Source organism: Phaseolus vulgaris, chromosome 5 (assembly GCF_051622355.1).
Source record: "Phaseolus vulgaris cultivar YP4 chromosome 5, ASM5162235v1, whole genome shotgun sequence".
In the NCBI taxonomy this organism is placed as follows: Eukaryota; Viridiplantae; Streptophyta; class Magnoliopsida; order Fabales; family Fabaceae; genus Phaseolus; species Phaseolus vulgaris.
Genome location: NC_143502.1, coordinates 39005566 through 39120079, shown reverse-complemented (window position 1 = coordinate 39120079; position 114514 = coordinate 39005566). Strand labels below are relative to the sequence as shown.

The 114514-nt window shown below is 31.5% G+C and overlaps 8 protein-coding genes and 2 long non-coding RNA genes across 30 annotated transcripts; 1 reads left to right on the top strand and 9 right to left on the bottom strand.

Moving 5' to 3' along the window:
• Positions 1 to 14423: 14423 nt before the first annotated feature.
• On the bottom strand, positions 14424 to 17744 carry LOC137835720 (Nucleotide/sugar transporter family protein). The gene is made up of 9 exons (XM_068644349.2): positions 17184 to 17744; positions 16914 to 16990; positions 16442 to 16573; positions 16139 to 16323; positions 15924 to 15991; positions 15696 to 15828; positions 15380 to 15541; positions 14938 to 15213; positions 14424 to 14826 (listed from the first exon to the last, which is right to left on the bottom strand). Exons 3-9 carry the CDS (start codon positions 16560 to 16562, stop codon positions 14722 to 14724), a joined length of 1050 nt encoding a protein of 349 aa, XP_068500450.2. The 5' UTR covers positions 16563 to 16573; positions 16914 to 16990; positions 17184 to 17744; the 3' UTR covers positions 14424 to 14721.
• A 5664-nt stretch (positions 17745 to 23408) lies between these two features.
• LOC137835719 (uncharacterized) lies at positions 23409 to 30741 on the bottom strand. 2 transcript variants are annotated; one of them, XM_068644348.2, is made up of 16 exons: positions 30504 to 30703; positions 30086 to 30202; positions 29583 to 29691; positions 29343 to 29451; positions 29092 to 29253; positions 28043 to 28147; positions 27520 to 27603; positions 27309 to 27424; positions 27023 to 27124; positions 26816 to 26929; positions 26632 to 26688; positions 26449 to 26515; positions 26263 to 26316; positions 25653 to 25727; positions 23939 to 23974; positions 23409 to 23705 (listed from the first exon to the last, which is right to left on the bottom strand). In XM_068644348.2, the coding sequence occupies exons 3-16, from the start codon at positions 29591 to 29593 to the stop codon at positions 23604 to 23606; spliced, it is 1194 nt and encodes a 397-aa protein (XP_068500449.1). In that variant the 5' UTR covers positions 29594 to 29691; positions 30086 to 30202; positions 30504 to 30703; the 3' UTR covers positions 23409 to 23603. The 2 variants fall into 2 exon arrangements, with proteins under 2 accessions (XP_068500449.1, XP_068500448.1); XM_068644347.1 differs by lacking the exon at positions 30086 to 30202 and having other exon boundaries at positions 30504 to 30741.
• Positions 30742 to 33329: 2588 nt separating this feature from the next.
• Positions 33330 to 38188, bottom strand: LOC137835718 (cytokinin riboside 5'-monophosphate phosphoribohydrolase LOG1). Of its 2 annotated transcripts, XM_068644345.1 has the most exons (7): positions 36398 to 38188; positions 35878 to 35975; positions 35755 to 35785; positions 34869 to 34968; positions 34016 to 34086; positions 33691 to 33834; positions 33330 to 33589 (listed from the first exon to the last, which is right to left on the bottom strand). In XM_068644345.1, the coding sequence occupies exons 1-7, from the start codon at positions 36515 to 36517 to the stop codon at positions 33524 to 33526; spliced, it is 630 nt and encodes a 209-aa protein (XP_068500446.1). In that variant the 5' UTR covers positions 36518 to 38188; the 3' UTR covers positions 33330 to 33523. The 2 variants fall into 2 exon arrangements, with proteins under 2 accessions (XP_068500446.1, XP_090158646.1); XM_090302520.1 differs by lacking the exons at positions 35755 to 35785; positions 35878 to 35975; positions 36398 to 38188 and adding an exon at positions 35276 to 35459.
• Positions 38189 to 48339: 10151 nt separating this feature from the next.
• Positions 48340 to 52074, bottom strand: LOC137835716 (protein CNGC15c). The gene is made up of 7 exons (XM_068644343.2): positions 51558 to 52074; positions 50831 to 51377; positions 50510 to 50722; positions 49969 to 50267; positions 49574 to 49685; positions 49261 to 49497; positions 48340 to 49150 (listed from the first exon to the last, which is right to left on the bottom strand). The coding sequence occupies exons 1-7, from the start codon at positions 51584 to 51586 to the stop codon at positions 48497 to 48499; spliced, it is 2091 nt and encodes a 696-aa protein (XP_068500444.1). The 5' UTR covers positions 51587 to 52074; the 3' UTR covers positions 48340 to 48496.
• Positions 48603 to 49590, top strand: LOC137835717 (uncharacterized). The gene is made up of 2 exons (XR_011085119.2): positions 48603 to 48742; positions 48818 to 49590. It is a non-coding gene; the product is annotated as an uncharacterized LOC137835717 (long non-coding RNA).
• A 1558-nt stretch (positions 52075 to 53632) lies between the features above and the next one.
• Positions 53633 to 54087, bottom strand: LOC150027627 (uncharacterized). Its single transcript, XR_016520968.1, has 2 exons — positions 53954 to 54087; positions 53633 to 53832 (listed from the first exon to the last, which is right to left on the bottom strand). It is a non-coding gene; the product is annotated as an uncharacterized LOC150027627 (long non-coding RNA).
• An 855-nt stretch (positions 54088 to 54942) lies between these two features.
• On the bottom strand, positions 54943 to 60577 carry LOC137835714 (receptor-like serine/threonine-protein kinase NCRK). 18 transcript variants are annotated; one of them, XM_068644337.2, is made up of 11 exons: positions 59945 to 60116; positions 58997 to 59070; positions 58738 to 58817; positions 58419 to 58529; positions 58092 to 58205; positions 57434 to 57676; positions 57080 to 57321; positions 56675 to 56971; positions 56173 to 56406; positions 55628 to 55858; positions 54943 to 55469 (listed from the first exon to the last, which is right to left on the bottom strand). In XM_068644337.2, exons 3-11 carry the CDS (start codon positions 58805 to 58807, stop codon positions 55209 to 55211), a joined length of 1803 nt encoding a protein of 600 aa, XP_068500438.1. In that variant the 5' UTR covers positions 58808 to 58817; positions 58997 to 59070; positions 59945 to 60116; the 3' UTR covers positions 54943 to 55208. The 18 variants fall into 18 exon arrangements, 11 of the variants coding, with proteins under 11 accessions (XP_068500438.1, XP_068500437.1, XP_068500436.1 ...); XM_068644336.2 differs by having other exon boundaries at positions 59295 to 60061; XM_068644335.2 differs by lacking the exon at positions 59945 to 60116 and adding an exon at positions 59225 to 59931.
• A 2933-nt stretch (positions 60578 to 63510) lies between these two features.
• LOC137835713 (E3 ubiquitin-protein ligase WAV3) lies at positions 63511 to 67886 on the bottom strand. The gene is made up of 2 exons (XM_068644332.2): positions 67549 to 67886; positions 63511 to 65741 (listed from the first exon to the last, which is right to left on the bottom strand). Exons 1-2 carry the CDS (start codon positions 67723 to 67725, stop codon positions 63837 to 63839), a joined length of 2082 nt encoding a protein of 693 aa, XP_068500433.1. The 5' UTR covers positions 67726 to 67886; the 3' UTR covers positions 63511 to 63836.
• An 11188-nt stretch (positions 67887 to 79074) lies between these two features.
• On the bottom strand, positions 79075 to 96787 carry MOM (ATP-dependent helicase family protein). 2 transcript variants are annotated; one of them, XM_068644330.2, is made up of 14 exons: positions 96687 to 96787; positions 96476 to 96595; positions 95313 to 95954; positions 94211 to 94988; positions 92718 to 92769; positions 90068 to 90382; positions 89427 to 89600; positions 85760 to 86660; positions 85604 to 85624; positions 85376 to 85497; positions 83268 to 83372; positions 80607 to 82601; positions 80303 to 80516; positions 79075 to 79589 (listed from the first exon to the last, which is right to left on the bottom strand). In XM_068644330.2, exons 3-14 carry the CDS (start codon positions 95815 to 95817, stop codon positions 79288 to 79290), a joined length of 5484 nt encoding a protein of 1827 aa, XP_068500431.1. In that variant the 5' UTR covers positions 95818 to 95954; positions 96476 to 96595; positions 96687 to 96787; the 3' UTR covers positions 79075 to 79287. The 2 variants fall into 2 exon arrangements, with proteins under 2 accessions (XP_068500431.1, XP_068500432.1); XM_068644331.2 differs by lacking the exon at positions 96687 to 96787 and having other exon boundaries at positions 85772 to 86660; positions 96476 to 96658.
• Positions 96788 to 104998: 8211 nt separating this feature from the next.
• Positions 104999 to 108938, bottom strand: LOC137834531 (alpha carbonic anhydrase 7). Its single transcript, XM_068642558.2, has 7 exons — positions 108847 to 108938; positions 108464 to 108660; positions 108170 to 108276; positions 107885 to 107990; positions 107446 to 107619; positions 106418 to 106480; positions 104999 to 105225 (listed from the first exon to the last, which is right to left on the bottom strand). Exons 1-7 carry the CDS (start codon positions 108902 to 108904, stop codon positions 105139 to 105141), a joined length of 792 nt encoding a protein of 263 aa, XP_068498659.1. The 5' UTR covers positions 108905 to 108938; the 3' UTR covers positions 104999 to 105138.
• Positions 108939 to 114514: the final 5576 nt, after the last annotated feature.

The following is a 114514-nucleotide window of genomic DNA, read 5'->3' as shown; positions in this document are numbered from 1 at the left end:
GATTTTTTAAGAATGCTTGCTTCCATAGATGTTTGAGTATTGAGTACTCACGTGAAATCTCTTATATAGATTAACTGGTGATTAATTCTATATAATTTTTTCTTGTTATATACCAATATATATCCATTTAAAGATCTAATAAATTAAAGAAAAAATGTTAAGTATATTTAAACTTAATCTAAAATAAAACTTGCAAGTGATGACAACATCTCTTACAAGCTAGGAAGCTCGGAATTGGCTCTTCCACCCTTTCGTTTCTGAAAGGGAGGGAGTTTTTCCTGTTAGCGCTGGATTCCGAAGAAAGGGAATCCCCTAGACCTAGAATAGAAGGAGCGTAGTAGCTCGACAGTAACAGACAGTAAGGGAGAGGAGCTAGAATAGAAGCACTGGCTTACAGGGAACTCACGCTTGTCGAACACTTTAGTTTAGTTCTATTTTCTCGTGCCAGATCCTTAGAGGACTTCTTTTGGGAACCCTTTACTTATTAGGATGATAGGGCCACTCCCGATACCACCCCTTCTTTCCCGCTACTGCCTTTCCTGTCTCAGCCAACCTGAGAGCCTCTCAAGTAAACCTGTCCAGCAGCTATTAGTCCATTCCATTCCGAGCCCTTTCGAGTCGGCCTTAGTGGATGGGGTCTTTCATTCACTGTTGATTCGGTTCTATCGATATCGCAACGTGCGGAGACGCTCTTCCCAATAAATAGGGATGGATGTTGGGGCACCCCCTGCTTGCCAAAGTCTTATAGTGACGTCTTTGGGAGAGAGTTACTAGTGGAATACTAGTAACTTCACTCCCTTCCCTTGGTTGGAACTGCTATATCGCGGACAGGAACAGCAGACTCTGGCTCGGTCTAATATGCTATTCCCCTCTTTCCTTTCAAGGTACCAGACCCGTCTTAGCCTACCCTAACGTCTGATGAAAAGATCTCCCTGGCCGGGCCTATTGGCTCAACAAAAAAGGATTGGGTTCCCCTTCTTCCTTCCGATCTCTTGTTTCTCGGCTTTTTGGCTATAGCTCTCCAGTTTGGAAGAAAGGTTTGATTGCTGTAAATGAAGTTATATAATATAAATAGTAAACAAGGACCGGCCAAAGCCTTCGAAGTGAAATAGAGTTCAGAGTTCGAGTTCATGGACAGGACTGTAACAGCTACTAGTAACCTCTTCGCTTCGCTCGAGCAGCTCCGCACGTTGCGCTAACGAAAGAAGTAAGAGAAGCACCTTATCGTTTAAGGGTCTCAAGCCCAGCCCTCTCCTTATTTTATTGATGATAGGGCGAGTGACACTTATTTAGGTAGTGGCCAGAAAGAAAACGGAATAGCTAAGGCGCAACACCTTATCCTTCCATCTATCTTTAAAGCAGTGGGTCCTTGTTCGGGTCTTCCTTATCTAGTCTGTCTATCAATTATTTATTTCAAGAAAGCAATTGAATTTCGTATACAAAGAAAGAGCATCTTCTCTAATCTCTGACGCTATCTATTCAACGACAGTCTCCATTCTAGGATTGAAGAACTGAAGGACCAAAGAGATAGTGTAGAGCTCTTTTGTCTATTATTTTCGTCTTCTGCCCTTTCTTTTAGTTGAGCGATCGCTCGCGCTTCCTCCATAAGCAGCTTGTCCGCATTTGCTTGAGGGAATGGGCGTAATCGATACAGAATCCTATCCTCCGCTTCCGAGAGAGCTTGATCCACTACCTCCTTCGGGTGGTCCGATGTGGAGGAGGCAGGCTCCGGCTCAGCCGTTGGAGGACGATTTAAGTCAATGTCCCACCGAGGGCAAGGTTTTGATGAGCTTTATTCCCCGGAAGTCCCCGATACACCCACAATTAGAAAGGGGAAAACAAGATCTCCAAAAAGAATGAATACCCAAGCGATTAAGTAGATAGATGCGCAGGAAATCAAAAAAGAAGGAGATGCAAAATAGAAGGGAGAGAAACACAAGAAAGACACCGTATTTCTAAACCATCATAACAAAAACGGTTCAAACATAACATAGGTTTTCCTACAAGGACCAGATTCTTACCTGTTATCATACTCGCGGTTCTTCCGTCAGATCCGATAGTCCTTGCTAAAGCTACTGCGATCAGACAAGGAAGACAGCGAAGGGAAGAATGGAAATGGATCATTGTGCTATCTGGTTGACCCTTTATCCCACTTATTACTTTCCGCTACCCTTTCTTTCTTTAGAGCAAGAAGCGGAACTATAGAAATGATATGAAAGTTTTGTCTTACGAATCGGAAGATGTCCAACAGCCACGAAGGAAGGTTGCTCCCAATCTTAAAGTTATTTTTTATTTTGAAAGCGAAACTACGACCGACATTCACCGAGGTTGGCACAGGGAGCCGCTCCGAGTGTGAGAATCCGATGCCGAGGTGATGGGAGGGGGGTAAGAGAAGCGAGATTTTTGTATGCACGAGGAAAGAGGAGATTGTTAATCTAAAGCTAATAAGCTTTTTTTGTTTTTGGGCTTCCCCTTTTTCAATAACCTCCTCCCTTATGGAAAGCCCACTGCTTAAGACCCTCAATCGAAAGGTCAAGGATTGTTCGTGCTGTTCCGTATATAGATAAGACCATCTCCGGTTCTTGGAAACCCACCGCTCTGCTTCTAGCTATTCGGATAGACCACACCTCAGAAAGAAAGTCCGCTATTCTAGTCCATATCATGGCAGCAATCCCGGGAATGGGCATCCATTATAAGATGTCTAGGCACAAAAATAGAGATATGCCAGAAAGACAGGATACAGGTACTCTACGGGAGAAGGGATTGGATTTGGCACGCTGAAACCCTAAGTCCCCTGTTCCCTTTCTTATGATAAAAGAGATTGTTGAGTCCAATTGTGGGTGGAGAAGGCGTCTATGCTTGAAACTGATCCTTAAGATTGGAATCGTTTAGCGTCTATCTATTCCGTGTATTCTTGTGAGGAGAAGCCCCCTTTCCCTGCTTTCTATATCTTTATGACAAATAGGTTTGATGATTCCGTTGTCTCTCTTTCCTAGGCCTGTTCCAGGTGTGTACCCGGATCTAAGCTCCGAAACCTGCTTTTCTTAAGCCCGACGCATTACTTGAATGGAAGGCACTTTCAATAGTAAGCTTATTCTATGTCCTCCTTCGCTTGACCTATTTTAATTGAACTAGAGCTTTCTTTCTTGATTGCAATTTTGACTTATGGCAGACCGGATTTCAAAATTCCTATTGAGACCCTTGACGACCTACCAGATGATCATCCTAGAGTTCCCTCTAAAAAAGTTTTGTCAAAAGACATAGACCGTGGCGTGGCATTAGTTCTAGCTCTCATTTCTTGCTTTTTATAGCTAACTGCCCAGACAAAGAAGGTCAGAGAAGGCTCAGGTATGATTAAGTCTCAATCGATTCTCACTACCAAATCGATTTCTCCCAAGGCTAAAGAAAGCACTGAGCCTGCTCCGAAAATGCTGTGAGAAAGAGGATCTGTTGGTTTAGGAAAACTATCACTTTTGGTTCATGAAGAAGCGGCCCCTCCGCATCAAGATAGTCAATCGATAGAGGTGTTGGGGTATTATTCCTAAAATAGGTTATAGGTGAAATGACTCTCATTGGTTGGAAGTACCAAAGACTCCCTAGCTCCCTTAAAAAAAAAGAAAGTCAGAGCATCTTCTCCTTCAATTGCGCTAACAGCTCAAATAGCAACGATGGTAATGACGATAGCTTTACAGGAATTGCTTTCTTTATTGATTCTATTTGAAAACAGTATAATGCCACATCTTACTAACTTCTTCTTCCTTTTCTTCTTCATGTGCAAAAGCCCTTCCACTATATGCAAGCACTTTTATTGCTGTAGAAAGTCTAAAGTATCGCAAGTAAGGCAGCAAGAAGAAGAGGAGGCTCGGCCATTAACAGTTGCGTTAGAATTGCCTCTCCATCCGCCGCTGAAGAAAGAATCTCACCCTTCCGCTGTCCCTACTATTCAACATTTCCCGGAGGAGTCAATCAGTGAGGGAGGGAAGATTCAAGACTGAACAGCCTTCCAACTCCATTCTCTATCCTCCAAATCAATCGCTAATGTATAACCTTTGAAAAGCTTTCATTGGAACTTCCCCTTTCCCGATCAATAGGCTGTTAGGGCTTTAGCCCAAGAACCCGATGCCCATTCAATAGAAGAAGTTGTTCTACCTTCGGAACCTGGTTATGAGATTCGTTGTTCGATCTTGAAGCAAGCATTTATCGTCCAGCCGGAGGAATAGTCGTTATTTCACCATTTGAATAACCTTGAAAAAAGCCTTCCTCAGCAGAGAACAGAGAGGTACTACCTACTTTCTTCCATTTTCCTTTTCTGACTGCTGTCTTAAACCTTTCTACTTTAACACAGGCACCTAATACATCAGGGACAGAAGTTTGACCGAATCTTGCAGCACCCCAACCACCTTTGTTTGGAGGAAAGCCAGATGGGACCAATTGAGGAAGCAGATCCAATTCCAACAACTGAACAAATTGGTGTTCAAGTTCCAAGGGCTGAGCACCAAGAAGAAATAGAGCATCAACCCGAGGAAATGAATCCTAACCGGGATGGGATAGAAGGACCTCTGATTGCAGAGCCGGAAGCCAACCATGGGGAATCCGTGACACCGAGCAATGATGCTCAAATCGCTCCGCTGCAACGACTCTCATTTCAGATGAGCATTCTTCTCAAGTAGGTGAAGGTGTCCGATCTACTAGCTCTACTCCAACCAATCCGGAGACTACAAGACCTTCACCTCAATCTCCACCGGTTCCCACTGAAAGCAAAGCATTACCTAAGGTAGATCATTTATCTCTAAAAACTCCTTCCAGTTTGCCATAAACCTTCTTGGCTAACTGTTGACATCATCTTCAATCTCAGACTATTGGGATTGGAGCAAGAGTGGAATGGAAGAAAGCTGTCCTTATCTTCTCCTCCAACCGGTACCTCCTCCCGACATGAAGGAATGCCCGATAATCGGGGGCTGGTATGTCCTTTCAGTTCTGGTCTGGGGAACGCCGATCAAAGAAAGCACTCCTATACTGCCTGGTGTTGATTCGGCAATTTGCGTTGGGGAGCTTTGTCATCTCAAAGAATAAGCGGATCTTCCCTTGCATGCGGATCTGAAAGTCGTGGATCTCCTGATGGCCGGTAGCTGCTTTCTGCTCTCCTTATTAGTGCCAACCAACTCCGCTAGGTATAGGTAGGGAGTCTTCTACAAGTCGCATTACTGGTCGATGACCTTCTTTTGGAAGCAGTCGAGATGCCTGCCTTTCCTGGGGGAACCCTTCCTTGCATTCTATTATTGTATTCGCTTCAATCGCTCCTGAATCGGCGGATCAAAGATCGGAATACCAGCCTTTCACTGCTAGAGGTGGATTGGTTAAGAGGCCAAATGCTATTTGCTTGCTTCTCCTGTTCGCTCTAGTTCACCTGGTTTACAACGGTCTGTTTGCTAGGTTTTTTTTAGACAAGGGCTAAGGGCGAGTCATCCCTTTTAGCAGCTCTTTCCTAATCAATCAGCTTTTGTGCTCTCCCAAAACAGCGGAAATACTTTTAAGTAAGAATTCCACCAACTACTGATCTCATGAAAGGGAATACTTTGATTGAAACAAGACTTTCTTTCTCTTGCACCACGCCGGAACGTATGGACACTGCCGAAAGTGAAGTAAGAAGGAATCGGGGTGGCTAGCTTTCCTGCTTATGTGCTTGTTATTAAGAAGATAGAAAAGAGATAGCTATCTCCCGTAGGCTACTCTTTAGAGCGTTTCACTCGTTTAAGGAAGACTAAGACAACAGGGTTTACGAACAGGGGTTATTCCCATATATCGGTATCGGATACTCATATTAGACACCAACACTCATATGACACTGGTAGGACACGTATCCGTGTGTCCAATTCAAAAAAAATATTTGTTGAATTTCTGACAATTCTAGTACGATTCTAACACAATTTTAAAAAGAAAAAATACATTAATTTTTAAAACTCAAACTTATTGTATAATTTTTTATTATGATTATAAAAATAAGAAACAAATCCGAACCAGTCATGAAAAACATTTTTCTGCTCCAAAAAATAATCTAGAACATACTTGTGCACATAAATCTTTATTGTCAATTTATATAATTCATAATTATATAATATATAAATTTGTCTCCCCGAGTCCTATATTTTAAATATTATACATATTTTTGTGTTCGTGTCATATCAATGTCTCTCCTACCTAACTTACAACATTAAACTATTCAATGTCTTAAAAAAACCAAACTTTTGGCTTACAAAACCAAAAACGATAAATATCTTACAAAAAGAAAATACAAATATTTAATAAACTCAGGCTCGTAAAAAACATTATCATGGTCTTTATCCACCATAGGTTGGTTAGTTGACGATGTTGTTGATAGTTGGAATCAATGAATTCTTTCTATCATCATTGATAGTTATGTTCCTAAAAAAAAGACTAATGCATTGTTTATAATTGCAATGACTTTTTCTTCTGTTAGCTGTAGGATTTATGGAGGAAGACAAAACTTTTGAAATATAAGCATCTCTATTCTTCTTGTTTTCACATGCAACATTTTAACCAAAGACCATAATCTTTACGTGTAAGAGGAATGCACTCTAATTTATCAACAGCTGTTTTAACTCAGTGTCACCTTCATTATAAACATTTTTATTGAGAACAAAATTAAGTTAAAAATCAATTTTAGATCTAACATTAACTAATAAGAAATAAATATGCTTGTACCTAAAATGAATCATGAAATGGTAAATTGTTGAAATTAAATGTTAAATCAAGTTTATTGTGTTGTTTTGATTTTTTTTAATGTGTTTAATGCATATTTTGATTTGTTGGTAAATCTATTGGTTTGAATGAAATTTTTTAATTGAAACATGTTAGAATGATTAGAAATGATTAGTTATATCACATCCTAATTTTTATCTATATATAAAATAAAAGTAAAAGAAACAATATTTAATTAATATATAAATATATATAACTATTTCATAATTATATTTCAAAAAGATATTTACAGGATTGAATATATACACAAAAGTTTAAAAAACAAAACAAAACATCCAACTTAAAAGCATCTCATCTTATGATTGCTCAGTGATGAGCTCTATTACCTACAACCTAATCTGCTCTCATGTAATTACACGATCATCACAGATTAAAAATTTCTATATAATTTTAATTTCAAATTAATAAACATAATTCATCAAGTCTCATATAATTTTTTAAACCATAAAGTGTCTATTAAAATTCATAATTCATCTTTTACATGTCAAATTTCTACTGACTCACAACACATAGACAATTGACTCTACTTCCGGAATACTCGTGCGTTAACTTAGACTTACAGATTTGCACCTGTCTATCTCATTGTGAATCCACACAACTATGCGCATAAATAATCTTAATATCATATCTTCTAGTATGAAAAAATTAATTCATATAACAAGTCAAGTTAGTTGTATACAAAATTAATTCATATAACAAGACAAAATTATCAAATTATATGCAATTATTGTATGCAATATTGTACGATATTGTACGTACTCAATTATATGCAATTAATTTAATAATGATAGAATCTCATTATTAGTATCCTACCTAATTAGATTATCATTTGGGGAGAGAAACTCCCTATATATTTTCTATATATGATGTAAAGTTCATCGAAAAAAAGAAAAAGAAAACAATTTTGTAATAACATGACGGTGTTATCGAGTAGGTAATAATCTGTACAAGCTATAAGTTCCTGTTTTCTATGCTTGTTATTTATATTTGATGTGTGTTTGTATATTGATGTGTAGGAAACTCAAGAACCCACCATTTTTTTGAATAAATACTATAATAAAAAGAACAAACTGTAAATGAAAGTTTCTGTCTCATCTATATGAATTGCTGGAAAAATATCGTACGCATCGATATGAAAAGAAACTTTTTGATACGCGAAGACATAATTGAATGTATTTTTCTATTATTTCTATAAGATTAGATAGAATCTTATAGAAATAATAGAAATTTATTTTTCGGAAAAAAAAAGATTGTTCGAATTTCATCTTTATCAAATTTGAATATCAGAATAGTAGATATAAATATAATTCAACGGGTTAGGTCCACTTACTTTTTTTTATTTTTCCATTTTTAAGAATTGAATTTTACACTTTTTGCATTTTTATTACTTTCTTTACTATATTGAGAAAGAAAAAGTTTTTCTCTAGTTTGTTAGATGGTAGGTTGATATTTGTATTTTCTTTTGTTGATTGTTGTGGTATCTTTAATTTTTTTTTTCAGCATGTGATCTGAAAACTGTGTTCAGGGGTTGGCAAAGTTCTCTCGGAAATATGTCAGGGTCATTTGTTGTCATCCATACGGGTAAGGTGTAGATCATGCTTCTGAGGGAGCTGGTGGAAGGGATGACTTCACTACGACTTATATGGATAGAAACACTTAAAAAATAGTAGTTATATATATTTATATAATTTTTTTAAAAAAATTAACAATTATCAAATTTGTTTATAATTATTTTTATATTTAAAAATGTTTAAAATTGGAAACTTAAATATTTTATATTAATTATAAATATTTTTTATTTAATTTGATCTTAATTGCATCCCTGCATGTGTTGAGGTCTCTGCCTTTTTCCGTTCGCTCTTAGTAACACCTGAGTAGCTCTTCATGCATTCACTATTAACATTTCAAAACAACTTCATAACCATCTTTAACAACTTTTCTGAACTTCATAACCATCATCCAACACCTTTCCCGGCTCGCCACCCCCATTATCTTCCGACCACCCCTTCCAATTCCAACACCTTCCCGGCGCGCCCCCATTATCTTACGACCACATTCTTTCGATTCCAACACCTTCTTACCTATTAAACAAATAATAATTATCAAATTATACATAATTATTGTATGCAATATTGTACGATATTGTATCCAATTATATGCAATTAATTTAATAATGATAGAATCTCATTATTAGTATCCTATCTAATTATATTTTAATTTGGGGAGAGAACTACCTATATATTTCCTATATATTTAGGGAGATATGTTTTTAAAAATAATAATTATCAAATTATATGCAATTATTGTATGAAATATTGTACGATATTATACGTACCCAATTATATGCAATTAATTTAATAATGATAGAATCTCATTATTACTATCCTAAGAGAAACTCCCTATATATTTTCTATACATGATGTAAAGTTCATCGAAAAAAGAAAAGGAAAACAATTCTTTGATAACAAGACGGTGTTATCGAGTCAGTAATAATTTGTACAAGCTATAAGAAGAAAAAGAAAGAGTAATGGGTTGATATAGTCATTGCAAACAAAACCTAACCACTTACGGACTGCGCGAGGAATGTCTGTGCTGTAACAGTCCGATTTCTTCAGGCGGTGCTGAAGGTGGCCAGCGGTCCACACGGTGGCCAGTGGGCCATTTCGCATGAACAGAAAGGAAGAATAGAACATATTGGATTTAGGGATTGAGGAGGGGAGTGAGTGATTTGTGAGGTTCAAAGAGTTGCAGAAATGGTTCAATCCAACTTCGTTCTAAAACTAAGTTATAGAAAAAGAACTTCTATTATATTTTAAACAACTTACCCATTCATATGAACCTCCTTTGACTCTCACCACTTGAATAACTTCATCTATATGATTTCATTATCTCAAGAGAGTAAGATATCTCCTTCTAGACAAATCCCTAGTCAATGCATATCCTAAACAATCTTAACATATTTTCTTTCATAAAAATACTATGTCTTGGTTAAAATTCATATTTTGAATATCACAATATCAAAAATCACACAACTAAATCATATCAAAATTTAGAATTCTCCAAACACACAAAAATTTATTCACCAATCATATAAGTATCTAATTAAATAAAATTTTAATTAAATATACATAAAATAAAAGTTTACATATAAGTAAATGTTTGATGAAATTTATGGTTTTTGTACGTTGATGTTTGATGAAATTAAATTGTTTTTAGCTTGTTAATCATTATGTTTCATTGTTATTTGTACTAGTGATATAACGATGACTCTACCTGAGTAGATATAAATGCATATATAAAAGAAAACATCATAACAAATTGCGTGTATAATTTGCATTATATATATATATATTAATTTACATTATATTTTGTATATATCTTCAATTACGTCTATAACAAAGTATATAATTTTGTAAAGTCAGATTACACTTATCTATTATAAATTCCTTTCCTTAGTCATTGTCATAAAGTTACTACACTAACTAATTCGTTGTTTATTTTTTTAATATTTTTTTTTCTTTAAATCAACATTCTCTTCAAACTTTTATTCTTAAAATTAATTGAAACACAATGGCTTTTACTTTATGCTGACCCAAATATGTACAGTGTTTTTTTTTTCTATATGAATACATCTAGAATTCTAAAACTATATCATGTTTAGCTTACAACTTTATTTCTTTTTAGTCTTCTTTTAAACTATTTATAATTTTGGTTCTTCAAGTCCTTTGGATAAATCATGTTATTTTACTTTTAAATTAAGCAATTTTTGTTCCTTTGTTATTTTTTCTACCTAAATTAAACTCTTAATTTTTCCTATCCGTCTTAAACAACATTATCCCCAACAACAATAAAATATAGTTTATAAAAAAATAATTCAAAAGTACACTTTCAACTAAAAAATTCGTCAACTCGATCTTAATTGAAGATAACTTGTTTTAAAAATTATTTCTGAAAGGCTAGAAATGGCTTATAAAAAACAACATAAACTACTAAAGCACTTATTTACCAAGTTGGTAACAAAATTCAACTACTATAAAAGATTGATAATATTTTTATTTATGAAGTTGAAGATAAATTTGATTTTGGTTTCTTGAATGAAAAAAAAAATATTTCAAATTTAAGAAAAATATGATCTCAATTTTTAAATGTTAAAGTTGAGAGATTAAAATATTTGAAAAATATTTTTAATATTTTAAAGTTAATCATTAAAAATCAAAGTTATATATTTTAAAAATTAAAGCATTAAAATATATATTTTTTTATTTGAGAAACTAAAATGAGATGCATTGTATATCTTATCTTGTAGCACATAATAAGAATATTGAATGGTCCATTAATCAATCAATTTACAACAAATAAATGAACAACTAACAGCTACTCTACAATCAAATAAATGAAAGTAGTTTGAAAGTAATTACTCCACCTCAACACAATAATTTTAGGGTTTCTTTTATATGGTCAACTAGCCAGTCATATGATGTGACATTTTCCAACCTTCAGTATCTTAGAAGTGTTTTTTTTAGAAAAAAAAATTGAGATAATTGATAGAGAGAAAAAATGAAAAATAGAAAATAATGGATATTAATAAATAAAAAATAAAATCATAATTTTAATAAAATCAAAAGACATTACACTGTTTTTTTTTTCTAAAGAAAAGGGGGACAACGCTTAAGGAATATAGAAACAGTCAAAAGGGTACATCAATTTATTTTATAAATAATTTTAAAAAAAATTTCCTATTTTTTTCATCTTTTTAATTCATCTTTTTCTTCTTAAATTAATATTTAAAAATCATCTTTAAATCTTTTTATGGTAGAAAGAAAAACTGGAGAAAATACAAAAATAATATAAAAAAATATAGATATATATTGAAAATTATAGGTTAAACATTAGTGAATATAACACTTAACATCAGTAAATAATATTGTAAATTAGTGAATATATATTATTAACAACAAATAAAATCATATATTTTATTTTTAACTAAACTTTTCACTTATTTGTTACATTTTTTTATTACTTACCTCCTACCAAATAAAACATAAAAGTTCAGGAAACCGTATTTAGATATATTTGGGGTTTGTTCACGAAAAATGCTTAAAATACTAATTTAAATTATTTTAATTTCGATAACAAAGAAAACTTTGTTCTCCAGTAACATTTTTTTCAGTTATAGGTTGTAGAATGAACGTGAGTTCACTGTTTATATTTACATACCCTACAAGAAAATCGTCAAATAGAAACTAATTTTTAGAAATCAAAATAATTAGTTACAATAATAACTAAATTAGAGACCATTTTAGAAACTAAAACAAAATATGATTTCTAATTAGTTTCTATTATTGTTAAATAGTTTCTAAATTGATATCTAATTAGCAATCAAGATTTTAACTACCAATTATTTAGTTTATAAATTTGGTAGCAAAAACTTTGGTTGCTAATTAGATACCAATTTAGAAACCATTTAACAATAATAGAAACTAATTTAAAAATCATTTTTTTTTAGTTTTTAAAATGATCTCTAATTTAGTTACTATTACAACTAATTATTTTGGTATCTAAAAATTGGTTTCTATATGATTTTCTTGTAGTGATATAAACAAAATTATAATGTTAATGTATTGTGAAATGAGATATAAACACATTTTAATTAATTTAATATTATTATTCTGAAAATATTCTCAAATATGAACACTCAAATTCTATGATGTATAATTTAAGTGATTACTAATAGGGATGAGATTAGGATACTCAGGGAGACCACGTCTACTAGAGATAAAGACATTTCAATAGTATGATGATATATGCTTGAACGACTTATTATAGGCATCACTATCGTTTAAAAGTTAATATGAACACTCAAATTATATGATGTATAATTTAAGTGATTACTAATAGGGATGAGAATAGGATACTCGGAGAGACCACGCCTACTAGAGATAAAAACATTTCATAGTATATAAGTGGTGCAAACCTCACCTTATAAGCCGATTTTATAAGGTTGAGTTAGACTTAAATTCCAATTCTTAATATGGTATCACAGTCATTTTGAGTCTATCATAGCAAAAGTTTGTTAGGTTTGTCAAGTCACCTGTTATGGGACCACCCATAATATATAATGCATCAGTTGACAATCTCGACTTGAGGGGGTATTGGAGATCTCACATCGAAAATTGTGTAGTGAATAATTTTTTTCAAATAAAACGAAACTAAGAACCATAGAGAAAATATAAAATAACTTTTTTAAATTACCTACTAAACTAAGAGTTTACACTATTGAACACTCGAAATTATCAATTAGACATTTTCACATGATAAAAAATAAACATGAAATAAAAATATTTAAAAAGAACATAAATGATCAAATGTATATTTTAGATTCGATTAATTGAGGCTTATGCCTTAAATTTAATACATTATTTGTAAAATAACATGTACAAAATGACAAATAATTGAGGTTGTAATAAAAGAGAGAGCACCTTAGAAACTTGAGTGAATTTTGTGGATATTTAATGAGTCGAACGATTGAGAGAAAATGAAAAGTTGTATAACAAAAGAATGGTTCATAAAATGAAAAGAAAAAAAAGAGGATAAAAAAGCAATAATAAAAACAAGTTTTTCATGTTACCTAATAAACTAAAAATGTTTTACTAATTTAAAATGAGGATGATAGGGAACAAAGCAAGTATGTACATATTTATCCCCGTCCTCATATTCAATTTAAAAATTGGATATTATCCATATCTATACTCGTATCCAATCAATGTGGAGATTCCCCATCAAAATCAAAATAGGTTCGAACAACATCGATAGATTTGGTTTATTTGTCATTCGTAGTGACTAATAGCTTGAGCAAATGGACGTCAAAACAATTATATTTTCTCTAGACAAACAACGCTCAAGCGAATACATGATTACTCAAGCGACATCGAGTATTGGCTATGGTACATGATTTTTAGAATATATGATGATATCAATTGTCCTTTAATGTAGGTCAGGTGAGCCAAGTCACAGTCGAATTATGGTACTTAGACTGCTATGCTATTAAATAAAAATAATTATTGAGGGAGATAATTAGCTATAATTTTTTCCTAATGATAAACATTTAATCCATCAATAATATTCAAAGTGAAGGTCACAAGTTATATTCACAACAAGACAATTATGGAGGGAGAGATTGTTACATGTTTGATTAATTCATTAATGTTCCTTTGACATATTCACTTAAACAACACTTAAATGTTCTCAATGAGTTTAAATAAGTAAGTTTCTAAAAATAGGTACTATGAATAAGAAAAACAAAAGCAATTGGGCCAAGCCCAATCACTCACATTTTTTCCCACCATTGTAAAACAATGTATCAATTCCTTAAAAGATTAAAAAAAACAACGTTTTATCACAATATCTATTTCTTAATAAACTTAAAATGTAACTATAACTTTTTAGAAATATTTATTTATTATAAAATGAATTATTAAATATTTTATAAATTTTAAAACATTTATTATAAATTTGAATCATATAAAATAAACATTCATCTATCTATATATATATAAGATATTATGGTAAAACACTAATGTGGTTCTAAGACACGAGAGAATGAGTAGCCCTCTAAGAGACGTGTGATGAATAAACAATGAAGATAATAAAATAGAAAGCAACAGCCTCCTTCTGTGATTGTTATTGAGAAGAACATAGCTATTGTGAATCACAAAAATAATTGATGTCTACCTTTCTATTGAAGCAAAAAAGGATTACAATTTTACGAAATTTGAATTTCCTGTAGTTGAAGGAATATATGGTTGGTAAAGGAATTGCAGCGACTTAAAGATACAGAAAACTTATTAAACAAATTTGATTTACACTCATTACAACTTCCCTACAAGAAATTGAAGAGACCCAAAATATACCAAATTTGAAAAAGACATGGACCCTATTCTTTCAAATAACTGAATCCTTGCTTAATTTCTTAACCTCATCATTTTCCTCCTTTTGATTACCCACGTTTTTTCCTGCCAAAACTGCTGCACTATCTTTGTCTTTCACCTGTAAAGAGTAAAAAGTGAATAAACAAAATACCCTAAATAGTAGTTTTATTGATCTTATATTAATTATGGTAAAAATTAATATTTTTTGAATTTTAAAGTAATTAAGAACCTGAGAGGCCAAAGGGAGATCACTAGCTAACTGTTTCTTTTTGTTGTCCTCAGTGCAGAAATAAGAGTACAAGCCCATTCCAAAAACGGCAACTAGTATTCCAAGAATGTTTCTTCCAGTGAAAGGGTCATGCAGTAATGTGTATCCAAATCCTAGAACAAGGCAAGTCTTGAGGTGCCCTAGCACTTGATAAGTTACAGGAGATGTTTTTCCTATCACCAGAAATGTGCTGAAGTTCACAGAAACAGCTATCAAGCAGGACAAGATGATGAATGCCTGAATTTTTCATCAACAACAAACAAATGTTAGAACCAAAATTTTTAATTTACTAGAAAGTTAATAAAACTCAGTTATGTGTCAGATAAGTTGAAACTATGATAATTGTGATCTTGAACTACTATACATATATTGAATGTAACAAAAGGTGAGGATTTAACATTACCAAGACAACAGGAGAATATTTGTAGGCAAAAACATTTTGCTTGGTGAGCATTTGATCCACAACAGGGCCTGAAACAAAAAGAATTGCTGCTTGGAATGGAGCAGATTGGTAGAGCAGCTGTGTGGAAGAGACATTAAGCTTCTTTTGTATTGTGTTGGTCAGCTAAATTGAGCACTGAGTTAAGAATCCAAATATATCAGATCTTCCTAAGCTTTAATGATGATAATTAATGATCAAGATTACGGCATCATAATTACTTGATAACAATAATTGCATGCTGCAAATGGAAGAGTAAGCATTGAGCAATAAAGGATACAATTTGACCAACACAAGTCGTTATGATTGCCAGAAGGGAAAGAACTGTTCCCAAAAAATTGAGCTGAAGGTCTGTGATTGAGGCAATGCCAACTCCCACAAGTAATAGGAATAAAGAGAATTTTATTTTAGAGCTGCGTGTATTAGCATAAGACTTTACATTAATTAACACATAAACATTGTTTAATTTAAAAATTACAATTTTAAAGTTCTTTCAACAACTTGTTACCTGAACTGCTTCTTTAGGAAAATAGTTTCTAACAATACAGTGAATGGTATGATCGCAAGTTTTGTCATCTGCAAAATAGTCATTCCAAAAGGTAAAATTAATACAAGTAGAAAGAATGATTCAGAAGACAACATGCATGTGAACATATCATATCTAAAAATACCCTAAAGTTTAACATGATACTATTGTGTAGTAGTAAGATATTGAGGTGAAACCTGGTAGAATCCAATGGAATTAAAGCCAAGACTCAAATTGAGAAATCCAATGGAGATGCCATTCAGAATACCGAAAAGCATGACTGTTTTGAAGTCAATGGATTTGGAGACGAACAGATTCAAGCGTTGAGCCGCATGAAGGGTGCAAAACGTTACCATCAGATGCCAACTAGTAAGTGTTGTGGCTGTTCCAAATGAAATAAAATTACGAGTTAGAGCGATAAGATACGTAACTGTTAATAAATTTGAGTACTGATAGCTAAAATTATATGATTTTTAAAGAGAGGACAAAATGATTATCACCAAAAGGGAAGCCAAGATTGCTCATCAAGGCTTTGTTGCAGATGACAATGGAGACAGAAGAAGCCACCGAGAGAAATAGTGCACCGATCACACCCAATTGAAAGTTTGACATCTCTCCCATCTTTTCTGTCACTAGATTCATCAAAAGTGCAGAATTTGAAGTTTATATCATTAGTTTAGTTTTGTGAAATTTAACAGAGGAAAAATCACAGAGCCATTTCCAGAGTTGTATTCCATTTTAATATCATTAAATTAAGCATACACCTTTCTTTAAATATCAATCTAGCTATTTAATTTAACTTTTTTCCTTTACTGCTTCAATGTCGTCTTCATAATTTTCATTTTCATACAAGTATAACGTCATCTATCAATTTATTATCAGATACCAAAAAGCACACTAGTAATAATCAGTAATGCGTTCCTTAGCTTTTACTCAATGGTTGGTACCAAAATCAAATTAATCAACACGTACCTTATTCAATATTGATTAAGAGGAATGAATGATATATTAATCTGAGATCGAGTTTGAAGCTATTGCCTGGTAGGAGCCTGACAGGATCACACAAGACAAGGAATGAAAACCATGATCAACAAACTTTTGCATAACATACAGATGTTGTTTATGATATTTTCTTAGTAGTAAGTGAAGTTATAATTGTGATTGAAAAACATTACAAGCAGAACCTATAAATTTTGTTACAGCAAAGAATGAAATGAAAATAATGATATGATGAATACATACCTTGGAATGGTGAAATGAAATTGCAAGATGTAAGGGCTCCTCCAACTCCAAAAGATGAGCCAAGTTCTTAGTCTAAACGGCAGCGTTTATAGGAAGGGAGAGGTGTATTGTGGAAGTGTAAGGTAGAGAGAAAAATAATGGTGTGAGAGGGAAGAGTGAGTGATAGTGAATTGGATTGAAGGGTAAGCTTGTATGAGTATGAAGCTTTTGTGGGATTTATAATTTTTATGGGTTGGTGGTGGTGGTGCCTAATTAACGCCGTTAACTTCATGGGATGGCGGGAGTTTAACGGCCATTTGAAGCAAGAATATAACTATTGTCAAATGAAAAAGGGATTTGGACATCTGAACTGCTCTTCTGCTGCTGTTGCTGCTGCTATACTAGTGTGTTTCCCTGAACAAGATGATAGGCATAAATGATTTTTGTGTGTAGAATAGAAAAAATTGGTTCATTTCATAAGGAAAAAATGAGAATTGGAGACTCTTGCACATGTTTTTTTGGTCTAAAAAGGATGATGGATGCATATTATTGTATAGGGTATAGCTAATGTGATTACCAAACTCACTTGTCCCACATCGTTTTCAAAAATTGTATGCCAAATGTGTCTTCACTCACAAGTCAGGAAGGTGAGTGAAACCAACATTTCCTTTTAGGCCAGCTCAGCACACATATCTGCCATTTTAAGCAACACTCTCCAACCATCTTCAAGAGACTTCAACCCCACTCCTAATTAACATTTAACATACCATCAATTTTTGTTCTTTTGCATAAAACTTATGTGTCCTTGTATCTTCTCCTACTCCATTCAATTTTCATTACATGTAAGCTCTTAGTTTTAAATGTTCAGCAATCACTGCAACTAGGATCTGTGACCCATGTTCAGCAATCATATGCCCTATTGAGATTTCATTTGAATGTGTTGCTTGGTGATGTGGGTTTTTGATGTTGCTGTTTTTTTCTGCTTATGTTGGTTCTTATTCTTCATTGCAGAAACAGTTGATAACATTTACTCTTATCTTATTTGCACTTTTTGGTGAGGCTGTCTTTGTCAGTACCCTTATGCATATTTGTAGAATTTGATCTTTTATACTTGTTGGAGATATTTAGCTACTTTCTGTAGTCTTCATGTGAATGGATTGCAGTCTGAACTAAGATGGCTGGAGGTGTTATTCGGCAGTTATTGAGGAGGAAAATCCAATCTTGTTCTTCTGTAAGCATGACCTCTCTCTCTTTTTATAACATTGTTTGTTTTGGAATATTTATTTTTCAGGTCCTTGCAACATTGGACATAAAATAGAGACCATTAGACCATAAATAAAAAAAATAAAACTGGTGTACAAATTTGAAGCTTTGAGAACATTAGTTTTTGTGGAAGATGTTAGAGCTGATCATTTATCTTTACTTAAAATGGCTATTTGACCCATACTGCTTGCTGTTTGAGTAATGTGACAATAATGTTAAAAATGATTATCTATATTATCATACCATTGCTGCTAATTTGTAAAAGATTTATCAAAGTTAAAACTATGGTTGTGTTATTATCAAAGATTTATTAAAGTTACCTTAGTCCATATCTTCTCACTTCCCATAGCCCGCAGATGAAAGAATAACACAGAGTCACAATCATGTTTTAATTTGAAACAGAACTTGAATTTGATTTCTCGCACATGGTTCTCAAGCACACCCTCTTGACCTGATTTTCTCTCAAATATTCTCTTCCAAGGATTTAAGTCTCAGTTGTGATGGTAACCACAACCATGATAGCCCTGGATTCATAACTCCATTATGTTATCATGAGTTCATTACTACAATTGCAATTTAAAACCTTTTTCTTTACCTAGTCCTACAGTGTGACATATTAACTTGATCCTTGTGTCTGCAAAATTTTGTTCATCCCTTTTTTTTCTAGTAAAACAGGCATCAATTTGTTCCTCTTCTCATTTAGCATTTTCTTCTATCACATTGTATTGTTGATTGATTTACTAAGCTATGTCATACCCTTCCTCCCTAAAAACTTCAAATTTCAGAAAGAATATTAGTTGGTCCAACTAACATACCATTCTCCATTTTTCTTTACCTAACGTTCTTTTATTCTATGTTAAATCTATTTTGTTCTTTAGTGTTTAAAAGCTCTTGATAGGATTGGCGAGTCTTTGGGCCCAAATAGTCAATTCCAATTCCAGATTTGAATTCGGTTATCCTTTGTGAAGATGTTGAAAATTTCTCAAAAAAGAACTATGTCACTTGAAGATTGAAAGCTTGATTATGGAAGGATTAAATGCTTCATGTGCTTAAATAGTATTCTCAAAGCAACTCTTGATGGATGTCCATTCTGGAAAAGGAAGATATTGATTTGGTGATTCTATTACATTTTGAGGAAGCAAGAACCAAAATCAATTCAATCTTATGCGAGGGGATTCTTTCAAATTATGCACTAAAAAACTACTCGGTAAAAAGCTTCAAAAATAGAGCAAATATCCTTGAAATATTATTCACGTAAATCTTCTGCAATATCTCTCGTAGCATCACCGAGCTTAATTACAATCAATACACAAATCTGAATCAAGTTTGGAAACAATACATTTGGAAGAGAAGCGAGAATGAGATCTAGGATTGATTAAGAAAGAAGATATTTGCTTATTAATAGAGAAAGAAAATATTTGATAATTGTAAAACAATATCCTGAGATAGATTATGAATTTGATTTTGTGCAAAGAAAAGAAGATTATAAAAGAGATTTCAGAGCAAAAACAGGGGCATCAAGTTTTAAAGTCGAATAGCGCTCTTAAACTTTGATTTATTTTTGTTTTGTTTTCCTCTTCGTAATGGAAGACTAAAACTTTTAAATTGATTTCATTGTAATTTTCCATTGAATTATGAGGTTTTGTTCAATAAAGTTCAATTTTTTAATATTTGTAGTAGTTTGTTTTAATCTTTGATCATTTTGAATTCAAGTTTATGTCAAAGGAATATTGTCTTAGAATGCTTGTTAAGAATTCACTTCTTTTCTTTAATTAGAATTCTTGGTTAGTTTGTTTAGTTATAATCAATTTCTTGTTCACTTAGTTCAAGAGATAAATACTTGGAGACGAGTGAGATATTGAATACATTAGTAGACATTTGTTTTACTAATAAGATGTTGTTGAATTTGATTGACGCTTGTTTGATTAAATTTGACATTTGTATGAGAATTGAAGGATGATGATCTTGATATAACCAATGAAAAATTTATGGTGAACTTAGGAGTTAACTTGCTTTCTCTAGTATTTTTTATCACCTACTTTACTTTTATGCACAACAAATTAAAACTATCATTTTACTTTATTGTTATTACTAATCTTACTGTTTTGCAGATAGGTTTTGAATACTGTTTTATTGAATTTACTATTAGATTCGTTGGGAGACAACTTGGGGTCATCTGACCACATCTATATTATCATATTTTTGCTATTAGACGGTCTAACATTGTTGTTAGATGGTCTCTGCATTGGAACTGAAACTTCTTTTAATTTGATTGTAGAACAACTGTTATCACTATGCAACAACAAGTGGCTCTCGATAAATTTTTGGAAAGAAAAGTTAGAATCCTCTTAAAATATTCTTTTCTAGAGGATTTTATAGTTAACTCTTCCTCATTCCTAACTTTTTGTAACAATTCATTGTCTCTATATTCTTTTTCTTTCTTTTTCCTCTTTTTCTCTCTTTTCTTTCTCCTATCTTTCTACTCTTTATTTCTCCTATTTTTTTCCTTAATAATAGCTTTCAATTTTTTATCTAAACTATTTTTTTTATAAACTCTTTTTATCCTACTATAAATTTTCTTCCTTTTAGAAGCTCTCTAATTTATTTAATATTGTGTTTTTCATGTAAGTGAGGAAGGTCTAATTTAGGCTTCCTAGGATGAGTATATTTTAGACCCATGATGATACCTAAGGGATGGTTGATAGAAATCATCATAGTGATAACTGTTATACACCTCTTTACTTCTAGAGGAGTAAGGAACATCATGATGTTCTCTCATTCTATATGATTTCTCACCATGTTTGCTCTTATCCTTTTCTCCCTTTTATTGCATGAGTTGCCTACAATCTCATCCATAACTTTATCTCATTTTTCAAATTTTCGTTTAACATTTTCTCTCAAATTTCTAATTTTATCCCTTAAATTCAACTCTTTATTGTAGATGCAATTAGCTCTAGAAAGGGAGGGAAGATGTTAAATGAAGCCTTAAACTCTCTATTCGCAGCAGATAAAATAATTAGACAAACTGACTAGTGGATCATCTAGTAGACCGTCTAGTAAGATCATCTAATAAATCGTCTAACAATAAAAATAAAAATATAAACAACAACAAAAGTAATGAGATATCAACACAAGAAATTTATCTTAGTTCACCCAAATCTGATCTACATCAAGTATCCCTTAAGTAACTATTTAAGAGCTTTTACTAATCAACTATTACACGAGTATGCTCACATCTCCAAATTTAAATGAATATTCTCATTTTTTTCAAATTATAACGAGTATTCATATCATTATGCTAGTAAGTGATAAAAAGAAATGAACTAAACTAGATATTCAAATTTTAGAATTAATACTATTAAGTTTACATGAACAAAATAGTTTAGTTTAAATTTAATTTTTGAATCTTATCCATATTCACTCTTTCCGAAAGGTTATCAATTTAGTAAATTTGATTGAAATTCAATCAAAATATATATTTTAATTTTTAATTTTTTAATACGATCAATTTAGTTGAAATTTAATAAACTTTACAAAACCATAATGTATTAAAAATAATTATTAAAATCAAATATAAGTTTATTTTTACTAAAGTTCTAACATATTTATTTCATTTATTTAAAATTAATCTAAATTTTCTTTTAAAATAAATTTGATCTCGAATAACCTACCGTGTTAACTAGCAATAATCTACATCTAATTAACTAATCCGTGTTAACTCGCAATATGAATAATCTATTTGATGAAGTTAGTAAGTAAAATGGTTAGAAACGCTGAATACTTATATCGAATCTGAATTCAACTCAACTCGACGACTTTGATGATTAAGCTGTCGCATGTTGTCGGTTCAGTGTTGTAGTAGTCGCTAAACAGTGTTCACGACTAAGGCCATGTGGTCGTTTGCTTATGTAAGTACGTTGACCATAATAACAAATACTAGCTCCATATTTTTCAAATAAATGTTATTTTTAAAATAATTTTATTAAAATAATATTATTTATATATATATATATATATATTACTTTATTAAATCAGAGAAATTACTAATTTATAATAAATTGAAAATAAACAAATTAATATTTTATTATATGATTAGAACGACAACAAATAATTTTAAAAAATTTAAAATTATAGTCATTTTTATATTCCCAACATAAGATTTCTCGAGAACTAGTAGGAATCTTCCTACCATCCCCTCCCCCAAAAAGGAATCGTGCAGAGATATTAAGGCAAACTCATGGCAACACTGTTAATTAGGTGTTTAACAATGATTTTTTTAAGTGTCGTGTTATCCACTAAAATAAGCTCTACTAAATTTAAAGTGTTTAATTCATTTTATTTAAATTTCAAATTTTTTGAAAGAAAATATTTCAATGATTCGCAGTTGAAAGAAGAGTTTAATAACTATACATAGTTAAACTTTTTTTTCACCATAATTCGATCAGAAAATTAAATTGTTTTGTACTACAACTTTTTGCATAGTTCAAGACCTATCATTAAAGCAAACTGGAAAAACAACCAAGTAAATTTTGTAACTACCGGATATTTCTTACCTTTAACCATAAATCGAACCTAAAATTTGAAGGCTTTAATCAAGCCTTTAATTTTTATAATGTCGTTTTTTTTTCATTTTAACCTTTTAAATTAATTCCACGTAATCAATTTTCATTATCAAAGGATTCATTTTAATTTTCTTCTCATTCAATTTTATTTGGGCTAAAAATACTAAATGAAAAAGAAAGAAAACTGACCACTTTAACAATTTTAAGAGAATAAATAAGAAATAAAAATTAGAACAGGATAAAGATTTAACATCTTTCAATAATTTACAAAAAAATATGTTTTTATTGTTCTAACAGTATTGTTTTATCAGATCTTATCGAGGTTGAAAGAAAATGATAATTTTTTGTAATACTATAAAACATATTACGTTCATATTAAGGATCATTTTAGATATACAATTATATATGTACAGACAACAAATTTCAATCTAACGGCTGATAGAAAGTTATTCAATAACATAAAATTGATTGAATTACATCGGTAAAAATTAATTCCTCAAAAAAGATGGATCAGAAAATAGCACGCACCTGAGAGGAGAAAACAATACAAAACAAAACAAATACTACCATTGAAAGTGTACATAAAACATGTACAACAGGAAGATGGATCCGTATATCAACTCTTCCCGTTACGTTTAAGTCCTTCAAGATAAGCCTTATCAGAATTGGTTAGCCGAACTTGAAACTGGGCCCATTCACTTTTGCATCTGGCTCGGACCTGAAAGGGGGTATTCAAGACAAATATTTTATTCAAGAAAAAGGGTATTGTAGTAGGGGGCAAAATGTCGAATTTTAATACAAGTATGCAACTAATATAACTGTTATTGCATTTGCTACAATACGTAAGTGCGTATGTAGCTTTAAAAACAACTTGAGGGATAAATCAACAGTGTTAAGCAAAAAATTGAGTATATAGATTCGCTAACATTATTTAACAGAAACCATACATACCGAATCCCAAGGCTTTTTTCCTTTGTCAGACTCTCCCTGAAATTATGCAAAAATATCCCAAAAGTTATATTTGGAAATGAATACAAATTTTTTTTGCAAAAGAAGTGAAAGGCCATATCTGCATTCATGGGGAGTAGAAGCGCTTGGCAATAATAGTACAATCATGGAAAAAGATAATGATCACTCTAGAAAACGTCCCTACGTCTTTTACTTTCATATTTTCGTTTACCTTTAATAACTATGAAGCAATTCCAACCTCAACACCCCCCCTCCCGAAAAAAAAATGAAAAGCAGAAAGAAAATAAGAATGAAGGAAAATGGTATCATCTATGTATAAAAAAGCCCAAAAGTATAACCGTAAGTGAGAAAAATATCAATTATTCTCTCCAACGTAAGAAAGTCCAATTCAATGCATGAGGCTCCCACCAAGTCAGCCTTATCCTGCAATCAGAGAGGTTGTTTCCAAAATTTGAACTAAGAACTTCCCTTCACAAGGCAACAACCATACTATATCGTCAAGGCTCCTTATTCCATTTCTTTCTGAGACAGAAAGTTTAACACAATAGAGCCTTGAATATGTAATACGTTTTAAGGGAGCATTTAATATGCAGAATCTTTTTCATTTCAAGAAATTATGTTTCCTAGGAATTGTTACTTGAAAATCATCCTTTTTGGGAATGCTATAAATGTAGTTCATATTCTCATAGATTATTGGGAATGTTTAGGCATTGTTTCATGAGTATGCTTTAAACTTTCGCACTTTCATGAAATCTTGGGTTCCCATCCTCTCTCAAGATAATGCTTCTTTGGAAACATGGTTAAAACAAATTCCGTAAAATGTTAAAAATCTGAGAACCCTTTACCAAAAATCCATACCATACATGGGAATTTAATATTCCAAACATAAGATTTCTGGAGAACTTGTAGGAATCTCCCTACCAACCCCTCCCCCATAAAGGAATCGTGAAGAGATATTAAGGTAAATTGCTAATCCTGAAGACATCTCTCCATTTTTAATAAGTGTACAACGGCAACAATAAAGTTTGAACCTAAGATTCTGTAGGTACTACCCAAACCCCTGTCTCCCCAGGCTGACCCAAACAGGTTCGGAGATATATCTATATATAAGCACTGTAATCAATATAACAAGGTGTAAAACACAAAAACTTGCGATAAAATACTGGCCATCAGATTCAGAAGGAATGTCATATCAAGCGCACAAGTCTCTAAAGATATTTTTCAGAATTTCAAATTTCACCTTCAGTTATTTTTTATTTACATAAGCCCCTTTAAAATTTTAACACACTTCCCCACTCCAAAATAAATTAAAAAAAAACTTTCATCTTAGTTTAACCTCTTGCCAATATGAACTACTCGTTGTTGAAACCTTATCCAAATCGACTTATATAATACAAAACACCAAACTATACTAAGTTGAGGAGGTGAAAAAAGAAAAGAGGAAATAAAAATACAATTGGAAGTTAGAGCAACAAAGCCGAATAAATACGACACACCCTAGATTGCAAAGGACACTTGAATTGACCGGCTTAAAGTAACTTTGAACCAGAACAAAAAGTATATTTTTATTTTCTCCCTTACCAAACAAAGCATTAGTAGCCTACACATAAATGAGCAGATGCATTTATAAAAACAATTTGAAATGACAAAAAAAGAAATTGAGTGGCCTATATATACTGTAAGCTAGTGAACTAACCTGGTTCCCGAGAGAAGGAATTACTTGATGAACAATCCATTGCGAATCAATTACACCAATTTTTTCATGTGCTGGCTGCAAAAAGGATTCAAATTAAAGCCAACAAAACTAAATCAACTTGCTTGTTCTAAAAATATTTGAAGTAATGAGATTGTAGCCCCATATTTTCTATTCAGCATAGAATACACAGGTTTCACACTCAAAATAAACTAGGACAAAAAAGGTGGTACTGAGGAAACCTCTTCAACTAATTCAAGAACAGAAAAACCATGAACTGCATTTCAAGAATTACAATTGCCCATAATCCCGACAAATTAATCCATATAGTAACTTAAGAAAAAACATAAGCCAAAATTCACTAATATCAACAGAAACACAAACACAACCTTACAAAACCAGGATCACTGTGTTAGATAAGTTCAAAAGGAAAAAAAAATTATGCTTTAATTAGATTTTTTTTAATTGTATTCCCATAGCTTTCTTTTGAACTTGGCATCTGAAGGCATACTTGACCAACTGAAGCATACCCACCTTTCAACAAGGCTAACAAAAAGGATTCAAACAGTTATCAGTAGGGAGGGTTAAAAGTAAATAGATATAATTTACTGACCTCCACACATCTTCTGAGAGCGAAGTCCAGCCCCCATCCATGCACTAGATCATTCTACAAAAGACAATTGGAAAGCCATCAATATAATTACTAAGATTATGTATCTATCATGCAAGAGAAGATTTACCAGTTCATCCAGCTACATTACTATAGCCAATAAATTCGATGAAGAAAAATAAAATATACCTGAATCATGTGCCACACACAACGCCAAGCTTCACGAGAAAAGACAGGAGCCATAATTTCCACAAATCTAAAATAACAGAAGATATAATCATATTAACTAAGTAGACAAAGGAAAGAAAATCTAGGTAAATGATATTGCAATACAACATTCAAATTTGAAGCAGGATGGAAGAAAGGGCATACGCAGCACACGGAGGCAAATGTGGATCACTACACCAGCCTGGTTTCTCTTCTGTAACCCTATTTGGCAACACATACAAAAACATGTCAAGACTTAAGAACACATTTGAAGGTATGAAAAAAGGAACCTTATTATATCAATGACCAAAGAAGCAAAGTAAGAAAGAAAAGAACGGCAAAGGAATACATGTGAACTTCTTTGTCACCCCTCCTTTTTGTCATCTCCCATGTCAATCCCTTATTGGGCTCAAGACCAGGTTGAGAGATCTCCAAACCATATTTTTTCACTAAATGAATATACCTAGTGAATAGATGAAAGGAATACAGTTAATTAATCAAACTAAAAAATGCATAAATGTCAAATTTGAGCAAACTCTACAGATGAAAATAATACTTGTCTGCATTGAAGTGCTCTACTCCAAGATCTTCATCCCAAATAAAAATATATTCATAAGCTGATACTATATCAGGGTGCAAAAATCTTTTAGCATACCACCTGTACAACATGAGTATGAGAAAATTGTACAAAAGTAAGAGAGTAAAGCAATAAGATAAACTCCGAAGAAAGATAAGGTCTTCTAATCCAAAGTTACATGTATTCACAGAAAAATAGGCTTTCCCTGTCCAATAACATGACTTTCATAATTTAAGTGCAAAAAAATTACAGGAAAAAATTATACCATTTAGTTTGTTTCCTTGCGCTAACATGGATTGCCTTCTTTGACCACTCAAATTGATCCCACTCACTAGTCCGACCATCATAATGAAAGAGCAAAATTGCAAAATCATCAGAAAACTACAGAACAATTTGATAGTCAGCAATTTGGAAAAAATATGAAATGGTAAATATACAAATAAAATTTATATATGAAAGTAGTAAATCTCTATAACCTTTTTCACTGCAGCATTGATATTATGCCTCTGTTCAAGACCAACAGTGAATGTGACTAAATACTTTGGTTTTTTCTTCAGATCCTGCAGCATTCATGGTTTCATTGGAAGATTTGCAAGAAAGATATCAAAGAAATAGACACGTAACATGTCTGCACTATCCACACCGGCTTATCAACATGCAAACCTCCTGACACACTAACATGCAATGGTCTCATGCATGAATAAAGCTGCATAAATACACAATTGAGATAAGTGCACGTCTCTAGCCAATATGGACTTGCAAAGCATGCGTCAAGGGACATAGTTTTGATATGCCTCCTATATCATGTGAAACTTAGATGGAAAATGAAACAGATATTCCTATACATACCTCTCTGTTTTACCATGATAGACCCACCATCACAACAATAGATGAACTTTGGGGTTCGATTAAATTTCATATTTGTAAAACTTTATGAGACTTAACAACTACATGCTACAGATAAATTCTTGCATCATAGATAACTGCTTATCAACATACCTCACTAGGTTCACCCCATAATCTGCGTAAATAAAAATCAGATTCTGATACAACAATTCCAGGGGGTAGTGATTCAGCTCCACGAGGATTTGATGCAACGAATATCTGTGAAAGTAGCAGTTTTGAATCAAACTTTATTTGCTTGTTAAAAAGTATGTTTAAAATCTAAAGCAAGTACAACTATAAAAAATTTATAGCCAACATGCAGCAAGAATCACACCTGGCAGAAAAAATCTAGAGAATAGTTTAATCATAACAAAAACACTAGTGCCTTATGGATGAGACACAGGTAAAAGAGCATTCAACTTCATTGTTTATCAAATTGCTTAAGCAATGATTATAAAAACAGATTACTTCCAAAGTTAATAAGCTCCTGATTCAAGAACACCAGCACCCAAATCCTTGTTCTAGAAACAACTACAAAATGATAATAGTTCACAAAATAGACCGTTCATCTAATTATATAAATTGCGCACCAGTTTCACAAGTTACGTTGATAAGCTCATGAATGCTAGCAACTATTAATTATTTTATAAGCAATATATAAGCTTAGATAAATTCAAATAAAGGCTTACTCTCATTTTTTTTAACGAACAAGCATATTTTTACTTCCTTGCTGGAATTATTAAAGGTTGGGACAAAATTTCTATCGGGTAAGTTTTAACTAATTATGGAACAAGAACTTAAATAACCATTCAAAAATAAATTTTAAAATATAAATCAATTAAAATTACAAATAATATTAAGTTATATATAAATAGACATTTCAATTAATACTACTTAAATCTTGATAGAACAGGATTTAAAAGGTTTAGTTCATGATATTTTATGTAAGATTAAACCATGGCCAGAAAATGGTAATTAATAACACACATAGATTAACCAAACCTTTGTCAGAAACAGTTTAACCTAATATATCAGTGCTAACAAACAAGTAACAACCAAAGGATACTCCCTTAGAAGATAATAATTGATCTAAAGCTTCAGCTTTTAATTTCTGGGAATATACACGCATTGACATCCTTCTAAACAATAAGTATGGAAATTACCTTTGGCAATTTAATTGACCCTAAGACTTCAAGATTTTTGGTTCCAGAAGAGCTATCAATAACTGCAGGAGATCTTTCTACTTCAGCCGAAAATCTGTCTATTTCAGATTCAGCTACAGGTACATCAAAAGAATTCCCTACAGGTGATGAAAGTAAGCTAATCTGCAAAATATAACAAGAGAATGAAAAAAATTAATAGGATGAAAAATGCGTGACACAAAACAGAGAAAAATTACTGTTGTAATTATTACCTTCCTCAAATGCACAGATGAAATTGAAATACCAATAAAAAATCCAAAGGCAATTCCCATGATAGCTGTGACGAGAATCCGAGTACTATCATTTGCTCTTTTAAATGTGCTAAAAAAAAGAGATTGTAAACTAAATTCAGAAATTTTGGTAGAACAGATACAGAACATTTAAGATATTTAAGATACAAGGTAAAGGCAGGCATCATTAGTAATTACTCCAATAAATAAATTTATCCTTACCTGCGATACATTATTGCTGTCAGTTAGTATCGACCACAATCAAGTGAAAGTATGTATCACCCGGAAAAGCCCCAAATCCTCAAGCAAACACCAACACAAATATAACATCCTTCAACAACCAAAAATGAGACCAAGTATAAGACACAAGTAGAGTAGTAGCCAGGTTGAGTGTGCATTTTCTATACATGTATTTATCTGTCTGTCTTTCCATCCAAGTGAAGGCACACGCGTAAACCCAAATTACATACTCAAAATGAGTGAGTGAGTGCGTTAGTGTCTGAGAGAGATATAGACGATAAATATGCAAAATAATAATAGATTTTCAGCAACATGTTGAAGACATTGAGACCAACGGACAGCATCAAGCATTTAGAGCCACGAAGATAGTGCCAGTGGTTAGGAACTTTGCATGATGCCACAAGTTTAAACCTCGTTATTACTAACACTATCATTCAAAAAGACAAATAAAAATAGATCAAGTATTTTCAAGAACAAAGAGAAACCTGATGCGGCTTTAGCGTCAATACTTCACTGTACACGTTACCGAATAGTGATAATTTCTATTTTCCAAAATTCTCGTTCTCTATCAAACTTTCAAACTCAATAGCATACGCCACAACCTACCACAGCGCAAGTTTCCCCCAAAACAGAAGCAAAATCCATTAAAAACGAACAAAGCGAAACTAACGTGGAGTCAAACAACCACCGAATATTATAAATGCGCAATATCAAAATCGCTTCATTGATCTACGCCACTGAATCTCCCGAAACAAAAGCCACAAACAAATATTTATTCACACCGTGGACTACTGTGTTCGTAAAACGACAGCGAAAACTGAATTCAAGAGCTTCCACAAACACTAGCGCGGAATACAGATTTCACAACTAGTCCTTCACTAATAGGGAAAAAAAAGAGCTTACAGAATCGATTGTAGAAACGCTAGGGTTGAAGCTCGCCTTCTTATTCGATACTGATCGAACGAACAAAACGCGATCGATTATTTGCTGCGAATAATCATACAGAAGCAAATAGAGGCACTGCCATTTTCAATGTCAATGATGTTGAGGTTGTGTTCTGTAGCCTAAACTGAAATTTCCTTTCCGCTCTACTAACTTCCTCTGACGAAACTACCCCCGCCTCAGTTTTTCTATTTCCCTTGTGTGTATTTTTTCTTAACGGCCTATGAGAGCGTGCCACTTGGTGAACACGTGTGGGTGAGCTAATGAGTTTGATTTTGACTGGTCAACTCGCTCCGTTGGATTGGATTCAAGCCATGCCATCGACGGTTCAGAAGCGTCTGTAGGGTCACTTCTTCTTTTCTTTATTTTTTTTTTAATTGATCAACAGCACCTCTTCTCTTTGTAATCACATTCATTAAAATTATTAATTTCTCGCTGTTATATTTTTTAATTGTGTAACATCTTATTATTCCTTAAATTAATTATATTTCAATAATTGATCGAAGTTTATTTAGTTTTCCTTTTCAATCTAATTATTCATAGTGTCACGTCTTATTCTTCCTTGCATTAATTATATTTTAAATAATATACATAATAAGAAATTATTATGTCCAAAAAGTTATTTCCTCATAAATCTTCACAAATTCTCTCTCCAATTCTAACTCTTACCAATCAAACATAACATAAAAGTTTTTTTTACTCAAGAAGTTGATTGCTTGGTCTGTTAACCTGTCTTTTTTTTTCTCAACAAATGAGTGATTCATTGTTAAGCATCACCAACCTATCACCATTTTAGACTGAGTTTCAAGCAGAAAGGTGACACCAGTTATACTCCAAATCAAGCTTGTCTTTCAGAAACAAAGAACAAAAAAGCATTGTATTTGTAGCTTAGTATTTGTAGTTTGGATATAATACATCCCTTATATAATAATAAATTCTGTCATTTTCTTATCTTAGTCTTTAATGCAAAATAAACATTCCAAATACACAATATTTTACCACTTCGAATTTCGAACAAGCTTGCAGTGGAAACCAGCTCAAGTTCAGATATTAATATAAACTTATGTTAAGCTATGATCCTCCACTACATAAATTTCTTCTTCTATGTTTCTACTTCTAACCCAACTTTAAAAAAAAATCCATTGTTATTTGTTGGTATGAAGTCATGATCATTTGGGTTGGACTAACTAAACACCCTGTTTAGTGAGTGAGCTTAGTCATTATGTCCCTTTTATAATCTCTATTTAAAGAGATTATTGTACTTGTAATTGGTGTGTAACAAGATAAAATGAAAATCTAATAGTTGTCCGAAACACGTTAAATTTTGTATTGTTTATTTTTGCACTTGATTTGTGATTGTGTATTGTTTTCGCATGCGTTTTTTTTCTATCATTATTTACTCTCGCAAGAGAATCAAAGAGTTTTTGGCCATATTTAAACAAACTTCTCAAAAAATATTTATTGGAAAATAAAATAAGAAGAAAAAAATTAAAATTAACTTCCTTATAACTAATTTAAAGATACTCTATCATTTAAATTGTAAAAAAATGATTTAAATTTATATATAAGTTAACTTTAATTCATGAGAAAAATTATTTTATTTTATAGTTTTTTTTTTTATAAAGCCCACTTCATTTGTTTTCTGAACTTGGGCTTTGCCCATTTATCTAAAAAATATTGACAATTCAAAAATGATAATGAATAAAAAGATTATATGTATTCCGTCTCGAGTGCAAGTCCTTTCACAACAAAATAAATAAATAAATAAATGGTGGACCCAGTTGCCATATTTTTCTTTGGCTGATCTTAACATTATTATATAAGTTATCACCATCCAAAGTGATATTAAAAAAATCGATTCTTGAAATTACTTTAATTATAAAATATAACAAATATGAATGAGTCATCGTTAGTGACCTAATTTTCGTTTAATTCAAGATTAAAGAAAATGAGTACGTAAAACTGTGAAGGACAAGGACCATTAACTAATTAATCGAAACAAATTTTATCTAAATTGCCATTTTACTGTATAATTTTATATTTTCATGATCAAAATTTCAAAAATTGTTATGTTTAAGAATATTATTCTCATAAATATTTTTTTACAGACATTTAGTAATTGTATAAATAAAATTTAATTTATTTAATTGAAAAAGTAAAAGTAATAATAGGGAGTTATTCTAAAAGTTGCTTTCATTTTATAAAATATGAGATACTCTAAGAAGAATAAAACTGTTTAGTTTTTTATTTTTTTCAAAATAGAGCATATTAAAAAATATTTTCAATTTATTTTATTAAAATATGAGAATATTTATTTTTGTTCTCATGTTTCTATAGAATAAAAGAATAATGCGAAACAAAATGCATTCTTACTTAGTAATTAAGAGCAGTGCAGTGGCACACTCACAAATTTTGTTGGCTTGTTGTTAAAGCATTTTTTTTTACTTCTGAAGTTGATAGTTGCAATTAAAAAAAAAAATGTTAAGAATATTGAATAACCAGGGACAAAGGAACAAGACAATAAACTCACGGCTGGTAAACGTTGTCCGTGATATTTTTTTTCCCAATATACCCATTCTTAAAAAAGTTTTCACAAATTGAACTTGTGGCAACATTATTTTTCAAAATAGATTTATGTAGTTAGGTTGAGAATTTAAATATTTACTAAAAAAATTATAAAATATAAATTAATTTTTAAAAAAATAATTAATTTTTATAATAATTAAATTAAAAATTATTTTTAAAAAAAAAATAATAATTGAATATGTTTAAGTAAAGAAAAAAACATAGGATTGAAATCATAACTAGATTGCAGTGAAATGTTTACACTAGCAAGGAAATGTAGAAGAGCAGAAAGAATTCGGCTCTTGGAAATTGTGGTCATCATCTACGATAATAGTCTCTACCACTTTCAAATTCTAGCTAACAACTATCATCTACACAAACTTCCATCACCACCACTGGAATTCACCATGTGAGGACTAATGTAGCTTTTCACTTTCCCAGCTCACCTTGGACACAACTCTTTCATGTTGTGGGAAGTATTCCTGCAATGTGAGTGGAAAAATTTCTTTTTATGTTATGCAGAAACTGTAAAAAATTTATGTTTTTGAAGTGTAAGTTATTGGAAGAAAGATGTAACAATTACCTCCATTTCTTTGACAAGTTCTTTTGGTGTTGGTGCTGATACAATTATATGGCGAGCAGTGGGGCTGATGAACCCTTCCTCCACTGCTTTGTCAATGAAAGACAAAAAGGTGTTGTAGTATCCATCAACATTCAGCAATCCCACCTTCCAAAATCAAAACACTGTTAATTTTATATGTACACTTGCAACACTGTTTTATAGGCACAGTTTTCATAATTACTATTGTAATTCTTCTAGGATGCAATGCAATAGAAATTTAATTTACCTTTTTCTGAAGGGTAAACAAATACAACAAATTTGGAGCATATATAAAAGGAGTTTTTACCGGTTTGTCATGGATGCCAAGTTGAGCCCATGTTATCACCTCAAGGAGTTCCTCAAGTGTCCCATAGCCACCTTTATGCACATAAAAGGATATACATTATCATCATGGACTGCTTTTTCTTTTTTGGTCCAAATAATTTCTAAAAAACGAAATTTTGTTAAAGAAAGATGTGAGTGCATTCATGTTCTTTAAAATGACACCCAAAAACCTGAAATAACTTTTTTTAGTTTAATGCATGTTTGCTAACATTTATTTTTCAAAAAGTGATCATTTTTAATTTATTTTTTTAATTAAGAAACAATTGTTTTCTTAAAATAAATTAAATGATTCGCGATCTTGCAGAATCGTCCCAATGAAATAAATAAAAAAAGTTTGTTTTTAGGCCAATGAAAACGTTTTGGTTTTCCCATACACTATGATTTGGAATTGACTAGTCACATGTACAGATTTTGTAGCGTGTAACACCGTTCAGAACAAATAATCGTACGGTACTCCGAACATCAGAATTGAATAATGTTTAAGCTGAGCATAATGGTTTTATTAATTATTATTACGGGAATTGAGGTTTAAAAAATTGAAATAAAAAAAATATTTAAAGTATGATATTTTAATATTTGTGATTGGAGATATTGGCTCTTGCTATTCACGTGTGTGACTTAGGTCTTGTGAGTGGCAATGCTATTAGGTTTACACATTTAATGTGTTGTTTGGTTTTAGTCAAAACGAGTGAAATTTTTGAAGCAAGTATCTTAATAATATTGAATCACGGTGACATCACAGGTGATGTTAATTAAATGTTAGTGTAATTAAGAAGAGATAATGGCATGACATAGTAAATGAATGTTGTACCAACCGGGTAAGGCAATAAAGGCATCAGAACGTTTGGCCATCTCTGCTTTTCTTTGATGCATGTCTGCTACTGCCTTCACTTCCCCCACTGTTTCTCCAGTCAGCTGCAACCAAATGAATGAATCCAAATTATCACTGAAACAGGTTCATAGAAATGTAAAGTGGAAACAGCTTTTGCGCGTGAGAGAGAGAGAGAGAAAGGGTTGCTATGCCACAACAATACAATTCAATACTACAACAATGCATGCCACGGAATATGAGGAAGCTAGGGAGAGGGAGCAGTGCAATGATGAGAGTTGCAGTGTTGGCAGAGAAGTGGGCTCAAATGGAAATCATATGACGACCCTTTTGATCCTCGGGGGAAGCAACAAGTCAGAATAGAGAAAGAGATCAACCAACAAAGTCACTTACTTTCTCCATGATGCCAATTAAAATGGGGTGCTAAGAAAACCAGAAATGCCATGAGAATCTAAAGTGGTATATGGGAATAGGAGAGAAGGACAAAATGGTTCAGAGGGGGAAAGACCCCAGATTGCCAGGTGTATTCTGTATTCAATATTCATGTGTTATAATAATAAATAAATAAGTAAATGTGAGTCATGAGTTGTGAGTGAACTCAAATAATATACTAGTTCTAGTTCCTCTCACTGAGAACCGCACATGAATCACAAAAAAGGACAAGTGTGAAGCTCAGATATTGGGATAACAAAAGCATGATGGAAAATCACTTGAAATAGGGTGTGTGCCAAGGAATTGGAACAAGAGCATTTATATTGTGGTAAGATAGGGAAAAGATGTAGATAATTCTGTGTGTCCCCCCCTGCATATATGTGTTGGGTCATTTACTTTTTTATTTCCAAGGAAATGCTTCCAAAACACCTTAACATTACCTCTCTTGGCATAAGTGTCTTGGGAATAACTCTGCACGCAAAAGCAAGACAAAAATTAGTTGACTTCAACAAATTAAATATATATAACATCATCAGACCAGACCAGACCAAGAAGATGCTCACCCAATTACATGGCGACCACCCTCGTAAACAGCCTGAGAAATCAACCCCATCAAACCAATGCTGCCCCCTCCATATACTAGATCAATATTTCTCGACACCTTTTCAATACCAAACAACACCAATATATTCGTAAATACCTGTAATTTCGTGAACCTAGCAAAGATATGTGCTTTATATAGACAAAAAAAAAACTGGAGAACTCGTGAAAGACAGAGAACTTGAAATGAAAAACCAGTTTAGAAGACACAGGTTGACTATTCGCCGGATTGTAAATCTTAGTAAAGTAGTGAAAAGGTGGAAGCATAGAAAAATTGAAAAATGGAAGGAAAAAAGAAGAGAAAATTAAAGAAAAGAGAGAGGTTGACGTAATTGAAAGTCATATATAATAAGGAAAAAGAATCTTAAAGGCGCACATGAGAAGAAATCCAAATTATGGGAAGAAAAGTTAGATGGTATAAGAAAAGAATAGGATATGTTTGAGTAGGAAAAGAAGAAAGAAGAGAGTGAGAAGGGCATTTACCAATTCCCTTCCAAGCTCAATAGCAGCGTCCTTATAAGTAGTTTTGTTCCCTGGACTACTGCCACAGAAGACACAAATCCTCTTGAACTTGGATTGCTTCATCTCTGTTTCTTTCTCCATCTCTCTCTCTTTCTCTTTTTCTCACACAGAGGGAACAGGTTCTATGTCCCACACTGGACAAAATGGATGAGCGGTTGATGGTGTAAACGCGCGTTATGCTATATATAACAGCAGCACAGGCAAAGAGTCGCACACGTCCTCACCTCATCACCGATGATGACGCTGACTCACACAAGTTGTACGTAGAGAGTGAGGGAGACTTGATCCAATGATGTGTGTGCTTTCTACTTTACCATGGTCCCCTCTCTAGCACCAATGAAAGAACAAAAAAAGAAAAAAAAAATGGTTTTTTTGCGGGTTTATTTTTATTAATTTAGATGGCACAGGAGTGAGATTTGAATGACTAATGAGAGAGCAGGAAGCCGTTAAGTTTTGAAATGTGAGTTTGAAGTGAGGTGTTGCCGGCCTGTCTAGTAGCTTGAGATGAAAGTTGACCAAATATTGGGTAATGTTGTGTGTTGATTCTTTTAATTGTTAACACAGAGTTTGGAATGCACTCTTTGTGATGAGCTCGTGAAAAAGGCTTTGGCATTGTGAATTCTGTTTGTTGTGAGTAGCCAAATCATAGCATCTTCATCTGGGTTGACTTGTAATCTAGTACTATATCATATTCCACATCCAACTAATCCTGTCCACCCCACCCACTCCTATACCAATCTATCACTCTCTCTCACACACTTCCTTCTACTTCTGTTTAAACAATCACCTCATTCTTCAACACACACTTCTCCCATTACCCATTCACTACATAACATCTACATCATATCATCTCATACATTCTAACCAATAACATCTTCATAACCTTTTCCAAAATATTACTTTCTTAAAACACATCAAATTACAATTCTCAAGTTATTACAATTTCAAAATCGTATTTCAATTCTTATCTCACTTATTTCATCGTTCTATTTATAAGTGACCTAATTACACAAGATGATACAAATGTCCAATTCTAAAGTAAATATCCTAAATTATTTCACATACCATATGATTGAACATTCAGTCTTCTCGAGGATAAAGTTTGCACAACTTTGGACCTTCTAAACACTACACCACTAAACAACTTGTATTGACACCAACCTACATCTAACGAACATGACCGACTTATATATCATACTACTCAAATTTCAACAAATGTCCATGTACAAGAAATGATAGTTGGTAAGTCTCATTTCCCTCTGAGTACAATCATTCAATTGTATGCTAAGTTAACATTTACAAAATAAATTATAACTCTTTTAAACCAACCCACTCTAACCTTTTTCACAAACTCCAACACCATCCCTTCCATGCAAGCAATACTTTACTTCAAGGACACTACCCAAAGAACCACCATAATGGAAAGTTTAAATGGTTGGAGTCTTACATACACAATCTAAGAACAATGACAATCCAACACAATTGATTTTTTCATCAACATTTACACAACATAACTTAAGTACAACAACAATACAAAGGCACTATAAAATTCACTGAAATCAATTATCTTAAAGTGGTTAATAAGAAAATAGTGCATGATTTAATACAAATCAAATCTGACATTGATGTTCCATAAATGATCAAGCGTTGAAAAAAAGTTCAACTACTAAATCCAACCGTGCTTCGAAAACAACTATGGGACAACATAAAACTCATTATCCAAACTAATATTTATGACGAGCAAACCCCTATGAATTGGTTTGTAACATAGAAGATAATATTTATATCAACCATCTTGACTTCAAAAGAGTACATTTGACTAACTTATTATTTATTTAATTTCATTCTTATATTTTATCCAATTGCTTGGATTACCTTTAGAAGCATTCATGTAAAAAAATAAATCAATTCTTCCTTAACTAATCGTACAAATGTTTTCTTATTCATTATACTTTACTTCTTTAAAAAAATTATATGGTGAAATTATTAATATAAATAAATTAAATCCCACGATAATAATTTTTTCAACCCAATTTTTAATTTATGTATTATACAATGTCAACTTTGTATACATTCATCAACCTCACTACAATAAGTATAAAATAATGTTACTTCAGGTATTTTTTTACTTGAAAAATTTATTTTTATACATTTCTAATTTTCTTTCCATAAATATTTTTAAAATATTTTTTCCAATTCATCAATATTTCATTTCATTTAAAATATTGATTATACACAACTCAATAATTTCAACTATATAAAAAAATTCCAATATTTTTTTACAAGTCTTTCTTTCCTAAATTTTACTTATTTACATATTTTTTAAAAAGACTTATATTTCCTTAAAATATGTGTACTTTAAGTTCATTATTTGTGGAAAATTTTATTTCAATAAATTTATATGTTACATAAACTTATTTTTTAAAATTAATATATTTTACAAAACTCAATAAATTTTATTATATCACATAAATTTTATTATTTTCTTACAATCCTTTATTTTTTTTCCCAGAAAATTTCTCTCTCTTTTTTAAATATATCTATTATTAAATATTTTTTTATCTAATTTTTTACTTCTTTAAATAATTAAATCCTACACACTTACTAAATATAATTAACTATTATTAAAATTCAATATTTCCTCCAAATAATTATTTTCACTTAATTATTTTTATAAGTTTTTTTCTCCTAAATTTTCCTCTCCAATTAATTATTTAATAAATTAAAATGCAAAAAAAAAATGAAAAACCAGTTAACAATTTGGTTCTCCATGAAACTAAGCTCAGTCAGTCAATGAAGGTGATAATTTGGCTCTTCGGTAACAGAATTCTAACCTAAAAAAACACGTTATCTGTGTAAATACAGAACACAGTTTGTTGTGTATGGGAGAAAATATTTCATCTCATCTTTCTCTATATAAGTTTATTGCTTATAAAATAAAGTATAGAAGAAATGTTTGAAGCTATTACATGTGATCATTTATAGTAAGTTGTTATGAGTGATTTTAAAAATGGGAATTGTGTTTGATAGTTACATCTGCTGCATAGCAATTTGTTCTGCAAGCAAAGCATGTGGCATGATCCTGAAGGAAAGTTTTGAACATAAGTTAAGACATTGCAGTTTGTATGTAATTAAAATGGTTTATTAGGCTCTTGGTGTGTAAGAAGGACTAGAAAACCAAAAGTTTGGATGGTTTTGGTGAATTCATCCGTGCAATAATAGATGTTGAGCAGAGGTTAAGGAGAGGAAAAATAGTGAATGTGTACATCACTGACACCAATATAGCATTGCTCTAGAGAATAGGCAAGAAGAAGCATGTGCCATTCACTCCCAGCCATTCTTTGAGAAGAAAATTATGACAATTGGTCAGAGTCCTATTGGAAAGAAACTTCTCAAAGGCCAATAAGAACTTGACGCATCCAAAACCCATGATCAAATTGGTTTCACCAAATTTGGAAACGTTTAATCTGTCACAGACTCTAGTTTGATGCTACCCTTTCTGTCTCCCTCTCATATTACAACCAGCCATATTTTTTGACTATGTTAATCAACTACCAATAAAGTACGTATCACATCTCTTCTCAGATAAGATGTGTGACATTATGTTGGCAAACAATTAAGATTACCCTTCACTTTCCTTATCCTTTGTTGGGGAAAGCATTGCAATGTGTTTTTATCAGATTAATGTCTTCAATTACTTTAATGCTCTTTGTTTACCTCTTTTCATCAAAATAAGTGATCTCACAACAACCACATAAAGTTATTTGTAAATAAACAGCTATTCTAACCCCCCACTTGCTGATTATTTATGTCAAACGTAAATTATTAAGCATTTTTTTTCCACACATATACTTTAAAAAGAAATCTATCTAAAGAAAATGTTGGAAAACAGTCTACTATAACAAACAAAATACTGTCAAGTCTAACAAGTTTGTCTCAGAGTGACTGTAGCTTTTTCTTTTAAATAACTCTGTTATTAGCACCAAATATTAATTAGTTTTATTAAGGAGTAATTTGTAGATGATTAAGAAGGAAGATTTGGAAGGCAGTTTTAATAAAGAAATGGTTTAGATCAGTTTTAGAAAATCTGATATAATGCAATCCATTTTTAATCCTAATTGAAATCTGTTCCCATAATTTGTTTGGTGGAGACAAGCACACTTGTGTTTGGTGTTCTTTGCTGGAATTTGAATTGGAAGGAGACATGATCTGGTGCATTTGCAAGCAAATGAATGATTGAGTTCATTGAGCAACTAAATGGTGGGAATCCTACTCAGATAATTATCCACGTACCACCTACTTAATTAATAACCCAAATGCATCCCCTTTCCGTTCTCTTTATTCATGCCATGTTATTTCTCCTCATGCCTTGTAGATTTGTCGGTGTAGTTTTAATGGCACATGGCATATTCCTATTATACTTTATACATAAACTGTATCAAATAACAGAAACTAAATGCTAATATTATTTGAAAACCAATGCCAGTTTTACCAGAAAACCACACAAAAGATGATCTCAGAGGTAAGTTGTGTTAAGTCTGCATTCTGTCATATTCGTAAGAGATTAAAACATTTGTCCAAGAGTTGCCTTTTCGGATAAGGCACACATCTCTTTCATCCTATCGTTCAAGCAACGCAAGTATGAATGCTGTTTAGTAACCCATGCATATGTTGCAACCCTCTGTCTTCAACATATATGCAAGAAAAAGGGGTCACTTCCTCTGTTAATCAAACAGAACTTATCTATTTGTAAGAAAAAGTCTTAGTTCTCTGATGCCAAAGTATGCCTAACTAAAACATTTCTATTTCTCACTTTATTTTTCCTACTACCACCAATCCAATGAAGGGTGGTCTTAGTTATCATACACTTAAGAAATTATCTTAAATTCAACCACCCCAAAAAATTGCTTCCTTGGCTTCAATTTTTTTAAAGAAAAGTATATATCGCTCATTTGATTTCAAGAGTAAACTTTAATTTAGTTCATGAAGTATACATTTTGACATGCATAAATTGAATTATGAATGGTGTAATTAAGTGATTGTTCTGACCTTAATTTGGAGAGATAGTTTGATAGGATAAATCACTTTATCTCAGATATTGTTCATTTTAGATGTTGGTCTTGTATTTAAAAGACATATCAACTATGTAACTCGGGCACTTCTCTTAAATGACGTATCCGTGTCGGACACGGTGTCGACACTCATGAAACTCGTAGGACACTTATCGGTGAAGTGTTCAATTCAAAAATTATTTATTGAATTTTTTAAAATTCTAGCACGGTTCTAACACAATTTAAAAAGGTATAAATACAATAATTTTCTAAAAACTCAAATTTATTGTATAAATTTTTATTATGATTATAAAAATAAGGAACAAATTCTTTTGAACCAGTCATAAAACATATCTTTCTGTTCCCAAAAGAATCAGAAACACATTTTTGCACATAAATATTTATTTTCAATTTATATAACTCAAAATTATATAATATATAGATTTGTGTCCCGTGTTCACGTGTTCTGCATTTTAGAGATTGTACGAATCTTCGTTTCAATCTCGACTCCTGATATTATATTAGACGTATCAAAATTGTTAAAAGAATAGCGTACACAGGAGGATTGATGAGGGAACATAGTGGTTGTACTTCGTGAACATCCAAAGAGTGCTCCGTGAACCACCGACTTCCCATCTGTCCTAGGAGGAATGTGTGTCACATATCTTGCTTGCAGACTCACTTCTCTCTCAATCAATGTCTAAACAAAGCTTCCAGTAACAAACCTCGCCATTTATTGGCCAATACTCAACATACAAACCAACTTGTATACGTAATTAAACCTGCCTTTTCAACTTTTCATCCCAATTAGAGTTCTATAAATAATTCTCTTTGCCTTAGTTGCTTCTCCACGTTCTTTCCTTCTTCTATATGTATTATAGAGTGCACCAATTCACAAACTCACACTTTATCACAACACCTCATTGAAAAATTAGACGATTGCGATTGAATTTTTTTATCATAAAATAAATTAAAATATTTAAGGGATCCCAGTCCGTATACAAATCAACTTAAACTAATGTCTCTAAACAAAAATAACCAACATTAGTTAATCCTTTTCTTGTATCGTACCTTCTAATATGAACCTCAATACCATAACCTAGAATCTGCATCAACTCAAAAACTCACTTCCAAACCATATTACTCACAAAACATTGAGACTAAGGTTACTGCCAAAACAAAAGGTATACCTAAGTTATCCATCATGATCATTTGAGCATCTTTTTAACTAGGTACATCTTCTCTACACATACTTTTCAAACGCTTCATAACTGAAATATTATGTTAGCGTTAGCAAAAGTTGAGTGTATTACACATATGACAACAAGACTCGTTCCGTGCATGGTCTGAGTTAACTTAAAGGATCAATACACCATTCTGAATAATTAAAACTAGTTGTGTGTTCTTTAAAGTTAATCCAAGTTCAAGTCTTAAGTTGTGCTATTGAAAAAATTTTAGTTACATCTAGTATTTTTAAATATCACATTATTTCTTTGAAACTAAATCTCCCTAATAATTACGATCTACATTCAACCCGAAACGTTATTTTCATAATTTGTGATTCTATATGACCTAAATTGTTGGAAATATAACTTTGGAGTACAATGTTGACGGATTTCATTCATGCACCTGTTACATTTGTTCCATACATGTTACCCTACATTCAAAGAACCTACATTCAAAGAAAAGGTGACAATTGCGATTGATTACGTATGTAACTATATGCAATTATTTAAACCTTACTACTTTACTTTTAATTAACCAATATAACTCCATATACTTTAAGAATCATGGTTACATATTCCATAGGTTTCTCCAAAATATATATATTCTATAAGCCAAACTCATGAGTGAAATTCCACTTGGTCAACAATGTGTGCACGTGTTGCTTTCACAAAATTGTGATTTAAACTCACTTTTGTTCCAGTGTTATAAAACGTTTATGAATGTGCCTCATCAATTGTATTTATTGGTTATGCTTTTATTAATGGTGCTTTATGGTTGGGATGACAACTTTAGGGGAATCATTTTTCAAATAGATCCTCTTTGCGTCATGTCACAAAAATTTAAGAAAGATAAAACAATTTACAGAACACTATGTATTAAAGGGTGATGGAACGTACCACAAAATTTTAGTCTTAACTAAAGGATTAAAACTATGAAGCTCAAAGCTAGTTTGTTATGTTGGAAAATTATAATTAACAACACTTAGCGTTCACAGCAAAATCAACTCTAACATTCATGTTGCATAACAAATTACTAGCATCAGTCTTTAGTTTTAACCCGAATTAGTGTTGAATTATAATATTGGCCATCATCAACACAATTTCTCAGCCACTCAAACGATTTTGCAAATTTTATCCATATTTGAATCTCTTTGTTTGTGATCATCATTTTAGAATCATCATTCTGGAGGATAAAAATGAACAACATACTCAAAGTAAAAAAAAAAAAGTAATAGATTTTTTGATAATTTCGCTTTAGTTGTTCAGTAAGCTACACTCAAACTCAGTTTTCTATATATGTTTACTAAAAACATAGTTGCAAGAACTATTTTAATCATTCAAGATTGATATATTACCACAAATATTACTTTTCAAAATGACTGTGATCTAATAGGGAAAAGAAAGTTTGGAAACCTCAATAACACAAACTTCTACTTTATATGGTATCTCAATCTCCATGACATGTTTTATTCATCAAATAATTGAAAAGGTTTACACGACAGAATCGTTTCTTATTTTATATTCATTTTGTCGAATAACTATTTATGTTAATTAAATACTTGAATCAATAAAAAATAATCCACAATTTGTTCTCTCTCATTTTAATTCACTAAATCATAAAATCAATTCAATGTTTTCATTAACTTCAATAGTTATTATATTATTGTTAGAGTTAAAATCAATCTTTAACAACAACAAAAAATGACACAATTTATTGTTACCAAAATCAAAATTTTACCGGGTACAAAATAAGTTAAATATTTGTTCAAATATTTAAGATCTTAAATATATATTCAAATAATTATAATATGTTTCAAGTTTTAACTCCAATGTCGATAACCATTTGTTTAGGTTTTTTTTCTAATGTCCTCTCTTATGAATCTAAACCATATTATTTTTTTTTTTGTCTAATTTTATCCTTCTTCTTATTCATTTTCTCTCTATATCACTTCTAACCTAATAAGCACTAAGCACCAATGCATTAATATCCACTAACTTCTTTATTTTGTTAGATTTAAAAAGATCAGAGGCTAAGAGGGCGACGGAGGAAATAGTTTGCTTAGAAAATAATTTTCTATGGAAATTCAAAAGCAAATTCAACGTTTTTTTACCATCATTATTTTTATTTTAAACTCCAAACGAGCCTAATCATAGTTATGCATGGTGCATGCACTAATTAACTCGTAATTAATCCATTGCGAGCACTATTAAGTAACAACCAATAAGGGTATTAGAGAAAGTAGCCAAAAGAGAAAAAGTATAAGCAACCAATTAGGCATTATAAAAAGTAATTAACAAGCAATATGGGTATTAAAAAAGTGGTAACTACCATTAGTTTCTTTTATTTTCTTTTTGTTTTTAAGTAACAGCCAATAAGATTATTAGAAAAAAAGTGGAAACTCCCATTAGTTTCATTCTTCTTCTTTTGTCCATTTTCTTTGAGAAATCACCACACTATCCATGGGATGCAAAGTACGATTGGGACTTTGATATCCTTCACGTGATGACATGGTGACTTGACATTTATAGGATACGTTCACTTGTTTGAATATAATTTATTTGTGTGAAAAGGAATTTTGCAAAATCAAAGTGCTAAAATGAGGATTCCTTTCGGCAATACCTTTCTATTACTCTTGAAATTAACCCTAAGATCACTACACTATTGCCTTATACATTATTTGTTTATATATTCTGTACAGAATGTTAGAGAAATACTACTAAAGATTGTGTTCCTTTGGAATCAGGTCATCCAATAGTGATGTGACACAAAAAAAAAGTAATAGAAAAGTGATAGTAAGGGAGATCTATGTGTTAGTTGTTGCCGGGTCTTAACATGTTGCATTCCATTAGTTACAAAGAAGCTGCCATTGTTCCCGTAGCTTCTAATTATGATAATTGATTCTTTATGAGAATTCTTGTTGTAAGATTGAATCATATAAGAAGTGTTTGTGTTGGAACCAATTAAATTGAAAATGGTGTCGTTCCATTAAAATGTGTGAAAATGTAGAATCCAATAATTAAGAGGAAGTTGGATATGAGTTATTCTTAGAAGCTATAGAAATAATTAACCTTTTCTCTTATGAATCTCTTGACTTCATTGTCTCTTGATTTGGGTTTAGGCTTTCGGCCACATTGTCTACTGGTTTGGGCTTGAGTTGGTTCTTGGATATAGGATGCAGACTCTCACTGATCGGACTTAGTCAACTTGGACTCTCGACTTTTGGGCTCAGGGTCAGCTCTCGGGCGGGTGTGTGTACCTATAAGGGACTCTGATGATAAAGTCAAAATCGATTTTGTTTAATTAGCAGATAAAATTTACTCTACTTACCTCTTGAGTTGATCACCTATTTATAATACCCACTTATTGGACTTTAGACCCAATTGGACTTTTACTTTTCGTACCTTACATTTATTAAACATACTGTACATATTTGAGTCTATTTAATGGATTTTGTTATAGTTTTATTATTTAATTATTTATTCATGTTTATTTAGGTTTTCATTTCGTTAATTATTCATTCGGTCTAGACAATACATAAGTAATATTGTTGAACATCACACGTTAACAGAAGATAAAAACATTTTATGATGTATAAATAAATATAAATAATTTTATAAAATTAAGTTAAAATTTCACTTTTCAACATTATATTACAACAATTAATATATATTTTAATCAAAGTTGGTTAAACATATAAATCATCTAATATCATATCATCATCTCGAGGTAAAAGGTGTGATGATAATTTTACATTATAAAAATGAAGTTAAAACTCACTTCTTCTTCTTATTATTATTAATAATAGATATGGTATTTAAGTTCAATTTTTGATAAAAACTTCATATTTGGTTACCACTCCCCCAAATAAGACAAAAGTATGAGAATAAAATGTCCATAAAAAAGAGTGCAGAACGCAATAAAAGATTGTAAGCGTTGCGCACAGAGTGTTGAAAGTTGAGATTGATGATAAACTTTGGGTGAGTCAGCTTCCGTGGAGGCCAACATGGTTTCCCACTTTCAGGCACTTGTCTGCTTCCTATCATTCTTCTTTCTTCTTCTGCTCTTTTATTGCTTTGCTTTCTTCTATATTAACTAATCCATTATTTCGCTAATTAACACGCGTTTTAATCAAAGAACAACACGTATTTCGAATCAATAAATATAAATTCTTATACACGTATCTTCAAAATATATACCTCAATCACTACGTAGTACCAATTTACAAGTTAAATAATAATGTCAAGCATCAATATATATAGTAGTTTTTATTGTCTTATTCTTCCTTTCTAGAGTTAGGAATGGTTAGCAACCTTTAAGATGGATTTATGGTATGATGAACTAATTGACAAAACTTCATTCCTATAGTTCTTAACATAAGTATCCAAAAAAAGTCTAAAATTTCCATTTTTCAACGCGTTTTCTCTCAATTTTCTTATAATAGAATTTCAGAATTCAGGTGGCACTATACATTTGTGGGATGCATATGATGGTGAGTGGTTGGTGGATACATTCATATTCATGACTTAGCACGAAACTGTGTGTGTTCATGCAGAGTCAGGTGTTCTTGGTGGAATACACCATGAATCCATTCGTTGGTACGAAAGCTACACAAATCTCACAACACAACAAAATAGCCCAATAAATTTTTAATCGTTATTGCTACTTTTATGAATCATCCCTTTTTCCTGGGAAACGTTTATATCAATCCAAAAGCATCAATATCATGTAAATCATAAACGGAAGAAGGTCGTTAATCTTTAAAAAAGGAGACATTGTCAATTTAGTTTATAAATTTATTAAAATCTCAAAATATCTTTTGGAATTAGTTGCCAATGAAGTTAGTTTCGTCACCCAACAAAGTTATGTAAAATATGGTAAAGTGGCTTGTTAAACATGTATTTGATTTTTGCATCAAGTCAAAGGAGCTCATGTTAACACGTTTATTTTGATACTAAAATTATTTGGGTGTAATGATATTTTAGTTCCTGAAAGTTAAGGTAATTCTAGTTTTGGATTTCGAAATAAAAAAATATGATTTGAATCTCTAAGTATTAATATTGAGAAATTAAACTGATTATTTTGTATAACTTGAATTTCTTTTATATTTTTATACATTTTTTTTTCTGTACAATCATCAAACACATTTAAGAGTCTGATTATCTCACTCTAGGTCATAAACTAGCTACAAGAATCACAGCAACATTTGTATAGTTCATCACAAACACTTTCGTAAAGTTCATCTTTAATCTATAATTGAATTCTGCATATTTTAAGGTTTTAATTACGTGATTGAATAAAATGAAAACAAGAAGAGGGGATATTAGAGAGAGAAAAAAAATACTCTCAAAATGATTGATTAATTAGGATAATATTATTTTTATACGGTAACTAGTATCGGTTGAGTGTGAAATCAAGACCAATTGAACTGTGTTGACTAGACATCATGTTTTAGTGGGTGGTCTTAATTATTGTATCTCCTTTATAATCTCTATTTAAGAGATATTGTATTTGTAATAAAATTGTAACAAGAGAACCTAATTAGTTATTTGTGTTATTTGTGGATATTAGTCGTAACTAAGTTAAATTTTATACGTGATTGTTACTAAGATACTTGAAATGCTTCATCTTAAAGCTAGCCAACTTAGATTGATTATAATATTTACCATAACATCTTAAAACACTACAGCGTTGCTAATAAGGAAAAAAGAAGTTTAAAATGTTAGTAGAAAAAAAAAGTTTATATATTACATTTTAAAACTTTTTTTTATATTGAATTGAATAATCAATATCGTTCATCAACGGTGAAATCTGGTTCTGCTGGCTTTGGCAAAGAGGAGACAACTCCAGAATCTGTGGGAGAAGAGACATGAACAATTTTCCTAGTACTCTTGGCGACCTTTGTGGCATACGTTGGTGTCCCAGGATGAGCATTGTTAATGGCCCTGGCCCTTAGTTCAGCAACTTCCTTCCTTTTCTTATGCCTTCTCCACGCGGCTTGAACGAAACACGCAGCCCAGGTTCTCCACTGGTACGAATAAAACCTAAATCTGTGTCTCAGTTGTTTGCTGTGCAGTCTTCTGAACTGTGACGCCACGAATTTCAGGTCCTCCGCTATCAGTGCAAAGGCCTCCACTTCCGAGATGGCTTTCACTGTTCGAGTGGACGAAGGGAGGATCACGCTGGGCCCTGGATCCAAGGCCCATGTTAGAAGCTCCTCGCCGCAGAACTCACCCGGCCCAATACGGCACGAGTTGAAGAACCCGGCCCGGCCCCCGTTCGTGGTGTAGGAATCAAGATGGCCTCGGATTATGAAGAGCATCTCGTTCACAGGATCACCCTCGCGAACAAGGAACGTGCCCTCTGTGCCCAGTGCTGGCTTCAGCCTCTCACAGATTGCATCCAACATTCTCTCATCCATTTGATCAAATAAGGGCACCTGTTCATCACCATGATTTTTTTTTAATTCTATCTTCATTCTACCTTTTAGTTATAATAAAAAGATTTAATTTTGAGATGTGGGTATTGTGTTGTGAAGCTGGGACTTACTCCTCGTACTAGATCGAGACAAAGGTGGCGTTTGATGTCTCTCTGAAGATCCACGGGGAGTCCTTTGAGAAGTGATTCTTCATCTACTCCTCTTGTGGCCAGCCATTTGTATTGGTCGTATTTACGCACAGATTCTCTTAGTTCTGGAGGTAGCTGTCTGTGATGCATCCATTGTTCTGTATCAGTTCTTTTCACTCTCCACTCTTCTAAGCGAACAGTGGTTGATTGCAGATATGTCTGCAAAATTCAACTTCTATTATGTGAACTACATTCTAATAATGGAGAAAATACAGGTAAAAGACACTTTCATTACCTGCATATTACCAATTAGCAACGCAAAAAGAACCAATCCAAGAGTTGCAATAACAATAGCGACCATTATCTCTCCAACATATGTGCTGGTGAGAAGGCCTTGTCCCAACGAACTGCATCCTCCAATCAGAAAAGCATTACAGTCATGAAAATTTTATACCAGTTGCTAGGGAAGAGGAATGAAAAGAAGAAAAAAAATTCCCTTCATTTGATCAGAGTGGATCACATTATCTTTTGCTCAAGTAGATGAAAAGAAATAGAATAGAGGAATTTTGAATGAATGATGCTAATAACTGTTTTGAAGAAAGGAAAGGGGATGGCATAATTGTTATAGAAGCTTAACTAAGGTGTAAAAGATGATAATAAGGTAGAACAAAAGAACTGCATAACACTTGCCTCAAATTCCTTAGACCCCACCACAGGCAAAAAAAGTATTTGTTGAAGAATGCTGAGGATGTAACTTCGGAAGTCACGGCATCAGCGTATATACCAAACTGATAGAAGTCATGTTTTGCATTTGGTGAGCATAAATTTGTGATATTACTTGCTATAAACCAGGAGAGCCTGTGGGCATCTTTAACTCTGTGGCAGTCAAAGAATCCATATTCACAAAATGACTTTTCCAAATCGCATACACTTCTCCAACATGCTTCTTGTCGTTCGATTGATAGAAGATACCAGCAAGCCCCTAAAATCTTTTTGGAATATTTCCCATTCAAAAACCAAAATAATGAAAAACAGGTTGCATAATGTTAACATGTGCTAAAATATAAACCCCAATATAGTTTGATTTTGAGAGAGAATAAAAATTGGTTTGCATTAACTCTTTTCTCTTAATGCGAGACTTAATTTTTCTGTCATAAACATGATAACTTAAGGAAAAGGCTTCAGCTGCATGAGCAATCAAGAAAATGTAGTTTTGATTTCAGCTACTTACATGGCTAGCCAACATGTAAAGCATTAGGTTGTAAGCAGCCCCTGCCCATGCTGTTTCTGTCACCACCCCTGTAGCTTTTACAATTTGTGATGAGAGTGGAAAAATCAAAACCAGCCTTGGAAAATATTGGAAAACGATAAAGAAGCGAAGGACATTTTTTGTGTTGCCCATGGTTGAACCCCTGAGAGTTGGGATAATAATCCAAATTAACACCTGGAATCAACGTAGCAAAAAGGCATATTTAACATCTCAAAGCACCATTCTCTAAACATACTTCTACACTTTTTTTTGTAATGAGAAAGAAAATTTTCAGCAAGGTACCTGAGGAAGGGGCAGGGCAGCAACAAAGTCTAACCAGAAACTCTTGCGAAGGTACCTAACTGCAATCTTAGAATATCCTACAACAAGTTCTCCTCTCCCAAAAACCCTTGAAGAAGGAGCAACAAAAGCCGTACGAAACTTCAAGAAAATCTGAATCACGTAGAAGACATCCCCCACTGATCTTACCAAAGTGAGGATAACCTCAAGAGTTATTCCAATATCAATGCACACTTCATCTCGAACCACTGGCAGATAAAAGAACAAAGGGTCCACAAACAAAGACACTAAACATGCTACCAAGAAAATCTTGTTCCATCGGTGTATGGTTTGTCCCCTAGGATCTAATACTCTTCTTTTGACTCTGTCATAGTCTTCTGAGAACACTCTTGACAACATTCTAGCTTTCAAGAACTTCCCCGTCACCTTTTTCTTAGCCATTTTGGAACTAGGCTCAGGTATTTGTGTCCCATCAATGTGGTATTTGATCTTGAAACCGTTGTCACCGTTACTTGCAGGAAATTTAGCTAGCTCCGGATCATCTTCAAACCTAAAATATGCCATGAAACTTACAATTAAATATTAATGAAACTCAATCTCAAATCATGTTTTTACTGTTGAAGGGTAGAGTTGAAGTTTAGTAATCTGTTTATAGTCTAAGCTCAGATGTAGTAATAGTACGTAGTACTAAATAGCTTGAAACTTGAAAAATACAATAAAGGAAACGAACCTTGCAGATCTCGAATTACCAAAAGCCATTTCAATATTCCAGAAGTATCAAGCTTTCTTCAAGAAAAAAATATGAATCTGGGAGCAATTTAAACGCTGAAACTTGATTTTTTCTATCAAATGTTTGTTGATCATCCAAAAGCACCGGAAGTGATTGCAGCAAGAAAGTGCAAATCGTCAAAAGCATAAAAAGGAGATGCCAACAAACAATAGATTTGGTTTCTTACAGTTATTCCAACAAAAAGTGAGGCAGATTCCCGAACATTTCCCTCTGCTACAAGCAAAGCCATGCCCCTTTTGAACCAACTTCTCACATCTGCATCTCTTCCACCTTGCTTCTTGATTTGTCCCCGACCAACTAGAAACCACTTTGAGGATTCAAACACAAATGGATCATTCGAGTAATGCAGAGTGAGAGGAGCAGTATATTCATTTGCTTGTAGTTGTCACCCTTCCCTTGAAGGTGGAGGAACATGTCCAACCGAGATTTATTTATAAAAAAAAATGCAAACATAATCCTGAAGAAAAATATTAAATTATAAAAAAATCAAAAGAGGAAATAGGTTTGTGTGTAAGGAAAGATCAATTCATTTAAACAGTAGAAATGGCTAACTGGGGTTTACTTCATCAACTAAGTATTTTTCACATGGATTGCCGAAAATACAAGATAATTATTTATCAATTTGTTGAGAGAGAAGTACACCTTATGCTATTGCAAGTTAACATTCATACAAGTACAACCCTGAGAACGAAGAATGCAAGTTTTTTGTTTTTTGTTATAGTTTACTTTGATGTTTGATATGGTGGCAATGGCAACTAGGAAGCATCCACGTTGAGGAAGGGAAGAAGTATGGTTTATTATAACAGTGGCACGCTTTTCATCCTCAATGAATGAATTTTATTTCATTTGCTGCCTTGGATTTATGTGATTTTCATCATTTACATGTTTATTCAATGATTATATATTATTGAATCCAATCCAATCCAAGTGGGATAAAATTAAGAGAAGAGTTTAGTCCGGCGGGTAAGTAGGGCCGTAGGGATCATACACCCATGCAGGGGTTGCTGCTTTCCTTCCAACCAAACAAAGTTGTTTTAAGAGAGAGAGATGAATTGTTAACATATTTTAACGTGCGAATGATCCGAGGAAGAGTTGACTGCGTTAGATACGCTGCTATGGAATCTGGACACGTGTTGCATCCTTGTAATTCTAACACGCACTCCCAGACCAGCTCAGGTTCCCATTGCCATAACTGGCGCTGAATCACTACTCTCCCACTTTTAACTTTTCATTACTCCTACAATGTACAGAATGCGACAATATTTGCTTAATTTTAATGATGTTGTTTTAATAATTGAATCTTGCATCATAATATTTTTTTAATGAAACATGTTCTCTCTTCAATTTCTTAACATTCAGTCCTTTGCACACAACACAAGTCCTCTTTTTCTAAATGCTGTCATTTCAACTTCTCTCGAAGTGTTCGAGCATTTTCATCACGTCTTAAGATGAAGTTTGATGCGTTTTCAACGTTGTTTAGTCTCTTGAGCCTCTTTTTGTTGCATTTGAGCCTCCACTGTGTAGATCAATCACCCCACTTTATCACGTAATAACGAAACTAAGTTCAGTGTTGTGCTTTTTAACGTTTGTGAGAACATTAAGTGGAATTGCGATTGGTTGTACCTTCCGATGGGTAGATGTATCAAATTGTTAGTTAAGCTCAAGTACAGACTGGATCCATGCTGGAAGACTCATCCCAAGGATTTGGCAAGATTTTTTATGCACGAGTGTTGTGACCCCACGTGTTGCCATTTCTATCTTCATATATTATAAACAACACCCTCTGCATCCTCTGCCATAATCCTGTTCTTAGTTTAGTCTCACTATTAATTATATGTTTTTAGGAGTCTTTCCTTCAAGCAACCATGCACTTTTTAAATATAAAGTGATTTTGTAAAGTTATGTTTAGTTTATGCACTTTTTACATGCTCAGAGTTTCATGATCATCATTGAGGCTTATTGTTGAATGGGAACAAATTTATATGTCAAATGTTGAGGTTCCAGCAACAACCAAGTAGCAACATTGTCTCTTGGAAAGTTAAATTAGTTTTCACCATCACCTCTGGCAGTAGCTCATACAAAATGAAAATCCTAAAGTACATTTTTTGGACAGAATAAAGCAGCAAAGAGTAGAGTCTAGAGTGGAGGAGGGCCGAACTCGAAAAGGGGAGGAAAACAGCAACTAAATAGACCGCAGCAGCACAGAAACCATAAGCTGAAAATCATATAAAACCAGTACACTATCAATTTCACTTTCCTGTTACATTCCTATAGTTTAGTTTAATAATAAATATGCAGTTGCAGAACTTAAGCAAAGAGAGACTCAAGTTCGTTACCATGTGTCTAAGAATCCTCTTTGAGGTGGAGCTGCACTTAGCAACGGTGTGGTTGGAGGAGGAGGTGGATCCATCACATAAACTATGCATACAAAGGTTACCTCTACGGTTCAACGAATAAGTCATGTGGGTTTCTTATGTACTAGTCCAAGATCCCAACCATACATTCCTCAAGTCACACTCTCATCTACCATTCAAAGGCTCATTCAAAATCACTTATGCCACCCCAGCTAACACATTAACTTTGTCAAGCCAGTCTTAATTTATGAAAGTTGCTCAGAAGCAACCATTCCGATTTATTTGACTCAGTACATAGAATGTAGTAATGTACACAGTCTCATAGGTAATCTGTTTATCTTTCAACACGTGATATCAATCCAATTGATTGGTTGACACTCACCAACCCATGAAATAACACAACTCTTAAAGTGTTGTTAACAACAGAAGAGATTATCACAAGAGAATAAATGATGTTTTCAGAATAAATGACCTCTCAAGTAAGTCTTCATATTTTCCGTCTAAACAAAATGGAAGGTGAAATTAACTCATAATACAAATAGACCCTAAGAATTCCTTTTGTAGAGAAAGTGACATTTATTAAGTAGGTATTATATATTTTCTCATGTCATCAGAAACAATTTATTTTAAATTTTAAAAATCAATAAATGATAATACAAAACCCATCAGACTATAGCATCTTATAAGAATTGACTTATTGAAATATGACAATCTAACAAACCTAAATTGGATTTAATTTATGATGTGTCAGTCAACAGGGCAACTACATTTGGGCCAGTTATGAACTACTTTTTGGTCCAGATCTAGTTTTATCACACTTGAAACTCACTGTCCCCTTAGGGATGTGTTCTGCAGGAATGAATCCAAGCTTGTTGTCAACTGAGCCACGCGTGTTAGTAAGTTCAATTCAATTAGTTCAGTGCTTAGTGTTAATATTTTATTGCTAATTACAAGTTTACTTATGATGAGTGTACAAAAATATCACATTCAAATTCTTCTTCAAATAAAGTAGAACCAGAATCACCTATCCCTTTTCTGTACAACAGTACACCAAATTTATTTTCGTGACATCTAAAACTATGCACAAGACCCTTTAAAGGAAAGTGAAAAATAAATAAATTAGATGAGCATACTCTGAAGACTAGAGTGCATCCTCCTAGGTATCCCACTGAACCATACGCAAGCGAAAGAGTTGTACCATAGTCCACAACACAAAGACTTTTGCTCTATGCTTTTATCAAGAGAAATTGGGGTTTGTCATGAAAAATGATTCGAAACGAGGCTCAGTTAAATCTACCATTTCCTCCTCTGATGCATGCCACCTCTCTCCCTTTGGACTAAAGAGGATCAAACTCTCCATATGCTCACTTGAAACTGCATGTGCATCTTTATTTTCATTCCCAACATTAAGATTGTTGTCAACACCTAATGGCAATAAATCACAAGTTGGAAATATACTTGATGGAGCTTGTCTTTGATTCTCCAAGTCCTCCGGTTCCTTTACATGTTCAACAAGAGAAAACTCAGGATATGGTTTATTCCTTTTACAATGTGAGGATTATCTATGATGGAAGTTGATTTAAGTGTAACTATCAGACAAGCAAAATATACATCATGCAAAAGTTTTGAAAATTAAGAAATGAGGACGGTGAGCACCTGAAAACGGCTCACTGGAATGTTTCTTCTCCTTCTAGATCTGTCTGGGGAGATACTGGAAAGAATTTGAACAACTTCAGTCATAGTTGGTCGAGTGTCAGGATCCAACAGCAAGCACTCCTTAGCTAAGTATGCCATTATATGCAGCTCTTCTTCTGGAAAGTTTCCTTTCAACTGTGGATCAGCCAACTCTGTTATTACTCGCCTGCTATCCTTTAAGCGAGGAGTTGCCTAAAATAGAAGTTTGACAAGTTAATTCAATACTTTTTGAAGTTTCATAATATATTTTTTAGTACAATTGATTAAGCAGGCTATAAACTGAAGATGGTAATCATGAATAAACTGAGTCGTCCAAGTTGAGGATTGTAACTGGAAAATGAAAAACATTACACGGTGTAAAAAGACCCGATGATTAACAAAGCTGCATGTTAGTATATGTATATCTGAGACATTATACAAAGATCCTCCTTCTCATGAAAAATCCTCCAAAGAAGAACTAAAGCAAGTTTAAGTTAATGTAATAAGGAATCATTAGTTTACAATACCCATATAACGAGACTTTGTTCTTTGCCTGCAGATTTGTGGATGGGTTGCCGACCACTGATAAGCTCAAGAAGAACCACTCCAAAACTGAAGACATCAGACTCAAGAGAGGCTCTCCCAACAATTGCATACTCAGGTGCAAAATAGCCAAATGTTCCCTGCATTCTTGCTGGAGAATCTGAACGACTGGGGTGGTCATCAGCTCTCAAACTTTTAGCCATACCAAGATCAGTTATCTGCAAATTGATTATTTAAAGGGACTGTAAAAGCTACGATCATTTAAGTGGCAGCTTCCACCTACAGTTTAGTTAACTTTATTTCTTCATGAAAAAGAGTTCTATGGATTTGAAAAATAAGCTTAACAGTACAAAAGACATGAAAAACCAGTAAAATTAGAATTTGCTTTCGGTATCTTATTACCCTTCTTAAATTGCATTGTCTTTTCTCAAGTAATTACCCATTTTCTAGAGGTTAGAAGTACCGTAGAGAACAACCAACTCATACTTTTGCTTGCCAATTTTTGTCCAGAAGAATGTTTGTTGATTTGACATCTCTGTGCAGAATTCTTGGAGCAGCTGCTTCATGAAGATACTCCAAGCCCCTTGCTGCTCCTAATGCAATTCTAACTCGAGTTGACCAGTCCATTTTTTTTCCAAAAACTCCATCTAAGCGATCCCTTAAATTTCCATTAGTCATGTATTCAAACACTAGCAACCTTTGAACATTTTTTCCTTTTAGTTCTGAGCAGTATCCCACTAATGGCACCAGATGACAATGATGAAGTCTAGACAATAGCTCAATCTAAACAAACCAAAAAATTGTTTTAGGCTCATCCTTCTTTTTATTGAACATTGTAATATAACATGACCAAGACCAATCATAGAAAATAGAAGCAAGATTAGGCACAACCTCTGTTAGAAACTCATAGTCTGCCTCAGGCCCTGTTTGATCTTTTAGTCTCTTGACTGCCACATTACTACCATCTTTCAGCCGACCACGGTATACGTAACTACTTCCACCTAGTCCAGTTAGATTGGAAGTTGAAAATTTTTCGGTGGCATTTTCTAGTTCAGCGAATGAAAATTGAATAATATTTCCATAAAAGGTTTGTCTTTGGCTACCAAACAACAAAGAGGATTTCTGAAAGCATCCTAAAAAAGGAGAAGAGGAGAATTATGAACAAAAAAATATGGACAGTTTGAAACAAATAACATTTAAACTGAGAAATAGACTCCAAGAATAGTGAACACTAAACTGTCTTACCTGTAATATGACTAACAGGCGAAGAAGTTTTATGACTAATTAAGTTGGTGGTGCTACTGTAACTTGTTTCTTTATCTGATGAGATCATTGGTGATTGAATAGGACATCTCTCCCTTCGGCAGACCTGACATACAACTGAGGCAAGAAATGCAATAGTTGTGCATGTAAGACATACTGATAGAATAACTACTACAATCTTGCTCGAAATTTGCTTCTTTGAACCTAGTGGCATCCTGACAGTTCCTGCAGAACACTCAAAATTATGAACTAGATTGAGTATCTTGATATGAGAAAAAGCCATTCGGTTTGTGCAAAGTACAGGTTATGCCGTCATCAATAAGAACAAAGAAACATTGAAGAGAAAATCATTCTTCAAAGTAAGAATCGATGCGCTATGGAATCCTGTTTTAAACCTTCATAAAAAGGGCTTTAAAGCAGTTTCAAAATCTTGGGGTTTTGGAAGTTTCCATACCATGATTGCTGTTGCATCAATCACATTTTTCCACCATAGTCCAAAATTTCTGTAATTACAATGTAACCACCATATAAAGCAATTCTACTTTTTGCGGTATGCATTTTTGTTTTTTGCCTAACTCAGTTTTTGAAATCACAATCAGTCAACAAAAGAGATGGAAGACAGTGGGAGAAAGAAAAATACCCCACGTGCAATTGCAGGCTTTAAAACAGTTAAGGTTATGGCCATCTGCTGACACTTCAGGAAAACCATTCGAATCACATAAGCATGTCCATATGGATGCACTCTCTTCAGCATCTACATGCAAGGTAAAGAAGTTACCAAACAATATTCAGGATGTGACCACACAGTCTCACTCCTTCTCCGAAAATAGTGAATGTGGATCCATACAGCACTCTTGTTATATGCATATAAACTAATAACTACAACTCCCAATTTAGAAGATCATAGAAGGCGAGAAGGGTTAAAAAAGGTTGTGTTCGACTAGCCAATAAAAAACTATCGTTATACCTGAATGGCAATCACATGACTTGGAACAATTAGCAGGAGAGTATATATGCTTCCCTTGTAATGAAGAGCATCTACATTTCCACTTGTTTGGTCCAGTATCAGAAGGTTCATCTGTAGGTAAAAACAAGAAGCAAAAGAGAAAAACATAATGTATAATGATTCATTTGGATTCAATCTATGACTGAGAAGCAAAATGTAAAGCTTTAAAACTTTTTCAAGCAGGCAAGCACCTAAATAAATATAAGTACGTACATAAGGAATACCAGTGGTGACAGCTGGAAGGTCAAATACCAAATGTATCATAAATGGTGATACTAACCACAAAATGAATGCTGAATACAGAGCAAGCTAATAAGTAGAGCCACAGCAACATTGAATTGAGGCTTCATCAATTCCAACCTATTCAAGAAAAGGAAAGGAACCTTTTACCCAAATCATGAGCTAGAATTTCCCTCACGTTAAGAGTGCAGTATGAACCAAGATAAATTCATTAGAAGATGAAGCACCATGAGGCTACATGTTGTCATGGATATATATATAATATGTGTGTGTGTGTAGAGAGAGAGAGAGAGATTTACCCTATTAATGGCTTCAATGTTTTCAAGGTATGAATATACAAGAGCTACGCTAGTTTCTATCTGAAGACTAAATACTGCAAATCCATAACATTTGAAGATGTTAAGCTGTCAAAGTTTGAGATCGACTTGCACCCTCAAACAATACCAAAAGTATATCTAAATAACTTCAAAGGCATATACCAGTCCTTCAATATGACTATGAAACAACTAATAAGAACTTATCATGACCTTGACTATTTCTACTGGAATTTACTTTTCCATTGTGTGCGTGTGTATGAAGTGGCATCAATTGGTGAACCTGTTAAAAGGGATAAACTAAATCTTCAAATTCTCTAGCTGGTTCCAATCATCATCTGTGATCAAATTAGATAAAAGGGCAGGCAATCCAGAAGCAGGCAACAGTGGCCCCAGCGTATGAGTCTCATTCACCCATATGCTTCAGCAAAAAATGAATGACATTCATTTCATACTGAATAAGAAGATGTGATGTGAACTCCCTATCTGACCTCAAAAATTGTGGGCAGTGTATGTAAATAGGGTAAAAATGAGTCAGAAAGAAGAAATGAACGTTTAGCCGACAAAACACCAGAGTTAAAGGTTATCCCATCAACCCAAAGTACTGAAAAATTTAAGATGGAATGACCCAAGTGGGGGCTAGATTAACTAAGTAGCATAGGACAGTTACAGTAGGTTGAGGATCAGCATAAGAATCCATATTTGACCATCAATCCGCAACTGATATAAGCCTAAACATAACACGTTCAATTGAAGAAGGACTCATGCAAAATCAACAGATGGTTTGTTACGTCATTCAATAAATATTAGACAGTGAACTGCAAGAACTTCCTTTGCGGATGGCTTGAGAATTAGCTTCCAAAATGGTATTTAACTCTCGAAAATAGAATGAACTTGACTACTACGAAAATAACACTTCCTAGTTAATTCCACCTGCAAACTCTATTTGAGTATCAGGAGTTTCCTCTGAAAGTAGTGACAAAAGCTAAAAGTTTGAAGTTGTTTTGGAAAAAGCATGTTGAAGTGAGAAAGTCAAAGCAAGGCTGGTACATCTACCAAAGTCTGTGATGAGTGCTACTTTTACTGTAGAAATGCAATTATGATTATCATCATCACTCTCAAAGGCTTCAATAAAACTTTAGTCCATCATTCTAACAGTGGGGCCACAATTAATTTGATTTGATAACAGACATTGTAATAATGAGCTAAAGTGAAGAAAAGCAGGTGAAATTTTTGAGAAAATGGTAGGAAATTTCATCTTTACCAAGCTGCATGTTTAATGTTACAGTCTTGTATACATCATCAAACTTCTCTTTCACTTTCACTTCCCCGAATGGAAAATAAAATATTAACTCCTTAGCATATCAATTGTGTATATGATATTATGGAGAAGTAAGAAAGAGCAAGGGTGAACAGACAATGGCAGCGAATAGAGATCTGGTGCAATGGGGTTATCCTTTAAGAACTTGATCCACACAAAAGAGGAAACAAAGTGAGTCTTGGAAAAGGATCCTTGTAGTGTAGCAACTCTTGGAAAGCAACCCTTTTGCTTACCGACAAGGACCCTTTAACGCCTTCCCATTATGTTCATTTATAACTAAAATGAAACCACATGCTTCTTATTAAACACATTATTTCCAAGGTCAATGGTGTGCAAGTCATCACGAAAACATAGAAGGTGAAAAAAAAGACATCATCGTTACGTTATGTTTACATCATTTCATTATCTAAGGCCTTTTGTCAATTGTCTTCACTGGTTTTTTCCATGAGAAAAAGTGAGGATGGGAAAATGAAATATATGAATGAAAAGGACTCCTAACGAAAGAGTTTCACTCAGGCTTTTCAAATGCTACTTTTACACTATTTTTTATACACTTTTACTTATTTGACAATCAATAATATTATTATTTTATTTTTATTAGTTGAATATAATATTTTATTATTAAAATGGGTTGTACTATTCAAAAATATTTTATTATTAGTTGATATTATTCAAAAAAAATCTTAAAAACATCAAGAGATTTTTTTAAAACGGAATACAAGGATGATTCTTGTACATAATCACGCTTGACTTATCAGAAAACAAATTAAGGTCATATTCTATTATTGATTATGTAAGGATGCATAGGGATACTGATACTGGTATTAGAAACTAGCTTTTAATCTTAGAAAAGGAAATTTCACAGTTAGTAGAAAATTTACATATGTTAAATTTGAATTACTTTTTTTAAAAATATCTAATATTTCAAATGTTTCATTTGAACAAGGTAATGTAAATTTATTAATTATTTTTATTTAGAAAAGTATTTCAATAATCTCTAGATAAAAAATTATCATTTTAGTTATATATATATATAATACAAATTGTTACACCATAAAATAATTATTACAAATTTTAACTAAAATAATTTCGTTAATATCTATAAAAAAAAGTCTGATTAACATTGATTGAAATAATTTAACAAATATGAATTGGAAAATAGTTTTAACTTATATTAAAAAATCAATAATTATAATATTAACTAAAAAGTAATTCACATCAATATTAATGTTGGGAGAAAATCTTACATTAATTAAAAAATAGTTTCATAGAGATCAATAAAAAAAATTAATTCATATAGGAAAAAGAAAATTATGACAATATTGTTAAAAAAATAATTAAAGTTAATTGATAAATAATTTTTAACCTATATTTTAATCATTGTTGTTTAAAATAACTTCAACTAACATCAATTAAACAGAATATTTATTAATATTAATTAAAAATTATATTTAGCATTAGCAGAAAAATATAGTTAATATTGACCAAAAAAACATGAGAAATAAAAATAATTTATATCAACAAAAATATCTGGAAAAAATAACAGTAATTTATATATAAAAAAATGTATTTTTTGTTTAATTAAAATTAAGCTGATGGGCCCAGTGATCCGCTTGTTTGTCGCTTGGGGCCCAATTGTTACAAGCTGTATAAAAGCTTCTGCACAGAAAAAATAATTAAAAAAGAAATTCATGGCTCTCCTTTCATTTCACCATTCTTTTGTGAAATTACAATACTTCAGTACATAAAAAAATCTTGTGCTGCTGTTCTTGCCCCTTTTCTTCATACATACACAACAAGAATGCATTACTGTGGGAATATTTTAAAGGAAAATAACCTAAAAAAGGGGTGAAAATAACCAAAACCTGGGTGCAGATAGTAAAGTCAAAGTAAACATGCTTAGTGTGCCATGTTTTATCTTTTGGGCTCTTCTTTCTCCCAAACATTTTTAGAAAATGCTCACTCTGCCCTATTGTTTTATAGGCTGCTTCTTCCTGCACCTCCATACCTTCTTGTGCCACCCCCATAAATTTTTCGTATTCCAAAAATACCCTTTTCAATATTCCGGATTACATAATCCAGAAGTCTTTTTTTAGATTCAGAATTAGCTTCCGGATTATGTAATCCGGAAGCCTTTTTTTTCAGATGTGTTATTAGCTTCCGGATTACATAATTCGGAAGTCTTTTCTAAATATGAAATTGACTTCCAGATTATGTAATCCGGATAAATATATCCGGATTACATAATCCATAGGCTTATTATTTCAAATCCAAGGGGTGAAAAGAAAAGGATAAAATGGTATTTTCATATTTAGTATGGGGTGGCACAAGAAGGTATGGAGGTGTAGGAAGAAAGAGTCTGTTTTATAATTCATTTAACCTTTAAAATATTCATTGTTATCTTTTATTAGTATCCTTACGAAATTGAGAGATCCCGAAAATTGTAATTTTAATTTCTAGATTATGCAATTAGTATATTATTTCTATAACCCCAATCCAAATATATAGGTATAAATTCATGATGATATCATGGAGGTGAAAGAATAAGGAACTTGTTACTGGGTCTCATTTTCCCATTAGCCCAGAAATAAGAAATGTCAGCTAAAAGTGAAATGGATTTCAAATTCTTCACGCAGCTCCATACCTTCCCCTTGCACCTTCACACTTTTCTCTAATTCTAATGATACTCTTATGAGTATGATGAAAAATATGGTGTCTTCTTTCATTTTTAAGTGGTGATAGTTGTTTGTGGTGACTGGTGAATTTTTTTTTATCTAAAACAAATCTTTTCGTTAATCCTCTCACACATCTAATCTCTCACACATCTAATCTCTCACACATCTAAGTGCTCTTTCAAATGTTGGCAGCTTGAAGAATGGAATAAGTGTCTGTATGGCCTGTTTTTCTGTGTTGGAAGGAAGGTATGAGGTGTGGGTGCACTTGTTATTTAAAAATGTGAAGTTTACGTTTAGGACTATTTAAAATTTAAAAAAAAAAGGTTAAAACTAATAAGGAGGTGGAGGGAGAATATCCTAAGGTGCAGGGAGAATTTGTCAATGGATTTATGTGTCAGATTAAAGTTCAGTTTTAAGATAAATGAAAATGATTGCTTGCTAAAATTTTTGCAGAATTAGGATTGAAAACTTATGCTTCTTGTAATGAATAAACTATTAGATGTAATAAAGCCATTGATAGGAAAAGCTAAAGAAGCAGTAGTTATAACAAAGAATGAGAAGTATACCATATATGTAACTCAATGAAGAAATTCTCTCGAATTATCTCCACTGCTACGTTTCTACACCCCCACTTCTCCTAAACATGTACAATTAAACTAAAAGCAAAAAAAATGTGCAACTACTAAGAACTCATTCCATTCCACTTTCCATTATTCCCCCACCTTACCAAAACCATAAGAAAAAAAGAGGTAAAAGAAGAAACTTAAAAGATCTCCAAAGAAAAGTGCATGTATTAGGCTTTCTGAGGAGAAATTTGAAATTTGAAATACTAATTTCTTCGGTGGTGCCTGTCAGAAGAGGATCTAGCATGTTTGAGGAGATTTACAGGTTGAGGCCTCAAGAGCAAGGTTTGAGAACGTGAAACCATGTCTACCATGGAAGGGGTTCGGTATGCATTCACAAGACTGGTGCTGTCTGTAGAGTCTCCTCGTGAAGTTGCCCTTTGCCATGAATGAGCACACAATCCTGAGAGAACATAAGCCCTTCCAGAATGCTCATAGACACGTTGGTTTGCCATTCTTTCCTGCATTTCCTTTAGTTCAGCAGAAAGAGCAGTGCATAGTTGATCACCAGCTTTGGCAGAGATAGTTTCAGACAATGCCCGGAGACATATCTCTAGAACAGAAACAGCAGCAGACAAATCACCACGTTCAGCATTAACTCTAGCCTCAGCCATTGCCTCAGCAACTCGAAGCCTGTTTCTCTGCTTGTCTACTTCTATTGACACAACTACATCTCTGGCTACATCAGGTCTCTCAATCTTTACTTCATTATTTAGTGTCATACCCTTCATTGCTTTTGTGATGGGGTCCCTATAAAAACCTCTGACTACCAACAGAGGCATCACATCACTAGACTTATCCACCGGAATATCCAATGTCACCAAAAAGTCTCTTTCTTCTTCAGCATACAAATCTCCTACCTTGATAAATGCCATTTTTCCAATCAAGCTAGTTTGGTAACTTCCTGCTTTTACTGAACCAAATTGCAGACGGGGGTGAACACACTGAACTTCTACCTGTAATTCCTGAACCACCACACTCAATAGTCCCCCAATACACTGTGCAAATGCATCCTGAATCACATCCTCGTCTTCAATGAAGGAAAAAGTACCCCCAGACATCTCAGAGATTGTGTGCATTGCTGTAGCATCATGGTCAACACCAAAGCCAAATGCATGCACTGGTATGTGCAGGCCCATACAATTGCTCCGACGAATGGAGTTTGGGACAAGGCACCGGTAATCAGTTCCAAGATTGAACCTGCTATAGTTTATGGATGAATCCTGTCCATCAGAGAGTAATATGATACTGCCAACTGGGTTCTTCCACCTGCGGTCTGCAAACACTTTGGCACCTTTCCTCAAGCCTTCTGCAATGTTTGTCACACCATCTGGAACCAATGAAGAAACTGCCTGCAGTGCATCCTGTTTTCCAGCAATAGTCATCCTCCGAAGACGAAAGATGCGATGGGCTGTGGAAGAGAAGGTAACCACAGAAAGCCTGTCTGATGAACTCAAATTCTCTATGACAAACCCCATAGCTCGTTTCAGTAGAGCAATCTTTGTGCCTGACATGCTACCACTCACATCAAGAACCGTGACAAGGTCAATTGGAGCACGAGAATTTTGTGCAGAAAAATATGATGATTCAGTATTGTTTCTGTATCTCTCTGAACGAGGGGGAGCTTTGAGATTAATTGATACAGCAAAGTTATCATGAGAGGCTGACTTTGCAACAGCTGAAACTTCAGGATATGTTTTGATTTCCAATGGGTTTATTACATCGTGATCAGCCTCATTCAAACCATCGGTAACTGAATTTTGTTGACCCAAGACTTCATCATCATCAAAGATAGCTGGTTCAGTAACATTATTAGAAAATGGATGATGTGCTCCTCTACCAGGTTGTTGCGGAGGAAACCTCCCTATGAGAGTTGTCCAGGAATCATTTCGCGATGAATTTACTCGGTTGATCTCATGGGAGACCTTAGATGAAGAACGACTCTGAATAGGAACCTCTTTCCATTTTGCTCTGCAAACGGGGCAAATCCGGCTCCCGTGTTTCACATTGGATGTGATGCATTGGAAATGGAAAGAGTGAGAACATTCTGCAGTAAATATGGCATTTCCCTGCCCTGGTTTCACTGAACTCAGGCAAATTGCACATGTCCCCTGCAGATAATGTAGAACATAATTTAAGCAAAGGAGATACCAAACAAAACTCTACAAACCTCCCTTAAACCCAGGATGGAGGAAGGAAAAGAACCATGTTGAGATAAGTAGCACCATCCGAACACTACTTCACTTAAATCTCACCATCTAGTAAAAACATTGTCAGCAATGCAATTTGATTTCACAATTCTCATAATAAAGATACTATGATTAACTAATCATTAATTATGGTTGGAGGGGAAAAACCAGAAAAAGGGTAGAGTCGAAAAAGCATAGAGGAGATTGACAAAATACAATGAGCTTTTTAAAAAAAAATTCTCCATTCATAGCTCATATTATGAGAACTTGTTCATCTCATTTATAAATTATCTAAATTTATAGAATTGATTCTTTTAATAATAATAATTATTAAACAAAATATCACTTAAGAAAAAAGCGACCACAACACATTCACCCAACCATCAATACCAATTCTTCATCAGTCAAGCTTAAGAACAAAACAAACAAATAAAAACAGAAAGCACGTCAACGTTAAAAAATAGTGTTTATAATTTTTATAAAACTAATCTAATATCTTATAATTTATATTAGATTTTTTAAAATTTAAATATTAAACTTTACATTATTATCATTTAATGTTTTCAATAGAAATGCCTCAATAAAGTATGAAGTATACATAAATAAATGCAAAATTTGGAAAAGTCACTGTTAAACTATTTTGTCTAACACTATCTGTTCTGTTTGTATGCAGGTCCACTACTAAGACCACTGCATGGAAAAGTGAAGATGCTACCCATCTTCACAACAAAGAGACGACAATTGCCAAAAATTTAAGATTTTTTGGCATACAAAAAGTTAAGTTGCCTCATTGCCAAAAATTTAAGATTCCCACGAAAATCCACAACACTGCATAAAGCTCATTTTTTTATCTAAAGAGTCAACGTTAGGTGGTCAAACACACAACCCAATGACAGTAAAGGAAAAATAAACATCAATCAGCTTACGGCTTTCAGAAAGGAGAAGGCAAATTGCAACTCTAACATTGAACTTTTGAAAAAATAAATTAATAATGGAAAGTAAAATATAAAAGGCATCAATAAAAGAAGGAGAAATCATAGAAGATTCGTTCATGCACTGCTATATTGCGTATTTTTTTTCTTAATTAGCAAATGAGATTTTCACAATCAACGAATAAGGGGTGTTTGACTCTTTACATCATTGGCACTTTGAATAAGTGAAACAATACTAGAAGAGATTAAAGGCAACAAATTCAATGCAACCCTTTTACCATATTGGTTTACAGGTTCTCACTGTCTTTCTTAACGTCAAAGTATTAAGGCAAACACAAACAAATATAAGAAAAAGAGAAGAAGAAGAAGAAACAGTAGAACCTATTTTGTGTGGATCCAAATAATTTGCGAACATGCATTTGTCCTTAGAGGGTACTACACATGGCGAATGAGATGAAAGCAACACCAACGCCATGAATAATAAATCGTTTTCCATGATATGGCACTTCGATCAATTTAGCCAAAAACAAAGGCCAAAAATTATTAAAAAAATAACAGGGATTATACTTAGTACTAGTATTTAGCATTTGGCGTAATTTCCTCTGTAATCCCAGAATGCTATATTGAGAAAAGAAAAAGGAAATAAAAGGAAATGCAACGAATGAACCATGACCCAAGTAGTAAAATACTCTAATAAGAATGTACAACAAGCAAAATAGGAAATTTAAAAGGTTGGTCGGAAAAAAGACTCCAACTTTCCGTTGTGAAGATGGAAAAGGTTAAAGGGCAATGCGAACCTTGGAGGATTTGGATTTGGATCTGGAGAGGCGGAGAGCGGAGGAGGCGGAACGGTCGGAGAATGAAGTGGCAGATGGGAGAGAGGAGGAGGAGGAGTTGTTGTCCATGGTCTTAGGGACTTGAACACAGGTGTTGATCCCAATGGCGAGCTTTACTTTTCTCCATTTGCTTTCCATTTTGGTGCGAAAAGGGTATAAGAAAAAGAGGGTGAGATGTTGAAGCAGTAATGGGAGAGTGTGAGGGAGAAAAAAGGTTGTATTTGAATGGGTGTGAGCATTGGAAGGCCAAGAGAAAAATAAGTGAGGGAGTTAGTTGCCAACAAATGAAGAGAGAGATTATGATTTGGTGTGATAACTGATGAACAAAAGGAAAGAGAATAAGTTTGTTTCTTGAAACACTGCACAATTGTAGCAACTTAGTGACTAATTCTCAAGTAGTTATTATGTTAACAAAATTACATGCCAAATCTTATGGATCTTTCTGTGTCATTCTGTTTCAAAATACTGCAAAAACTGTTTCTAAATCACAGATATTCAGAATATATATATATATATATATGATAATACTTACTTTATTAATTAATGTCTTTGAACACAAAACTTATGTCTTAAGATTATGGATCTTAAAAATATTTAATTATAATAGTTAAATTAATTTTTAAAAAATAAAATATAAATAAAAAAATTATAATATGTGCATCCTATAAGATCGTAGTGTTAAAACAAAATGTATAAGAAATTTTTAAAGAGGATGTAATTTACTTAAAATAAAATAAGACCTTAAGATAAAAAAAATGTACTACTCTATTAAATTAGAGATCATCTTAATTTACTTTAATAATTTATTTTTTAAATGCCACTTAAGAATCCAATTTTCAAATCAGCATCTATTGTCACTCAACTGATCATCCAAATCAAGCTTAAATTCATGCTCAATATAAAAAACTATTTAAGTATTTTATGTCATTATTTAACCTTAAAAAGTAAAATCACTTTATTATATTGTTTTAGAAAATCAAAATTATTATATAAATGACACTTATAAAATATCAATATAATTATCTGAGATTATATAATATTTTTAAAAGGTAAAACAAAATAAATTTAAATTTAAATAACAATGCACAAAAGTTTAGGTTGATTTAAATTTAAAAATAATAATATAGTAATCGAGATAATATTTTTGAAACAACAGAATATGGTAAAACTTAAAATAAAATGAAATCTTATTTGAAATTGATAAAAACAGCATATAAAGACACTATACATTCTTGCATTCTTTTTTTTTTTGTATAACTACATATATAAAAGAGATATGAAACTTTATATTGGTATAAATTTAAATTTTAATCCAAAAGTGCACTTTTTTTATGCTTCTTATTATTATTATTTTAGTGTATTTTGGTAATTGCAATGTGGAAATTTTAGTAATAGTTTAATTGGTATTTTGTACTTGTTGCACATGGGAAACACAAAATCCCTAATGTTAAATGTGAATGATCCACTTCATTGCGCTCATTAATATACCAACGGAAAAAGGTATGGGTATGTTCCTTTTTAATTAAATGAGTGAATAATGTTACGAAATGCATAAGATATCATAAATAATACCAGTAAGATTTCTTATGCCCATTTTCAGTTTAATTACAAAATACAAATTCCAGATATAAATATTTATAATAAAAGAAGACACATATTTAATAAATACTAAATTAAGTTAAGTTTTATGATAACTTATTATGAAACTTAAATTTTCAATAAAAAAAAATGTATGATAACAATAATAGAATTGCTGTCAACTATCTAGATTTGAAGGTTGCATTGTCTTTATTCGTTAAGTTATTCTTTTATTCGATTATTTTTTTTTTCATGTTTTTACATGTATAATTGATTTTTGTCTTTAGAATAAATTTTAAATTTTTTAGTATTTATAATAAAAAATTATTGAAATTAAATTTTGTAATATTTTTATGTTTTAAATAAATCTTAAGTATTGACTCATAATTAATATGAAGATTATAATATTATAATATAATCAAAAAAAATTATTTGATGTAAAAAAAGTAAAAATTTAATTAAATAATTTTCTTATTATAAATATTTAGAAAATATAAATTTAGACTAAGATAAAAACAACTTTCACATTAAAAAGTACAAGGACGAAAAATATATATATTAATTTTTTATTCAATAAAAATAACTTCAAACTGAAATGTACATTTGGAATAAGCAAATAAGCAAGATTTTTAGACAAATTTTTTTATGTTGATAGTCTTATGTAATTAAGACCAATTCCCTTTGCTACTGTATAAATCAATACCTTGTTAAAATAAATAAAAGTTATGAAACTATATAATACCTTATTAAAAAAAATAAAAGTTATGAATATTATATATATATATATATATATATATATATATACTAGTGTGATATCAGCCTTTACAGATATTAATTTCATGATATACTTTTTTATACTTGTACTGATAGGGTAAAACCGAGAGGTTCATGCCGAGAACTACATAGTATAACAATTAAGATGATTAAGTTAAAACCGAGAGGTTTTGACCGGAAGCAATAAAGACAAGAATAAAACAAATATAAAAGTTGTAAAAGCCCAATTAGATAAAAACTTGCAAGAGGGGTGCACAAATAATAAAAAAGGTGCAGAAAGAAAGCCCAAGAGTAAAGGGAAAGCCCATTAAAGAAACTCTATAAATAGGAGTTCAGAGATAGAAAGAGGTAAGAGTGATTTTATCTGATGAACGTTAAACCTTTTCTGACTTTGGCATCGGAGCGACTTGCAGGTACCCCCACCTGTTGTGAGGAGAAGCCGAGAGCACCAGCCGAGAGGAGAAGCAAAGAGATTCCATCAAGGAGTACCCGACCCAAGATAGTATTCAGCCCAAGATTGAAGAATTAGTCTTGATTAACCCATTTCAAGTGTTCTTGGTCCTTGTTGTAAGAACAATACTCTTGTGAGGTTTCAATATATGCATTTATTGTATTTTATCTTATAAAAATATGCCTTAATAGAGATACAATTATTTTATTTTGCATCAACGTCTTGTTTGATGGGCTGTTTTTAGCTAGAATGTGACTGATTTAGATATAATAAATGAGTGAAGTGCTTGAAAGTTATTAGAAAAAAAAATTAAAAAAATAAAATAATATATATATATATAGATAGATATATATTTGTTATAAGTCACATTTTGACTGGATCATATTTTTTGTACTAAAAAATATCAATTTCTTTGTTTGAACATTAAACATAATTGACATAACAAAAATAATTATTCTGACTTACTTTAAAAATACAAAAGTTAAGTGACTTCATTCAAAAAAATCAAACTAAAACTAAAACTAAACCTAAAAATAAAATAGAAACCATGAGTTTAATTTCACCTAAAATATAACCTATCATGTGGGATATATATCACAATATTTTTTTTTTCTGATGTTCATATTCTAAAAATGTTGGATTTTTTTTTTATCATTTTCAATATTAAACAAATCACTATCTGAATGAACTATTATTTATGTTATCTTTTTCTTTTTAATCATACAATTTTCTATATAAATAGTTCTATGTATTAAGGCCTTATTATTCTCTCTCCTGATTATAAATATTTCTCTTTATTAAATTCATGGGCCAATTGATAAAATCTTACTATTTTTCACAAAAATTAGGAGCTATTACTTGTAGTTGCATGGTTATAAATCATGTATGTTTTTTTTTTATATTAGTTAAGAACAACAAAATTGTCAGTAAGAAAAAAAAATTAAAATAATTTTACTCTCTTAATAAATAAATTACTTTTATTAATATATAATTGAGAAAAGTACCTAAAAATATAAATATTGATTCTATTTATTGAGAGAAAAATGAAAAAAAAAAATCAAAACGGAAGAGCATCATTTTTTTAAGATTAAAATTTCTGTCATTTTAGAAAAAAAGAAGTATTATTAATGAAAACATTTTTTTGTTATATACTTGTTTTTTTATAACTTGTGCAATTGTTCATAAAACCTCTACTTTTGACATTATCTAAAATTCATGATTAGACTATTGTATTCCTTATATTTTTATTCTTTGTCACAGTATGAATTTCACCTAAAAAGTTTAAGAAGAGTTGTGATTTTAATCATAAAGTGGAACCCCTCCTTTGTTTCAAAATGGGTCCTCTTTGTGTCTGAGTTTTAGCAATATCATGGCTTGTCTATTTTCAATGTGATTGTGACTGTGTAAGAGGATGGTGGGTTTGTTCATTAATCATCTTCATCTCTTTTTTTCATAGACCTCTCTTTTTCAAATTGGGTTGTTGAGGTTCTTGAGAACCTATATTAGTTTATTGAGTCTCTCAAAGAAATTAATATAAGAAATTAAAAAATTAAAAAAAATATTTGTATTTATATAGATAAAGTGAACTTAGATAATATTTGAGATTGACAGTAACAATTGTTGTTGTCCTTGGTCGCTTGATCACTCTTGTTTTTTGATGTTTCACTCCTTCACACTTCAAGAATTTTTTTCCTTAGCTCTTAGACGCTCGGTCGGGAGTAAACCGGTAGAATGTTCTCCGATAACCAAGTAAGTACAATGTGTTATTTGAGTGTATTGTAAAACTGGAAAAAAATGTACCTTACTCCATTGTAGAGAACTTTTTTTATAACGTTTAGTAATGGTCCAACTGATTGATGGGTCATATCTGACATATATCTGCATAAAATCAGTGTTAACTGATTTCTCGGAGTGTATCCCTTATTTATAGGAAGGTATGTTTGGAGAATACCTTCAATAAATCAGTGTTAGTTGATTTCTCGGAGTGTCATCCGAATTTGATGGGGCGTGACCTTGATTTGTAGGGTGTTTCCTTACTTGTCATTTATTATAATTGTGTCTTTAATGTAATTAACCAACTGGCCGGTCGATGCCGAGTGACGTGACTCACTTGGTACCGACCGAAACAGTATCTAAATTGGTTTAAATATATTTTTTATCTTTATAATTTTATACGAAATTAATGTTTTTTAGTTCAAATTTTATATTTACTAAATACTTATAGTAAAGAAACTATTAGAACTAGAATGAGTCTTTATCTAGTTTTCGTTTGTTGTGTAAAAAAAATACGGATAATAACTTATTTCAATAATTCTCTTATTATAAATATTTAGAAAATCTAAAATTTAAATTTTAAAAAAATAATTTTATATTATAATATAGGAATGAAAAACATATTTAATTCATTATAATTTATACTTGAATGTTAGGATAAAAAAATTATTGAAAGCAATAGTGAGAGGTCGTTGTGGAGAAGATAGTGATTAGTGTTAGAAAATTAAAGTGAATGTAGAGTTGTAAATTAGTAGTGTTATTTAAGGGTATAAGGAAGCTTGTTGTGAAAAATAAATGCATTGGTGGGAAGAGAAGTAGCCAAAATTGAATGGTAGAGTGGGAGTGTGTGTTGTGTTGGTTGTGAAAGTTAATGGAATGCCAAAAAAAGTAGGCAAACATGCACTACATCATAATTTAAAGTGATGTGTGGTGGTTTGTGTCCTCAATGCAAAATCATAGTCAAATCCAAAGCCAGTCATGTAATTTGTTGTGTGCAATCACACAGACAATGACCACATAATGGACAGGGAACCAATGACATGCACCAACCAAATTACTCTACACCCATTTTTTTCAATAATATATATATATATATATAATTTTTATTTTTGTAATTGAATTGAAAATTTTATAGTTTTTAAGAAACTATAATATATTAAATTTTATTATTTTATAGAAATGAAATATATTATTTACTACTAAATATAAAAAATATCATTGAATAATAATGTAAATCAAAGAATAATTTATGCATATATTAATAAAAAATTATATTATCCATTTTTACTTAAAAAATTATGATTGACAAGTTTCGTTTACATTGGTTAATAAAACTTTGATAATTTTTTTATAAAAGCTTTCAAGCTTCCATATAGATATTATTATGCAACTTGACATTTCAGTTATGTTTAAACTTTAAATAAGAACAATTATTTGTTAGCACATGAAAAAATATTATTAAAAAATATAAAAATATGGGAAACTAGACAATGTTAACAAAAACGATACATAGGTAAGTTATACATATTCATAAATAATTATAAGAACAGACTAGATGAACGTCTATTATACCAATGAAATGATTATCTATGAATAAATCATAAATTAGCCAAATTATCATCACACACATTTCCTTCACAAGAAAATATGAGTAACCCTGAATCCGATTTTTCCATAGTAATTAAGATAAGTATTTCATTAATTACGAAACATTCACATTATATTAGTCTCATAAACGTAACACAAATCAAGACAAAATATGAAAGAAAAGTCTTGAATTATATGGACAAATAAATATTTTTATTAGTGTCAATAAAAAATTAATTAATATTAATAAAGATTAAAATAAATTACTTCAATAAAAAGATAGTCTCATTTTTAACAATAATTTTTTTTTACTGTCATAAATCAGAAAGTAGTTTTATCAAATTTAATAAATAAAAAATTCTTATAATTGATCGCATAACAACTCAAAGTGAAATGAAGTAAATATAAACACAATTTATATTAACGGAAAATATTGTGTAAATATGAGTGAAAAAATATTTTGTTTATATTCAGGAAGAAAACTCTAACGAACATCACTTAAAAAAGAACAACATTGACAAAATAAAACTCTTTGGCAATGATGACACAAAAATAATTTTGACTGACAAAAATATAAATCATGAGATTAACACAACGAGTTTTTTTAACAAAAGAAATATATAAGACTTCATGTTTTATAATAAACGAAATTTTTTAATTATCTCTTTCTTTATGTCATGTCAAATAATATTTACATATTCTATAATTTTAAAATAAACACATTATTTTCTTATATTTTTAATAATATGTGAGTCGCTTTCATCTAGTCTTTAAATAGACTTTCATTTTTATATTTTTAATAAATGACAATTATTTTTATTATGTTTTTAATAAAAAAATACTCAAATTACTCATTTTTTAAAAATTAATATTCACTAAAACTTAAATATCATACAAATTATATAGTATTTTGTAAAAATATAACAAAATTATATTTTTAAAATATTATAAAAAAATAAATAACTATTAAATATATGATTAAATTTATTACCTTAATGTTACATTTATATTTTTAATATAAATAAAAATAATATAAGTTAGAAGTTAGATGAATATCTATTTTAATAGAGTGTGATGTCAGTTTTATTTTTTCACTTTTGTAATATGTTTTCTTGATCCTCAAGTTAATGATTAATTTCATTTCTGATATAACCACGATTAAAAAAAATTCAAACATAGATTTTACACGACATAGATCATCCTTTATAATATATGGATGTCTTACAAGACATTAGAAAAAAATGAAAACACTCTTTTATAATTAAATCATTCAATGTCATTTGAAGTTTAGATAAAAAAAAATGTTATTTTATCAAAAACATAAGTTTAGGAAACTAGACAAAAGTACTGCATAATATATTTACAACTTCTGAAATTCAATAACCAATTTAGGGAGGAATCCAAAACATAGAAAACTTTGAAATATAATCAAGTTTTTTATTGTTTCTGCAACATATAAAATTCTGCCATGAAATATATCCGAATATGCATAATTCTTTGGACTAAATTATTGGTATTCATAACTTTCTTTCCTCGTCCACTCACGTGAATCCGACCAGAAATTTTTTATGTTTCTATAAATTTGGTTTTTATCCTTAATGGGTCAAGTTTCTTCAAGACATATTGGAAGACAATTTGCATGTTACATGTAGCCTTGCTTCTAGTCACACTTGATATTTATCTATTTCGATGAACAAAATAGTTTTTATCATTAACGAAATTGAATTAAAAGTACACTAATAACATTTAATTTAACATATTCTCTGTTGGAAACTTATAAAACCCAAATTTTGTATTGTATGTGAAATTCATTTTCGTGTAACTATATATATATAATTCTTTGTATTTACATATGACTCTAGAATAAATAAATAAATAATATATAAGTTTCTTTTAATTCTCCAAACTATTTTTTTTATGAGACTTTCTATCTACAACATTCTTTACTCCAGTGTAATATATGATGATCATATTTGATAAAAAAGAATACAAAGACAAACAAGGGTAAGTTAGAGTTTAAAAAAATATAATACAAGTATTTTGTTGAACACTTACAATTACATATCTCAAAATTAATCTCAATCATTTAAATCATTCACATAATAGTGTTTTTCACAAGTATAATATATACATACATATATATATAGAGAGAATCTACAACTCAAGTAAGAACATCACTCACAAACTAGTTGACTCAAAGATTTACACGTATCATAACACTATATTGTCTCTTCAACACAACTAAATCAATAGAAACTAAGTTCTTTTATATGACAAGGTAAATTAATATGACCTGTCAGATTAGTTATTTTTAACTCTGCATACTAAGTTATAGGAACTTCACTTGAATCTCACCACCTCATATGTGTTGGTTATTAATTTAGATTTTATTATTATTAATTCTGATTTTATTACCCTTAAACTATTTTAGCGTTATTATTGCATTAATGGTCAGTTTACGGACGGTTAGTATTCCTATTTTATAGCTTTCAGTAATTGTAATTTTATTATAAGTAAATCAAAATGAATAAGATCAATTCAACAATTTTGCAATTTTGTGCAATTATGTTCAATTAGTTGCTACAACCTTCAACTAGTATCAAGAGCTAGTCTGTTATCATGAACTCTACCCAATTATCAGTCCCCATCTTTGATGAAAAGAATTACAATCGGTGGTGTGTGCAAATGAAAGTTTTGTTTGATTATCATGAGTTATGGGATGTCGTTGAGCACTTATAATACAAGTATTTTGTTGAACACTTACCATTACACATCTCAAAATTAATCTCAATCATTTAAATCATTCACATAATCAAGTATCTTTCACAAATATAATATATATATATATATATATATATATAGAGAGAGAGAGAGAGAGAGAGTTTACAACTAAAGTCAGAACACCACTGACAAACTAGTTGACTCAAAGATTTACACGTATCATAACACTATATTGTCTCTTCAACACAACTAAATCAATAGAAACTAAGTTCTCTTACATGACAACGTAAATTACTATGACTTGTCAGATTAGTTCTTTTTAACACTGCATACTAAGTTATAGGAACTTCACTTGAATTTCACCACTTCATATGTGATTCCAATATATAAGTAAAATAGATATCTCCTTAGTACGAATCTCTAATTCAATAGATGTCATATGCATCTCTCAACATGGTATTTCATTCCTTAGAAATAATTATATTTACGTCATACTTTGTGTCATATACGAGGTGTTCATACAATTCTAACTCAAATCAAACATCACGAGAAAAAAACCTTTTAACATAAATTTAAAATTTCAAAACAAAATTTCTCACCCAACAAACATTTGATTCGCCTAAGAAACAAATAACTGGAAGTTTTAACTAAGAATCTCGTTCAATAACTTATTCTAAAAAAAATTATGTTTGGATAACTTCTCCCTTGATTCTTATTATAGGTCCTTATATTCAAAAGAAAGAATAAATTGATCATAATCATAAAGAGAAATCAGAAAAAAAAAAAAAGTTTGAGAGATATTGTTTCTTTGGAAATAAAGTTTGAATAATTAACTTTTAATATTTATAAACTTTACATTTTAATAATAAAATATTCATACTTCATCTAATTATACCACTTACTCTTAAACAATTTTTTAGGTTGTTACAAAGCCATATTCCTTAAAGTTATACATTTATTTATCTTATTATATATATATATATATATATATTTAAAAAACATGTTGATTTATATATAAAAAATAGTTTATAAGTTTAATATCCCATTTTAATTTTTTTTCTAAAATCGTCATTTAAATAAGTTGTCATAGTAATAACAAAAAAATTTAATTATAAGCATATAGTATTACAGTAAATGAAGATGAATATTCCTTGTCTGATGTGATACTTTAATGTAGCGTGCGTAATCGTAATGAAGAAAGAGAGGTTTTGATGAACCCTAATTGTAGAAAAAAATAAATATAAAAGAAACTTTTATTCACTGGTATATTAGAGAGTAAAATACATGGTGTATATATAAGAAAAAGATTAAGACCTAGCTGAAACACAAAAGGAAAGTTGGGTCAAACAAACAAAGCCCAATAATTTAAAATATAAAATTAAATATATTAACACCCCTCAAGAAGTAGATATTTGTCAATCTGTAGCCATCCCCTCAAGCTTGGGAGTAGATATTTGTCAATCTGTAGCCATCCATTTTTATATTCTGTGTTATACTTGTTTCTTATATAATCCACAATATTGCTAATAATTTGTCAAAGGTTGGATTTGTACCATTTGTAACCATCGAGGTTGGACTTTTTAATTATCTAAAGGCAATTGTTTAACAAATTTAGACATCCACCCGATCATTTACTCAAAATATCCTTATAGTTTTTAAGTAAGCATGGGATGTAATTACAAATATATTCCTGATTTGATATTTTGAAATACATTTTTCAGATTTCAGAATCTCTTTTAAAAAATGTTTCCTGATTTTGTTTCTCAAAAATTCATTTTGAATGTATTTTTTAAGTAGGCATGGGGTGTAACTCCAAATGTATTCCGGATTTGATATCTTGAAATACATTTTTCAGATTTCAGAATCTCTTTCAAAAAAATTTCCAGATTTTGTTTCTCAAAATTTTATTTTCAGAATGTAGTTTTTAAGTAGGCATAGAGTGTAACTCCAAATGTATTTGGGATTTGATATTTTGAAATACATTTTTCAGATTTCAAAAATGTTCAGATTTTGTTTCTCAAAATTTTATTCTATTTTTTATATTTCAAAACTGCTTTTCCAAAATTATTTTTTTTCCAGAATTTCAAAACACAAATTTATTCTGCATTTTTTTCCAATATTTTTTAGTTCTTGGATTTTCAATTTCATAATGAGGCAATTTTGAAAATTTAAAGGTTGATTGGGTACTGTCTAAAATAATTGGGAAAGCAATTGCCTTGTAAATAAAGAAATGCGTCCATGAAAAATTAATGATTGGTCATGTGAATGAAGTTTAAATTAACATAAATTATGAAGTAAATTAAAATAATGTAATTTTTTAAAAAGTTATCATCTAAAGATAGCCATACACGAAAAACTGAAGGTCAAACTCTTGGGATAATACTTAAGAAGCAAGGTTATTTGCCAAGCATTCTATACAGTATCAGTAATACTTTCCAAAATGCATGTTCAAATGCCACAAGGATAGAGAAAAAAATTTATGGTTTTCCTCTTTACAAGGAAAATTTATTAGTCATTTTAAAAGTATCTCCCTTTCACACGCCCAGTTGCATATTAAACTTTTGCTAATCGTTTCTAGAACTATACAGTTTAATTCCCTGTGCTTCATGTTAATCGCCCGCCATTCATGACTCATTGCATGCCAGAGAAAACGAGGCAGACAATTAATTACATATATACATTTTAGTATAACTATAATTAGAACAAAGGGATGACAAAAAAACTATTGGCATCAGTATCAGTACTACAATGTTTGCCCTACATATTTCATGTAAGAATCTCTCCCAACAAGGGAGGGAACAAAAAAAGAAAGTTAGTCATGGTCTATAAGGCTGGAGATGCGGTGCAGGGGCGCGAATCTCACCACCATGTTGAAGATTTCCTACTGGCAAAGAGATGGTGTTGATAACTGGTGATCTTGAAGAAGCATTGGGGGGAAATCCTGATGTATTGTAACCACTCCGTATAGGATGTATCGTAAGCTGAGAGCTACCCTTTGTGGATGGAGTCTGCCGACTGGTCGCAGAAGGACCACAAGAAGAACCAGCAACAAGGGATGGCCAATTAGCATTTTGTTGTCTTGAGGGCGGAAGCAACTGCTGCTGCGCAAAACTCGAATCTGACCATAAATAAAGATTAGAAAAGACTCAAATCAAAATCTGAATACCCAGTGCTGCAAGCATCCATATCTAGTTATATGAATGTCTGCTCATGAGCACAATACATAAACAATGCACATATACTCGAACAAGCGAACTAGTACATATTTCCAGACCCAAAAAAAATACTGATGCAATCATTATATAGCATTCATTAGTTCAGGACTTTTAAAATTACATATCTAATTTAGCCTATAAAAAAGGAAAAAAGCTGGTTACGGCAGAATTACTGATGTTCTTTGTTTGCTTGAGGGTTATAGATTTGATACACCCCTTCCAATTCCCACCAAATGAAGGAAAACCTTGCCCCCTCCTATACGTAGTGGCAGTGGTCCATCCAAATTCTTTAGTGCAGTTTTCCCCGTTCTGGAGGGGTGGGGGAAATGGAGCGGAGGATGGAGGTTTAAAATTGTCATAGAAAGGATAAATAATAAAAAGTATAATAAATCCTTGCCAAGGACTCAGGAAAATCTGCACAGCATCTGCCAACTCCAGCTTATTACTTGGGTTCAAATAGGATCAGTCAAGATCGTAGTTGACGGCAAGGATAACCATTATTACTTTTAGAAACATGGTAGAAGTGGAACTGAAGTGAGATTAGATTTTCTCAACATATCAAGCCCGGGCAATAAAAGCAATATTTAAATTTAGATCTCGAAAAAAACCAACATACCTTGCAGCGTCCCTGATGTACACGATGGTTTAAGATTTGAGCATTTAGACCTAAAAGCATCTGCCAAAAACCTATTCATACGAACTACATTAAGACCTGTATCGAGGGTCGTCTTTCTTTGTTTGAATTCAGTTTCAATCCCTTGAATTTTAATATCGTACTTCCTGCGGAGTTCCTCTAATTCCTTTTCAAACTCAGATTTCAACTGCATATTCTGCCCCAGCAAGAATAATATTATATAACAAAAAATGACAAAAAAGTCATTGCAGAAATCTAGTATAACTTGAGCAAACCGGAAACTAACCTTTTCTTCATAGATTTTCATTGTTTGATCTTCTACTTTTCGTATTCTATCCAATTCAATCTTGAGTGGATCATAATAGCTCAAATGCAGCTTTCTGAAAGCTGAATGTGGTTCAGCTTCCATATGTTGATAATTGATCTCCAGAGGAAATGACGAATTTATTGTGTTTGCAGATTGCATTCTTACTTCACTAGGTGTAACTGTATTAGGGTCTGAATTTGAGGAAGGGTGCACCACAACTCCATGTGAATATTCCAAGTTTGAGTCAGATTGCACGTCTTGATTTGGAACCACAGTTGGCTGATGTTCAACTTCAGTTGACAAACAAAAATTAGGTGAATTCAGGTGGGAAGGGAGCTCTGCAGATAGTAATTGTTGCACCTGTTTTACAGGATTCACAATCAGTGAAGCCTGATTGGATTGATCGGCTGCTACAACATCAACTGTACTAGATACCAGTTCAGGTTGTTCAGAAGAACGCTGCAATTCCTCAGACGCTTCATGGTCAGGAGTGGAGTCTATAGATAATTGCTCCACTTGTTCTGGATGATCCATGACATTAACTGTTCTGGATACTGGAGACTCTTGGGACAATTCTGCCATGGTTTTAGGTGCTCCTTCCCGCTCTTCTGCAGCATTTGTTAAATGCTCTATATCATCAAGACAATCAGCCGCTGCTGAAATACTCGAAGGGACTCCATCAGTAGTTCGTTGCTCCAAAAGTGGACTTGAAATGGACATATTATTTGGACCTTCATCACTTGAACAAACAGCTTGACAAGTCCTTGGTGATAAAACCCTATCTAAACATGGGACCTCTAGTCGACCTTTATCAGACATTTGAGTCCTAGATGATGGGGGACTCAAAGGAGATGCATCCTGTGGACACTCGGTAAAATTGACCATCCCTCTTGTTCCCGGGGATACATCTCTTACTAATATACAAACAGTGTCCAGTTCATTTCTAGTTTCTTTCTCTTCAACTGGAATTTGTCCATTAGGTATGCTAGATGGGTCTCCAGAGTTTTGGTGCCATGGACTTGAATGTGTATCAGGACCATTCCTCAGTCCTAATTCTCTATAAGAAAATTCATTTACAGCACGTCCATCAGATTCTTGTTCCATGGATGAAGGAGAATTCACAGCAGCATGATTTTCTGGAGAATCTGTAATATTGATAATCCCATGCAGTCCCGAAAGTTCCTCGTTAGCAATTCTTTTATCAGATAAAGGTGAATTCTCGATGACAGTCTCTGTGATGACTTTAACCTTATTCCAACCCTTTCCTTCACAAAAATGATTCTTTAGACCATTGTCAGGTTGTACTTGACCATAAGTCTGGAAGGACTCAACCCCAGTCCCAAGTTCCTTTGAAGCAACTATTTTTAGAAGTTCATTTTGTGCCCAAGATTCCACATCTTCTACCCAAGCGGCCTCTTTATCTTGAAACTTCTGTTTGTCAGCTGATTGCTTGGCCTCAAGATCCTTGAGTTGTGTTTCATGTTGACATTTCAGTTCTACAATTCCTTTTTCGTATTCAATATTCAAAACCCTAAGCTGTTCCATTCTTATAACATCATTGGGAGAGCAGGATCGAATAACAGCTGACTGTATTTTGTACCTTTCCTCGAATTTAGCCTCTTCTTCCTCAATATCTGCCTTCAACCTTTGCTTCTCTTCCTCTTGCAAAAGGCATAGCTTCTTCAACTTCTTTTTGCACTTCTTCTGAATTTCTTTAATACTTTTAGACATATCTTTTTTGAACAATTCAACCTCTCGTTCAACTCCAGTATGTACCCCATTTGATAGTTCAGATGCTTTTGGAGATTCCGATTCATTATAACTTCCTGTACGATATAAAAATAATTTCTTCAAACAACGCAACATAGAATAAATGTAGTCCACCTCTTCTTTCTTACACTCAAAGTTCAAATCTTTTATAACAGAAGCAATGGGATCGAGTTTGTGCTTTAGCAAAGAAGCTGCAGTCCAACACTGAATTTTGCACGATAAAAAATAAAGAAAAGTATCAGTTAACACATACTAAATGCAATTAGGTGCGTACATGCAATTATAAGAGGTGTGAAACAGAAGTCCTGTATACTAATTATAATGACTACTTTACCCATAACAAAAATATACCAAAAGATATGGCATAATTGCAGATCAAGTAGTAAAATTTTATGTTGCATTTGTGTTGTTAAGATGGTAACCAGTTTGTGAGTATGCAAGAGAAAAAGAATAAAGCAAAATTCCTTTATAGCCCCCAAAAAGAAATTTCCTTTCTTATTCTTCCACAAATATAAAACTATTCATGTGCTTCATCTAATAGCTTAAGCTTTTGAGATGATTCATGATCAGGCCTTGTACTATAATTCTAGCCCAAAACCAGATTATTTTGTGTATATTCACAATACAGTGTTCATACTTAAGTTTGACAAGTTCCACAAAATGTTACTGCAGGAAAGGAAATGGAAGTCAAAAATTGTTAACTTGCTAAAAACATGTGCCTCAGACTATAAAAAAATGAAGAAATAAGCAAATAAAAACATAAGAACAACATTTCTTAAGAAAACAAAAGCAATATCAGAAAGCAATGGATAATGCAACTAAAGGAGTGAAATTGAATCAAACAGAAGAAAACACTAGAAATATTCTGACCAGAGACAGTTGAAAAGCCTGTAATATTGAAAACGGTTCTCTATTGACATCGTGGTTATTCATAACATATTCAACAAATTCACCGATTGTGGTCCTCACTTTATCCTGCAATAGAAAAAAGATGTCACCAGAATATTATCAGTTCAGATTAGGTCAGATTGATATAAATACAAATTCCGCCAAATCAATAGTGATGCCCATAACAATATTATAAAATTCATTCCTGGGGGGAATGCAGGGTGAAATCAGAAGAATTGAAGGAAAAATTAATTTTCAAGGTCAAAATCACAAGGATACGCAATCTAGTGAGACTGGAACGATTTCAAATTCAAAAGGGATGTACACAAATTCCACCTTCCTTAGGTTCTGCTTCCACATTGATAACGAGTCAGTTTCATTAAATGATATGTAAAGTCACTATCCATACCATATATTCCAACCTAATCATTACTGAAAAGGTTTCATAATATAAAAAAATTAATACAACAACGACACAAAAGCAGTCTCCAACAAAACTAAACATAAACATACCTTAGAGAATTAGCACAGTGCACAACACACACACACACACACACATATATATATATATATGTGTGTGTGTGTATGTATAGACACACATTGAACATTATTATGAATTATTTAAATTGAGAATCAAGATTATATTCAAAACCATCTATAAAAAAGGTAGTTAAATATAATAATCTTAACACAGTATTTCCTAATACATAAACAAATCTAATTCATCTATCTAAAATCCAAAAAGTGTAAACAGGATCTAATTCATTTAAGACATTTCACCCCCTTATTGATCACCTCGCCATCATTGAAAAATACCCCCTTTAAGTTAGATTCATCTAAGGACAAATTTAAACAGAGAAAGTGAAACACAATATGTAAATGAGAAATAGATAGTTTGTTTGTTTAAAGGAGAAATAGAAACATACACAAGTTCTTAAAAAAGTCGGAATCATGTCGGAGCAGTCCGAGTGCCAAAGCCGCACAAAAATGTTTTAAATTCTACACTAGCAAAGTGTCTAACATTGTTGTACATGTGTTGGTATCAGACACGGAGACATGGCATTGAAGAGTTGTGTCCAAGCTTAATAGGTTATAATTATTAAAAACATGAACCTAGTAGGTCCAGAATAAGTAAAATAAGTCTTCACCTATGATTAGATTCAAATATTATTGACATCATTGCCTTAGTTATCATTTTAAATCCATTATCTTCCTTCCACTTATATAATGATTCAAGCAATCTCCTTGGTCCTACCAGTTCAAATTAAAAGCCTATTTTCCCATTTGATACATTATTGTTGGGGTTTTAACAGGCAAAGATTACTTCAAAACAGACAATCAGAAATCCCAACAAAAGATTATTCAATTTAGCAAGTATCTTTTCAAATGAGAGGCATTTCATTCCCACTTCATTATAAGCCTAAAATTACAAGCTTCACACCATACCATCACCAGAGCATTAAAGCAGACTTAGTAATGTATCACAATATCAGAATCTCAACAGGAACACTATCAAATCAACAAAATTATGAAGGCCTTTGATAAGCAGCCAAGCGCTTGGGAAACCTATCTTCAAAACCTAACTATTAAAGGGGGAGAATCAAACACTTAAATATTCAATTGAGCATCCATAATACTCTATGTGGGACTTGGGCCCCCATAATATAGAAGTTCCTACCATAGCACTAAGCCTAAGAGCAATTGTCTCAACAACTTTCACTCTACAACACTTTACTGAACATCCTTGCTGGTTAGAACCCTCCATAGGAAGCCCTTTTTGAGACATCGACAATCGGCTTTGCTACCAATTGATAAGTAGACAAGCACTTGGGGAACCCACCCTCAAAAGCAAGCTCGTAAGGGAGAAGAACCAAGCACTTAAATACCCTATCGAGCATCTGGAGCATCCCACACAACTCGATGTGGGACTTGGGCACCCCATATCCAAGTTCCTATCAGCCCTCAATATTTATATAAATCGCACTTGATCAACACAAACAATCTGGTAGTTAAAATGCAACCATACAAAGAGTAAAGGACCAAAGAAGGAAAAGAGGTCAAACTTAACAAAGAAAAAACACATTTCATACCGGAAGAAGAAGAAAATCACAAAGCTTTGTGATCTCTGGCTTCAGCAAGAGATGTAAGCTACTCTGCTCATCATGCAGTCTGCTTTTTTGCTCAGATTCAACATTGTATCCTTGAGATCTATCTGACATTTGATCAAGCAACCAGATTGAGTAAGGGCCATAAATAATTGACATGGAATGGATTACCAGAACAAGTAATCAGACTATGCAAGAATTGAGAGACATTACCCACTAAATCTCCAGGTGTTCCTGCAAAAATATTTAATGGTTTCAGAGGTTCTAATATAAAAACAAAAAAAGGCTTACAATAATTGTTACTATTTGTCAACTTTTTCATTGAACAATGAAAGCTCATAAGTAAAAGTAGCAAATGTCACCACTAACCTCCCCTGTTACCTGCGAGTAACTTTTCATCTCCAAATTTTGAAGAAGGCTGATCAACAATATTATTAACTTTCCTGCGCTTCTTTGCTGCTACTTCACTTACAAGATCAAAATGATGAACTTTCTTCCTGCTCCGCTGAGATGAATTATTTAAGTACTTCCACTGAAACTGCTTTCCGTCCAAAAGTTTTGTCCAAAAAAATTGGGATGGTTCTTCATCCAGTAACCCAAGTTTTAGTTCACCAAGCAAAGAAAAATTTCCTTGGTATGTTGCCCCATTTTGCTGCACTTTCAAAAAGATTGAACAGTTGCTTGAATCAACATGTTCTCCATCCTGAGATAGTAGGGATGAGAATTCATGCATTGTTTCTTTCAGAAATGGTCGCCCAAACAAAGATTTCACATTTGACGCAGAAGTTTCACCATCATGAAAAGCTTTTAGTTCATCAAATAGACAAGAAGCACCCCACATCAACAGCATATGACTGGTACTCCAGTTTATGTTTTGTAAATTGAAGTCAATTGACTTACATTGCTTAGTAAGGATTAAGGCTTTTTCTTCAACAGTGAAAGTTGAATATAACCGGAATATTTTTATTAATTCAAACTGTGAATCAAGTGTTATTTTCTGAAGGGATCTTATATCATTCATTGGGTTCCAATCACTATCAAATATAATAATAGAATCAATAGATGACAATTTGATGCTTGGAAGGCAAGCACATGTGTCTAACAAAAACACAAATCGTCTATTGTTCTTGTCGTTAAATTTCTTCATGGCAGCTTGCCTCTTAGAAGGCAGAATATTTTTATCAATCCGTTCATACGAATCTGGACCAAATCTTGGTCGAAGTAGGTCTTCCAAATAATTTCCTATAACTCTTCCAGAACCTCCAATAGACTGCAAATTCAGTAATAAATTAACACGGTTCAATGAACTATCTTTCCTAAAGTGAATGAATAAAGTATAAGAAAAAGGGGGGCATCATGGTCTCATGTACTAACAGACACACATGCATGTGAGAAAATTAAAGAAAACAGCTAAAACAGAACTGAACAGGAAAATGTGACCTGCCAGTCTTAGTGAGATGTATCTATGATAGCCCTCTCACACATACAATCCCAAGCAATTTTAATAACTAAAGAAAACATATGAAAAATTGGCTAATTGAGAATTAAAAACAATATATATATATATATATAACTCACCTATATAAGCTTTAATTAGAGAGTGATAATTTATTGAGATATTTGATTCAATCATGGTTGTATAATTACAATATATGTAATTAGAGAGATTCAGTCCTCTTTTGATATGTAAAAGATAGAAAACAAAAAGAACTTCTCTGCCTCTTTTATTCAAGGATTTTCTCTTGTAAAGACCTTGTACACACAGAAAATATCTTCCTGGTGTGACACCTGATCGCTATTCTAACAAAATTAATCATTAGGACAGAGATGTTATAGTTGTAGTTTAGACCAGTCAGACCAATAAAAAATAGTACTTAAACCGAGTGGGCGTGGGTTGAGGGGTGCTATTATCAATACTGCCCGGCTGGGGAAGGAACTTTGTCCCCAAGGTTTGGTTGGAGTGTTGGCCTTATCGGGTTTGGGGGAGAAGTGGGTGGGTTGGGTGAAGTTGTTGTGGGTTGGGCCTATTTGGTGTTCGGATGAGTTTTTTTGTGGGTAGCATTATTGGTGTTTGGTGGGTGGGTTGCCAAAAGCTCTGGTCCAAGTGAATGAGTATTCTCAAGGGATTGAGGCATGAAAGGGTTTGGTGAGGCATTAATGAGGGGAGCAGGGGGTGAGGCTCTAGGGTTACACATGTGTAGCTTCTTATTGGTTGACAAGGACAGTTGGGGAAGAAGGTATAAGGATGTGGAATGTGTGGGGAGATTTTGAGTGGGTAACATGTGTTGAGGGAGTTCAAAAGTGTTTGATGCTGAACAAAACTGAGTTAAAGTGGTTGGTGAGGAAAAAATAGTGGGTAGAGAGTTGAGAGGGAGATTGGATGTGAGTATCTCCAGTGGGTGTAGGACCGTTGAGGGTGTTGAAACGTTTAGAATCTTCCTATTAATTTTAGCATAGTATTTTTTGCATATTTTAAAGAATTTGATTATTAGAAATTGAGGTGATGAAAATGTAATTGGTATGCAACACTAAACCCTAAACCCTAAACTCTAAAGAAATATTTAATAGCCCATTAATAGATACAATGCATGTCCCTTCGGGACTCCAGTTAGCCAATGTATTCACTAAATGACTTCTGTAGAACAGTTTAGGGATCTCACCTTGAAGGGTAGTGTTGTAATACCAGTTAACAGAATTTAATATTAGTCCCTTCAAATTCTTAGCACTATTACATTGAAATAGAACTGAGCAACCTAGGCAGCTACAGGACTTTAACCACATCACAGCCAAACCAAAACCCATCTCCCTGCCCACACCCCAAATTTCTGAGCTATTGATCCCATTTTAGCGGTATTTCATGATTCGCCTTTTCAAAATTATATAGAATACATGCTTTTATTCAAAACACATGAATTGCACCCTCAATTCTTTACAAGTAAAAAACAAGTATGAACTCTGTTTTCTTCTCTCGCATTTATCCTAGCTCAGCAGTATTATTCCCAACCAACCCAAGTATTTTTTAACAGACCACTGCTCTCCAGCATAAGAATCTCTGTTTACATTGCTCTTTGCTCATAAGCCTTCATACTTTAGTTTAACTTCTTCTGACTCTCTTCACAGGGTATCTAATGTGTTCCATTCTTATCTATTAATTTATTTATCACTTCATTCCAATGTTCTCATGCCAGTTAATATGAATATGCCTATAGTTGTGAATATTTTTTAGAATTTATGTATCTATAATATAAAATAGACTTAATTAAGTTCTAAGTCCCTCATAAATTTATGTATTTTAATTAAGTCCTTACTAGTACTAAAAAAAATTATATTTTTCAATAGTGCCTGCAGTTTAATTTTTTTTGTTAGCTGGGTTACTTGACTCTTCGTGTTAAAAAATCAGGTTAAAATATGAGGTTGTATAGTTAATATAAAACGATATTGTGGTTAATGTAAAACGACAAGTAACTTTTATTGCTTTCATTGAAAATATCTCGGATAACAAGGAATCATCATCGCCACATCAATGGTGATGACGGCAACATTGTAGGTGATGACATGAAAGTCATCGAGGAGCATGATGATCTTGTCATCTAATATGTTTTCGATTAAAGCAATAAAAGTTAATTGTTTTACATTAACTGCAATATCATTTTTTATAAATCACAAAACTTCATATTTCTTAACACAGGGAGACGTGTAAGCAAGATGAGGGGCAAGTTGACAACCATGTCACCCCATTATCAAAAAAGTAAACGGCAAGGACTCAATTAAAAAAATTTAAAATTGAGTACTTAATAGACTAAAAAAAAATTAATAGGTACTCAAATGAAAAAACCCAAATTTATGAAGGACTAACTTAATTAAGCCTATAAAATATTTATTCTATATCAAATCTTTGATACGAAAGTCACCAAACTACAGCATCTTTGTGGTCAGCTACTACTCAATGTGATTGATAACTATGAAGCTAAATAAACTAATAGATGATGATGTAAATTTAATGACTTAATGGGTAGACAGTCTGCAAAATGTGTACCTGAAAAAGAATGAGCACCCTAAAATCATTTTTTTTCAACTCCTCAAGCATTGAATCAAGAAGTTGCAACTTGCCACTTGCTTTTAAATCAAAATCAAGATATTCAATTGGTTCGAGACCCTTGTTAAGAGAAGGTTGCAAATCTGGGCCAACAAGATAGGGATGACTACAACACTGTCAAAAGATACCACAAGAAAAATAAACTGTTAAGAAAATATACAAACAAACACTTAACAGCTCTGGAGTTAATTTAAAAAAGTAAAGGAACACCAAATCAACTATAAAAAAAAATACATATTAGTATATCAAATTCATTTTAATCATCAATTAGCGACAACAAATCAGAATCAGCATCAATTCATATGTAGCACAGGATTGTTAAAGTAGACTCCATATAAAACGGAATCGATTTTTTATAAATAATAAATCAAGCATGTACCGAATTGATTATATTTGATATGTCATACTCAAATTGTAAATTGACAGTTTACCGCTAAATATCTATTCAATAAATACATTATTTAAGATAGTGCAACCAAATATTGCAGCATAAAACAGCAAGACTCTAACCAAGAAAACAACTTTGTATTGTCTTTAGTGTTATGTCATGCATGCAACTTATTCAGAAAGTACAACCTAACCTTCCGAGTTGAAATAAGAACATCACGAACAGCCTCAACGCTGTCAACCTTAGATGAGGAGCGCAGAATTGAAGCATTTGAAAGTAAAATAGAACAATACTGTTCAAGCTGCAGATTAGATATTTGTACAGGAACCCAATACTCAACAAACCTAAAGGAATCAGACTTGCATCTGTATGGATTATGACTTGGCAACCTCTCCTTCAGATGAGTGACACTATTAATGGAATTAGTTATTAAACCAGCTTCTTTTTCATTATCAATTTGAGAGTCCTTCTGCAGCATGCTTGCAGCAATAGAATCCCCATCTTCAAGCTGATAAAAATACCAAGAGATCAGAGATGTACCCACAGATAAGCATATAAACAAATATTATGTGTGAGTGTGCACGCGGGGGCGAGTGTGTGTGAATATACATGATTAGTTAATTACACCAACTTGTCTACCTGTTAGTAATTTGCTGATCTATATATAGGATTCTGATCAATAAAATGTTACTCAAACCACATAATTCTCACAAGCTGGATTTCCTTTCACAAGAATGTATCTTTCTTAGATATTCAACATCTTACAAGGGTTATAATGATAAGTGCTTGTCTCCTTATGGCAGATTATAAATATTTAAAGATATGTTTTTCAATTAAACCAGGTTTTCATATCCTAAACTCTTCTAACATACTTCACAACTACCTACATCTTCCCCAGCCGTTTGATCTATTATCCCTACTATTTCATTTTCTCAAATACCTTTATCTATAGAACCTTTGTCACCACGGTCATCTACTGGACCCTCCTCATTAGATTCTTCTCCCCCATCTAATTCCTCAAACTGAATATTCACCACCTTCTAATACCCACCCTATGTAAACCACATCAAAATCTGGCATTATACGTATTCACCCTACTCTACTTATTGTCAATATCGAACCAAAAACCACCAACAAGCCCTTAGTGATCCACAATGGTTATCTGCTATGAAAGAAGAATTCCTTGCTTTACAATGCAATGAAACCTGAACTCTTCTTCCTTTTCCACCTGACATAACTGCCATAGTACGCAAAAAGGTTATTAGAGTAAAAGAAAATCCCGATGGTACTGTACAGAAATATAAGGCACAGATTGTTGTTAAGGGGTTTAATCAACAACATTGATTTGATTTTAATGAGACCTTTTCGTCAGTTATTAAACCTATCTCTATTTGGATTATTCTTACATCTGTTCCTACTTACAACTTACAAGTGGTCTATATTTCAATTGGATGTTCATAATGCTATTATCAGTGGGCGGATATTCTTACTAAACCCCTATCTCGTACAAGATTTCTTTTTTTCAAATGCAAGCTGAGTGGTTGATGTAGAAGCTGTATCTCACCCACATTGAGCTTGCAGGGGGTGTTAGAGATATTTCTATTTTCTGTTTGTTGTCAGTGTAACTGACTTTCCGTTCTTCTGTTTTCAGTTGTAACTGACATGATTAGTCAGTTACAAACATTGTCTACCTGTTAGTACTTCTCTGATCTATGTACAGGATTCTCCAACAGAGAATTACAAACTCTTTATAATGTGGTACATATTCAATTTAGTATCAATAGAATTCTCTTTCAACACACCAGATATATCTTTGTAGCTATCGGAGTATAATTCTACTCTATACAAACTTTTTTGTTCGCATGTATAGTATAGTAGGATGTTCTCTGACAGCTATGGTCTGACAGCTGTCATCTCTAACTAAAATTAGATATCCGAGGTTGCAACGGCTATATACTATATAAACCTCATGTAATGTTACAACAGTATTATCAAGTTTAGAAGGAATAATATTTTCTTCTATTAAATTATGAGGTCATTAGACCTATATATACATGAGCCTGCTAGTTATTTTAGGAAATATGGACAACTAATTCTAGAGAAACAAATCCCTATGATTGTGGGATTGTTTCTAAATACATAATCCTAATATTAATAGTAAGATACAGCTGTGATACAAAATAAAAATATAATAAGGATAAAATATAAAACTTCCTAAAAAATACAACACAGTTTTGACAAGTATAAATCAATAATACAATATACAAAAAGTCTCTCACTCTAAAACTCGATATTATAGGTGTAACTAGGTTGCACTCAACCTGCGAACCCACCCACCCAACCCAATCCAACCTAACCCAATCACATTTTTTTTTTGAGTCGGGTAACAGGTTTATAAATTCTAAACTTGATGAACCCAACTACATAAAGATATATAATAAAAATTCTCTTTGTCTAATAATTATATTATAAAAAATAAATTTATATTTTATCATGTGAGTATTAATTTATGTATGTATTGTAAGTATCGTTCGTTACCTTAAAAATATTAAAGAACATTGAAAATATTCACTTTGAGGTTTCTTTTTTCTTAATAGATGGTACTTTTTTAAATTACTCAACCGGTGATAACTGTATTAGGTTGCTAATAAATAAAAAAGTAAACCCAACCAAACTCAATTACATTTATCGAAAATTAGATTGAACTTGAACTAATCCAGACCATTTGCACCCCTACTAAAGGGATCAGTTTGATCCATCCAACCCTAATCTGATCGATTTGCATATTACTACTACTATCACATGCATAATACTAACAATGAGGAACAAAGAATCTGACCAACCTCGGTTGTAGATGGGCTACCAGACTCACTGACTGTAGGATTATAATCCAACCTGCAAAGAAAATAACAAATTATTTAGGCCTGAAAACACCAAATAAGTCAAAATGTAGGTAAATCATCATGAACTGGTCAACAAATAATGCAAGGTAAAGATGCAACAATTCCTGCAAAATATTCCATCTACATATTTCAGCAATCAAATATAGTATTAGAAAGGGGTGAATAGAGGTCACAGGGACACCTTAGAGCTGCACATGACTTGTGACAACGCAGAAATCAGTTATGTAGTAACTGGTAAGAATACCCAACGCCTTCCAAAACCAAGATGTTTGGCGATAACACAATCTAAAAGGACAAAAGGTGCTTATTGGAGATATACGCAGTGCTTTTTCCATATGCATTTGTAATTTCAACTTAAGTAAACAGATTTAGTTCTCTAGTTTTCTGTATAATTCAGGTGCCAGTTAAAATTATCTTCTTAGTCAGCAGTTAGTCAGACAGCTGATGTATAAATTTTAATATCACTGTACTTTGAACATAGTAGAATTCTAACTGATTCTCAAATCTATCTCACTGTTTGCCTAGTCAGCAGTTAGTCAGACAGCTGACATAAATTTTAATATCACTGTACTTTGAACATATTAGAACTCTAACAGATTCTCAAATCTCTCTCACTGTTCGACTCACTCTTCACCCTCTTTCTCTCAATTATCTTTTTGACAACACTAGGAGCAGCAAGGTGTCACTTCTCTCTGCTACCCAACTATCATGTGACTGAAAACTATGCTCATAACTTAATAGCTCCTTTCACCACTCCCACGATCTTGTGTGACAACCTAAACATTGTTACACTATCTCACAACCCAATATTGCATGCCAAAGCAAAAAAACATGTGGAACTTGCCAATTTTCTTTTTACGGAGGCCCTCAACAAAACTATCATAGTTCAACATATCCCAGCCCCTAATCAAAATGCTGACTTTCTCACTAAGCTTCTCACTCCTCTTTAGTTTCCAGCCATACCAGAGAAACTCAGGGATGTTAACAAGTTCTCCCTCACCAACCGCCATAAGTTTGAGGGGAAATATTAGAGATATACTTATTGCATTTCATGTGGATTTCATATACATTTGCAATTTCAACTAATGTACAACTGAATCACAATCTGCTGAGTCAGTAGTTAGTAAAACAGCTAGGTCATATAAATTCTAATATCACTGCATTTCGAACATAAAGGAATTCTAACAAATTATCATATCTCTCTCCCTGCTCAATTCCATCTGCTTTATTTTTATCATTGTTGCAATTTTTATCAATGCTTAACACGAAATATCAAGCAACATGCATCAAATGAATAATATAGTAAAAGAACTTATGATTCAAGAATTTAAAAATCCTCTCAAGAAAAAAAATATAATAAAGAGATGTCATACTAAATCATGAATAAGATATATAACATTGTTTTCCATCATTTTCCAACAATTAACAAATACCTTATCCGCTTGGAATGTGAACCTTCAGTCCTCAATACACAATCGGGCTGCTGAATGCTTTCAGGCGCCAAACCATTCTCAAAAGTTGCAGCATTAGATGGTGCCAATGAACCTAGAGAAACACTATTTTCTACTAGGTCTTTCAAAGGACCACTCAACTCATGGTCAACTCTCATCTCTTTTGATTTTTCATCTTCAGATAGTAGCACACCATTCTTGGAGTTGCTTGATGGTAATGTTTCTTCTCTGCAGTGATCAGGCTGAACCCTTTCAGATACCAAACCAGTCTCAAAAATTGTGGCATTAGATGGACCGTCAGCCCCCATAATTTTGCCACTGATCCTGGACGGGCCACCAGAATCAGAAGTCAAGTTGCAATTGTCACCCTTGGCCAAGGTAGCAGAAACAGCTAAATCCATACCCACAGTGACTTCCTTTCTCTTAGAAGGCATTAATTTTTCAACTCTATTGTCTCCAACAGTTTTCCTGATTAAATCTTCATCCAATGTCCTTTCAGGTGCCAAACCAGCCTCATAAGTTGCAGCATTAGACGGTGCCAATGAATCCAAAGTTTCGGTATTTTCAAACAGATCTTTCACAGAGTCACTCAACCTAGAGCTAACTCTCATCTCTTTTAACTTTCCATCTTTAGATGGTAGTGCACCATTCTTGGAGAGTTTTCCACAATCAGAATGACTACCTTCAAAGCACCCATCAATCTTGCCTCGAATATTGTTACCATCTTGATTTGACTTGTCGATCCTGTTAGGCTCTGCAACTGCAAGGCAATCTTTTCAGTCAACCAATTAAAAATGATAGATAATTAAACAAAACCTAATAATCATTAGCAAGCCTCTCTTAGCAAACTTTGACTTGTCCTCGTTTTGGTAAGTAAACAAAAAATCCAAGAGACTTGAAAAAAGGACCTAGCATCACAAGCACCTTTAACTACTTTTTTTTATTACATGATAGAGTATATAACAATAATCATCATATTGACACTGGTTTTTCTGACATTTAGATGCGTAAGAAAACTCTCAGGGTTCAAAGGAAAACAAAATTGTTGAAATAAGAGTGACACTAGGCATACTCAGTATATTACCTTCCTTTGGTAAATCAAAGAAAGACCTGTACATGGGAGCAGTAATTCGCTTTACTTTACCCTGGGGTGTTCCCAGATCTTGTTCCTTATTGTCCTTTACTTCTTCAGCTTGAAATGTCAACTGTCTCATACTCTTCTCTTTTTTTGGCTTAGGGTTTGAATTTAATGAACCTGAGCTGTCAGAATGTCTGGTAGACGTAGAAGAGTAAGTCCTAGCCCTTCCAGATCTTCTCAAAGGACTTGGCATGTTCTTTATTTCAACCAATTCAGATTTCTTGTTATCAACAGGTGTTGGTCCCTTTTCAAATTGCCTGGACTTACAAGTACTTGAAGAGCTAGAAATTATCCTCCTTGATGATGTCTGTCTAGGAGACCGTCTGAAACCAGTTGCACCTGATACATTAGAATGTGATTTTTTTTTTCCCTTGTCACCATTTTGTGTGACCCTCCCATATTTATTGTCTTCGTCCTTAGCACTGTGACTAGAACGAATACCATTTACCATCTCTTTAGCAATACACTGTATCTGAGACCTCCAAAATAATACTTCAGATCAGTATAGAGACACACCAAGATCAGTCCTCAAATGTTGTTCGGCATGTGGCAAACTTCACCAAGATGTAGTACCCAGCATAGTATCAACTGAGAAGGGCAATAGAAAGAATACAGTCAACTAAAATTCAACCATTTATCATTATTCAAGTTGGAGTTGTGGAAAAATAATAAAGCAATGATATTAACTTATTACAGAAAAGGATGAGAAGACATGTATAGCTAGAATTATTATCCCCCAGTTAAAGAAAATATCTGTGTTTGCTCAAGTAGTACAAGGAAAAAGCACTCATCTCAAAAACGCAACCGAATCAAGAGAGTAACTGTCTACTTGTGGGGAACATATCAATGTCCATAAGACAAATCATCCCAACTACCATAGACACATTAAGCCTTGAAAATGCAGATTAAAAGAACAAATCAGATCATAGAAGAAACAAGCGGATGAAGGATGAAAACATAATACACATAATATAGATACAGCTTATGAAATTCACAACTGAACAATGGGGAAACCGGAAAGCTTGTTCTAGCTGATATCAAGAAGATTGTCAAAATGCCAGGTCAAAAATCAAACAAAATAGAATGCAGAGAAATTCGGAGGGTTTTACCTTTCAATGGACAATCAGTCGAACCAATGTGATTATCGCTGCATACTCGCCAGAAGTTCGGCTTAACAATTCAAACAAACCCTAATTCACTGACAACAGAAATTACACAGAGACGGTCATCTGCAGCAACGTAATGTCCCAAGGGGTTAAGAGGAAGAAGAACAAATAAACAGGTATAAGGAAAAAAATTAAGAGAGAGACCTTAACCAACCTGTATCAAAGGCCAATTTTGATAAATGTTTAATTAGGGTAGTGTCACAGAAATTTATGGCACTCTATATTCTCAGCTTTTCTATTTATTTGGTGTTAAATTCCAAAAGAAATCCTTATGGAAACTTCTTTTGTTGTCAGGAGAAATTTATATTCAAACAAATATTAAAAATAGGTATACGATATGCATTTTACATTACCAATATGTAATTAACTAAATATTCAAAAGATAAAATCTTTTTATATAAACTCTTCTAACAAGATGTTTGTTAATATATATATATATATATATATATATATATATATTTTAAATAAAAAAATTATGTTAGATATTTATGTAACTTCACATCTCATGCATAATAACAATTATTTATCATCACATAAAAAATATATTATTAAAATATATATATATATATAAATATGGAAATTAAATCAAAACTTATATACTTTTATGAATATAAGGCATTTTATTTATAGAAAAATTAATAATAATTTTTTATATAAATATTTGTTTATTTACAATTTGTAATAAACTTGTCTTTTTTATTTTATTGTTTATAAATAAATTATTTAACTTTTAGTAATAAATATTTTTTATATGCATTTTGTGGCTGTTTATGTTTTTTTATTAGTTTAGTCAAATTTTACTAATACAATGATTATTATAATGTTTAATTTTTTAATTGTATTTTTTATTGTCACAGAAAAGTGTTTGCACTTTAACATGCATATTTTCGCTAGTGTTTATCGTAATAATATATTATTACAAAATTGAGTCGTGTTTTTTTAACCTTTTATATTTAAATAAAATTCCCGTACATATATGATCATAATAACAATTCAGTGAATGTGTTTCTCCTATTCAATAATTTTAATTCCGAATATGTATTCATATTATATTCAGATTAAAAAAACACATTTCAATTAAGAACTTATTAATTGATAAGAAAAATAAATAAAATATATACTCCTCCTTATAAAATTATAAAGAAAAATTAATAAATATAAACTTATTTTAACTATATTCATCCTATTTAAATATTTCATGATTGCAGACAATTTAAATTTTATTTTCAACAACTATTTTTTATTCATGGTATTAAGATTGTAACAAGAGCATTTTTGGAAAATAAATACTTTTTAAATGAGTTTATTGAAAATAAATAATACTGCTATAAAATTAAATAAAAAAATGTTATATATGATAAATTTAAGCATAAAAATAATTAATTTCATCCCTTTATCCTCAAAATACTAATTATTTTATTGTTATCCCTAAAAAAAGTAAAAAAAAAATATTAGAAATATAAATATATTTTTGGAAAATATTTGATTAAATAAAATAAACATATTGGTCAAAAGAGATAAATTAGATAAAATAAGTAAATTAAAAGCAAGATAGATTAAGTTCAAAAAGATATAGAAAAAAAGATAAGATAAATTTAGTTCAAAAAGATAGAAATGCTACAATATAGATTAATGTAACAGCACCTTTTCTTTTAAAAAAAAAGCTGAAATAGAGAACTCCCCACGCAATGTTTATTTCTTCTTCTTTTTCTTCCTTATCTCCATTTCTCTCTCTTTTCAATTCTCTTCTCTCCCTCTCTCTTAATTTCTCTCTTAATCTTCATCTATTTTAGAATCTAATCACACCACGCTGTAGCAGAGGAGTTAAGGAACATTTCTATCCGATCAGATTTTCAGACAGAGTAAGTTCATTTTTACTCTAAATATCCTTTGTTCTCCGTTTTTCCTTAGGATTTAGTCATCAATCTTTTTGGGGTCAGTTGAGAAGTTTATTCATCTCAACTTATTCTATTATATATTGAAATTTTGTTTTGTTTGGATAATTTGCATTAGGCCCGTAAATCTTGAAGCTTATCCAAACGGTGGGAAATAAAATTCTAAAAGTTGCTTGGAAAGCAAGCAATTGAGGTAAAGGAAACTAAATTTAATTTTTAATAGCACCCAAGATAGAAGATCTGAAAGCGGAAGGGACGTGGTCCCAATATTCAATTTCTCTTGCAGGAATGTTGTGTGTTTATATATTGGGTTGTTTGTTTGTATATTATTTAAATTTGTAAAAGTATTATATTTTGATGATTTAGTATTAAAGTGTTATTTTTTTCATGCCAAATAGACTTTTGAATATTGTGGATCAATTTTTGAATGATATTGTATGATGAAATGGTGTGGAATTGAATTCATACATTTGGGATAATGTATGGACTGATGTTTGATGTGTATTAAGTATTGATGCCTATGTGGTAACAGAGATCTCCGAGCTTCACTGATGATTTAAGTCACATTGACTAAGATATCAGGTGGTGAGAAGCTGATGGGGGAGTTCATGCACATCGTGACATATGAGATGCACGGCTTGGGTTGTATTGAACTTACCCTGATCCTTTCTGTTGGATTCGATGGTAATCTTTGGATCAGGTGTTAGTCTCTGGTAGGACTTACTTAATACGGGTCTTCCGAAAGACGTTGTTTGTTGAATATCTTGGATGTGTAGATCCATGTGAGATCTATGTGATTGTTTTAATGTTGGGATTTGAAGAAGATTGTATAATTTGAGAAATTGATTATGTAACTTGGTTTTCTCTTTTGATTTAATTGCATATATTATAAAATTCTATTTTCACTAGCTTACCCTTGCTTTTCTTGTTGTGTTTGAACTGCGATGACTGTACTACGTACACGAGCAGATGATCTTACAAGTGTTTGAGGATCAGAAGAGTTTTAAGGCGTTGATTTTGAAACTTATATTGTAAATATTTTTATTTCTATAAATCCTAATCATGTATTAGGAATGTTTTGAAAAACTCCAAGTTTGTATAGAAACGGGTAGAACTTTTATTGTAATAGTTACATGTAAATTATGGGGTGTTACAATTAACACATGCTGCGATAAATAAAATCTAAAGATATAAATATATTTAAATGTGAGAAGTTTATTATAAGTCTGACAAATGAAAGATTAGATAATGATAAGATAAAATTATTAATATTAAAATAGTTAAACTTTTTTTTTCTTTATATCAATATTTTTTTTCAAATTAAAAATAATTTATTATAATAGTTTTCTTATTACAAATATTAAATTTATAAAAATTAAATTAGAAACAAAACTAATTTTGTGTAAAAGTATTAAATTAGAAATAAAAATCAATTTTGTGTGAAAGTATAAAAATAAAATATATTAAAAATATAAAAATTAGCCGATATATCAGGGAATTAGTTTTTTATTTTTGAGAGGATATAAAAAATTTAAAGATATATTAGTAGATAAAATCTAGTTGCTTAATTATACTATGTTAGTTTTTATTATTTTAACATAATATCATATTGAAATAACTAACATAAAAAGATTAAAGATATATTAATTGATAATATTTTGTTACTCAATTCTATTATGATAGTTTTAATTCTTTGCATATAAATTCATAACTAACACATGAAAAATATATACTTGTTATTTAGATAGATTATAATATTATTCTGAAGATAAAAGATAAGTAGGAGGAAATCATCCAAAAAAAACTCTTTTTATATACTTGTTATTTAAATATGTTATAATATTATTTTGATGATAAAAGATAAGTAGTAGGAGATGAGCCAAAAAAACTCTACATAAAGATGATGACCCGCAAAAGTAAGATAACTCTTATTCTATTAATACTTACTACACTCAGTATATTTTATGTTCGGACTGACTTGAGCGAGTATTCCTTACCACTCATATTCTATCAATACTTATTACACTCGTATATTTTATGTTCTCACTAACTTGAGCATCAGATTATTCTCTACAGGTGGAACCCTCTCATTCCTTGATGACTTCCAAACACCAAAGGTTGTTGTTACAGAGAGATCGGTCACCACCTCCAATCATTCTGACTCAGTTCAGTGAGAACATTTAACATCCACCGGGAGACAAGTAAAATTGGTCCTACTCCCTTGTAACTACTATACGTTGATTTGAGACTTTTTGGAGATAAAATGGGTAAAGATGTGAAAGGAAAGAGAGTGGAGGGCCTCGCAACAGAGTTTAAGTTAGGCCACACTTCTTGCTAAGGTGAAAGGCAAAGGAAGGGTTGATTGCAAAACTTGCAGGGTTGTGTTTCTTTCCTTTTGCAGGTACATGGCAAGTGAGAGAAAGCTTTGGTGCAGATTGCTTTTATGGTGTGGAGCTCCTCTGTTTGTGGATGATGGCAAAGATGTTGGGAATCTGCTATGCATCCCTTTAGGCGTTTAAGTTGTTTATTTGGCTCTTTTTGCTAACTTCGTGGGTGCTGAGTGTAATTTTCTTTCTGGTTACAATTATGGCCAAGTGAAGTGAGTTGGGGCACATGCTTTGCTACACATGTGCTAGTTTTTAACTCAGTACATAGCAATTGGGTGCATAGATCATGGGTAGGTGCAGGGAAAGCATAGTGGTGGAGTGCAACTTGATTAGGAATAATATGGGTGGTTGAAGTATTTTTTTGTGTCTGAGGTGAAGTATTATAGCGAAGGCGACATTAAGAGACCATAACATAGGTCATTGTTTTGGTTTTGATTGGTATTACTTGAAATTGCCTTGTTTTCTAAGATATGTAATTTTGTTAGGATGTATAACACTCCAAAAAATATATTTAACTATAATAATAAAAGTTCTACCGGTTTTATATAAATTTGAAGTTTTTCAAAATATTCTTATTACAAGATTATGACTTATAAAAATACAAATACTTACAATATAAAATTTAAAACATTCTAAAGCCTTCAGAACCTCCTACACTTGTACGATCATCTGCTTGTTTACATAGTACAGTCATCGCAGTTCACAACACAACAGAAAAACAAGAATAAGCTAGTGATTTTTTTTATAATATACACAATTAAACCAAAAGTGAAAGCCAAATTACATTATCAATTTCTCAATTATTCAATATTCTTCAATTCTCAACATAAAACAATCACATTGTTGGAGATCTCACATCGACTAGAGATGAGAACAATCTATTGTATATAAGTGGGTGCAAACCTCAACCTCATGAACCGGTTTTATGGGGTTGAGTTAGGCTTAAAGTCCATTTTGTAATATGGTATCAGAGTCATTTTGATCTTATCTTAGGGAGTATTTGTTTGGCTTATTAGGTCACCCGTTATTGGGACGTTATTGGACTGTTAGCGAATCCAAGAGAAATGATCAAGGTAATTTCAATACAACCCAAGTCATGTACATTATCCAAAATGTATGAATTCAATTCCATAGCATTTTTTCATCATACAATATCATTCAAAATGTGATCAACAACATTCAAAAGTCTATTTAACATAAAAAAAAATTACTTAAATACTAAACCATAAAAATATAATATTTCTACAAGTTTAAATAATATATAAACAAACAACACAATATATAAACACACAACATCCCTGCAAGATAAATTGAATATTGGAACCGTGTCTCCTCCACATTCAGAACTTCTAGTCTAGTGTGCTATTAAAAATTAAATTTAACTTCTCTTACCTTAATTGCTTATTTTCCAAGCAATCTCTAGAATTTTATCCTCTTAGTTTGGATAAGCTTCAAGATTTAATGGCCTAATGCAAGTTATTAAAACATGACAAAAATTCAGTATATAGTAGAATAAGTTGAGATGATTACTCTTCTTAACTGACCCCACCAAGATTGATGACTAAATCATTAGGAAAAACAAAGAATCTTTAGAGCAAAAATAAACTTACTCTATTTGAAAATTTGATTGGGTAGAAATGTTCTTTAATTTTTCAGTTATAATGTGATTCGATGAAATTCTAAAATAGATGAAGATTGAGAGAGGAAATTAAGAGAGAAGGAAGAGAAGAGAAGTTGAAAGAAATAAAGAAAAGAAAATGGCACCGTGAAGGGGTTTGCACATTTTAGGGTAAATTCCCTATCTAGCACCATTTAGACTTTTATTTCCCTAACTAGCACCCTTTTGTTTTTATTTCCCTATCTAGCATCCTTTTGCTTTTATTTCTCTATCTAACACCCTTTTACTTTTTATTTCCCTATCTAGCACCATTTCAAAAATAAATAAATAAATAATAATTTATTTATTTTTTGATAATTTTAATTTTGAATGCATTAAAAAATAAATATTTTTAATGTTTAAAATAGTTAGAAATATAATTAATGAATAAAGAAATGAGTTTTTATAAAAATAAAATATAAAAAGAATTAAAATGTTTAGTTTAAAATTATTTTTTTTAAGAATAAAGAAAATAAAAAATTAAACCCTACAACAACATAAAAGTTGAATCTATAAACATAAATTACTATTTATTTTTATTATTATTGATGATGTAATCATGTTAATTTAAAGTAAAAAATACATGACATAATTACAAAAAAACCAAAGTCAATTAGTATTAATTAATAATGGATACACAAGTAATATTGAAGTGTCTATCCTAAATGCAAAATCCTAAAAAAAAAACTAATGCAAATGTTACACTTAATGCTTAAAAATGAGAAGCAAAAAATGAAAAAAAAAAGTCTAGAAAATAAAAACAGCAACAATAAAAAAAATGGTAGAAAAAAAATAATAACTAAAAACATAAAAAATATAAAATAAAGGCAAAACAAATTAAGATAAAGATAAAAAAATATAAAAATAAATCCAAATAAGATAAATATAAGAGATATAAGGCGATACTAAATAAGTATATGTTGATCATAAAAATGAAAATAAATGAAAAATGATAATTCATTTAATATTTTCTTCAATGGTACATTAAATAGTTTGTGCGAAATGAAACATAATTAATGACGAGAAGTGCACAATCTAGTAATGTCGGGACATATTCTTTATGTGTGTCTTGGTGTTTGACAATATGAACATTTTTTTTTCGATCATGTTGTTCTTCTATGTCCATATCAGTTCTTATTTAACTTTGTTTTTTTTTATAATCATGTCCTGTATTTTTTACTTGAAATTAACATAATTACATCATCAATAATAATAAAAATAAATACTAATTTATGTTTATATATTCAACTTTTATGTTGTTGTAGAGTTTAATTTTTTATTTTATTCATTCTTAAAAAAATAATTTTTAAACTAAACATTTTAAATTTATTACTTTTTTATTTTTATTTTGTAAAAATACATTTCTTTATTCATTAATTATATTTCTAACTATTTTAAACATTAAAAATATTTTTTTTTAAAGCATTCAAAATTAAAATTATCAAAAAAAATTAATTTATTATTTTTTAATTTATTTTTAAAATGGTGCTAGATAGGGAAATAAAAAATAAAAGGGTGTTAGATAGGGAAATAAAAACAAAAGAGTGTTAGATAGGGAAATAAAAACAAAAGGGTACTAGTTAGGAAAATAAAAGTATAAATGGTGTTAAATAGGAAATTTATGTTGTAACGCTTCCATAGTTTTATTTCTTTCTATTTTTAACTCTTATGCAGTAAGTCTTTTTGAGGTGAAATTGGAAGGGTTTTAGACTTTTTTCTGTATGAATTTAGAACATCTTTTGAATATTCTGTTTTAACTTAATTCATTCCTGATAAAAAAAATGTGATTGAAACATTAAAAATGATAATATTTAATTGAAAGGCTAATAAAGATTAAGAGATTTTCCAAAGTAATATATTATACTACTTCTATCCCTATATATAGACGTAATGTTTTTTTTTTTTTATAAAACTGTTGTCCAAGTTATCGCTTTGATTAGTTATATTTGTCATCAAAATATCCTTAATAATTGGAAAGGATGACCAACATTAATTAATGAGTGAAAGGCAATTAAGTGAAATGACTGGGACAAGAAGTATCAATTATTTGAAGGGTATTTTCGTACAAACAATATAAATTTCTAACAAATTTAATAATTAATTAAATTAACCGCCTTATAAATAAATATAAATTAGTAAAAAATCGTCTTATATATTTAGGAAAATTTTATTATTTATAATGCAAAAAATCAAGTTTTTATTATCTATACTGTATTTGTTCTTAAAAAATGTAATAGTATTTTTAATTTTTAATTTTTAATTTATGGTATAATTTGAACTATGTTATTCCATATTCCATATTATTTATTTTAACCGGTATTTTTTGCTTGTAATAAATTTTATCATACATAAATATTTCAAATATACAAATTATACTATAGTTATATTTTAGATCTACAATATACTCCACACTATTTAGTCTGCAATGGCAAGTTCTCTAGCTTAATACTTGTAAAAATTATTTTTATAAGAATCACACACACAAAAAAAAAAAACTAATATCACAAAATTATAGCTTAGACAAAAGTTAGAATGAGATAAGTATTTATTTATTACTCATTGTTGTTGAGAACATGCATGACATTTTTAGCATTGTTGCAGTTGTTTAATAATGTTTATTTAAAGCTATAATGTGTTGTTTATCAACTGCCTTAAACAAAGTGTGGTTCAATTTCTATGTTGATGTCTAGGTAAGTAGAGTTGCACTGGACGACCGTTTCTTGGCTGCACTGGTCTAGCACTCATAAATGTTTCCTACAACATCAATAAGAAAAATGCATTAATATTATAACTCATTCAATCTTTTCCATTAGGTATAATTTTTCTTTTCAAATTTTGAATAAAGAAAAACGAATCCATGTGAGTGTTATACTGTAGCTGTTATTACTCTAAATTTTTTAATCCAAACTTTAATCATAAATTAGCCATTTAGCTAGATATAGGTAAGAAGTGATAAAGCAATAATTTAAATAAAGTGAACAAGTATGTTGGCAAAAAATGTTAAAAGATTTTTTCATACAGAGAAATAGAGAATATTTTACATCAATACACCATGATTAAACTCATATGAAAGATTAAAACATTATATACGAACTTTAACAAAATAGATTTGCTATTTTTTTACATATTGTGTTTTTTATTTAATGTAAAATACCTTTTTTTTAATTAAAGAATCTTACTTTTGTCATCGTTTACACTCATCATTATAAGAAATTTCAAATTTACTTATAAATTATTATATACAGATGTAGATTCATAAGTTAATTTCTAATTAACATTATATACATATAATTATCACAAATACAAATTTATAGAACATTTAGCATTATTTAGAATTATTATCTATAGATTAATAATAATAATAATAATAAATAAATAATAATAAATAAATAATAATAAATAATAATATCAATAATAATAATAATCTTAATGTTAGTAATAATAATTATAATAATAATAATATTATTATTAATATAATTTTTAAATTTATTTAATACAGTGGTTAGAGGTCCTATGTCCACTCATAGAATTTAAGTTTGTTTCCATGGATAGTTTTTACCTAAATGAATTATTGACTTCAATACCAGTTCTTTACCTAAAAATTATTGACTTCAATACACTCATTAAATTCAGTAAGAAAAGACATTAAAAATACTTAACTCTTATGATCTATGAGCAAATTCATCTAAAAAATAAAAATATCATTTTCTAACTCAACTTTAAAATAACATTAATGATAATATTTTTTATTTTATATATTAATTTGATCGTACTTTTTTAACTGAGGTGACACTCCAACTTATAATTGACTCTAAACACTTTCTTTTAAAAAATTAGAAATGTATATTAAAAGCTACAATTTTAATTGTTACAATAATGTGATCTATGCATTGTTTGTGTGATGATATGAAGGAGAAATGTTTAATAGGCATGATAAATAACTTACATCACCAGCTCCATCAACTGCTGCTCGAATCAACCTGTTTTGCGTCCTTGAGACTCTTTTATCCTGAATCCAATATTTGAAGAGTTATTGTTATTTTTTTAATATTTTTCTTGTATATATATTTTTTTACGTTTATTTATTTTCCTTTTCCACTCATGCACTTAAAAAAATGTACGTTCAACATTTTCTTTTTTCATAGTTTTCTTCATAGGTAAAATATGAAAATAAAAAATTATTTTGGGAATAAATACTCTAAATTATTTGGAAATAATGTATGTTCAAGGTCTATTGTGATAAAAACACATACATTCTCAAGTTTTTAATTCTGCAATTTCATAATATATTATCGGTTTAAGGTTTAAGTTAGGGATGAAAATGCAGGATTATCTTATATTTAATTTGTAAAAAGCAGATAGGGTTGATTTCTTTTGCATAAAGTATTTGGATGATTTTACTAGTCTACCTCGCATAAAAATTGGTTCGCGGACATGTGATCAGTCCGTATAAAATTTTTTTAAAAATTAATAAAAAATAAGTTTTTAAATATAATTTTAGAATAAATTTAATTATTATTTTTATTTAGATGCATTAGGTAAATGATCTGACAATATTATTATCACAATATATGCATAATAAGATGTGAGTATAAATTTTGAAATGTGAAATATGAGACTGCATGAAGAAAATATAGAAGTGTAGAAAAAAAATTCTAATTTTTAAGTTATACAGATCATGTGAGTCAGTTCGTCTCGCCTCGCACTAGATCCGCACGGATTGTAGATTGCGCAAGACGGACGTAAGTAGACCAACAGATTTAAAAGACAATATGTCTCACATTTTTCTCAATAGATCATGAATCGGTTCACCCCACTTTGTCATTTGTGATCTCTAATTTAAGTTATGAAAGTAAATTTTACTGAATTATAAGTAAACTACTATTAAATTTTTAATATGGTATTGTGTGAAATTAAAACTTCATATTTCTAATGGTTGTCCCAGTAAAATTAATGGATAATAAAAGAACTCACCTCTTTAATGAAAACAGTCCAAAGAACATTTTCACTGCAAGGAGGAACTGTAAGAGAACCATTATATCTAAAATACTTGTTTCCTGTGATCCCTGCTACATCCTCTGGATCAACAATACCTAGTTGTGTTACTCTCGTCTGATTTTCAGCCATCAACTTTAAATCATATTCTATCTGTAAATCAAACAAAAGAGTGAACACTTTATCTTCACAGCAATAAATTTATTATAGAATTTGTCAAGTCCTACTATAACACTTTCATAATGTTTCACCTGATTAAGCTTTTACTATTTTTATTATTATAATGATTTTTTAATAACCATTGTGTATGATACGATAATATTTTCCCCAAACACATGCATGCTGACAGAGTAACATCTGTGAATCATATATATTATCATAAACAGAGACCAGAAGAACAAAAATCTCCTGTGTTTACCGTTGATATGAACTCATCCCCTCGAATCCCAAACTTATATAAAATCCCAGTCACTGCAAGTCTTGCATCTGAACTTCTATGCACCAAGTGTAACTCTAGATCATACCTGCAATTTGAAAAATATATGAAAATTTTAATTTAAAAATATTATTAAAAAGTAAACTTTAATAAACTAACTCAATTTTATAGAATAAAGTTATTAAAGTTTATATTTATTTATATATTATAATATTTTTATTTTTAGATGTGATGTGATTAATGTAATAAATGAAAAAAAGAAAGCACCTTATGCCACTGATTGTGTGTTCAGAGGGAGAGTGCCAATGACCTTGCAGTAGATGGTATTGAGTTCCGTTAATTATAATATGCCCTGCATTCTCAGTCCAGTTCACCTATTTTACAAATAAACAAAATGAAAGACTTGCTAATTAATCAAATAAATAATGGTTATGGATTATGGCAAGTATACTCTTAAGTTTTTGTTTTAAAAATAACTTTAAATTTAATTTAATTTTATAAAATATATTTATAAAATTTATATTCATTTATATAATATAAAATATCATAATATTTAACTACCATAACGTCATGCCCTGAAGTGAGAAGAGTGGCGTTTGCAGGTTGATAGTTCCTTTGAATCCCAGAAGTGTAGGTCACATTCGCCCTGGAAATTCTGAGGTCAATAGGAGATTGTGTGCTTCCATCTCTACACAATGGCCATGTATTTCCCCAGTTTGGGGGTCCATTTGGGCTTGAAGGATCATAGTTAAACTCCTCTGCATTTGTGAAAATAAAATATTTCAACTCTATTTTCTACACAACTGAATTAATAATTAATCAAAAGTTTAAAATATTATTATTCAAATAAAAATCAGTCAAACTTTCAATTTTTTTCACTAAAATATTTTCAAAATAATAGGTTATGCTTGCGAAATAAAGCTCATATTTAACATATTTCTCACCAGACGTTGCTGGGCGGAAGAGTAAAACAATGAGAATGAATAAACTTTGGATAGCCATTTTTCCGTAACTAACTGTATTGTATGGAGTGTGAGGTGTGAGGAATACTGGATCGTGTTCCTTTTATAGGTAAATTCTGGGAAAATCTAATTAAATGAAAACATTGGATATGATCATGTTCTTTATTTTATTTAGTTGACTTCTAAAACTTGGAAGCAGCCTTCTACAATTAATGAGTTTTAACTATAGTATTTATTTCAATTAAATATTAATTTAAAGATGTGAAATATACTATTATCTATGAAGCATAGACATGAGTACAACATGCAGACATTCACACCAGATACAATTAAATTAAAAATTATAGATTGGAGACAGGAATATTTATATATTTAAATATACTAATATATTTTGTAATCTCAAAATATTAAGAGATCACTAAAAAAAAATATATGTGGTGGCGGTTATTTTCATAAAATATGGTGTTTATAACTGTCACAATATACGTCTGTAGCGGTACCGCGTACCGCCAAAATTCTTGCCGCCACAAAGTTTTGTGGCGGTTAATTGAGAACTGTTGTAGCATACGCCATATATTGCATTGTATAAAGTGGCGGTTTTAAACGTATAATTTACGTCAGTTATAAATGTTGAGAAGAATTAGGGTGGAGCTAGGTTGGAGCTACGTTGAGAGTCCTAAAGACTCTCATTATGAACTCATTAAAAGGAAAAGTAATATGAAGGTCGATAAAAAGACAAGTATAAACATAAATAAAATCTTGATCTAACCCCTCCCGGTCGTGACAAACACTTTCAAAAGGACTACAACTATCGGCTGAAACCACATCCAACGGTGAGTTAGGATTTAAAATGGTTACTCTTGACACAAACTCATCAATCGAGGACGAACCTGATATTGAGTGATATGATCAATGACACGATGATCTACCTAATCATAATTAGCATGATGAGGCGGTCAACTAGCAAGGTCAGTCGTCCCACTTGGACCAACCAACCTTTCTGGGACATTACTCGGTATGACCAAGACTCTCCCAGAAGATTTAAAAGAAGGTGAAGAGGACAAAGACACTGAAGAAGACATCACTAACCTTTTGAACATAGTGGAAAACACCTTGTCATAGTTCGACACTCAAAATATCACTTAGTATTCGAAATTGGAGAGAATAAGCAAAGGATAACATTTTGAAATGAACCACTATTTATAGAGGTTCAACCACGAGAACGTGAAACATCATGTCCCTTTGAACCATTAGATCTATTCAAATTTAACGGGTCTAACAATTTACACTCGAAACAACACGACCAGTAGAATCGTTATATCTATTTAGATTGGGCATTTAGGTTAAACTTTAGATAAACATTACGAAACACGTCCCAACAATGCCGAATTTGGAGTAATGAATGCTCAGTATTGTCCCTTCTAACCTCAAAACACTAAATGGTCACATCTAGACTATTCTGAAAGAATTTCCCTCGAGCATGGAGGGTTAGTGTATCGGTCGAGGCTGGACTAACCGATAACACCCGGTATCAGCTCCCGCTCGACTTGACAGAGTAAATACACCAAGATAAAATAAGAAAATACACGACAAATAAGATAATTCCATTTAAGTTATGATACACATTAAATACGACCATCAATAAAAGCCATTACAAACCCTACAAATAAGTATGTTATATTAGAGTAAGATACATTTTTATTACTAAATTAGCCACATTTGAATACCAAATACTCAATTGATCGAATAACCTTTTACAGGTGCACACTTCCGACTAAGAGCTAAAACCCAAACACAAGAAAAAAAGAAAAACATGATAAAACAAATTATTTAGTAAGCCAAATAGAAGGTAGTGTCTAGGTCTATACAATAACCTGTAAATAAAAGACATAATAGCTTACAGTTATTTAAAAAAAAAAAAAGATCACACATATATATATATATATATATTATTTTATATTTATTAAATATTTCAATAAATAATTTTACCAAAATATAAACTAATTTAACCATTTTTTAACTATTAATAAACTTCATAGTTAAATTTTAATGTTTCAAATACTTTTTCAATTTTACTTATGCAATCAAAGCCTTAAAACAAGTGAATATATGTTGATGGTTAAAACAAAAACACCCAGCATTGCATAATTAAATAAGTTACGGAAGACTATTTGTTTTGGCAAATTTACCAGGAAATTGCTGAGAAAATACTCTTTAATAGTTGTTTTGTAAAGTAAATAGCTAAATAAATAGACATTTCTGAACACTTTTTGTTCTAATTTTTTTTAATAGAGTGTTTCTTTTAATTCTACTTAAAATTACAGTATACGAGTGACATCTATTGATATGATTCTAAATAATACAACAATGAAAATCCAAATATTATAGACAATGCAGAAAACTGTTAAATGTTTAAATATGTTTTTAATTTCTCAAATTTATATAATTATTTTTTATATTTTAAAAAAAAGAATCGGCAAAAACTAGTTCTTAAAAAATATATTATTTTTAATATTGAAAAAAACATAGATATGAATCCTTTCAAAAATATAATTATTTTGTAATCCTTAGAAAAATATACTCTTTTTTTCTTAAGAGAGTTTAGTCCATAGTAACTATAAGAAAAAATAGTTTTAATGAATATTTATTTTTACATTATCTTGGGTTAAAACCTCTATTAAGTCATTTATACATGAAAGCAATTTCCCCCACTAAACTATACCTGGTGAACTTATTTTTCGAAGTTTTTTTAAACATCAGGAAAAGTCTTTCAGGACCGCTGTTAAATATAATGAGTTTAAGAACGTTCGTAAAATATTATAGGCTTCAAAACCTCTGTAAATTACCATGAGTTTCAAAATTCCATAAAATGACTTGCCGTTTTGAATAACCTTCAACCCTATTTTCCACCATCTTTAACAATTCTCCTAACTTCTCTCTTTCATCGTAAACACATTGCTCTCTGACACAGGTTCAATGGCCGCCGAAGACAGTCCTAACACGGAATCACAATTCAGCCACATTAATGTTTATTATATCTAAGGAGAATAAACACTAAATAAGATATTATATTCTTCTTCCCCCAATATTGTTTTTTCTATCAGATGTGGGCTTTAAAGCTATGTGTATTCTTGGCTAAAGATTGCAAGAACATATTGCGAGAAGGTTACTCAAAGTTAAAAAAACCTCTATTATTTTGTTAAGATTTTAGAATAAACCTTTAGAATTTAAAGAAGGTAAAAAAAAAATTTGTTAGTTTGCTAAATTTTAGAATAAACCTTTAGAATTAAACGAAAGTTAAAAAAACATATATTATTTGGCTAAAGTTTTAAAATAAACTTTTAAAATTTAATAAAAATTAAAAAACTCTCTATTATTTTACTAGGTTTTCGAATTACCTTTGTAACTTTAAAAAAATTAAAAAAATCTTCATTAATTAAATCAATTCCTAAAGTTATATTAATATTTGTTAAATAACCTACATTAAATTTTTTTTTTACTCGGTGATAATGTGCTTGCTTATGGAATATTTGTTAAGTCTACAATTTATTTTATTTTATGTTAAATAAATATTTTCTTATTTGTTTTATTTTAACGCATCATCATCCCTTTTTTTTATCACCATCTTTTTGGCTGTGCATCCCCACAAATATATTTTCACCGCCAACATAAAATTAAATTTATATGAATATACATTTTCGATCATTTCTTCTAGTTACCTCAATAAATAATTTAAAAAAATACATTAATCTATACCTATATATAAAGGGATTCTCCTCTTAACTGTTCTTATTTTTTTTTTCTATTTTATCCTTATATTAATATTTAAATATTTAATTTTATTATTATATTATGGTCATTGTGTCATTTCTTATTCTCCTCTTACTGCTCTTAATTTTTTTTTCATTTTATCTTTACTTAATAATTTATTGTATTAATTTATTTTGGTTATTTGGACATTTTATAATTTTAAAAATTAATAAAATAATTTTTTAATTTTTTAATTTTAAAATTTATTTTATTTGTTATTATTTAAATGCAGATGGAGAGAGTGGAGAGATTGATTAGTTACTTTTCTGTTTTAAAGATCTTCTTCTCTATTAAATAAAAAAATTAAAGATATTTGTAATATTTTGTGGACCACTTTAGCAGGAGAGTGGAGATTTGATACGTTACTTCTCTGATTTAAACTGATATTCTTTTTTTATTAAAATTTTAGAATTTTAAAATTGATTTAAGAAACAGATTTTATGATTCTCCACTACACATAACCCACTATCCTACTTCCCACTTTCTCTCTCCACTACACATAACACATTCTTTTTTTTTACCATACTTCTCACTTTTTTTTCTCTTTCCTCTTTTCACTTTCATGTAAAATCATACTTTCATTTCTTTGATTAATCTATCTGAAACCCTAATTTGACATTTGTTTCATGAAATTGTAATTGAAGTTTGTGACTAGAGGGAACGAAAAGACTCAAAAGTTGTGCACTTCATCACAACAATAAGTAATTCTCTTTATATGCATTTCAATTTGTAAAACACTAATTTGTCTTCTGAAATTGTGATTGAAACATGTGACTAGAGGGATAAGAAGGACTCAACAAGAGAAGACAGAGGTACATGATGAAAGTCATCATAAGACCCTTTTTGGTAACAATTTTATGGATTTAAATGAAATCATACAGAGCATTAACTAAACTATATTCTCATTTCCTCATATTTTACGGAAAAGTTACTTCCAATTTGATTTTTAAGTTTTTTGTCATCATCATTTCTTTATCTTTGCTCTTCCTCTATATTTTCTTCTTTTAGGTTTTTGATTTTTGAAATCATCTTAACTTTTCATAAAGTTATGATTTTAGAGACCACCTTCAAAATAGGTTCTCTCACCAGAGAGCATTATGTAGAGAGAGCATTATGTAGGGAAGGTATGTCATCGTGTTCTTAAATCTATGTTTTACATGTTATACTAATATTTTGTTTGTTTTTTATTTGTTAATTGTATAGAGTTAATATTCATAGCAAAATAGAGGAATCAGAGAAGGATTGTCGCGCTCACTCCCCCAATCGTAAGGTTCTAACACGAAGGAACATTAGATTTGAGTGCGAAAGATGGGAACAATTTAAACGAGTCTCTATACTCTTTAACTTCTCATTTTAATGTTATTAAGAGACATTGTTTTTGAAGAATAAAAAAATACTAAAGAAAGAGAAATAAAAAATGCGAATACACACTACTTTTAACTGTATACTCTTTAACTTCTCATTTTAATGTTATTAAGAGAAATTATTTTTGAAAAATAAAAAAATACTAAAGAAATAGAAATAAAAAATGCGGATACACAAACATGTCAGTGCCTGTGTTCCGCTAGTTTTAATAATGTAATTTAATATTGTTTTCAACTACTAACAAATTATTTAACTTTAATTTTCAACCATTTGTGAATAAGATGCTTTCAAACTTTATCGTGGACCAACACACCGCATACATAGTAAGTTTTAAATTTTTCATAATTTTATCAATATTAAGTGATTTCCTGTTTTTGGTGTACACTAATTTTTTTCAATTTTATTTTTATTTAATATATCTCATTTGTATTGTATTTTGTCATTTCGTATGAATTATTTAAAAAATAAAATTATT

What these genes read in the sequence shown, in the direction of transcription:
- LOC137835720 (XM_068644349.2), bottom strand. Translation starts at nt 16,562, where the DNA reads ATGGGAGAGATGTCAAACTTTCAATTGGGTGTGATCGGTGCACTATTT. An exon ending in AATATTCTCCTGTTGTCTTG is followed by an intron (nt 15,214 to 15,379) that starts GTAATGTTAAAT and finishes TGAAAAATTCAG; the next exon opens with GCATTCATCATCTTGTCCTG. An exon ending in ATCTCCCTTTGGCCTCTCAG is followed by an intron (nt 14,827 to 14,937) that starts GTTCTTAATTAC and finishes TACTCTTTACAG; the next exon opens with GTGAAAGACAAAGATAGTGC.
- LOC137835719 (XM_068644347.1), bottom strand. An exon ending in CATCTGTGCATTTGAGGAAG is followed by an intron (nt 29,254 to 29,342) that starts GTAATAATTACA and finishes TATATTTTGCAG; the next exon opens with ATTAGCTTACTTTCATCACC. An exon ending in GTGTGTGGCACATGATTCAG is followed by an intron (nt 26,317 to 26,448) that starts GTATATTTTATT and finishes TGTCTTTTGTAG; the next exon opens with AATGATCTAGTGCATGGATG.
- LOC137835718 (XM_068644345.1), bottom strand. Translation starts at nt 36,517, where the DNA reads ATGGAGAAAGAAACAGAGATGAAGCAATCCAAGTTCAAGAGGATTTGT. An exon ending in GGTGGTCGCCATGTAATTGG is followed by an intron (nt 35,786 to 35,877) that starts GTGAGCATCTTC and finishes TTTTGCGTGCAG; the next exon opens with AGTTATTCCCAAGACACTTA. An exon ending in AGACACTTATGCCAAGAGAG is followed by an intron (nt 34,969 to 35,754) that starts GTAATGTTAAGG and finishes ATTTGGTTGCAG; the next exon opens with CTGACTGGAGAAACAGTGGG.
- LOC137835716 (XM_068644343.2), bottom strand. Translation starts at nt 51,586, where the DNA reads ATGGCTTTTGGTAATTCGAGATCTGCAAG. An exon ending in CTGCCCTGCCCCTTCCTCAG is followed by an intron (nt 50,723 to 50,830) that starts GTACCTTGCTGA and finishes CGTTGATTCCAG; the next exon opens with GTGTTAATTTGGATTATTAT. An exon ending in TGCTAATTGGTAATATGCAG is followed by an intron (nt 49,498 to 49,573) that starts GTAATGAAAGTG and finishes TGAATTTTGCAG; the next exon opens with ACATATCTGCAATCAACCAC.
- LOC137835714 (XM_068644338.2), bottom strand. Translation starts at nt 58,807, where the DNA reads ATGAAGCCTCAATTCAATGTTGCTGTGGCTCTACTTATTAGCTTGCTC. An exon ending in ACAAAAATTGGCAAGCAAAA is followed by an intron (nt 56,407 to 56,674) that starts GTATGAGTTGGT and finishes ATCAATTTGCAG; the next exon opens with ATAACTGATCTTGGTATGGC. An exon ending in TTCCAGTGAGCCGTTTTCAG is followed by an intron (nt 55,470 to 55,627) that starts GTGCTCACCGTC and finishes GAACATGTAAAG; the next exon opens with GAACCGGAGGACTTGGAGAA.
- LOC137835713 (XM_068644332.2), bottom strand. Translation starts at nt 67,725, where the DNA reads ATGGAAAGCAAATGGAGAAAAGTAAAGCTCGCCATTGGGATCAACACC. An exon ending in CCAAATCCAAATCCTCCAAG is followed by an intron (nt 65,742 to 67,548) that starts GTTCGCATTGCC and finishes CATTATCTGCAG; the next exon opens with GGGACATGTGCAATTTGCCT.
- MOM (XM_068644330.2), bottom strand. Translation starts at nt 95,817, where the DNA reads ATGGTAAATGGTATTCGTTCTAGTCACAGTGCTAAGGACGAAGACAAT. An exon ending in TCACATTCCAAGCGGATAAG is followed by an intron (nt 92,770 to 94,210) that starts GTATTTGTTAAT and finishes TTTTCTTTGCAG; the next exon opens with GTTGGATTATAATCCTACAG. An exon ending in GTAGCCCATCTACAACCGAG is followed by an intron (nt 90,383 to 92,717) that starts GTTGGTCAGATT and finishes TATTTTTATCAG; the next exon opens with CTTGAAGATGGGGATTCTAT.
- LOC137834531 (XM_068642558.2), bottom strand. Translation starts at nt 108,904, where the DNA reads ATGGCTATCCAAAGTTTATTCATTCTCATTGTTTTACTCTTCCGCCCA. An exon ending in CTTCCGCCCAGCAACGTCTG is followed by an intron (nt 108,661 to 108,846) that starts GTGAGAAATATG and finishes TCACAAATGCAG; the next exon opens with AGGAGTTTAACTATGATCCT. An exon ending in GGACTGTTTTCATTAAAGAG is followed by an intron (nt 106,481 to 107,445) that starts GTGAGTTCTTTT and finishes TATTGGATTCAG; the next exon opens with GATAAAAGAGTCTCAAGGAC.